This window comes from Amblyomma mixtum, chromosome 4, assembly GCF_055824585.1.
Source record: "Amblyomma mixtum isolate Tamu chromosome 4, ASM5582458v1, whole genome shotgun sequence".
Lineage (NCBI taxonomy): Eukaryota > Metazoa > Arthropoda > Arachnida > Ixodida > Ixodidae > Amblyomma > Amblyomma mixtum.
Genome location: NC_143015.1, coordinates 88,114,795 through 88,258,973, shown reverse-complemented (window position 1 = coordinate 88,258,973; position 144,179 = coordinate 88,114,795). Strand labels below are relative to the sequence as shown.

The 144,179-nt window shown below is 47.9% G+C and overlaps 2 protein-coding genes across 2 annotated transcripts; one reads left to right on the top strand and one right to left on the bottom strand.

Moving 5' to 3' along the window:
- The first annotated feature begins 8,528 nt into the window (after nucleotides 1–8,528).
- LOC149347333 (uncharacterized) lies at nucleotides 8,529–9,466 on the top strand. The gene is made up of 2 exons (XM_089541555.1): nucleotides 8,529–9,029; nucleotides 9,209–9,466. Exons 1-2 carry the CDS (start codon nucleotides 8,598–8,600, stop codon nucleotides 9,464–9,466), a joined length of 690 nt encoding a protein of 229 aa, XP_089397681.1. The 5' UTR covers nucleotides 8,529–8,597.
- Nucleotides 9,467–33,351: 23,885 nt separating this feature from the next.
- LOC149347332 (fatty acid synthase-like) lies at nucleotides 33,352–121,232 on the bottom strand. The gene is made up of 24 exons (XM_089541554.1): nucleotides 121,100–121,232; nucleotides 117,809–118,135; nucleotides 113,150–113,350; nucleotides 100,730–100,852; nucleotides 99,975–100,208; nucleotides 96,386–96,687; nucleotides 89,529–89,918; nucleotides 89,055–89,244; nucleotides 87,465–87,694; nucleotides 84,920–85,123; nucleotides 84,092–84,349; nucleotides 82,952–83,159; nucleotides 73,356–73,610; nucleotides 69,811–69,984; nucleotides 67,967–69,188; nucleotides 66,713–66,867; nucleotides 56,317–56,520; nucleotides 52,516–52,845; nucleotides 46,938–47,057; nucleotides 46,477–46,832; nucleotides 41,640–41,993; nucleotides 41,038–41,281; nucleotides 36,475–36,711; nucleotides 33,352–33,581 (listed from the first exon to the last, which is right to left on the bottom strand). The coding sequence occupies exons 1-24, from the start codon at nucleotides 121,230–121,232 to the stop codon at nucleotides 33,352–33,354; spliced, it is 6,681 nt and encodes a 2,226-aa protein (XP_089397680.1).
- Between the last annotated feature and the right edge of the window lie 22,947 nt (nucleotides 121,233–144,179).

Sequence of the window (144,179 nt, the reverse complement as noted above, 5' to 3'; positions counted from 1 at the left end):
CATTTTATATGTTTCGGTGCGGGCCCGTTCAGGGTAGACGGCGTTAGGGTGACTATGACGAGAAAAGCGATGAGCGCGTGTTATCGGGGCAGTTTCATGATCGGAAGTGTGATAAAATTTATGATACAGCGAAAGACGGGCGATTTTACGCCGACAGGCCAGTGTTTGGAGATTAAGCTGAGATTTTAGTGCAGTAACGCTAGTATAATGAGAGTAGTCTGAGCAAATGAATCTGGCGGCGCGGTTTTGGACTGCTTCGAGCGTGGTGATTAGGTTAGTATAGTGGGGATCATATGCAGCACATGCGTAATCAAGTTTAGGACGTATGAAAGTTATGTAAGCAAGAAGCTTAATGGGAGGGGGAGCTAATGATAGGTTACGGCGCAAATACCCTAGAACTTGATTAGCTGAATTGGTGATGTGGTGAATATGATGCGACCAGGTTAAATCTTTACTTAAATGGATACCAAGATACTTGTATGAGTCAATGGACGAAATAGGATTGAGAATTGTATAAGTATTTTCACGGTGGTTGCGCCGGCGATGGAAAGAAATAAGTGACGTTTTACTGCTATTTAGGCACATGAGCCAAGTACTACACCATTCTTCGACGCGTGCGAGATCTTCTTGAAGAATGGTGGCGTCGGAGGAATTATGTATTGGGCGGTAGATGACGCAATCATCCGCAAAGAGTCGGACATTAGATCTGATGTTAGAGGGTAAATCATTTATGTAGATAAGGAACAGAAGAGGGCCTAAAACGGTCCCCTGAGGGACGCCAGACAAGACAAGGGAGAGGGATGACGAGTGTGAGTTAGCATGAACGAATTGATAACGATCAGTAAGGAAGGCTCGAATCCAATCCAGAACTAGGGGATGAAGGTTTAGGCGTGACAGTTTAAGAATTAGGCGCGCGTGTGGGACTTTATCAAATGCTTTTTCGAAATCCAGAAATATTGAATCCGTGGGAATGTTACGATCTAGGCATGCGTGTATATCATGAAGAAAAAGAACAAGTTGCGTGTCACAGGAATGGTCTTTACGAAGCCGTGTTGGTTAGAATGAAAAAAATTACGAGATGATAAAAACTTGGCAGTATGAGAATATATGATATGTTCCATAATTTTTCGACAAACACAGGTTAATGAGATAGTATAGACATGACAGTATCGGAATTTTTTTAAATTCCAATATTCAGCCGCTCAGAAAGAGCTTTCCCACACCGAGCTACAAACAGATCACTTGAAATGGGCGCTGTACGCGACCCTATACAAAGTGCCTGCTTTTGCAGGTGAATGTAAATAAGCAGACGCCAGACAGGACAACAAGAGCTCTAAAAAACAGCCGCACTTACACAACAGCCCTTCTTAAAATCGACAGCACCGTACTCTTCAATTTCAGCCTCAACGCACGTCAGGAGACTTCCATTAAAATACGACATTTATGTGAACATGAAATGCTGTAATATTGCCACATTGGTAATCAGCGGCCTAGGGTCAACCGCGGCGTAGCCCAGACGTGCGCTTCCAGATCTTTCACGCACACACTTCCTCTTCTTCTTGAAAGGCGATTTCGTCTGCACGAGCGCCGGCGTCAATATTATGTCGTCACTTCATGTAATGCAAATAACACAAGCAGCATCTTAAGTCAAGGTCGGATCGGCCACGTTAAACATTCTTGTTATTCGCAGTTCGCGACACCCTTCTGTCATGTACCTGACTGTGATACGATCACGAGGAAGGGCCATTCTCTAAGTCTTGGCCGAGGAAAACATTTCCAAGACTCTTTATCGCTGCAGTTTTGCTTGATAGTGCTTGAGAATTGCTTGGTAATGCTTATGAATTTGAACAGTTCTGACAGCTTCTTAGCTAGTGACCTTAGAAAGATGTAATGTATTACAAACAAGGAGCTCATTTTTGAGAATTTCGAAAAACTGATTACCTTCGGTACTGTTCCTCAACATACTTTGGCAGTTTCAGGCGCGATTAAAAAATCGCGCGCCGGTGGTGAGCGCATGGCGACGCCGACCACTGACCCTCACTCTCTGGCACACGTAGCAAGCAATCTAACCTACCCCTCCCGCGCTGCGGCTTTCGCCGCAGCTCTCTGCATATGTGGTGGCGGTTAGCAACTTTATTATTGGCGTAGCCCTTATGGGCATAATTGTTTGTGTGCCATAAAGAGGAACCCACGAACTGGTATCGTCGCCTCTTCATGCGCTCTGTCACTTTCTTGAGGAAGACAGTCTTAAGCGTCGTAATAAACTGAAACGGCTAAGCAGCGAATATATCAACTTTTGATACCTCACGTAACCTGTACTGAACTTCGACATCAACGTTATCATTCGACAGTTAGCGGAGTCCATGAAGCGGCGGTTTACAACTGCTTATAGCGGGAATAATACGATCCCAAGTGTACAGTCTTTGTCAAAAGCAACCAGGCTGCATGGTTTGCTTCTAGCTCGTACAGTGGAGCCCTTGTAGCTTCCCTGAAGCTGAAATGGTCGTTAAAGGTAATCACTGGGGGGTTTTCTTACCTTCCAACACCTTTTGATTTCAGGGCTCCACTATACAAGCTAGAAGCAAACCATGCAGCCTGGTTACTTTTGACAAAGACGATACCTACTAGTCGGTGCAGATGCCTTTCGAGTATACAGACCAGCGCTGGCCAATATGAGCCTGTTGTTGTAGGCGTGTTTGTAGTGTTCGGGCTTCTTTGTGTGGCGGGCCCGGGAAAGCGCCGCAGAGAGTCAGGAGGTTGCGGTGGTCTCAGACGAAAAGCATTTTATACATAAGACACTGGCGCCACGGTACGGACAAAGTGAAAGCGAAACTGAAACACGGTACGGACAAAGTGAAAGCGAAACCGAAACTTAGACGATACAACAGTGTTCTCGGACAATGTCCCACTGACTGGCTGCCTGGCTATCCAAAATGCCCTCCAGCAGCGTCCGGTTGCCCACGATGTTGGCAGAGAGGCCACGTACGAAGCCGCTTCCTTGCGTGTTCGGATAACTCTTGACAGTCACGCTGCGCACACTTCGGCTACGGCCGACCGCAGCGTCCAGACACTCGGCGTCCAGCTGAGTGAAGTACAGCGAAGCGATCCTCAGCTCCCGAATAATCCGTTTCTCGAAACACTCGTCCACCGCAAACCACTGGTCATCGTGGCACAGCCATACATCTCTACGCCACGTTGAAAGAGTTTTCGTTGTCGGACATTTTCGTTGTCGGACATTTTCGTTGTCGGACATTTTCGTTGTCGGACATTTTCGTTGTCGGACATTTTCGTTGTCGGACATTTTCGTTGTCGGACATTTTCGTTGTCGGTCATTTTCGTTGTCGGTCATTTTCGTTGTCGGTCATTTTCGTTGTCGGTCATTTTCGTTGTCGGACATTTTCGTTGTCGGACATTTTCGTTGTCGGACATTTTCGTTGTCGGACATTTTCGTTGTCGGACATTTTCGTTGTCGGACATTTTCGTTGTCGGACATTTTCGTTGTCGGACATTTTCGTTGTCGGACATTTTCGTTGTCGGACATTTTCGTTGTCGGACATTTTCGTTGTCGGACATTTTCGTTGTCGGACATTTTCGTTGTCGGACATTTTCGTTGTCGGACATTTTCGTTGTCGGACATTTTCGTTGTCGGACATTTTCGTTGTCGGACATTTTCGTTGTCGGACATTTTCGTTGTCGGACATTTTCGTTGTCTTCGTCGGTGCCCCGAAAGGACGCGCGACCTCCCATGATGCCTCGGGTGTTGAATACGCTAGCTTGATTACGTGTGGAATCAGCGCAGCGCAGGGCACGTGCAGGCATGTTGCTGATGACGTTGACGACGAAACGTGTCAGATCGGGTATGGAAGGCCATCGTTCACGTGCAGTTCCGCTTGCAGGCTCACCTGTATAAAGACGAGCGTTTTATTGGCACCAGCCGAGGCGCAATGCTCACTGAGCCCAATCCTGGTTGGATCGAGATCTGCTCTTAACCATAATGGTTTTATCCAATCCCAATCGTTTAGGTATTTTGAGCCTGGTTTAAGCCACTTATTGCCAAGTGGCTTTATCATAAAGGAACCTAAGTCCTTATGTTCATGCCGGTTTTCCCAGTTCTGCAGGGCAGATTTTCTAGAGGTTTTCAGGGATTTTTCACCTCTATGTCTGAAATACCACGTGGGAGATCTAGGCGACTGAAAATATTCTCTCTCGTCCCGCAGACATTCTTCTACGATGGTGTCTTTGACGAGATGCCAACCTCTGCAGCCTAGCAAAGGCTTTCGATTGGACCTCCGGTCCTAACTGACCGAGTTGTAAGACGCCCAACCTCCTCTGGCTATAAGGTAGATGAAGGATGATCTTAGGATATGACTTTGGCAGGTGAACAAGCCTCTTAACCTCGATGCGGGTCTGGCGATAAACACCTGAACCTGTTGAACTTCTGGTATACTATGGAGAACTCAAACTATGTGAACTGGACTGTGGCAGTGGACAGCCGTCTTTAGCGGGCCCGTCCAGGACGTACGGCGTGAGGTAGCTGTCTAGAACGTCGCGTTAAACTTCGCTGCAGGCTTAACAAGCGGTCTGAGTCCACCTCTGCTGACGGATCCCCAAACATTCACAGGAGTACGACCACTGCAGGGCAGTGGGCAAGCGCGCGGGCCGATACCTCCGTGCACGGGTGAACGAAAAAGCTATCGTCAGACATGTGGCCAAGCGCTGCTCTACAACAGTTTCCTGACATGGAGACGTGGCTTTCTCTGCTAATTACGCACGCAAGCCGCAAACATTGTGCTGTCCATTGCAAAGCTCGATATCATTAAGCGAATATTGTGAAATCTTACCTGGGGTTGCATGGCCGCCACACACGGCGCTGCTTGTCCCATATTGATGTTATTTTAGACTCGTCACTAAAGATAACATCACGACAGTCCTCTACCGACTGTTTCATGAGCTCTCACAAAGTTCAGTCTAGAAAGCATTTGATTGTCAGGTAAGTATCGCTCTTGAGCTTCCACGCATTCGCTCAGTCCAGTGTCGTACAATCGTCGGCGGACTGTGGCTTCATTGATATCTAAAGGCAAACAAGCACTACACTGGTCTGCCACCGTCGCAAGGTTGTCAGCCCTGTCAATCATTCTCGATTGCTGCTTGCTCGGGCCCACGTGGCCAGAAATACAATCGTGGCAACACACAATGCGCTGACTATCAACTTTTATTGTCAGAAGGCCGGTCCGCGCCGTATATAGCGAAGAGGAAGGAAGGAGTGGTGCGCATGCGAATGAAGAAGCCGTGGCACTCGCCCGAAGATGGCAGGCGTTTTTCTAATCATCATCCGCAGGGGTGGAAGAACCGGAAGACTGAAGAATTGGAGCTGGTGCATAAACACTCGAAGAACACAAATTAAGAACGTGACGCTTATTAAAACATGTCTAAAAAAAGATCCCGATGAATGCCAACGAACAACACGACTAAAAATCTGACAATGAAAGAGGAAAATCATTGAAACATTAAAACCGACAACGTGGCGAAAGCCATGCACAATCAACATACCACCGAAGACCATGACTAGGAAAAGTATAAAAGCCTGGAGAACGATGGACGCACCTTTATATGACAGAGTTAAATGGTTAAAGTATAAAAAACGGGAAAAGCCTGTGGGAGCAAAACACAAGGAAAAACAATAAAAACGCACGCAGACGCTTAGGTGCGTGGCCACTAGCAGAACACGGTTATGGTAAAAAAAAAAAGGCAATGGAGTCCGAGAACCAGAAGGCTAAAGGCATAGATAGGATATGAAATGTATCGACAGAATATGAGCGCGAGAACTTGAAAGGCGAGCATGAAATTGCTCTAGAAGTCGCAGACAAGAACCAGACGACACGCAGATCTATTCAAGCAGATAGGAAGCAAAGCTCTTTTTCTGAGGGCAACTGACTGTGTGCTAACACACACGTCTTTTTGAGTGTTAATAGCAGCGGCTTGAATGATCACTCGGGTCAGTCGGTTTTTGTGCTTTGCTAGAAGTTCTGTTTCGTCGAAGGTCGGAGAACGGCGGCGGCAAGAGCTGCAATCGCGACAATGAATAGCGAGATTGCTCGATTTTTTGTCATTGGCATTCTTTTGTGCTCTATCAAACTTTTGTTAAGGCATCGGACTGTGTGGCCGATGTACTTTCTGCCGCAAGGTAAAGGGATGGAATATACGACGCTAGAGGAGGATGTGACTGGTCGATCCCGATGCCTTGTAGCGCATTCTGGAACCTTTTCACCAGAGCCATTGACCCGCCGGCAAAGACTGGAAAGGCGATGTGTGGCCCAGAAAATAACCAACACCGGCCTTTTCTCCAATTTTTAAGACTGTGGGAAACCTGGTGGATGTAGGGATTCACAGCCAACTTGTTGCTACGAGCCTTCACATCTCTTGCGGATTGGCTAACTCTTTGCCCGATTCTTAGCATTTTTTCCGCTACCGAAGACGGGAGTAAGGCGGGATATTTTGCTTGGTTGACCAAGCTCTTCTCTAGGCTCTGCTCGGAAAACTTGAACAACGCATTCTTGAAGGTGTCCTGGACAATATCTTTTTTTAACTAGTAAAACTCGAGTAAGCGCATTGTGTCTTCATTCTCGTCCTCTGCCTGCCAGTGCTGTTTCAATAGAAGGCATTCTTGGCTGAATCTTGCTTCAAATGAACCCATGCGACGCATGCGAACAATTAATGCCAATAGGTTATCCTATTAAAATACCAGCAGATGTAATTACACCAACCCCCAATACCTCAGATCGATCGAGGCATATCTCTACCAAGGTGGTGTTATCCTTTGCGGTTAAGAGCGCTCGTGCTGCCTATGAAAGCTCGGAAATTGCCACACGCAAGCAAGATCCAAACACCGCCGACGTTGATGAACAGAATGCATTTAAGAATGCGTTTGGAAGCTTACTCAATGCTATGTTACGTAATTTCAGAACCTAATAACGTCATTTCAAAAAAATCTAAATACTTCCGTCATTATTAAGTGTATTTCGGATAGATACAACGAGCGCGAGATTATGAAAAGTGCGACCACATTTCTACACGAAACATTTCGAAACAAACGCCCCTTTTCATGCATACTTGAAACTATACGAATACGACACTGTGACTGTATTTGATTTGGTTAAGACGATGCCGAAACTGTTACAATGTAATCGGACATAAATTACCAGACGAAACAGATTTTACTTATCGAGTATGATTGTTCGAAGTACATGGACATGGAATATTTTATTGCGCTTTGTGAGCTCATACGCAAAATCGTAAATGCTAAAATGACAGGAGACGGGTTCTGACCTTTCACCGAGTCGGACGTGTTTTTTGACGCTCCTTCGACTTCGGCCTGACCAAGCTACGCTGCCCAGCACCCGTGTTGGGACCGCATCGCCTGCACGTACGACCTGCAGGCAACGGACCTGGACCTGGGATAACCACCTCCCCTGGCCATGGAGCCCCACCAGGAGGCCCGAGGACTGCGCAAGGCTACGACTGTGCCGGGCGGAGCTCGTTCGCAGAGCGCACGCCGCGACCGCTCTCTCGAATCGTCCCCGCTTCTGGAGAGGTGGATCGAGTGCGTGCAACGCGCAACACAGCGCGCTGCCCTGAATCCGGAGACGGCGAAGGCAACGCTGCGCACCTTGGCCCTTCCGCCACGTGCTGCTGCGATTGCGGCGCGCGCGGGCCAACACGTGGGAGCCGCCATTGCCAGCCCGGTCCAGCAGCCACCACTCGGCAGCGGCCACATTCCGGCAGCGGTGGGTGCAGCCGTAGCAGAGCCAGAGGGCGACGACGCCATGGATCAAAGCACCGATTTCAAGCGGCGCCGTTCCACCCACTCCTAGGAGGGGGAGGGAACAAAGGCAGCGGGGGGAGAGGAATCTGCTGCTAAGCGCGAAGCGCTGAAGCTCACTGCCCCTTTCTCACCTCACCCTCCCCCCCCCCCCCCACGCGTCCAGAGGGAGCGACCACAGGACAGGAGGGGACAACGAAGAGTGAAGCATTCTCCTCCTCTTCAGCCAACCTCTCCTTTCCACCTTCTCTTCCTTCCGGGGGCGAGGGCGGCAGTGAGACAACTAACGAGCCCTCCTTCCCTCAAGGAGGAAGCCTCCAGGAGTTGCCGACCGCTCAGTCACCGACCAACAACGCGCCGGTGACGACAGCGGTCGAGTCCCGCTTTTTCTCGCAGGATCCCGACATGCTCCCTTCTTATAGTACCCCTACTGCAGCTGCGCCATCAGCGCCATCCGCGATCCCAACTGCTTTGAACACAGCCGCGCAGCTCGCCGCGACGCGCGGCACTGGAAACCACGACCACCCCCCCCCCCCCCCTCCCGCAGGTTACCAGCGCTGTGGAGGCCAGCTACGCGCTCTTACCGTGGCACGCGGCCTAATTCAGGGCCCAACGGCGGCGACGTGCTGCCTTAAAAAAGGCAGCTGAGGCAGTCCAGGCCTCCGACAACGTCGTGGGCACCATCCTGTTGCGGCCAGCTGACCGCGGCGTGGCCTTCTCCAAGGAGCAGGGATGGGAGCTCGCGGAGGAGTTTGCACCGCGACCGGGCGTCTTGGCGATGCGAGTCAACATGAGCCGCAACGTGGTGGCCGTGGATGTGGACAACGAGGCCACCCTGCGCGCACTGCCGGACATTGCCATCGTCCGTGGCATCGCGGTGCGCGCGAGGGAGCCTGCTGCCCGCAACATCTCTACGGGCCTCGTGTTTGGAGTGGACGCCCGGCGCACTCCAGAGCAGCTCCTTGATGGTCTCGAGACCTCTGTCCCCATCGTGTCGGCGTCGCTTTCTTGGAGCACTCTGGCCCTTAGATATGCGGCGCCGGCGCCACCGGCGGCAGTCTCTCTTTTCAGGAGGCGTCTGGCGGTTGGAGCCTGCCGACCACGGCCGCTGCAGTGCACCCGGTGCACGAGCTTGGGGCACGTCACGGAGGCCAGCAGAGCGCCTGCGCGCTGCCCTCGCTGCGGCGGACCTCAAGAGGCGGCGGACCATGTGCGCAGAAAACGCCACACTGCATCAACTGTGGCGGGCGACACTGGACCACAAACCCAGCTTGCCCGCACTGGCAGAGAGGACGCCATGTGGCCACTTTGATGGCCACTTCAGTGGTCCCTCTCTCCAGGCGTGCAGTTCGAACGGTGGTTCAGGCTGAAACCGCGCTTCCTGCGCAGCTGAGCCAACCACCGCGCCAACGCTGCTACGCGCAGGTGGCCGCCCAAGCCAAGCCGCGGCAGAAGCAGCAGCCGCGGCAGAAGCAGCAGCCACAGCAGAAGCCACGCGGCCAGACATCGGACCTGCCCAGCGCCGCACAACACGCCACCGCATCAGCTCTCCCCTCCAGTGGCCAGCCTCCTGATGCTCAAACTCTCCTTATGGAGACAATCCTGGCCGCCCTGCAGGCGGTCCTCGTGGATCTCCCGGAGGGATGATTCCAGACGGCGCTGCTTAGAAGCAGCACCACTTGCCTCACAGATTGGCCCACACCATGGCTAGTCGCCCGACGCCCCCCCGTATCCCATCCATTCTTCAGTGGAACGTACGCTCCCTTGCGGCGCGATATCCCGAGCTCCGTGTGCGCGTGTCGGAAGATTCGCCCGAAGTGATCGCGCTGCAGGAGACGTACGTTCGCACGCAAGACGGGCCGCCCGAAATGAGGCTGCCAGGCTATGTGGGCTACCACTCACCCACGACATGTGAGGAGGCGTTTGTGCCGCTGTGCCGTGCTGTGATCCCTCCCACAAACCCGGGAAATCTCGATGTGTTGTGTATGTTAGTGTTATTGCATATGGGATACCACAAGGGTCTATACTTGGTCCATTATTGTTTCTGTTGTATATCAATGGTAATATAAATATTCCACAAACCCCACAAATTATCCTGTATGCTGATGACACTAACGCCTCTTTTGCTGGAGCGAATTTTGTAGATATTGAGAGGCAGGCGAATGTCTGGCTGTGTAAGCTATCGGTGTGGCTTGGCGTAAATAAATTAGCTCTGAACACGAACAAAACAAAATATATTGTATTTCGATCAAAAAATAAATGTACGTCAGATATTATTCTGCGCTTCGGCAATGAACAAACCGAACTCGTTGCATCACATAAATTTCAAGGTGTAATCTTTCAGGAACACCTAAACTGGTGTGCACATGTCGCAAAAGTTCGAATAGATATCTCAAGAACGATTGGGCTCACATATAAACTAAAGGATTTGCTACCACTTTGGTTAAAAAAGCAATTGTATTAAGCTCTAATACACCTCCGTCTGCACTACTGTCTTCTTGTAGGTTCCCAAAATTTGTTTTTGTGGTCGCACCCCATACATGTACTACAAAAACATTTTATGAGCCAAATAGAAAATGTCCCGCGCCGAACTTACTCAGCCCGTTATTCCAAAAACGCCGAATCCTGACTATCGCAAACATCCTATGTAAAAAACTAGCAGTAGCTACATACACTCAAATGAAACAGAATGCATCATCGTTCGTAGCGAAATATGTTCATAAAGAACATATGTATAATCTCCGGCATACCATTTATAACAAAGACAGGATTCGTACAAACTACGGAACACAAAAGTTAACATATCAGATTCCTGACTTCTTGAATAAGCACTCCATGGTTATGAATATCATTACTGACAGTTCTTCAGCTCAATCCTTTAAAAAAGAACGCTGACACATTTTTTTTGAGCACGCAATTCTGACTATTCCCTTTCTTTTTCTGGGTTCCAAGTAGACACCAGATGGTTTTTGTTGTGAATGTTTTATTGTTCCTGCTTGTTTATTTTCTCTGCTATTACTACATGCCATTTATTTTAGCTGTTTGTTTACTCGCAATATAACCCAGCCCTGTATGCTATATGCTGTCTTAATGTGTTCCTTTTATGTTGGTGATTACTGATCGAAACTTTGCTCAACGATGTGACTGTAACTGCTGTTGAGTGATGCAATTGGGAAGGGGGGAAGGGGGCAGACACTGAGTCAGGCATTAATTTGCCTTTATGTCTGCCTCCTGGGCACCTATTACTGTTGCCTGAATAAAATGACTGACTTTGATGTGCAGCGCGATGTACAGCACGTCCTCTTTGGTTCGGCGGCGGCGACGAGTGACGCGCAGGAGTGTGTGGTGGTGACAGTGCGCGTCGGTGGCTTGTGTCTACGTGCGCCGAGTTGTTGCGTGGAACGCCGTGTGGTTTCGTGCAGTGTCATCATGCTGTGCCCCGCAACAGATCATCGTAGGTGATTTTAATGCCCACTACTGCGCGTGGGGAAGTGCGCGAAACAGTCCGGGCGGCGATGACCTGCACGACGCAGCTACGCAACTGGGCCTCACCCCCCTCAACACCGGCGAGCCCAGCTTCCGACGACGCGGCACACCTGGCTCCTGCATCGACGTCTCCTTCGCGTCCAGCGGCATCGAGGCAAACTGGCATCGAGCACCATCACTCTGGGGCTCGGATCACTACTCTATCCTCATCGAGCCCACTGCTGCGGAAGCGCGCGCTAAGCGCACCTACTCCAACGTGAACTGGAGCCGCTTCCGCAGCGAGGTTGATGCCGCAGCCGCATCCGGCGCGGACTTTTTCCCCAGCCTGGTCCGAAGTGCGCTCGCAGCAACACGGCGCGCTGAGGTTCGGGCAGGCCAACCCACGCCCGATAACAAGCTTCTCGACCTGCGCGCCAATGAGACCAAGCTGAACGACGGACCGACAGACCAGAAGACTGGACAGTATACAACCGGCTGGATGCGGCGAAAACCGTCCAGTCGCACTAACATCTGCGGCGGGAAAGCTCATGGAGCATATGGCGTTGCAGCGTCTGAACGAGCGGGCCGCGGAGGCGGAATTGTTTGACGAACGGCAGACGGGTTTCCGTGGGATGCGGGGCACGGCCGACTCCATCTCTGACGTTGTTGCCGCGCTCGAGCACGCCGTCGCGGCGAGGTACGTAGCTCTGCTGCTGCTGCTGCTGCTGCTCGATGTGCAGGCCGCGTTTGACAACGTCAGCCGCGCACCCATCCTTGCGACGCTTGAAGGGGCCGGAGTGAGCGGGCGCCTTTTGCGCTATGTTCGGGGCTTCCTGACCGGGCGCACTGGGCGTGTGCAAGTGGGGGACGCGCTTTCCGAGCCTCGCCCGGTGGACCACGGCGTGCCGCAGGGCTCTGTCTTGTCACCTTTTTTGTTCAATGTGGCCATGTCGGTGGTGCCGGGCTGCTTTTCCACGGGCGTCCGGCACCATGTGTACATGTCCATTTACGCAGATGACATTGCCCTGTGGTGCCTGGGGCCGCCGGGTGAGGCGCTCCGCGTGCCCGGGTGCCTGCAGGAGGCCCTGACCGCAGTGGCCGCTCGTTTACGCGGCCTCGATCTGTCGCTCTGTGCTGCCAAGTCCGTCGCCATGGCTTCCGTTTCGCGCTCGAGCGCTAGACAGTCGCCGCTTGAACTGGACGGGACCTCCCTGCCGTGGCAACGCTCGGTGCATTACCTGGGTGTGGACATCGACGAACACTACTCCTTCCGCCCCGCGGCGACCGCAGCCTGCGCGCAGATGAAGAGGACCACCACCGCCGTACACAAGCTCACCCCTCGAGACCAGGGCATCTCACAACAGGGCATCTCACCAGGGCATCTCACAACAAGCCGCGCTGCGGCTCTACAGTGCCGCAGCCCTGGGAGCCGCTCTCTACGCGCTCCCGCTCGTCACGGTGCGCAAACCGAACTGGAAACAGCTCGAGGCGCAACTACAGATGTGAAGGCCTGAAAAAAACACTGCAATTTTGAAGAAAAAAAAACGGTTTTTTTCAGACGAGAAAAGATGGAAAGAAACATCGAAAATTTCACAAGGCAATTTCAAGGTTTTATGATTGCTTACTTTTAGTTGAGGTTTTTGTTTTTGCTTTGAAAACCATTACAGCGTGCATCGTTGAACGATTGGAGAGCAGTCGTCATCGCCGGTATCAGGTCGTCATCGCCGGTGCCACATGGCATAAATAACATAGGCTGCTTTGCACGTAAGCGGTTTTAGCCAAATACGAGCCTAGCTTCTTGATTTCCAACGTAGCAGAGTACAAGACATCCGCAGAAATTTGGTCCAGGGCAGGGGCTTCAGCGTAGCACGTGACCCCATCTGCCTGGTGGCAAGACCTTTGCACCAACCAGCCGCTAACTCGTCTGGCTGCCGACTGCTGCAGATACCGCCATCATCCGCCAGCTGCGAACGAAACTGGTCCCTTTTCGGAAACGTCCATACAAGGATTTGCAACAGGCTTTCAGTGGAATGCGTTCGAAAGCTTGTATAACTGCCGGCATAGACGGGCTGCAAGATAATTGTGTCAGCGCTCCTTCAATCGCCTTGTCAGATGCGGAGTTGCGCTTCTTGACAAGCAGAGATATTCTTTCTTTTTGTTGTTTGTAATCAGTATTTAAGCCCATTTTTCACCAATTAAACGTCAGTTGGAAGTCAGCGCTTGTGTGTCCTCGTTCTTCGTCGTGTGTCCTGCTGTTTTGCGCTGGTATTTATATGTCCTTTTTTCTGTTCCTGTGGAAGCAAGTGCACCTGTGAGACTACGCAACAGTTCTGCGGATATTTTCCAGGTTCATCGTCCAGTGGAGTGCGCACGTGACCACGATTGGGGAGGCAAGGCACGGAGCAAGCAGAAGCTGGTCTTCCGCAGCGCGGTCTCGCTTCCTGTCGACAGTGTCGTTCCAGCGGCGCGGGCCACACGCCGAGACGTTCCCGGACCATGCTTGGGGAAACCTGTGCCTTCCCTGCTACTGCAGCGATGGTCCACTGGTGGCCAGCATAGAACTCCGTCGTTGTCATCGTAGTGCTGTTTTAGAGCGAACCACCGCAGCATTCCCTACTCTGCAGGCCAGAATAGGAGCCATACTTTGTTCTTTGCTTCAGTGCTTGTTCCTTGCCTTGCTTCAGGGGCATGGTGGCAGTTTCGAGCGCTTCCTTTTGAGCAGGGAAATAAACCTTTGTTTTAAGTCAATTGTGCTTCGTTACTCGTCGGGGAGACAATGGTTCACGAACCCCCCCCCCCCCCCCCCCCTCCCAAAGTAGTCGATTTTTTTTTTTCAGGCAACATGAATAAAACAAACTGACATCGGGAAGGGGGAGGGGAATTCAGACATTTGGCGGGATGTAAAATATCGCTTTTCAGTTTTGTGTCCTAGGCTTTAGGCAGTGGTGATTGCTGCGGAAAACAGGCGGTTAAAACTAATTCGCAGACTAATTAAATCTCCCGATAACGCGTGCAAACCAGATGCATTGATGGCTGCGTCTCGACCGAACTGCTAGGGGCCGCCGCGGTGGCTCAGTGGCTATGGTGCTCGGCTGCTGACCCAAAAGACGCGGGTTCGATCCCTGCCGCGGCGGCTAGAATTTCTTTGGAGGAGAAATTCTAGAGGCCCGTGTACTGTGCGATGTCAGTGCACGTTAAAGAACCCCAGGTGGTCGAAATTTCCGGAGCCCTTCACTACGGCGTCTCTCATAGCCTTAGCCGCTTTGGGACGTTAAACCCCACAAAACCAAACAAAACCAAACCGAACTTCTAGGGCACCTAACTCTCAAATGGCCTAAGAAAATTAACTTGTTTTTTAGCGTGCGCCGACTTCCCACAGCACAAGGGAGTTCTTGTATTCCACTTCATCCTAAATACGGGAGGCGCGCTGCCAGGATCGAATCAGCCGAAAACGTACATAGGATTAGGAGAAATAAATGGAGGAGATCACACTTACGGCAGGTTGGGCGGATGTTGAATGATTCCGCGCAAGCCAACCGCGACAAAAGCGGCGGCGAGCAGGAGGCGCTGCGTCGTCGCTCTCATTTCGCTGGATAGCGCGTGCTACTGTTGAAATCGGATGCTAAATGGTGCTCGGCAAACGCCGGACGTTCCTGCACTAACGCCCTCTACACGTGCGACACTTTTTCACGGTCACACACCCTCGCCTGTCGCTGCGGCGCCTGCAAAGAAGATCTCGAGGACACCGTAAAGAACACGGAAAGGAAGAGCCGGCTACAGCTGTGACGTAACTTGAAACATGCACGACTACACCTTGAAAGCTGCCAAGACCATGTGAGCGAGAAAAGGCGCTAAGAGGTGGTGCTTTGGCGTAAAGTGCGAGGGGTTTTGCGCTATTTCAAGCTGCGCGGCGGTCAGGACGTACTATTTTAAGAACAGAATTTTAGTCGCCGATAACCACCATTCACGCTCTAAAAAAAAATAAAACGAAGAGCGGTGCAAGAAACCCCATTGCAGCGCTAAGAAGTTAGAGGCTCTTGCGAATCAGCGCATCGCGTAAGGTTTTTCTATGCAAAAGCACACAATTCAAGCAGTGCAGACAGGAGAGGCGGGGGTTGCGGTTTCTTATTTCGAAATTAATCTCAACTTTTTTGTTGCCATTGGAAGGACTGTTTGTGATACGTTCAGAAATTTTTTTGCTGGAAAAATAATGAAGTGTAAAAATAAGGAATATGCATGAAAAAATGGTAATATGATGTGATTTCTGAACACAGTTATTAAACACAAATACGTGGAGTGAGTATTGCAAACAAAGAAATGTACTAAATATTGAAAGTTGAGAAAAAATTGCATCGACAAGAAGTGTCTTGGCGAAAAAAAAAATAAACATTGTGGAACTTGCAAAACGTACAAACTAGCCACTAAAAGCTTTAAATTAACAAACTTTCCGAGCTAAAAGATTTTCTTACACATGAAAAAGGCCGTTTTCGGAGTGTCCTTGATATAAATTTTTCACTCCGAGCAAAAGTTTTCATATGAATTTCTAATGAATAAAGATATAGATTGGTAAATGCACTTTTCAACATGAGTTTGAGCTTAGAACCTTTTTGAGAAAGGCGAAAAACGGCAAAATAGCAGAAAGACAAAGTATATTCGTCATACTAATTGTGGTGGTGTATTCACATGAAAATACGAAAGGTAATATTTTTTCTTGTGACTACATCATCACAATTAGTATGACGAATATACTTTGTGTTTCCGTTTTTTTTTGCCATTTTCACATGAAAATTCAAAAGGTAATTATGGGGCGCCGCGGTGGCTCAGTGGTTACGACGCTCGGCTGGTGGCCCGAAAGACGCGGATTCGATCTCCTCCGCGGAGGTTGAATTTCGATGGAGGCTAAATTCTAGAGGCCCGTGTACTGCGCGATGTCAGTGCACGTTAAAGAACCCCAGGTGGTCGACATTTCCGCAGCCCTTCACTACAGCGTCTCTGATAGCCTGAGTCGCTTTGGGACAATAACCCCCCCCCCCCTCCCCTAAAAACCAAAGGTAGTAGAGTGAAACATTGCTACAGCTAATAGCTAAAAAATCGTAGAATAGTTTGGTACAGCCGAAATTGGTAATAATAAAATTTCTCCATAAACCCGCGGTTGTTGAGAGCCTAAATGAATTCAGCGAAATAACGGCAACTGGGAGAGAACTTTTGCGTAGCTTTAGCACTGTTTCGAATCCGCTCGCAGTGATTGCGGAGGCCAAGAAAAGCCGAGTGGCAGAAGGCGCCTAGGTTGGCTTCCTTGCAAATCATCGATTCACGCCGCGGTTGCGTATCAAACTACAGCAAGGGTGGCTTCCTCGCATCATAGCGACGTCACGTAAGAGACCGGATGCCAGAACGGAAGCCATCGCCGTTCTCACCACCACCATCGCATCGACGTGAGCAGAGAATGACTGCTGGAAAGATACAACAGCCGATCGAGTCGCTGGCTCTGTGGCACTATTTACAGGCGCGATAGGCGCTCACGGATGCCCACCACCTGGATACCACCTGCTCTCGCCGCTATCCCTCCCATGGCGCTGTCGGCAATTGGATACAAAGCGAGAACCATGGCGTTAACGCTTGCCACACCTCCACTAGTCATCAGTGCAGTTAGGCCTGCCGTCTGCCATCCCAGCGAGCACAAGTTGGCGCTCGGCAGTTTGATACACCAGTTCTATGGCAAATTCCGGTAGTTATATAGAATGTGTTTGTTGAAATTATTGTTACGTGGCCCGAAGTCTATGTCGGCACAAGGACGACCGGAGCACAGGGTACAGATCACAGCTAGCCCCGAGCGGCAAGCGCGCACACACCGGGCACTTTCTCTACGTCGTCTTCACGGAGATTATCCGTTGCATGGCCCCCCGGTCGGAAAGGCACCGTCCCGGTGTTCATCAGGGTAGTGAGGGGGACTGCAAGACGTAGGGTTTGAGGCGAGAAACGAGCACATCGTTCTGATGCTGAGAGGACGTGGCACCGGGCAAGGCCGAAGCGATCTCGTAGGTGACTGCGGTGACTTGACGCAGGACACGGTACGGGCCGATGTAGCGGGACAGAAGTTTTTCAGAGAGCCCCACGCGGCGAGATGGCGACCAAGAAAAGACGAGGGAGCCAGAGGAGAAGGAGACCATACGGTGACGGCGGTTGTAGAATTCCTCAAGCGAGGAGCTGGGAGCGTGCGAGTAGGCGAGCGTGGTCAGCGCGAGTAATGGCGTCGTGGGCGTATGCAGACGGCGGAGCAGTAGAAGGGGGAAGCAGCGTGTACAGAGGCAGCAAGGGCACGCGGCCGTACAAAAGATATAAAGGGGAGTGCCCGGCAGTGTCATGGCGGGAGGAGTTGTAGGCGAAGGTCCCATAGGGGAGAGCGGTATCCCAGTCTCGATGGTCCGGAGAAACGTACATAGCCAGCACATAGGTGAGAGTGCGGTTGAAGCGTTCTGTGAGGCCGTTCGTCTGCGGGTGGTAGGCGGTGGTGAGCTTATGTTTTGTAGAGCACGACCGAAGAATGTCAGCGACAACTCTGGACAGAAAGCATCGGCCTCGGTCGATAAGAAGTTGACGGGGAGCTCGATGATGTAGGATGAGGTCGGTCAAAAGAAAGTCGGCAACATCAGTAGCCGTACTGGTGGCCAGTGCCCGTGTGATCGCGTAACGGGTAGCGTAGTCTGTGGCAACAGCTATCCATTTGATGCCCGAGGCGGATTCCGGAAATGGTCCCAAAAGGTCTAAGCCGACGCGATGGAAAGGTTCGGGTGGGACGTCAATGGACGGAAGCAGACCGGCTGACAGAGTGGTGGGGCGTTTCCGGCGCTGGCACTCGTCGCAGGCAGTAACATAGCGGCGTACACAGCGGTAGAGGCGCGGCCAAAAGAATCGACGGCGCACGCGATCGTAAGTACGGGAGACACCCAAGTGACCAGCAGTGGGAAGATCATGCAGCTCTTGGAGGATAGCAGTGCGAAGGTACTCGGGCACAACGAGGAGGAGATCTGGGCCATCTTGGGTAAGGCTCCTGCGGTATAAAACTCCATCACGGAGCACAAAGCGGCGCATCGGAGTGTTGTCGACGGAGGCGCTCCGGTTTCTTGAGACAAGTGCACAGGCGACGCCGGCCGTTCGAGTCCTGCAGCGGCCGCCATTCTCCGAGCACCGGCGACCACGCTCCCCTTCTTGGAAGAGCAGCGGGAGGCCCAAGAGGCGCGGAGCCACATCTGGACACCGCTCGCCGGTTGCCGTGGCCCCCTCGACATCCGGTCGGAGAGAGGGACACGGGCAGTGCCGTACGAACTCGCTTGCGGAAAAGGACATGCGTGCTGTGCTCCGTCTTTTCTGTGTTCTTATGTAACCTTCGCAGGCTAATAAACCTGCCCATTTATTTGTTTTATCTGGACGTTTGTTGTGTCGACTACATCAACTACATCTTCAGAAGTGGGATTGAGACTGCCTTGCAAGACTGGCGCCTTCACCGAGAGCTTCGACCACGTAAGCCACGATGATGCTCCGATCGAAGCCAACGACGGAAGGTCCTGCGAGCAAGGTAGCACCACGACCGGGCCTTTCAACGGACAGCGACGCGCCCAACGATGTGGGGGCAAGGGAGGCGGCACTCAGCGAAAGCGATACTCTACGAAACGACGAGGGGCAGTCTAATTCAGGGCGGGGATCCATGAACGCCGACACGGTAGACGGCCACGGACTGGACAACCCCAACGGAAGAGCCCCCGGGGCCTTCGACTTCCAGGCGCTGATGCAGGCTGCGGTGCAGACGGCGGTACGTGAGGCCTTGCAGGGAGCAGCCCAGCTTCTGCAGGCGGCCCAAACGCCACATCACCCACCGACGGGAACATCAAGCGTCGTGGATGGACGACTGGCCACGGCAGGTGTACAACTGGTGCCAAGTTATGACCCGTCATCTAACGACCAGCCAACAGTCGAAATGTGGCTGAACAAGGTAGACAACCTGGCTGCAGCGTACGGTTGGAGCGACCAGCAAACGACGTGCTTCGCACTCACAAAGCTGAAAGGTGTTGCCAAGACGTGGTACGACGGCCTGACGAATGTCCAACGCACTTGGGCAGAGTGGAAACGCGAGTTGAAGAAGGCATTTCCGTCAGCATCCAGTTTCCAGCACACCTTCCGGGACATGGAAGCACGCAAGAAACAGCGCCACGAAAGTATAGAGGCGTACTTCTACGACAAGCTGGCGAAAGCAAGACGCTGCAATGTAGGCGACCCGGCCTGTATTGAATACCTTATCACTGGACTCGACAATGAAGATCTTGTGCGGTCCCTCAGCGTCAGAGACTACGCCAGCCCCGACGAGTTGCTCAGGTGCATGAAGCGGCTCTACGAGCGTACAGAAGTCGTAAAGGAAACTAGAGCCAAGACGCTGTATCAACCACCAGCTATTCGGCACCCTCAACGCCTCCTAGGAGGACACAATTCGTCACAAGCGGCGCATCAGCTTCAACACTGCGCTGGAGACAACGGATCGACGAGGGCTCCCCGACGAAAATTCAACGACAAAGGCGAGCCACTTTGTTTTAATTGTTCTTCATATGGACATTTCTCGGCAGCATGTCCAAAACCTCAGCGTAGACCGCGCTGCACGAATTGTGGAAAATCAGGCCATGAGAGCAAAGACTGCTATTCGAGGAAAGGCTCGACAGCCAGCGACACAGCTAAAACAGCCGTCCTAGCCCAAGAAAGCAGCAGTACAAGTGGCAGCATGGTGCTAAATCAGAAGTACTTCATGGATGCCAACGTGAATGGGAAGGCGATCAAAGCGTACATCGACATGGGCAGCCAATGCTTAACGATACGAGAAAGCGAAGCGGAAAAGTTACACCTCTCTTATGAAGCACTCAGCCGTCCATTCACTATCAGAGGGTTCGGAAAGGGAAAAACAACACCCCTGGGAAGCTTCGAAGCGAGGCTGACGGTGGACCAGGCTACGGCCGACGTCAAGGTACACGTTGTCCGCGACGAAGTGCAGGCTGTCCCATTGCTTGTCGGTCAACCCTTTACTGAGCAGCCTCACATTACGGTGGTGCGCCGTAAGAACACCGTGCGCATTTTCGAGGAGCGTAACGGGTCGGAGGACGAAGACGGAACTCTCACCAGTCTTGCTATACCGGCCCTACCTCCGCGACGTGTGAACTTGTGGGCGAAGGAGGCCGTTGTCGTACCTCCTAATTACGTCGGGTTCATTGCGCTTGGGAGTGACAACGTTACGCACAGCGACATCTTCGTTCGCGGCAGGCTGCACGAGACGAGCGGCGAGTATGTGCCAAGCTGCGTATTAAGAGAAGATGAACTGGGCGAGATATGCCTGCCCGTGGCAAACGTATCCGAATCTCCTCTGATTGTCGCTCAAAACCAGAAGATCGCGAGAGGAACGTTGTGCATGGAAGAAGAAAATACCGAACCCTCCCTGATCGCAAACAGCAACGAAAGAAAACTGGTAAAGGCGATCTCGGCTGAAGATTTGACCGTTGGCACAACGATTTCTGCCACGCAGAAAGAGGCACTCGTCGCAGTGATTAACCAGTACCGCGACTGCTTTGCGACGTGCCTTTCAGAAATCGGGTGCACGGTCGCGGCGCAAATGAAGATTGAGGTGACCACCGACGCTCCTGTAACGTACCGCCCATACCGCCTAGCCTACTCCGAAAGGCAGGCTGTGAGAACAATGATTGACGAACTCAAGGAGGCTGGAGTAGTAACGGACTCTAACTCTGCTTACGCGAGCCCTATCCTACTTGTTTCAAAGAAGAATGGCGAGAAGCGGCTTTGCGTAGACTTTCGAGCCCTCAACAAAATAACAAAAAAGGACAGGTATCCGCTTCCGTTGATTGATGACCAACTTGACAGGCTACATGATAAACGACTGTTCACTAGCCTAGACCTTGCGTGCGGCTATTATCAGGTGCCAATCGATAACGAGAGCCGAGAGAAGACAGCGTTCGTCACTCCGGATGGACACTACGAATTCACCCGCATGCCATTCGGACTTGTCAACGCACCGAGCGTGTTCCAGCGCATGATAAACACTGTCCTCGGCTCCCTTAGGCACACGAGGGTCATGGCCTACATGGATGACCTGCTGATTCCATCGGCTTCGTTTGAGGAAGGATTAGACAGCTTGGGCGAGGTACTTGAGCTCCTTCGTTCGGCTGGTCTCACGCTGCGCTTGAAAAAGTGCTCTTTCTTCCAAGAGAAAATTAGCTACTTGGGTTATGAAATTGCCGCATCGACCATCAACCCCGACAGCCTCAAGTTGATAGGAATCGCAAATTTTCCTACACCAGCAAACGTCCACGACCTCCGACGCTTCCTGGGCCTCTGCAGCTATTTCCGACGTTTTGTGGCTGGATTTGCCATGATAGCCAAGCCACTTACGATCCTGCTTTGCAAGGGAGAAGAATGGCGCTGGGACGACGATCAAGAGACTGCATTCAGGCAGCTACAAAGACAGCTGATGAGCAAGCCAACGCTGGCACTTTACGCACACGGAGCGAGAACGGAAGTGCACACCGACGCTTGCAAGGTCGGCCTCGGAGGAGTGTTGTTGCAAGAGCAACCAGACGGCCTCATGCACCCCGTTATGTATGTTAGCCGTAGCACCACGCGAGACGAGGAACGCTACCATTCATACGAACTGGAAGCTTTAGCCGTTGTGTGGACAATTGAGAAGCTTAGACCATACCTGTACGGAACCGAGTTTCTTGTTGTTACGGACTGCAACTCATTGAGAACTGCTTTGTCAAAGCGAGATCTGGTGCCACGTGTCGGCAGGTGGTGTCTAAAGTTGCAAGAGTATACGTTTGATGTAGAGCATCGACCAGGAGCTAGAATGAGCCACGTCGACGCCCTCAGCAGGGCTCCTGCGTCGGAAGCTGAAGAAGTTGACGTTGCAAGTGGCATTAATGTCTTTGTAACAGAGCTGTCCAACGAAGACTGGCTAACGCTAGCACAGAAGACGGACTCAACATTACAGTCGATCATGGATTCCCTAAAGGGATCATCAGAGACAAAAGAAGCAGAGCGCATCAGAAAAGAATATGTCCTCGTTGAAGGCAGGCTTTTCAGGAGAACGTGTGGCAACAACGGCGACGAGCGTCTGCTATGGGTAGTGCCACGAGCGGCACGTTGGCAGGTCGTGAGACGATGCCACGACGATGTGGGTCACTTTGCAGTTGACAAAACCATGGCCTTGCTCGAAAGCAAATACTGGTTTCCAAGAATGCGCCGGTACGTGAAGCGACATATCTCGTGCTGCTTAGAGTGTTTGTATCGAAAGGTTCCGTCCGGAAAAAAACCTGGAAAGCTGCACAGCATCGAAAAAGTGGCCGTGCCATTCGACACCATTCATATGGATCACTTGGGCCCATTTATCCGCAGCAAGAGTGGCAATACACACGTGATTGTGGCAGTGGACGGCTTCACTAAGTTTGTGCTCATTCGGGCCGTGCGAAGCACCGCGTCGGGCTACGCCAAAAGCTTTCTCAGGGACATCGTCTCCATATTCGGGGCCCCACGACGGTTGGTTACCGATCAGGGAACTGCCTACACCAGCCGACAATTCGAGCAGTACTGTAGGACTCTCAGCATAATCCACGTGAAAAACGCAACTTGCACGCCTCGTGCCAACGGACAAGTCGAGAGGTACAACAGAATGATAACCCCTGCGATTGCCAGCTTATCCGAACGAAGCGACGGGAAGGACTGGGACGAAACGCTCACGCAGGTGCAATGGGGAATCAACAACACGGTAAACCGAGCTACGAAGACGACTCCATTCACTCTGCTTTTCAACTTTCGCCCCCGGAACGTGACAGGGGACTCAGTTGACGACGAAATCGCACTGGAGCTGGACGCCAGTATGCTGAAACTAAGAGAGAAGGCCATCGACAACATACGCCGGGACCAAGAAAAGCAGAGAAGTAACTACAACAAACGAAGGAAGACCGCGCCGAGCTACCAACCGGGCGACATGGTGTTGCTGGAGAGGGAACCAGCTGCAACGGGGGAGTCCCGTAAATTGTGCCAAAAGTACAGAGGCCCATATATCGTCGTGGAAACACTTCCCAACGACAGATACAAAGTGCAAGACTTCCCAGAGGTCCAGCGGACGCAGCGGTTCTACGAAGGCGTCGTGGCGGCGGACAGGATGAAGCGCTTTGAGCTGGGAACGGTGGCAAGCGAGGATCATTCGTCGGACAACGACGAGGGTGAGGAAACTGAGGCTTGAAAAAAGAAAGCAGATGAAGCGAAGATGCACACCAACCGAGGGCGGCTGGAAAGGAAAAGGATGGCCGACTGTTGTCGACGGAGGCGCTCCGGTTTCTTGAGACAAGTGCACAGGCGACGCCGGCCGTTCGAGTCCTGCAGCGGCCGCCATTCTCCGAGCACCGGCGACCACGCTCCCCTTCTTGGAAGAGCAGCGGGAGGCCCAAGAGGCGCGGAGCCACATCTGGACACCGCTCGCCGGTTGCCGTGGCCCCCTCGACATCCGGTCGGAGAGAGGGACACGGGCAGTGCCGTACGAACTCGCTTGCGGAAAAGGACATGCGTGCTGTGCTCCGTCTTTTCTGTGTTCTTATGTAACCTTCGCAGGCTAATAAACCTGCCCATTTATTTGTTTTATCTGGACGTTTGTTGTGTCGACTACATCTACTACAGGAGGGTCTAATGGGGCGGTGTTGAGGCGGTCGATAATTGAGCGCAGCTCGGGATCGTGGCGCTGTTCTTCGGCCATGTTAGCGAGGACAGAGAGAGAGCACAGAACATCCTCGCTGTCAGTGCTAAGATTGTCACACGGGCCAACGGGGTAACGGGAAAGGCAGTCGGCATCGGCGTGCAAGCGACCAGACTTGTAGAGTACAGAGTGATGGTACTGCTGCAGGCTCAGTGCCCAACGACCAAGCCGTCCCGTAGGGTCTTTCAAGGGTACAGATCACAGCTAGCCCCGAGCGGCGAGCGTGCACACACCGGGCACTTCCTCTACGTCGTCTTCTCGGCGATTATCCGTTGCAATATTCAGGAACGGTCGACTACAGCCAATAATTCCTAACATTCGTGTTCTTTGTACGGAGGTTGGGCGTTAAATCCCTTCACCTCTATGCTTTAAGCATAGAGGTGAAGGGAAAAGAGATGCTCGTTATGGCATACATGGCGGAAGCCAACAGCCACCCAAAACCAACGAGAATAGGGGATGCATTTTTGTTGCGTAAGAAATACTACGCCAGGTTTCAGCCTTTCTCGTAGGGGCGGCGCGAGGCACGGTTGGGCTTTACAGCGACCGCAGCTGGGCCCCCATTTCAAGCCGTCGGGTAAGGGCAGCGCGAGGCACCGCGCGCAACAGATGGAGCGTCGTTGCCATGGCAACAAGAACGGACGTCGCTGGGCTCTCACTTCAAGCCGTCGGGTTAGTGCGGCACGAGGCACGGCGCACTACAGCTGGAACCGCGCCGCTGCTGTCGCGACGCTCTCGCAAGCTGTGGAGTGTGGAGAGGAGGCTGGAGAACGGGGAGGGGGGGGGGGTATAAAATGCATTTTCTGGCTTGCCGGCTGTCGTAATGCCGCCTGATAAACAGAAAGATAGGCTACGTCGGCTTGACGAAGCCAGGAAACGACAACGGGCTTCGGAGACAGATGAACGCGAACGACGCCTTGCTAAGCGGCGCGCTGAAGACGCTGCTAGACGAGCGCACCGCGCCTCTATCGAAACCGAGTTGTCTACAACCAGTGATGATCCCGAATGGAACGCTATGGATGCTTACGCAACCTACCAGGTTTACCCAAAGGTAAATCCCTGCATTTTTTTTTAATTTGTAGTTTTTCATCACTGGGAGGTTTATAAAAGTAGAAGAAGAATAACGACATGCCGCAGGTGGGATACGAACATAGACCTCCGAATTTTGCGTCCGGTTCTCTACCATCCGAGCTGCGGCGTCGCGCGAGCGCACTACGCCGGAACCTAAATTTTAAGGCGTTTCAAAAATGCCGCCTTTCGGGAAAAATGCCAACTACTACTTGTATTGACGTCATGCTCGCGACACTCGTACGCTGTGGACCTTCTATGCCAGCGTGCACATTGTGGCTGTTGAGTTATGTTTCGGGAGTTTCAATTAGAGCTCAGAAGTATCCTTTCTTCGGTAAAATGGCCCTGCGTTTTTTGTTATTATTTGTGGTGTTGTGTTGTGTTGGGTTTTATGTGTTGGCGCATGATGGCAGCTAAGGCCATCATGCGCCAAGCACAAGGTATGGAAAATGTTTTCTGCGGGATTTAATAAAAATGTGGAACGTGACCAGTGGTGTAAAGGGCCTAAAAAATGTAACTACCTAGTAATAACGGAGAAGACGAGATCTAGCAATGGCTAATGGTAAAAGCTTTAAAAAGGTCAGGTTGCCTCGGCGGCCATCCTTGGCTTGCCAAGGATGTCGAGGATCCCAACCAATAAAATAAAAACCTCAGCCTTCTCCACATGAATGAGAAAGTGGCTGAGGTGTATCATGTAATAGAGTGAACCAGTGGTTCATTAATTATAGTTTTTCCAGTACGCCTGCTTCTTTTAAAAACCTAAATATAGAAGGAATGTTAACAATGGCATTATCGTCTAAGAGCAGTGCTGGATGAAAAGGAATGAATTCTCTATAAAATTGACTAAAGTACTTTTTTCTCAGTTTTTCAAGTTTAGCACAAGATATTAAAATATGGTTAACCGTAAGTTCGTCTCCGCATTCTTCGCAAACAGGTTTGTCTTTTTTTGTAAGGAGAAAGTTGTGTGTAAGGTGTGTATGGCCTATTCGGAGACGGCACAAGATGACTTCTTTAAAACGTTCCTGGTGGACACACGACTTAAATTCACCTAAAACTGGTTTTACCAAGTGCAGTTTATTTTTTACTTCACTGTACCAAGCCGACTGCCACTTTTTTCTTAGTTTCCTTTCTATTGATTTCATGCAGTCATTACAGGGTATACTTACTTTTTTAATTTCCTTTCCACGAGCCTTAGCAGCACATAAATCTGCTCTCTCGTTGCCTGTTATTCCAACATGACTAGGTACCCAGCAGAGTTTTATGTTTTGTCCTCGAGATGTGGCTGTTACTATGTCGTGCATGATGTCACCAAGCATAGGACTGATAGCGTTTCCAGAGTGGAGAGCTGTAATTACACTTAAGGAGTCTGTATAAATAATACTGTTTGGGAGGTTCTCGTTAACTATTTTTTCTATGGCCATACAGATTGCGTAACTTTCTGCAGTGAAGATGGATGTGCACTGGGGAAGTCTTATTGTTTTCTCCGAATTCCCTCGTACCACTGCGCTTCCTACGTAAACATCTGTTTTTGATCCATCTGTGTAGAAATCCGTAAAACTATTGTATTTTTCTTCTAGTGCAAGGAATTCTTGTATTATATGTTGTTGTGGAGTTTGTTTTTTATGGAAGTGTGTAAGAGTGAGGTCACAGATTGCAGGAAAATTGTACCATGGAGGCAGTGGATTTCGTCTTGGTGCAATTACAGGTAATGTGTGTAGAACGCCGAGGTTTTGGCACATCTCTTCAAAACGCAGGAGGAGTGGCCTTATAGCTAGTGGCTTGTTGTTATGCAGTGTTCTTGATGGGCATTTTGTGACTATGGGGTAACATAGGTTTTTGCTGAAGTGCTTGTGAATAAAGTGAAAGGGAAGAAACCCAACTGCTTTTTGATTTATATGCTTGCTTTTTTTCTTTGTGATTGTTAGGGATTTTCCTTACGTACCACTTGCCCATAGTTACAAGACCCGGGCACACAAGACCAGATCCGCAGTCTCTTCGAAGTTACAGCGAGTGCTTCTCGTCGTCGTCATGGTGCCATCAAACGCAGAGTGCCAAACATCGCATTGTAACCGAGGAACACACCCAACCTCTCCGCCAAAGTGACTACCATGTGTCACCTCGACAACGCCAAGCTATTCGGAACAAGGTGGAGTAAGTGCTTCGCGACAACGTCATCCAGCCATTTAAGAGCCCCTGGGGTCGTCAGTTGTTCTGGTTAGGAATAAAGGTGTCACTCTTGCGTTGAGCGGTGATTGCCGTCCTTCGAACAACGTAATGAAGAAGGATGTCTACCCCATTGCCCGCATCAACGACGCACTAAAACCGACTTGCAATGCCCCCTACTTCTCTTCAATGGAACTCAACAGCGGCTACTGAGAAATCTTGAGTTTATGGAGCAGGCCGAGAGAAGACCGCATTCGTCACACCAGATAGCCTTTTCGAGTTCAAGGTGTTTTCATTTCGGCTCTGTTCAGCGCCAACGACATTCCTACGGGTAATGATGATAGTACCGGCAGGTCTGCGGTGGCATATTTATCTAGTATACACAGATTACGTCGTAGCCTCCGCCTCAAACTTTTATGACGACCTGAAAAGGCTTAGAACAGTGCTGGGAGCAATCAAGTGCAGGCTCACCTTGAAAGCAAGGAAATGCCACATCGCCTATGAAGGCCGACTGTTTCTAGGCCACATCGTAACCAAGGATGGGTACACCCAGGCTTGCAGAAAACAGCTGCTGAGTGTCGTGCCGTGGGGGTCAATGATGAAAGGCGCCATGTATCGGTCCAGTTAGACTATTAAAGCCCATACCACCTCGGGGCAGGCACTTTTGACAGATTTGAGTGAATCTCCTCAGCCCCTTCCTAGAGTCAACAATACGCACCAAGTGGGTCATAGTGGCGACCGACTACTTGACCCGCTATGCCGAAGCAAAAGCCTTGCGAGTAGCACTGCGGCGAGAGCCGCAAAATTTTTCGCTGAGCAGATTGTTTTGTGCCACAGCACCACAGAGGTTCTCATCACGGATACGGAAACAGCATTTAAAGCCGAGCTTTCCCAAGCCATTCTGAACAACAGCCACACAATTCACCGGCGAGCTACTGCATACCATACATAGACTAATGGACTTACGGAGCGTCTGAACTAAGCGATTGCTGACATGCTTGCCTTGTATATGGCCGGCGAACACAAGACACGGTAAGCAATATTCCCTGACATCGTGTTCGTGCACGACACTGCCGTGCAGGAGATCACCCAGGTGACACCTTTCAGTCTCGTCCACGGTAGAGGGGCAAACACCACGCTCGACGTCATGCTCCCAAACATCACTGATGACGACAACTTCGACGTCGCCGCCTACGTTAAGAGCGGTGTCTTGCAGGAATAAGAATGAAGGCCACCAGCGGACCGACGCCAGACGCTACAACCTACGAAGACGCAACGCGGAATACAAGCCAAGAGACCGAGTTTTGGTTTGAGCGGTCATTTGCCGCCGCGGGCGGAGTGAAAAACTTTTGCGCAACTATTCCAACCCGTAAAAGGTTCTTCGTCGACTAGGTGAGTTGGACAACGAAGTCGTACCTGAGGAGATGACAGCATCCCAGCGACGCCACGCTCGACCAGACGGTGTCCATGTCTTACGTCTAAAGCACTATTATGCGCACGAAAGGACTTTACAATTTCAGTGTCCATTTTGTACAGTTCGTTTAATTTTTTCTGCTCCCGTTACTTGTTTTAAACTACTAGGTCGATGCTTTCATGAGGGGGGGGGGGGAGGGGAATAGTGCAGCGAATTTTTGTTTTGTTTTTCTGTTCACGCTCAAAGGCGCCGGAACGCTCCATTATTATTTCGACTTTGGCGCGAGATGCGACAAGGCTTATCTCGAAGGATCATAGCCATACGCAACTGCTTCTACATTTTCCCAGGTTGCTGTATTTGCTTTTGGTTCCTTATGTCGAAGGCTCCTTGTCAGCTTTAAATTGAGCGCGGCCAAGAACTGCAGGGACCCCGTTCGACGACCCGTCGCTGGTTGCTATACCGACGCTGAGTCATTTACTTTTTGTTTGCGCAGCTCTGCTCAATAAACAGCTGCTTTTATAAGCCCGTTTCACTATCTTTCTGACTGCTGTCACCCCTACTTGACTATATGCTTTTCTGAGCTGGCTGAGATGTCTTTCCTTACAAAAAGGCGCTGCTTGTCTTACTAACGCAGCAAATGCACAAGCAGTCTGCGCATTTTATGATGAAGTAAACTTGGTGCCGGCGACAATGCTACGCGCAGCGACGCTATTTTGTTGATGGTAGATGTACAAAGCGGGAAAGAACTCATCGACCTCACATAAGCCTGTTCTTAACCGTGGGCATTTCGCACCGCAATGCCAGTTCAGAAAATCTAAAAAACTTGGCTTTCCATCAGTGTTGATGGTCTTCTATATCTCAATACATTCTTCTGTCCTAAAAACAAAAATATGAATGTTCATCACCTTCCGATACGGTTCCAACGTTGCACTCGGAGTAAGGCAGTACGTACTATGTTTGACGCTATGGACGATGATGGCGCTAGTGAACACTCTCAAGGCTCGGTTACACTACACATAAATACCCCCAAAATCATAAGATTGATCACCCGTAGCCGTAGGTGAGCACAATAGAGAAAAAAATTGCCTTAGGTCAGTTAGTAGAGCCCGGACGCGAAATTCTAACGTTGTGGGTTGGGATCCGACTGGAAGAATGTGGTTGTTTTCTTCTGCTTTCTTATCAATTATCTTTAAACCATAAAATATTTGCATGATTATTTAGAACTGATCAACTCAAGAAATTGAAAAAAATCCCCTATGTTTCTTGGTTTTGATGACCGTTAGCTTCTGTCTTGTATGTGATAAAGGGCACCCTTTTTCCCATCCTTTGCCGGCTGAATAGTCTAACGGAGGCCTCAAATCTGGCAGTCATGATGCCAAAGGTAGCACAATAAGGTCCTCGAGCAGCTGCCGCCATGACCGTTCGATCACGTTCCTACGTGGCACTGGTGGTAATACAGAGCGTACTATGGACGAAGATGGCGCAGGTGAACACTCTCAAGGTTCGTTTATACTACAAATAATTTCCCAGGAAGGCAGAAGATTGCACAGCCATCGCCGTAGTTCAATTGGTAGAGCACCGAATGCGAAATCTGGAGGTCATGCGTCTGGATCCCATGGGCGGCGTGTGGTCGTTTTTTACTTCTGCTTTCTTATCAGTTATTTTTGAACCATAAAATAATTACACCTTTAATTTCCTAATAAATTAACACCCCAAATTAAAAAAAATGCTGTATGCTCCTTGGTTTCGGATTCTGCTGGCGTCCGTCATGTATTCTATATAGAGGACCCATATACCTTTGCTTAAGTCTGATCCGTTATGAGACTACAAAAATAGATCATTTCCTATAGCTTTATCTACGCATAGAAGCGAAGCTGCTGAGTCAGAGAGAGACATACGTGGTATTTTTCGAGAAGTTTTTATTAAGGAAAGCTACAAAAGAACGATTTATGTGTAAAGAAACGAAAATTCAAAGAAGTGTAAATTTGATGCAAATTCTTATTTTCATTTGAGTTAAAGGTCACACGAAAACAGCGCAAACTCCACAAAGGACGCAGAAAGGGGAGACGAGACACAGGCGCTGACTAACAACTGAAATTTTATTGCTCTGACACATCGGTAAATATACACAAAACATCAAAAACAACAACAAGGATAAGACATGAAACAGACAATCGCAGCAGGAAACGAGCAGGGAATCATGAATGCCGAGCTGTCGCAAGGAAACGAAATTCCTTATCCAGAAGGGCTATGCTCGGCATTCATGATTCCCTGCTCGTTTCCTGCTGCGATTGTCTGTTTCATGTCTTATCCTTGTGGTTGTTTTTGATGCTTTGTGTATATTTGCCGATGTGTCAGAGCAATAAAATTTCTGTTGTTAGTCAGCGCCTGTGTCTCTCTCCCCTTTCTGCGTCCTTTGTGAAGTTTGCACTGTTTTCGTGTGATGGAAAACCAACTAGCTCGTGATGTGTTCTTCACTTAAAGGAACACTTGATAGGGAATGATATACAACAAACGTTTTTGATCTACATTTTGCTCTTGCTGAAAAATCATCTCTTAAATGCGCCTTTAAGTGCACTGCAGCTAAGGGCTTCCCTCCTGCTCTCAATAGGAGGCTGCCGTACGCGTATGCAGGAACAGTGTAGGTAGTGCAGAGTTAGTCATCCTTTACTGTCACACTTCAGCCTGAGATCTGTTCCTTCAGTAACGAAGACGCCCTTGGATATAACTTCTTTATTTTCCCCAAAGCCCGCGTTACGCCACAACAGTTCACAGCATCTTATGGCGACTTGATCGGAACACAACGCTGTGCTCCCTGCCCGAGCAGAAAGTATTCCAGGGATGTCCTCATCGTAGTCACTTCGAAGATGCCGCCGCCAAGCTAGAAGAGCAAATTAAACAAAAGGTCAGGTTAGGTATTAAAGGGCAACTGCACCACTTTTTAAGGATTTATCGATATTGAAAAATTCGAATGCCTCTGGGCTGCAGATAAAGCATTCACAAAGTTTTTTGCGGCAGAATTTGAAATCTTGACGTAATAAAAGATTAAATTATAGTCTTCTTCTCACAGTAACGAATAATCCCGGTGTGACGCCACGGATGGTAAGGTTTCGAATTTCCGCCGCTCACAAACACTCTGGCGTGTAGTTTGGATGCTGCCTAACAACGCTCGGCAAGCTTTGCCTCCGGTGGCGTCGGTTCTATGTCCTCAAAGCAAAGCGTTTATGTGCTAAAATTATAGCGCTACCGCAGATATATTCATGCGCCCGCCATTTGGCGCTGTGCGCTGTGAAGATGTTCATTGTCGTCGCGTTTACATATGGTGATTACGTCACTATTTAAATAGGTAGCCCAAAAGGATACAGCATGCTTTACCTGCATGTTCAACACTCTTGATCCTTTTACGCTCGTCGATTTCTAAAACCTCAGCGTTGCTCTTTAAAAACCACTCCACGTTGTCGAGTTTCCCCTTTCGTTTCCTTATAGACAAGCTCACTCACAGTATGCATGACTTGAAGATATAAGTAACATAAACGCCGGAGAAAATAAGTTACGAAGTCAGATCAGGTAACAGCACTCGGACTCTGAGAGACTAAGTAGCAATTAGCAGCCCAGGTAGACTTAGCCATTGGCGAATATATAAGGAATATATCAGAACACGCTGAGAGAACTATTATGATTCCCGTGACATGCAGTGTGTGCAAACGAAAGAGGCAGATATACATAGAGCGTGCATCGATCATGTGCAACGTCCCACTCTCGACTAGTCTGGGCGTGCTGTATCAGTAATGGATCTTTTTTTTGTCATTCAGTGCTTCCCCGCAAAACAGCATGCAGGCGGCGGATGAGCATGTGGACTAGGTATTTGCTCTCTGGCCCACGTTAGCTCATCTGAAAGCAGCTTCACTGAGATTACCGCATATTCTGAGTTGATCAAGCCGAGTAATCAACGGTAAAAACGAATGATAAAGGACAGCATACGTGGTGTATGTCTTAATAGTGTATAAGTTGGAAGTAATTTTACGGCATCAGTGAATGTCATGCAACTTGGGAAATAACTTCTTTACTGAGGTAATAAACTGATATGTACTAATTAACTTATTATTTATCGCACTTACGAGCTTGGCTGCAATTAGATTAATGTAGCGAACGGTTGGGGTATTTAATAATCGATGCAGGTTGCCCTGATAGCCCGCAACGAACCTATAATTGGAACTAAGTACCTAGCTGCAAATTTTTCACTGTTAATAAACTGATTTATATTATTTGCCCTGGAAAGGAACTTCTCTCAGAAGTTTTTGACGTCCGCAAATACTGGTGCTATGATCCAAAAGAAATCATCACTTTGTTTTTAAAACCATATTCGTGAAAATTACTGAAATACTTCCTGCGAACACTCTGTATAGAGGACGAATGGAAGGACGAACAGACTGCAGTTTGCCCATCTGGGCTAGCACTAAGCGTCAGATTAATGGTACTCATTCGTGGGACCGTAATCATGCAGTTCTTTGTTCTTAGGGTCAGTGTTTATCGCGTCGTAATTGGACAAGGCCTTCCAAATTTCGAAGATTCATGCTGGTCGCCTCGGACGTGCTGTTCGCGTATGACTGGCGCTAGCCGCGAGGGTCACCTTGCATGTGCGTCTGAGCCGTCTTTCGCATCCGAGTCGCCGGTGTGACCTCCGCATTCGGTGATCTCTCGCAGTCGGGAAATAGTCAGCTCTCGGACCTCTTGCATGGACACAGTGAAGTCGTAGTCTCGTTCTAAGGCCTGCTTCACTTCGACGCTCATAATAGAGTCGATACCCAGCTCGCCGAGGCTTGTTTTTGGGTCGAGGCTTGAGGGATCTTTGATACCTGCGGAATATTAATAACAATAAGAGTCTAAACCTAGTGCACTTTTTAAAGTTAATGCAAAAACGAACGAGCAATATTCTTGTGCATTATTCTGCAAGAGTTGAAGAAAGAGTACGGACGGACGGAGGGATGGATGGACGGATGGATAGGAGCGCCCCCTTTGAAACGGGGTGGTGGCAATTGCCACTATGCTCAGTTTTTGTTTCTTTATTTTTGTTCAAATGTGTTGTCAATTCTCATTAAGATTCGCCATCTTATTTACCTACGGTTTCCTACACTTCTAACCTTATGTCACATCTCTGCTTTTCAGCCACCAATCCTCCAATCGCTTTTTGCTAACTTCCACTGCAGTAGTACGTGGTGCTACGTTGCGGCACCTGTTGTGAAATCATTGGCCGTCATTTGGATCTTATGTCGACCAGTACCCTAAACAGATCGGCCGTCTCTGATGACTGATCCCCTAATATCCGCCATCACAGACAGGCCGGAGTCAGAAGAGGAGAGATGAGTTTTTAACATGTTTTTACGCATACCTAAGCTAATTCTTATCCATGGCCGCCTGGTACAGCGGCAACAAAAGGCAAAAATTGTAGACGATCAATGCGATGACTGCTACAGAGTATGCGTTCGCATTGGTGTTCGCCCATTACGGATCAGCCCCTGCCACTAACAGGTTCAGACCGTGCGAACGGGTGGTGTGATCCAGTACACCAATCACTGTGTGACACGCCCTACCATCTCGCCCTAATTCCCCTTTCGTCACCTCTCAACTTTCTTCGCAAATAAATAAAATTACCAACCCTCTGTTGTTGTACTACATTTTTTATTCGTGCTTCGTTCTCTTTGTTAACAAATTCGCGCAACTTAAATATATGCACAAGTGAAGAAAGTTGCCGGTGCCGACAGATTATATTATTACAAGCAATAAAGGTAGCACGAAAGTGCAAAATCGCATCTGCTATACTCTGTACTTATTACGCAAGCGAAGATGGCGCAATGAGCTTCTAAGGTTAGGAGACGTGATAAAAACGACAAAGTGGGTTGGGTTTGGTTTAGTGGGGTTTAACGTCCCAAAGCGACTCAAGCTATGAGGGACGCCGTAGTGAAGGGCTTCGGAAATTTCGACCACCCGGGGTTTTTTAACGTGCACTGACATCGCACAGCACACGGGCCTCCAGAATTTCGCCTTCATCGAACTTCAGCCGCCGCGGCCGGGATCGAACCCGCTTCTTTCGGGGCAGCAGCCGAGCACCACAATCACTGAGCCACCGCGGCGGGGGCGACAAAGTGGGGCTGGAACAATTTCCGCTGCACGTTACAGCCCAGACGTGCGTTTTTAAACCTTTGTTCTGCCAGGATATTTAAGAAATCTTATCCGGTGGGAGGGCTAGCACCACAAGAGGTGATCCACGCCTCTGGATGTGACTGTGTTCGCAAGATTTGAGTAGAGTTTTAAAGGACTCGTTTCTACAGAGTTGCGGAAAGTTTCAAAGCAAGTGTGAAGCAATAATAACCGTGTTACAAACGAATCAATTGCCTGCACTGCGAATTGACAGTCTCTTATCAATATTAAAGCTAAATGTTCTGCTGCCGCAAAACTTTTCTTTAAACTAATCATGCGGCTGCTAAACAATAGCAAAATATAACGCAAATGAAAATGGCGTAAAAATAACAGCCGTATGCCGATGACTTACAGCATACTTCAATAGATAAGGCATCAGAATCATAAAACAAATATCCAATATTTCATAACAAATTATGGCAGACAAGGCGTAGTCTATCTGGCAACTAAACTACTTCAACTGCGAGAATAAAATGTTGATTTCAGCTAACTGTTTGAAGCTTTCTGTCCCAAAGAAGAGCCATTCTATATCTCCTCAAACATACTTCTAGAGCAGGAGAGAAACTACCACTCATAATAAGCAAACCAACATAGGATTATCAAACATTTCCTGAATGTGCTCCCAATTTTGTTAAACTTTGTTAGTTTTATTCCTTCCTGCACTAATCTTGCTAACTATGGGACAAGACAAAAGGCTTTTAAGGCTTTGTCAGAAACTTATTCAGTGTGTGTGTAACGTCGGGCAAGTTTTTGCTTACATTTTGTTAAGTGTATATTGTTTCGTAGTACTAGACCCACGTTGCAGTATGAAATCTAAACATGTACACTTTGTTCCTTTAGGTTGGCAGCTGTCCAGCCGGATAAGTGGTTTTATAAAGGGGTGAACGAATATTCAATATCCGGCTGCATCCACGTTCATATTTGAAGCCGCCATGGTAGCTCAGTAATTATGGTGGTCAGCTGCTGATCCGAAATACGCGGATTAGATCCCGGCCGCAGTGCTCTCATTTCGCCGGAGCTGGAATACCACAGGCGGCTTAAGGTGCGATGTCAGTGCACCTTAAAGAGCCCTGGGTGGTCAAAATTATTCCGAGCCCCCACTACGGCGTCACTCATAGCCTTAGTCGCTTTCGGACGTTAAACCCCATGAATGAAACGAAACGAAACAAAACGCGTTTATGTTTTGTACATGTGTTGCTGGATGCTGTAGCTAGTGGGTAGTGGTTCCAAGCCTAGTGCTTTAAGCAACTTGTAGCGATACATCTACATTTCTTCGTGCAAATAATCGCTATTTGAATTTATATTTGAAATTTGGTTGAAAGAGTATTTCTTATCGATTGGAATGTCATCCTCGTATTTCATTGTCGCGTTTTCACCTTCTCAGTCAATAAGAATATCTTTGAAATATGATGCACTGTGTCCCTGTATCAATGACAAGAAATAAAAAATTCAAACTTACCTCTTTGAGGCGTTCACATTTGTGGTCTTATCTTAACAAGCCATGACTAATGACATTTTTGGTAAAAATAAACATGAATCCCCATTACTCACCAAGGATGTGAGTGACAGATTGGATGAGGTCTCCCTTTCCCCCAGCGTCGGGCTTTGTGGAGTCACCAAGCTTGACGCAACTTGCCACCACTGGATGGCGCTGGCTGAGGAACGAGTCCATCAACGCCAGGCATGAGGAGATTCTCTGCGGAACCGCTCCAAGAGTCGCCACTTTGCCGCCCATGGTCTCGTGGGTCACGCCGACATCACCAATGATTCCCCACTGTATGGCCAGCCCTGCAGTCAGATGAAATATTCTAATTAGATGTGAGCACTCTACCGCGTACGGACGGGTGTCGATGTGTCTTACAGAAGCAGCTATGCCAAATGGACGACGCGTTGGTGGCGTTCTGCGAAGGATATAGAATTGTTGACTGCAAGAGTGAAAACGTCTCTAAACTCCTCTTCCGTATCACGACCGAGCCTTGAGATAGCTTTGGGAGGCTATTTCGGTCACCAAAATTAAACAAAGTAGGTACTCCCCAGTTCTTAAGTGCGAAGTTCCAAGGAATGTTCGAAATAATATAGTGTAGTTCAGCTTCTACGGCACCTTAGCTGGCCTGCCACAAGCTTGTGCAAGCTGTAGGACCTGGGCAGCTAGAGGCGAGTCTGAGAGCAGAACTACATAACCTGCCCCAGAGTGTTGCGAAGACCAGGACACAAGAGGAGGGCACAGACCATGCTGGCTTTTGAATGCTCTCGGCGATGTTGACATCTTCATAAACTGAAATTACTGCGATATTCATGGAAACCAAAATTAGAGAACAAAGTTTTGAGCTTTTCTAACGTATTAGTTCAGTCTTAGATTTAAGCTTTCGTGCCGTAAGTCATCCTCACAAAAGAGGCCACCGCGGTGGCTTAGTTGTTATGGCGCTGGGCTGTCGCTCCGAAAGACGCGGATTCAATCCCGGCCATGGCAGCCGAATTTCTATGGAGGCGAAATTCTAGAGGCCCGTGTACTGTGCGATGTGAGTAATCGCGAGAGAACCTGAGGTGGTCGAAATTTCCAATTTCCGCAGCCCCTCACTCACAGCCTGAGTCGGTTTGGCACAGTAAGCCCCTGTGGACCATAAACAAAACGGTCATCCTCATAACAGAATAAAAGAACGAGCTCTTTTCAAAGAAAACTTTCAAAAATAAATCAGTGTTCCAGCGTAGAAATCGAAGAACTCAACCTGACTTTACGGTTATCTTAGAGATGTACACGATCGTACACTTCTAATTTCAGCGTAGCTCCGCGCAGTGCCTTTCGCGGGCGCCTGCCTGGATAACTAGCGCGCAGGCGCGGCGAAAGCTATAGGCACGGCCTCACCACGTCGCCTGCTACAGCGTGCCAGCATCAGTGGATTGAGCTCAGGTTACGGAGAAATTCACTTTCGCACTGAGTGTGCACAGCACCCGGGGGCTAACCGTTTACGACGCAGCAGCTTAGACGCCGAGCATCTGCCCGAGGCAGAAAGCTGTACCCACGGTGGCAACGACATTCCCTGCACCTACATTTACTTGCTGTAGCGAAGCGACAGAACAGGAGAGTAACTTCGTTTGGTTGATGAAACCGTATTTAGATGATGGCGCTGATGATGCAGCGTTTGCAGCCCGCTTCAAATCACCGAATGGCTGGCCAAGAGAGTTGGAATAGGCTGGAGAAAAAAGAACGACATAAAAGCATTGGTGTCAAGGGCAAATTTACAACGAGTACCTGACGGCTTGCAGCGCAACAGTGAAGACTCATCACTAGAGCGGCAAACAAAGCTCACCAAGCCGATTTTTCAATCGACTGACGGCATCGCGCGGCTTCGACTGACAAGTTATTGCATAAACTTGTGAAGCCGTTTGCATGAACAATGCCAGAGACGGCATAAAAGCAGCAACCAATCCTGGCTTGAAGGCCACTCAGAGTCATTTCCACACGACTGCTGCAGTGCTTGAAAGCCTATGGCGTTAGTTTTAAAAATTCGCGAAACTCCCTAGCAGCTTAGCCCTCGCTGTGGTCAGCTAAAGTACCACAGTAAAAAGATTTCGCCTAGCCTACATCTGCACTCACAGTCCATATAAAATATTTAGCACTGACTTTGCAGCGCTGCGCTTGGAGGGTGTCAAAGAACTTGTGCGTGGCTGGTTTACTCTGGCTGCTGGCCAGAGAATGCTAAAATCTGTAAAATATTGCAAGGGCCCTCAGAGTAAACTTCTTTGAGTCACACTTGGACGAATTTTTTTTTCCGTAGTAGCCTTTAATTATGTTTCGATTCAACTGGAAACAACAAGGCAAAGGAGTTGCCACAGTGGGTATGGCCCACAGCCACGCGCAGACGCTGTTCTTCTAAGCTGCTTTCGGAAACGATAAACGGCTGGAAGCTAAAGGGAACTTCACCGCAAAGAGAGCTCAGCCAGGCGGGGCTTGGCAGTGTAGCAGACGAGGCTGCGAAGGCCACGCCTATGGCTTCCACTGCAAATGCGCGCTAGTTACCCAAGCGCTGGCGAGGGGCGCTGTGCGGAGCGCAGGCTGCAAGGAGCCCTATTTGCCAAATGCAGCCGGTACAGCAAGCGATGACGGCGCCACCCATGGACAGGTAGCAGCGACATCAAGGCCGGCTATAATGAATCATTCAAAACGGTGGCTTTGTAAAAGCGCTGTGGTGCAGTGACTTTTCGCCATCTGTCTTCTAGAGAAAGTGTATAATTCTTCTAAGGAAAACCGTACAGCGAGGAAATGGAATGTGTCGGCGACAAAGCCCCTCATACTATTGCTAGTGGGCGCAAACAGAATAGGCAAATGGGTAATTATTTGCCCGTTAAGCACACCTGAAAGTAAGGAATTGTTTGCTGTTTTAAAAAGGAAAAACCTTGGAACAAGGTCATGAGCAAACAAGTACTGAAGACCAGCTGCACCAGCCCCTAGAGGGAGAAACATTGTCTCGACGCCTAGTCTCCCACTGAAAGCGCCACACAAAAGTCGCTAAAATTCTCTGCATTCTCTGTCCTTTCTTCCTTGCACAGTGCAACCCATGCATGACATAGATAAGCTTCAAAACCAAGAAGATATTGCGAACTTGCTCGTGGAAACAGAGACAGCTCCCTACCCATCCAAGCCAGGGTTTGTCGCCTAACTGAGATGTGAGAATTCCAGTGAGACCCGCTATCACGGTACTGATGTAAGGGAACCCCCAAATACTAATTCTGCTAAGTTCCAGCTCATGCCGCCAAAAAAAACAGGGTTTGGTACCTCAGTGACCTATCCAGAACCCCCTTGATTTATCAAAGTGAAGAGACGCACCCGAACTATCCCAAAGCCGCACAATAGCAAGCAAAACCTCGAGCGCACTGTTTTATCAGAACACAAAAGGGCAACGTCATCGGAATAAGCCAAAACTTTTAATTTTGCACTGCGATAGTGCGAAGCCACGAATTGCTGTGTTCTTGATGATACTGAGACACAGGTGCTCATGGTATGATATAAAGCAAATAACAAAGGCGATAGCGGGCAGTCCTGTCGAAGAGATGATTTAAGAGGAATAGGTTCGGTACACTTCTCATTAGTAATCAGTCTTGATGTGGCCGCTTTCTAACTGGGACCGCTTTCTAGCTTAGGAAAACTCACGTTGAATACATAATAAATAACGCTGATCGCATGCTTAGGTACCTTCGCAAAAATTTCTGACGTTCATCTAGTTCAATAAAATTATTACTTTATAAAAAATTGCTACGGTCCAAGTTAGAATAAGCTGCATCTGTCTGGAGCCCTGGCATATATTCGCTCGTTTAAGTTTGGAAGCTGTGCAGAACCGCGCATGCCGTTTTATTCTTTCTAATTATCACCGAAAAAGCAGTGTAACTGCCATGAAATCATGTTTGTCCCTACCACGTCTTTCCCACCGCAGATCAATAGCTTCATTGTGTCTTTTTCATAAAATTTACCACAACAGCTTTCTCAAACATCAGTTACTGTCAAGACAATGTTAAATATCAGCACGCGTTGATCACCGTCATAAAGTTGGAATCCCATCTAGTCACGCCAAATATTTTCATGACTCATTCATACCCGAACTTGTGTCAGCTGGAATCACCTTGCCCACGATACCGCAGGTATTTCTGATAATATTGCATTTCGTAAAGTCCTTAATGTTTCTTTCTGAGTATGTGTTTGTTTATTACTGTATAAAAATTGTCTTTCACTGTCTACACACTGTTTTAATGTATCCCCACTGCATTTATAATCTCATTGCCTTCCTGCATTTTCACTTTGTTATGTATTCCTGGTTTATTTTTGTTTTCTCTCCTTCTAGTTGTTACTGTTTAGACTGAATTTTTTTATGTATACCAACTCCCCTCTGTAACGCCTTCGGGCCCTGAACGTACAATAAATAAATAACATTGTTCAATGCCTTTAAGCAAGACATCATCAATGTTTGCACTCTCCAGTACAGCAAGCCAAGATCGGGACGCACCTTATCAAAAGCTATTGACTGTTATTTACCGCCATAATTTATACCACCACAATAGCGTCAAAGTATTCTGAAAACGGTATTGGTTTTCTGAAAACGGTAACGGTATATGACTACTCACCGGGTAGCCCATCAGCGACGCGGCGCTCGCAAATGCGCTCCATGGCAGAGTTAGCGAAGCCGTAGTTTGCCTGACCAATGTTGCCGCGACCGCTGACCATGGACGAGAAAGCGACGAAGTGGTCCAGCTCAGGACAGAGTTCCCGCGACAGTTCGTCGAGGAATCGGGTGCCTCCAATCTTCGGCTTACAAGTGGTCTCGAACGTCTCAACTGTCTGATTCTCGATCAGTGCATCCCGAAGTACCTGCAAAGTACCTGTAATCGTCTCTGAGTTCTTTCTGAAGCGGCAGCAATACAATACATGAACCACCGTCCCTTTCATCACGGTTCAGGTCCTACCTTTGCATATTTCGCAGACTGATTTTTGAAAAGAAAAGAAAAGTACACATTAAAGTGTCTCCGAAGCACAGTAAAAGTGTTTTAGTAACTCGGAAGTGCAGCGTATTGAAGAAAATGTACGGTGCAGGACAGCATTCCCTTTCACCAGAGGTGAAAGAAGTGCTCCGATGCACTTTTGAAGGACTGTCCCCGTTGCGTATGCTGTGACCTTCAAACTTTTAGCAACGTCTGCTCCACTATGTGGCTACCTCGCCTTCACTCACCATGGCGAGGTTGAAGATTCCGCCAACGTTGCCCATGACAGCAGCTTCCTCCAAGACCTGATGAGCACCCTCCTTAGTGGAAGCGTCCGCGTGAGTAGTAACAACCGTAGCTCCTAAGCTCCGCCACCGATGTAGACACAGCCGCTGGTATCCCGTCAGCACTCCAGACCGTGAAGTGAGGAGCAGTTTGCGGCATCCGCGCGTCACCATCCACTCAGCCAGTTCCAGGCCGAAGCCACCCAGTCCTCCGACGATGACGTAGGACTTGTGCTCGTAGAAGCACGTACGCGCCAGAGCCTCTACAGTGAGCGGCGGCGCGACAGCCGTTGCCCGCTCCGTCTCTTCGGGCCGGATCTGCGTAGGTTCGACTCTGTCAACAGAAATAACCGCTCCGCGGCCGAAAATTGTTCAATCACAAAGAGGGAACGACCGGCTGTTGCCTTATGTTCACTAGTAATGGACAGGTGTCCAGCCTTTCCTAGAGTGGCAACGGAGCCAGCAGGTTTAAAGGGCCAAGAACAGCACATCTGGAGTGCATTATTGATTCAGTTCGTAAAAGACAAAAATATGCTAACGTCACCCTGACCAACGAAATCCGGCTACGTCTGTAGAATAAGAAGGTTCCCTGTTTGGTATGTCTGGGTGCTCTGGTGAGGACAGTGGACTACGGCAAAGCTATGCGGTCACTTGCAGCTGTGCTCAGCAAACAAACACTGCAGTCTTTTAGCATTATTTTTATTGCAGCAGACCTTAATGCGGCGCAAGCTTGTAAATGATGGTACAAGTTACATAGCTGCAAAGCGAAATGGCAGCGGTCACCCGCATGCTCAGGGTTGAATTCAAGCGCTAAGTTAACAAGGTAGTAACTACGATTTCTCGGAGAGAGCAGGTAGGCGTTCTTCCAACGAACGGCACTTCCTTATCTCGAGTATCCTAGAATGCGCTAGTGGGATATCCAGAAACTGGCTAAATTGTGACATCGATATTCTTAGCTGCACGAGTGGGCAGAGTAGCGCAAAGTGGTTTCTTTAGGTGGCAACGCAGAAGTCAACCCATGTTTTGCCGAATTCTGTGGAATATATTCCCCGCATTACGCGTGTTTAATAATTAGAATTTGTGCACTTTACCGACCATACGATGGTTTATTTATTTATTTATTTATTCATGTTCCGTCAAAGGCCTCGAGGATCGAAGCACTGAGCGAGTAGGGACTGCATATATCTTTACAAGATTTTTTAGGGTCGCCTCTTACACCAACCCTCCAAACGTAATTCTGGCTGTGATGATGCCATATTTTTTTTAGGAGCCATGCATTGGCTCAATTTTGAAGAACGAGAAATCTTAGAAGCCTTCAAAATCAAGCACTTAGGAACTGAATGCGTCAGCGACAGCTCTGTTAGGGTCACGGCAAAAGAGTATAGTTTCATGAATGGGACATAGGTTGCCACGCTTTCTTCGATCGCTTAATCTATTTCGTGTTTGTTGTTTTTGCTAACGTTTGTGGTTGCTCTCGCGCATGTGCGCCCTGCCCTGATGTTGGTGATTCATCAAGTAAAGAATTTTTAGTTGTGTTTCCAGCGTGGTCCTGTGTACTTGTCCTCCTTGTGAATGCGTCCTTTTTGCTGGTTTTCTACTAACCATTGGAATGACCCGGAGGGTGGCTACCGGGCAGGAAGAAGAGCCATTTTGCCAGTGATAATCAGCACTCGCTGATGAATGCTCTCAAGCGGACACCTTAGCTCTTCTAGCAAAGAAAAGACTTTATGCTAGCGCACTGTGATCACATGATGATGAACAGGCACCCCTATCATTTTTTGTACAGATAGTACCTGCGACCTATATGCCCGCTAGGGATTATTTGGCAAAAAAATTTTCAGTGAAATTTAAGATTTGCCTACTAAACATACAAAACGAGCTATATAGCTTTTAAACTACGAATTCCTGATGAAGTTTTCGAGAAAAAAACTGGATAAAAAAGCACCTATATTTCACCTTGGATGATCTTTCTTTTGCTAACGCTCACTTCTGTGTCCACTAATAGTTTTAAAGAAAAGTGCCCTCCTCGCTACAATGCTTATATGTCGCAAGGTTCCGTTGGCAGAGACACGTACGAGCTGAACCCTTCTCGCAGTGGCTGCAGGCTAAACGCTTTGCAAGTCAGCGTACTCGTAGGAAATATAGCCTCAATGTAGTTAAAAATAAGAAGAAAGTAAAAAGCATGAAAGTATCCTGCATCTCTCGGAGTATAAAATAAACGCCTCTTAGTCCGCCGCGGTGGCTCAGTGGTTATGGTGCTCGGCTGCTGACCCGAAAGACGCGGGTTCGATCCCGGCCGCGGCTGTTGAATTTCTTTGGAGGAGAAATTCTAGAGGCCCGTGTACTGTGCGATGTCAGTGCACGGTAAAGAACCCCAGGTGGTCGATATTTCCGGAGCCCTCCACTACGGCGTCTCTCATAGCCTTAGTCGCTTTGGAACGTTAAACCCCATAAACTAAACTAAACTAGCCTCTTAGTGGGAACTACGCATACTGATAATATATTGAGTAGTGCTCAGTGATGGCCGTCCAGAAGGTTTGTTTGTTTTTGTGGGGTTTAACGTCCCAAAGCGACTAAGGCTATGAGAGACGCCGTAGTGAAGGGCTCCGGAAATTTCGACCACCTGGGGTTCTTTAACGTGCACTGACATCGCACAGCACACGGGCCTCTAGAATTTCTCCTCCAAAGAAATTCTAGCCGCCGCGGCCGGGATCGAACCCGCGTCTTTTGGGCCAGCAGCCGAGCACCATAGCCACTGAGCCACCGCGGCGGCCCGTCCAGAAGGGGATTCATTATTGACGTCTCCTTAAGCACCTTGAAACTTGAGAATATGAAAAAGCACAATTCCCGTAGGCTTGCTGAATCATTTGGTACGTGACACAGAACGAGCTGTTGGAGAATGCGTCTCGTATGCCGGAGGGACGCCTTTTGGTACCCAGTGCCATCTGGTGCACACCAGTAGTACAACGAATACAAGTTTTCCATGCCGTGGTGCTCGGCTCGCAAGGGTTGAGCAGCCACGAAATTGGGTCTCGCACTTCACATGAAGCCTACCACACGCTGCTCATGGCACTTGTTAGGAAAAGCCGATCTTATTACATTAAACTGAAATAAGGATATTTATTATAATCCCTTCATAATAAGTTGGTAGGTTTTTTCCATCATTACAGTGAAAGGATTACATTACATTACAAGCCCTTCACTACGGCGTCCCTCATAGCCTGAGTCGCTTTGGGAAGTTAAACCCCAATAAACCAACAATGAAATGATTTTGTATGAACTCAACGTACGTCCAATATTTCTCGAATGTGTAACGTATGAGGACAATTTGTGGGGGAAACTTTTCATAGCAAATTGGTGGTCGATCTTATACACAGCGTGGTGTTATCCGAATGAAGGGGTTACAGCTCGATGGAAACGAAATCTTTTATGTCATAGAAATCTTTTATATTATTTTGTTACGTCGCTTAAGCGACATGCCGTGCAGCTTAAGCGGCGTAACGATATACTCGTATGTATCCACACGTTTATATATTATATTAAAAATGCATGCTGATTGTATAGTAAACGCCAGCAGTCGTAAGTCTTTGTTCATGAGAAGGCGAATTTCCTTTTATGTTACATACCTAAAAGCATAAGTTGTGCAATGAACCACAATAATTATTACACCAATAGTTGTCATTGCACCACAGTGGAATGAACAAAAGGAAAGGTTCTCATACACGCATCTTTCTAAGAAAAAATTCACCGCAAATGAAAAATTTGAATTTTGGTACGTATTGTCGCTCCTTGCACAGGTAGATATATAAAAAATAAGTGTACAAGGTTTCATTGAAACTTTTTGATGTAATCAATTTATAAATGACCGCGTAAAAAGGAATCTTCTAAAAAGTGAGTTTCAGGAAAAACGACAAAGAACACTGATGACAACTGCCAATTCTGTAAACTGATGTTCAGGATGGTTAAAATGAACCTTATGTGTAGGTCAGCTGCACTTCATTCTCGATTTTCTTTGATTTTTGCTGTTTTTTCTCGAGTGGCTGCTTGAATAGTTACCACGTGACTTTTTCGCAACCAGAAGACCGACAGGAATCTTTCCACATACGCTCTTAGTTACCTCCGAGGCAAGCGCTGAGTCCGTGTAGACATGGTGTAACCAAAATATGCTTCAAAATGTGTAGCGTCCCTCTGTTAACATTGTTGAAAGGACACACGATATCATATAAACCAAACTCCAGTGTTGGAAGGAGGGCATATCCCATCCAATGTGTTACAAATGGATTGCGTCGCTTTTGTGGGCGTTAAATTACTAAATACAAACAAAATGGAGATACATCGTGAGAAAACATTTTCAGCAGTCGAAAACTAGAAATGAAGATTAAAACGTATTTGGTGCTGCAAAGAAGTATGTAATTGTGTTCATTTAAAAATTTTGTTTTTGTTTTCGTGACATCCCTGGGAGGTGACAAAATTAGCTGTATCTCTAGCATGGTGTTAATTAGAAACAGACTTTGCGTTGCAGTTCATAGAGATATTAATGGATGCTTTTACGAAAAAAATTAAAAGTCATTTGACTCAAATATATCGAGCTTTTTACAGCAGCCTGATACCTTATTCACACTCATATAGTCGCTGAGCTGGAAGCCGCAAATGTACATAAAAGGCGACAACATGCAAAAAGCATTATAGTTACCGGTCTCCTGAAACAACTCCGTCGTCGAGGAGAAAGTTTAAATCAGGAACGAGGAATTCACGAATCTTTACATACCAAAAAGTATTGTAGTTAATCAGAGCCACCGACCTGAAGAACCACTTTACCGACGTGCTTTCCGGAAGCCATGAACCGAAAGGCCTCCTCGACCTGGTCTCGTGCGAAGACGATGCGGTCCAATGGCCGAACTGCGCCAGACGCAATGCCTTCGCGGATGAACTCAACCAGTCGACATTTCTCCGACTCCACGCACGGGTCATTGCCTATCAATTTGTCCAGCATAACGCCGTGGTAGGTGACATTCTCGAGGAAAACGGACATGCCCAATGGCGCGTTTTTGGCCAAGTCAAACTTGCCGATCTCCAGGAAGCGGCCGTGAGGTGCCAGGCATCGCACACTGGCCTGGAGCTTCTCTTCTGCCAACGAGTTGAGGACGAGGTTGACACCTGTCCAGAAATGGGTGAGAGGCGGAGTTACAATTATGCTTGAAAGCTTAAGCTCAATATCTGAATTTGGTGCAGCAACCATGCAGTGAACAGGGCTCTGCTTACCTTGACCTTGTGTCTCAGAGAGTATGTGTTCTTCGAAAGACAGGTCGCGTGAGTTTGCGAAGTGCCGGTCTTGCAGCTGAGGAAAGCGGCGCTTGAGGAAATCGCGCTTTTCCTGCGTACCTGCGTATGCAGCGAAGAAGAAATTTCTAGGATCAAATATTGAATTACTTGTCTGACAGGCGACATCACTACCGAAATGTGGGCGTTAAGTTCCCCGACTCTGCTGGAGTCAGCACCGGCCTCAAGGAAAAATGCAGGTTACTAGATCAAGAAGAATTGGCGCTTTACCCGTTGCCATAGATTGATATTAATACACGCCTTAAGCTGATTCCACGCACAAATGCTACATCTCAGATTCCTCTCTGCGTTTTCTGTTCTTGGCTCCGATGGTGCACTAACACACTGTGTCATACGTATGGAACCTATGTATGCGACTCTCTTGGGACGCACCCGAAAATTCAGCAGTCGTTCCGTTTTGAAGAAGCGTTTCCAGATCTGTTCTGAGAAATACACCTCTAGAAGTTTAGTCGTTACCACCTGTTACGTCACATGTTTAGATTGTACTGCTGTTAACTACGCAAAAATGGCTAATTTGCGGCAATTTCATGTGTGAATCCTTGTTTTTTTTTCGTTACCTTTCCGCCCTAGCTCTGTCGTCGTGGTGGCGGGTTATCACTACAAGGATGTTGTCGCCTGACTAGTTCCCGTTTATTTCGCAGTTGTAAATCAGTGCGCTGAGAGCTACCATTATGGGTTTCGCTTGGCCCCACATTCTGAGCAATTCATAATTTTGCTCACAGCGCAACAAGAACGAGACACGAAACGAAACAGTGACACTAACAAGCACTGACTATCAACTGTGAGCAAAATCATGAATACTTACCAACTGGCCCAAATTTCCACCTTTCTGAGCAATTATTGCGTAATCCTGAGCGTAACCTACTTTCACGTGTATCCTGTGCTTCAGCCGACACCCTAAAATTTTCTGACACCCCTCTAAGCGGCACGACCAAATGGCAGCACACGTCAGCCACAACCAGCACCCTCACTAACCACATACCAATTATCCACTCGGGACCTACGCGCCCACCGGGCACGGCAGCACTACAAGGGTATGGTCAAGAAATACGTTCGTGTTCGATGGATGGATGGATGGATGGATGGATGGATGGATGGATGGATGGATGGATGGATGGATGGATGGATGGATGGATGGATGGATGGATGGATGGACGGACGGACGCACGGACGGACGGACGGACGGACGGACGGACGGACGGACGGACGGACGGACGGACGGATGGAGGGATGGATGGATGGATGGATGGATGAAAACAACTTTATTACACACAACAAAAAATCTTCCAGGGTGGTTCCCTACTCGTCCAGGAGTCCACAGGCTTGTGCTTCACGTAAAGCCCGATCCACCAGCCATTTCTGGCCGGCGGGCTGAGCCGTCCGTAAAGCAGCCTCCGAGGAAGAATGAATGGCATTGGGGATGGGGGATACTGCTTTTGGGGAAGGACATTCCCAAAGGTAGTGGGAAAGTGTGGATTTTGGCACGCCACAGCTGTTACAATCAGGAGGAAAGGTGGGGTGAAAGCATGAGAAACGGTGGGGTGAAATAAAGCAGCCTGTCTGTAATTGTCGCCATGTGGCGCTCGATAAGGGCGACAAGGTACTGTGGGGTGGTGGCAGTGTCATGCGGCTGAATTTGTAAAATGTGGTGATTTGGTGATATGTAGAGAGGACCGGTGGGGCTTCTTGTGCAGGGTTGGGTGCCTGATCCTCCGGGGTCCGGGAGGAGAGTTCTTGGGCCAGCGCATAAACGCGCTCATTACCGGGGTCGAGGCATGCCCAGGGACCCACGACAGAGTAACCGTTCGGTCGAGAGAGTTGGCCGTGGTAAGAATACGGTGTGTTGACGGCGTCGCCACGCCCTTTAAGTAGTGGCGGTACGCGGCCTGGGAACCTGTGCAAATTTCGGTTATGTTTTTGTCAATGATGGAGTGGGCCAAAGCAAGTGCGATGGCGGCTCCTTCCGCCTCTGCAAGCGAATTAGTTCGGATAGAGGCGGCGGCCCCCACTGTGCCGTCTCGATAGGCTGCCACTGCCGTGAAATATCCTGCTTTAGAATTTTCTGCCGCGTCGACATAAAGGATATCGGAGCGGTTGCTGTATGTTTTGGTGTAATAGCTCGCTCGTGCCTGCCGCCTACCGTGATGGAGACTAGCACTCATATTGCGCGGTAGGGGCGTCTGATATATGTGATCCTGAGTGCGCAGAGAAATCATGTAAGGTGTAGGACTTGTTGGGGCAGGAATTGATGGATTGAGACGTAGCTGTCGCAGTAGGCATTGTCCTGTTTCAGTGCGACTCAGGCGGACTAATTGGTTGGTGCGTGGAGCCTCTATTAATTCGATCACTCTATTGTGGGTACCAGTGGCCAGGAGACATTTCGTGCTAACCGTCCGTGGAAGACGTAGGGCAGAGGTGACAGCCGTGCGTATTAGGATGTCTGCCTGTTGTCTGAGTGAGTATGTGGTATGGAAGGTGGTATGTAATGCGGCTAATGATTAGTGCATTTGTCATTTTGAGGGTCTTGCGTTTAGACAGCCCATGATTGCGTGCTGCCACCCGCCTGATAAGTGCAGCGACCTGTTTGGTCTTTCTCTGCAAGACCTGAAGGGTGACGGTTGCATCGAGTGTGTTGTTAATGAGAAGGCCGAGAATCTTCACCTGAGGCACAATGGGCACTGGATTCCCGTACATGTGCAGTTCAATCGGGGGGTCACTGGGGAGGGGTTTCAGCTGCAGGACTTCCGATTTATTTGGAGAGCAACGGAGGCCTGTGTTTGCGAAATGAGTGGTGGTGATGTCTATGGCAGATTGCAGGATATCCTGGCCTGTTCCTAGGGATCTTCCTGTTGTCCAGAGGGTTATATCATCTGCATATATGGCTGTGTGGAGCCCTGGGATAGCAGCAAGGGCCTTTGCCAGTGGCGCTAGGGCAATGTTAAAGAGTAAAGGTGATAGAACCACCCCTTGTTGGGTTCCCCGGTTAGGCAGGGGGAAAGGCTGGGAGGCAATATCCCCAAGGTGGAGGTCGTGTAAACAGGTCATGTATGCTCGTGTAAACAGAGCATACAACTTTTAGCGGCACCGCAGTCGTGTTTTACAGCGCCGTTGCAGTACGAGGCGACCAAGGATAGCGATGCGACGCTCAACTTCAAACATTTTTTTATCTCCTAAAACAAAATAACTCCAATAAAAATCACTGACAAAAATTACAATTACGTTTGGTATCAATCAAGGTGCACTCCATATTTTTATATAAATATTTTCATATATGTGAATTTCCGAATGCCACACGTTTAATTGACGAGGCATCTGTTGGTGCGCAAGAAATTCCCGCTGGACATCAAGGAAACTTGCAGCAAGGAAACAAACGCCAAGCACCCCGACTGTGTGTCAGCTCAGTCATCAACTGAAACAAGTTAGTCGGAACTCTTTAGACGTGATGAAGAGGAGCCATTGCCATAAAAGAAAATGAAGAGTGTTGCGTCTTTTGTAGGCCGCATGACTTCAGAGCAGCAAAGCCAAATACACACTACCTTGGCTCGAGCGATCTACTCGACGAATGCGTCACTTTCTGTGACTGAGAATGAACATTGGAGAGAAGCTTCTAGGATGCTTCGCCCATCATATTCTCTGGCTTCTCAACACCTTGTGAGTGGACCTCTACAGGACTCGTAGTACACGCGAGCAAAACATCACATTGAGGAAATTTTGATAAACGCTCCGTGTCTGACGCTTTTGACAGATGGACGAAGAAAATTCGTGGTGAGAAAGTAATGAATTTCTCTGCGGCTACGCCAAAGCCATTTTCCTACTCATTTGTTGAAACAGGCCAAAATCGTCAAACTGCACTGTATGCTGCTGCCAAGGTCTGCAAAGTGATTGAATCGCTCGGAAGCGATGAAGTAGTGGCGCTATTCACAGACAACGCCAGCAACATGCAAGCAGCCTGCGGTATTGTTACAAGTAAATATGAGCATATCACATGCATTAGATGTGCGGCTCATGGTCCAAACATGCTTTTTGAACGATATGATGAAGCTAAAGGCATTGCAGGATGTCGAGCATGCGGCAAGGCAAGTTATAAAGTGCCTGAAGCGTACCCACATAATTGCTGCGTCGTTGCAGGAGGAACAATAAAGCAAAACACGGTAAAGGGAGATCGGAAATTCGATCTAAAGCTTCCGAGCAAAACTAGGTGGGGAGGTCTGACGCTGTTACTTCAAAGCCACCTGAGAAACAAGGAAGGCTTCAACAGACCATAATATTAAGCGATCTGAAGGTAAACAAGTCCGCGCGAGAAGCTGCTTTGTACGAAGACGGTTTCTAGGAGCCCGTACAAAGCTGCCTGCTCCTAATTACGCCAATTGCGTGAGCCATAACCTCACGAGTGTCGGACAAATCTTTGCTGTCTGACGTTCAACAAGCGTTTCATTCCATTACAAACGAACTAGCAGCAGCAAACTTAGCGACCTCCGCGCTGACAAGCGCGGAACAGATTCCAGCAAAAGAAATTGCCAGGAGCCTCGAAAAGCTTTGTTTGCGACAAGTCCACACTGCTGCTAATTTGCTGGATGCAAGGTACAGAGGAAAGCATCCGGACGATGTGCAGATTGCGGGCAGCTTTGAGCGGACATCTCTGTAAGAAGGGCAGCATTCACTGGACATCGCTAAACTGATTTCGAACGTAGCAGAGTACAGGACGCCCGCAGGAATTGGGTCCAAGACAGGTGTCTGGGACTCCGTGAAGCACATTGCACCGTTTACATGGTGACAAAGCCTTTGCACCAACCAGCCGCTACTTCCCCTGGCTTGCCCACTACTGCAGATACCACCATCCGCCAGCTCCGAACGAAAGTGGCCAAATTTCGGAAACGCCCATACAAGGCTTCGCAACAGGCTTTCACGAGAACGCGGTCGAAAGCGTGTGTAGAGTCGAACCTAACTGTCTACCCTACTTAACTCCAAGCTGTTGGGCGTAGTGCCGCACCCAGTGACAGTGCCTCCTAGCTCGGTGTGGAGTAATTGACTTATAGGTCAGTTTTCATGTTTCCATTCTCGGTGTAATAGAACAAGAAATTCTTTTCGCAAATGTGACATTTATGTCTGCATATTTGCCTGAACTTTGGGTCATTATTACTGATCGTTGATTATCTCAAATAAATCTATTTTTGCCGTTTTTTGCAAAATTGCTAAATTTTCATTAAAAAAACTGAAAAAGAAGATTTTTGAAGGCATTCAAAATGTCCTGAAATTTTACATCTTTAGACGCGATATGAAACCTATAAGAAAACAAGAGACGAACAGCAGCACGCGCAAGGCAACTAGGAAATTCCCTTTGGGTCCGTCTTGTTAAAATTAATTAACAGCAGTGCTGTTAGACTTTCGGGGCGACTTGTCGTCACCCGCGATGGCACCGAATTGAACGGGTTTTGTTTACTTTAGTGAGCATTTTCAGGCCTTAAAAATATAAGGCTTCAATGCAATCCAGTATGCTCACCGACAGTGGTGAACACGGTGCAGCCCATAGAGAGGGCGACGCCTATGGCCGCCTGTCCGACTCCTCCGCTGCCAGAGTGGACCAGGATGGACTCTCCAGGTCTCATGTTTCCTCGAACAAGGAGCGCGTAGTAAGCGGTCGAATAGGCGATCGGAATGGTAGAGGCCTCCTCCAGGGTCCAGGACTCGGGGACATCCCACAGGAAGAGAGGGTCAGCCAGCGCCACTGTCGCAATCGCTTGCGATGCAACGATGCCCATCACCCGCCGACCTTTGCGATCTCGGCCCGAAAACTCCAGGCCGATGTGGCTGCCTAATGCAGCCGGTTCCACTGAGCGCACTGGACAGAAAGGGGCCAGTATAAGCATGATGTCCGTCGCGAGTGCTACTGGAAAAATGAACGACAGTGAGCGGTTGCACGAGAGCGTTTGCAGGGGACCGTTTCGTCTCTACGCTCTCCCAAGTCTCTTCAGGGACTGTACTATTACACTTTCTTCCATTACTGATGAGCCAGTGAACGACATAAGTTGGAAAACATGGGCAGTTGAAAAGAACGCGGACGAAACAAACGAAGAACTGATGGCTGTAGCTGTAGTTAATTTACACTAAGTGGGACGAGTATCATCCCCGTCCTGTTCCATTCCTCGTGCCAAGAAAGGGACACATTTTTCTGCGTCAGATATATACCAGACGCAGCGCACCTATCACCGGTAGGAAGTTAAAGGGCCCTTCACTACTACGTGAAACCATGATATCACTACCGTGAGTTCTCTTTAGTCTTCTCTAGAAGAAAAACCATTCAGCTCACAACGCCGTGTATTTGAATCCATTCGCCCCCACCCTCTATTATCCCCTTCCTCTGAATGAGGTTATCCTCTAAGTTGCTTCACTTTGAAACCTTATTAACTAGTGCCTTTTCGTTCGTCCCGTTACATATCCAGAACTAAAACTAAGAAAGAGCAACTATTGCACCTTGTAGGAGGCGTTTATTTTGTGTAAGACACCATTCGCCCCCTGAAACAGTGCAAGAAATATGTTAAATGCAATCATCGTTTAGTAGTTAAAGTTTAGCAAATCGTGTCTCTCCTTGTTGCTTAAGCATTCTGTAATATGCAAAATACTCACCAGCTGTCCGGGTATTCGAGAGCTGTAACACACTTTTCGGTTCTTTCTCTTTGCTTCTTCAAAAAATCCTCTTGGAAATTCGTGTTAATAGCATCAAAACCCGCTTGCCACTTTCGCATATTTTTATGGCTGGTGGACAGTAGTAGACACAGAAGTACATATCGGCTAAGTCGCCTAAGAAGCTCTGTAGTTCTTAAAAATAGGCTTTCTAAGTAAGAAGACCGCTTTTTTGCGGACAACTTGTCTGCTGTGTAATGTACGACAATGCAGGTTAGACGTTCCAAGTAAAGGCTGCTTGACTAACACTGACAAAAATTAGTTTTAATTATTTCTGTTGGTCGACTTATTTATTGAGAGACCTATAAGCACAAAGTACGTGGTATTCATACCAGATTTTAGAATTTCGAAAACGCAGTAACCTACGGCGCTTTTGTCCAGCAAATTCTGACTACATCGAGAGCAATTACAACCATTTGAAAACGCTTGCAGGCAAAGTAGCCCCTTCAGTGCGAGATAGACAAAATGTGTGGGCCGATTGCAGTGAAGGTAACTGCGTTTTCGAAATTATAGAAATGGATACTTCCTACGATGGGCTGCGCACTTCTCCGTAATGAAGGAGACTAACACTAATACAAGGGGCGTTCAATAAAGATTTCCCTTGACTCACTTCCATTTATTGCAGGACGCTGAAACTGGGCATGTGTAGTAACTTAACTCACTATAGGTCAGGTGGCAATGTGCAACTCTGAACTAATAACAGTCTTTCTTTTAGAGGTGCTGAAGTGGTGTGAAGTGTGATAACGGATGCATTGGAATACAGAACAGTCATCAAGTTCCTGTACTTGAAAGACCGCATTCCAAGGAGACGTTCAATGAGATAAAGGAGGTTTATGGGGAGGATTCTCCATCATTTGATGCAGTGAAGAACTGGTATCGTCAATTCATATGTGGTTCGACTCGGTGAAAACAGCTCCGATTGCAGGGCTACCCCACTCCGCTATCGATGAACACAGCATCCAGCAAGTGGAGGCCGCAATTTTGGAAAACCGCTGCGTAACCGTTCGAGACCAAGCTCAAAATATCAAGATTAGTGTGGGGTTCGTGGAAAAAGTCATTCAGGACTATCTTCATATGCGTAAGGTATCCGCTCACTGGGTTCGCCGGCTGCTCAAACCTTTCCAAAAGCAGGAACGAGTCGAATGCTCTCAGGCTCTTCTGACCACGTGCCGTGGAAGCCAGGAGGATTTTTTCAACAGACTGTTTGCACAGAATTAAAGCTGGGTCCATCACTCTGATCCGGAGACTAAAGTCCATTCGATGCAATGGAAGCAGCACTTCGACTCACCGCCTCCAAAGAAGGCACGCGCCCAGCCCTGGGCGGGCAAGGTCATGCTCAGTCTTTTGAGACCAGCATGGAGTAGTCTTGATGGACTTCCTAGAAAAGGGTGCCACGATTACTGGGGCATATTATGCTTCACTGCTGCGGAAATTTCGGAAGGCCATCAAAAGCAAGAGACGTCGCATGCTCACCAAAGGTGTCCACCTTCTGCAAGACAATGCCTCAGTTCACAACTCACATGCTGCCCAGATGGAAGCACTATGCTGCGGCTTTGAAATACTACCGCATCCCCCTTATTCACCCGACCTCGCGCCATCAGACTATCACCTCTTTCCAACAATGTAATAATATTTGAAGGACAAGCATTTTCCAGATGATGAGACTCTGATTTTTGAAGTCACAACATGTGCCTTTGGAGCAACCTGCCGACTTCTGCAAGCGAGGTGTTTACAGTAGCATAAAAAGATGGGAGAAGTGTGTGTCCCTGGGTGGCACCTATGCAGAGAAGGACTAATAAATCTGTAAAGTTTCATTGCCATCCGTCCAGAGGAAGTGGGTCAGGGTAGATCTTTAATGAACGCCCCTCGTAGTTATAGTCCGCAATATTACTCCACCAACTTATTAGTGACACGTATTCTGATGCGCTACGCTGCTGACAATGATCTGCCGGAAAACCGCTGAATTACAGGCACATTTTTAAAAATTGCAAATATCTTCGGTGGAACACCGATATCTTAAAGGGCAACTAAAGCACTCTTTTGAGAATTTCCCGATATTCAAGGATTCAAATCTATATAGGTTGTAGGTGAAGCATGCCAAGTTTTTTCGCACTAGCATTTAAAATAGTGACGCAATCGACGACTGAATTTTGCGCTTCTCCTCAGTGCACCGGAGGAGTGCAAAAAAACTCAGCGTGACGTCAAGGATGGCACGATTTCAAATTACCGCTGTCGTCAGCCACATCGTGCCCAGACAGGTTAGACGCTGCCAAACAACTCTTGGCAGGGTTCGCCTTCGATGGCGTTGGTTTTTTTTTTTCCTTCAAAGCAGGCGTGTGTGTGTTAGAAATATACCGATACCGTCGATGACGTCATCATGCGCCCCCCACTTGGCGTTGTGCGCTGCGGAGAAGCTTGAAGGGCGTCCGGATTTTACTCGGCGATTACTTCACTATTTCAAGCGGTAGCCCAAAAAGACTTCTCATGCTTTACTTGCGGGTTTCACACATTCGACCCTCTTAAGCTCGTTGATTTCTAAAACCTATGCAATTTCCCTTTAATGCTAACTCTGCAGAAAAAGCACGCATTGAAACATTCTTTTCGCAGAGCATGTACTTACCCTGACGGATTGGCAGCTGCATTCTTCCGGAAGCCACCATGACGTCACGGAAGTTGAGCGGCGCGAAGTAGACGTCACACAGGACACCAGAAGAGGAGAAGGGCGCGTAGCGAAGCGGAGACTCCCACCACGTCAGGCTCGACAGATCTCCACATGTCTGCACGTCTACGAAGGCGAACTCCGTGTCCAACTTGAGCCCCGTGGCTACGGTGCACAAATGAAAGAACACGACGGTCCGGAGTGTAGGTAGTCGCAGGTGCACAAATAACGGCGATTTTTACTGTGATGCAGCAATATAAAGTAGGCTAGTCACTAAATGTACGAGGTAAGAGGCAAGGAAGTGCACAATGTAGTGAAGGAACCGGACCAGAAAAGGAAAGCCCAAAGTGCGCAAGTCAGAGCTTTTCAGTGTTTCGAATTTTAAAAACTCGCACACGCATAAAAGATAGTGATTCTGACCACTTGTCACTTCAAAAAACTGTACTAGCAATTGAAGACTGGTGTGAGCGCTGGGGCATGGATATTAACCCACACAAAACCGTATTATTAAGAATCACAAGAAAAAAAGCGCCCATATTTCACAGTTATATACTTCACAACCACCCCATTTTAGAAGTAGAAAGCTATAACTACCTCTGAGTAACCCTCACTAACAAACTTACTTGGTCCACTCATATAGCTGACATCTGCTCATCAGCAGTAAAAAAGTTATGGTTTAGTAAAAGAAAACTCAGAAACTCTCCCGTCAGTACCAGAATCACTGCATACAAGGCTTGTGTTAGGTCCCGACTTAAATATGCGGCAGCAGTGTGGGCTGTAGTGCCGGAGCTCCTATTTCGCTGGCGGGCCTGTCTAAACCAGCGCTGCGCGCCCGCCGGCGCTCAAAGCAGGCCCAGACTTTCTCGGACAAGTCGCGACATGCAGCGTGACTCATCCCCGCGGCGCCGCGGCGCCGACACGGACCCTTCCTCCTCTCCTCCTCTCCGTCGGTGCGAACTCCTCCGACGCTCGCCGGCTCTCGACCATTGGTCTAATTTGAACGGTGGCCAGTGATTGGAGGATTTGAACGGCTGGCTGCCGTAACCGTTACCAGCGGCTATAAAAACGGAGCCGCGCTGAACCCGAGCAGCAGACGGGCAGCAGAAGAGCCATCACGCCGGAGCTACGCTCGCCGCCGGGGCCGCTCTTCTTCTTTGTGCTAGCCCGTGGTGCTCTTGGCCCTTGTATCATGTAAAAGCCCTTGTACATACTGTACATAAAGTTCATTTGACTCACCGTCGCCTCGACCGTTTCCTGGCTCGGACTCCCAGTCCCAACAGTGGATGGCAGCTGCGGGATCGACCGGCGTCAGCTACCTCGCCGCGGTGAGTGCCTGATGTTTTCCCCTCAATTCGCCAGACTGCTCTAGCACACGTGATTGTAGTTTAGAGTAGGGCTGTGTGTTGCACTGGAGAGAGCTTTGCTGTTTCGAGCCAAGTCGGAGCGCTTTGAAACGAAAGCTGGTGCAGAGGGCGTAAACGAGGCGTTGTTGGAGAGAATTACTTGCGCGTGTCGTACTAGTAGCGCTATAGTAGTGAACGGCAAGGGAATTCTAAGAAAAGGGCAAACTACAAGAGGTTATTGTGCGCGATGGAGAACTTCAAAGTGAAGGAACTCATCGAAATTTGTGAAGAGTTGGGCATTGATTTGGGCCCCGCAAAACGAAAGCATGCGATTCTTGAGATCATGCGGAAAGAGGAGGTAACGGCTGAGGAAGCCAATGAGGCCTGGGAAGAGATCACAGAACGCCGTGAGCACGAAGAGGCTGAAAAACAGAAACAGCTTGAGCACGAAGAGGCTGAAAAACAGAAGCAGCTTGAGCGCGAAGAGGCAGAAAAACGGAGGCAGCTTGAGATAAAACGGCATGCTCGCGCTAAGAAACTGATGGACCTGGAGCTTGAAGCACACGAGATCTTTTATGAGAGAGATAGAACATTGTTCGCTCTGCGTAAGACCAACGGTCATCAGCTGAGAGACAGGCCGCAGCCCTTCGTGATCGCCGAAGATATGGCGAAATATTTGACGGAGTTCGAGCGCGTCTGCGAGAGAAAGCGCGTTGAGCGGAATGTTTGGGCACAGAAGTTGGTATCCCTGCTTTCCAGCGAAGCGTATGACGTTGTCAAGCGCCTGTTGGACGACGGCTTGGCGGACTACGATGAGCTGAAAAGCTTCTTACTGGCGAGTTATAACGTGTCACCGCTGGACCTTCGCCAAAGGTACCTGCGAGAGAATAGCACCCCATCCTTTAACGATTTTCCGTACCAGTTTAAAGCCGACATTTTAGAGTGGCTCGAAAATGCTGAAGGGTCGGAAGCTCATGACACAGAGGTAGAATGCGTCGCTGTGGAGCAGCCCTGCCAGTGCGGCACAGAGGAAGGTAGTCCGTACGTGGCAGATGTAACTGCTGCTGTAACAGTGGTAGATGTTCCGCATTCGCCAACTGAGAAAACCTCTATGCCATCGGATAAGGTAGTCACAGCATCGGACGATGCACTAACAGAGGTCTCGCCCATTGAGATTGTGGCGGAGTTACCGGAAAGCGAATCTCCTAGCGTGTCGAAAGCAGGAGAAGTTGCCGAACAGGGCAGAGAGGACGTCCGTCTGGACATTAGTGAAAACACTTGCGCCGACGCAAGCGAAGTAGATGAGGACGGCACACCGTGTTGTTCAGCGCGTTCAGCAGAGATGCAGAAACCCGAAACTTACGATCAACGGAAGCAGGCGCATGGAGAGTTTGCGGACGCTGAGTTGTGCGTTAGTGTCTCTGGTGAGGAATGCAAAACGAGTCCCGTGCTTTCGCACTGCTCTGAGCTTTGGGACATTCCAGAAAGCAGCTGCAGTAGCGGGAACACCGCGACTGAGTGCACAGCCGACCCTCAACCGAAATTGGTTGAAACGCGTCAGGAGCATGACGAGAGCTGCGTGTCAGCAGTAATGTCGACAGAAAACACTGGTTCGTCTGCGCCTGAAGAAACTAAGGTGCTGGACGACAGTGGAGAACAGAACGTCCCAGACGACATAGGGGCGGTAGACGTCAGCCCGTCCGAGAAAGATGAGGACGAATGCGCACTCAGTGACGCTGACAATGAAGAACGCAGTTTGGAGGAGGCTAGTAAAGGCGCCAAAGACAGGCCTGATCTAGGTAGCACATATGAATCAGCTGACAATCAAAGCGACGTTGTCAGAGAGCAGAAACTTAGGCGACGGAAGCAGAATGTGCTTTCACAGGCGAAAGTGAAAGGAAAGCTCACGATAAAAAGCTGCAACCGGAAGGAAAGGCACCGCCAGTTCAGGAACGTGAGCTATCGCCACAAGGTGATAGCGAAACAAGAGAAACAGGGCTGCCGTCGAAAGGAGAGTAAAGGCAAGCTCAAGAGAGAGAGCTGCCACCGAAAGACGATGGAAGGCAGGCAAAAGAAAGAGTGGTGCCGCCGAAAGATGAAAGGCAGGCATCAGAAAGACAGGCGCCGCCGAAAAGAGAGAATGGGCAAACGCGCGAAAACGGGTTTCCACCATCGGAAGCGCCAGCGTCGCCGGCAAAATAACTTCAGTAAAGTCAGTCACGTTGTCAGCCCTGAAACTAGCGTCAGAACCAGAGCTAAAGAAATGTGCGAGGCATTACTATCGCGCAAAGCGAAGCGCATAAGTGTGTCGGGGCACATAGGTCTGGGCAGTAGAATAAACTGCAAAAAGAAATCGTGCAAACATTCGCACTGAAAAGTGCACCAAGGCACCAAACCGAGATTCAGGAGAGCGCTGCCCGGGAGGCGAAAAATTAAGGAGCGGGACAAGTGTGAATCTTGCCGCCAGCACAGAGAGAGCGAGACGCGCAAAGGCACGTGCTCTCATGCGGGCTCTCGCTTTCCGCTGCATTCACGGGAGAAACCGCGCTCCCATAGAAAGCGGCACGCGAGCGGAAGGAAAGCGCGTGTACGGCTCAAAGAGCGAAAGATTGTACGAGGCCGCAGTGACAGGGGCAAGAAAATGGCCAAGAAGAAACCGTCTAAGCGCTCAGCCAAGCACAGTTATCGCGATAGAAAGCCGCGATTCGAAATGACGCCACTTCGTAGGCGTAAAATCAAAAGGCCGTGTAGAGGCGAACTACACACCGAGCGGAAAGGCAAACGGGTGCGCGAGAAATTAAAGCCTCCTAGGTCTCACTTACCGCCTGAGACAAAGAACAAGAAAGGACGGTCCCATCGGAAGCGTTGCGCACTCGCTATGGGACGTCGCGACTGGCGCGCGAAGCGCAAAGAAAAGGACAAGTTGCCAGTCTATGAAAGCGAATCGCTCTCGTACTGTAGCTCCCGTAGAAACTGGAAAGAAAAGTACAGAGAGAAAGAAAAGCGCGTATACCGCGAAAGAGGCAGAGACATTAGCTACCGCGGTAGTAGAGAGAGAAAGAAAAGCGCGTCTACCGTGAAAGAGGCAGAGACGTTAGCTACCACGGTAGTAGAGAGAGAGAGAAAAGCGCAGCACAGCGAACGAGGCAGTCATTAGTTTCCGCTTTAGCGGGTGTCGTTTACCGTCCGTTAGAAGCGAGGAAAACGCGAGCGTAGACGCACTAAGCCGTGTGTTCTAAGCAAGACTGGCTTCGCCTCCTCGTGACCTACATTTTGTCTCTTCGCGAACCGCTGTTAAGTTCGCTCGTAGATCGGGGAAAAATTGATATCCTCATTTGTGGCCTCAGCTGACTGTTCTTCTGGCCGAGTGATCTCAAGAGAGCCCATTTATTTTGCATTCCTTTCATTCCGAGTGTTTCATGTGTTTGACACTTTGTTTGAGTTTATTATTTTAAGAGTTCTGGTATCCCACATGTGTCTATTGTTGAAGAGGGAGCGAAAAGGGGACAGAACTATTGCTAGCGGAGTTTTGTGACCTTTAAGTCTGGTGTATTGACGGGTGACAGAGGGCACTTGCTCGTGTTGGGTGTTGCCTGTTGTCGGTCGGTTCTTCGCAACATGCAGAACGATCAACGACCGATGCTGAGAAGCAAGCTCTTCCGACGGACCGAGCGAAGCTGATCCAGTCACCTGGGCGACTAAGCTGCGGAGCAATGATCCTGTCCTGACGAGCGGGACCCGTTCTCGGAAAGGAGCCTGGAGCTACCTGCGGCTGAACACCGGACGAGAACTTGGAGGAGCCTGGCGTACGAGCGCGCCCCGCATCCGAGCCACGCGGAAGTAGCTCGTCTTCGTGGCGCATTGTCTGGCGGCGGTGGTGCTGTAGTGCCGGAGCTCCTATTTCGCTGGCGGGCCTGTCTAAACCAGCGCTGCGCGCCCGCCGGCGCTCAAAGCAGGCCCAGACTTTCTCGGACAAGTCGCGACATGCAGCGTGACTCATCCCCGCGGCGCCGCGGCGCCGACACGGACCCTTCCTCCTGTCCTCCTCTCCGTCGGTGCGAACTCCTCCGACGCTCGCCGGCTCTCGACCATTGGTCTAATTTGAACGGTGGCCAGTGATTGGAGGATTTGAACGGCTGGCTGCCGTAACCGGTACCAGCGGCTATAAAAACGGAGCCGCGCTGAACCCGAGCAGCAGACGGGCAGCAGAAGAGCCATCACGCCGGAGCTACGCTCGCCGCCGGGGCCGCTCTTCTTCTTTGTGCTAGCCCGTGGTGCTCTTGGCCCTTGTATCATGTAAAAGCCCTTGTACATACTGTACATAAAGTTCATTTGACTCACCGTCGCCTCGACCGTTTCCTGGCTCGGACACCCAGTCCCAACAGGGCCCCGCATAACAAGAAAGACATTGCTCAACTGGAGCGTGTTCAGCGAAAAGCAGTTCGTTTTATTTATGGGAAATATAGAAGGACATACTCTCCAACTGCATTAATTCGAAAGAGTAATTTAGAGTTCTTGGCAATAAGAAGAAAAGTTACCCGTCTAGTACTGCTTCATAATTACATGTCTGGAAATCTGAAGGCAGATCTTCCTGATTGTGTGAAGCTGGCAAGCACTAGGAGAACACGACAAGTATATGAGCAGTCATTAGCCCCAATTTTCGCACGAACTAGTGGGTTTAAGAAGAGTTTTTTTTTTCGAATACTGTCGCAGAGTGGAATGGTCTTCCTTGGGGTCTGTGTAAATCTAGGTATTTTGAGAAGGAGCTAGAGAACTTATTGTATGGCTCCCAGTATCTTGTTTGATGACTCTGGATTTGTGTCCTGTTTATTGACCTGGTGTGTTGTAGCTGGTGCTCTTATATAATTTTTCTTTAGTTGTATGCCCCTCCTGCTTGGGCTAACTCTGGCTTGCAGTATACTGAAATAATAATAAATTATAATAATTCACATTACTCGGTTAGAGAGTGGTAGTGTTCAAATCAATGGGACGACGGGCCATTTCGTGGCTGTAAATACGGTGTCTGTAATCATTCCTTAGCTATCCATGGCAGAGAGCTCTCGAAGCGACTATGCGAGGCACTTCCTTGACTCCGCCAGTTTGGATTTCTTAACAGATGGCAATAACCGCAATAGAGCTAATCTAAATTGATTTTGTGGTTTATAGTTTTGGAAAAGAAGGCGCCGTGTTAACTTTGCTTCACTGCTCCCACAGAAAAAAAAAAGCGCTTCAGGTAACACCGCCCCAAATCAACAGCATGCAACATTTAGTCCTCAGCCGCTATCGGCAGCTGTGCGCACGGGGTGTAGAGGGGAGGGAGAGGAATGCCGGTTCCGCGCGTTGAGGGAGCAGGTGCACAATTACTCCGCCGCTGGCGCTGCGTCCAAGGTCTACTATTGAGGTTTCACACACATCCCTTTCAGCTTTGCTAGTGAAGTAGCCATTTCGCAATAAGGAAATTGCACCCTTATTTCGCTACACAAAATGAGACGTACAGTCACCCACAGACTTAACACGAATGACGGAATGCGTGGCCTGGACTGCCGTTAGTGCCATGAAGCGATAGTGATCGGGTGCGAGGTAATGCTTCCTGAATGTTTGCGGTGTCTGACGATAGGAGGTGCTAACCGCGGCAGCTTAGCGGGCAATTCATGGTTGCCGCGATAAAAAAAAACTGGAAAGAGCGTTTCCGGGGCCGTGGAGGCCGAATCGGCGAGCAAAAAGCGCGTAAACGCCACCGTGACGAGCGCGCTGTCCACGCGGCAATCAGGCACAAGCGGAAAAGCAGTAAAAGCGAGCTGCACACCAGCTGTCGTGAACCGCCGCAAACATACCGAGAGCATTGTCTCGCACCAATGACTATCGCTTCGTGGCGCTGACGGCAGTCCAGGCTTCGCCTTCCGTCATTAATGTTAAGTCTGTGGGCGTCTGTACGTCATCATCATCATCATCAGCATCATCATCAGCCTGACTACACCCACTGCAGGGCAAAGGCCTCTCCCATGTCTCTCCAATAACCCTGTCCTTTGTCACTTGCAACGACTGTATCCCCTCAAACATCTTAATCTCATCCGCCCACCTAAATTTCTGCCGTCCCCTGCTACGTCTGTACATGCACTAGCACAATGTATATGTACCCTTCTGATAGGTTACTTATGGCGGTTCTACGGAGAATGTAAGCGGCAGCTCACGCGACACGGTTTCTCCCTTTCCACATCGCTGCAACAGCCGTGAAACCGCTTTGGATTCTTTCCACTAGGCCGTAGCAGATGCGTTATCTTTCGTTCTACTTGGCTGCAGCTGGCGTGTATGACGTTCGTCCTTTGCACGAGGCTGCAGCTGCCACCGAACGAGTTTTGCTACATCACCAGGATACAACCGGTTTTTTTCTCTAGTGATCCGCCAAGTGCTAGCACACGAAAAGGATAGAGGGATTCCCCCTCTCCACTTGTCCTCCTAAACCCGTCGCCAGTAAACAAATCTTCGTCTTCCCTATTCGAACTCTACCGCGGCGGCCGCATTTCGATGGAGCCACAACGCAAAAGGCGCCAGTTTGCTTTGCAACAGATTGAATGCTTGTATTTTGTTGAATGCTCTGTGTGTGTTTTGTTGAAATATCAGTTTGCATTCTCCTCATGCATGGGTACAAATGCTTTGTTTTCTATTTTTTCGATGCGAGACCGGACAATTTCCTTATTTTTGTTCACTGTTTTGCGTTGAAAAATTATTCACATATTTCCTGTGAGGTTGCCCAAATATGCTGTTTTATATTGGACCGGATACAAGCCATGCAGGCTATCGGTCCAAATAGTCTGTACAAAGTTTCCTTGGATGAGCAAATAAAGAGTCTTTGTTTGATTGATTGATTGATTGATTGATTGATTGATTGATTGATTGATTGATTGATTGATTGATTGATTGATTGATTGATTGATTGATTGATTGATTGATTTCAGTGCACTGTAAAGAACCCCATGTGGTTGACATTATTCAGCAGCGCTCCACTCCGACACCTATATCCCTCTTCTTTCATTTCCTCCTTCCTCCGTGTCCTCTCGGCGTGGTTGAGGTGTCTGTCAAGAAGTGAGACGGTTACTCCGCCGTTTCATTTCCTCAAAAACCATCAATTCCATCGCCCACTTCCACTTCCCTGTGTGAAAATGGATTGGATTGGATTGCCCGTTCTCAACTTTTTCACCTGCCATGGCTAGCACGTGGAGACTTTATCAGCGGACAGGACGGCTTTTTCGCTAGCGAGGCATCCAATGCGGACGCGCTAGAAACGAATATAACTGATGTTTGTATCGCTTATAGGGAAACCATCAAATTTCGGGTTTTTATCAGCTGACGGTGTTTTGTTCTGTTTTGAATAATTTTCTTCTAGGATTAACTTTGTGCTCCTTTCGTGTACAACGTGCGTTTTACCTTTGGTTTCAATTTTATGCGTTTTTTTTCTCTGCTATACTCCCATACACAACGCTCATCGGGGCCTCTCAGGTATGAATAAATAATTCAATATTACCATTATAATCAGTAGCAGGAGTAGTAGGGTGCGCATCACTACTTTTTTTTAAAGAAGGGATTCCAGTATATAAATGGGGTTACATAACCATCGGTATTAACGTGTTCCTTTCGCTCCGCGAGATACTCAACCAGCTGGCCAAACATTGCTAGTGGACAGCGTTCTCCGTGAGGCCCAGCCCCGTTCACTATCCGACATGAGCCTATCCTTGATAACCTTTGGTTCTTTTCTTAAAATAAAGTTGTTCCACCTCCTCCTCCTCTTCTTCTTATCAATTGGTAACTGGCATTGACAGTCATCAGATGGCTAACAAGGTTGGGCTGTCCGCAGTAATTTCATCTATAGACTGTTTGCTCGTACGCTTAATGGATAGCGTAATACGGCTTTCAGTGAGGAATGTATCTCGGCCAGCTGATGGTTCGTTTCATTTTTGTTTACTAGTTGTCAATTTTTACTGTGAACGCCAAAAAAAAAAATAAATCCCATTCGAAATAAGCACTCTACTTTTTTTCTCAATTCATTCATTTCTTGCCTTGCTTCTAACTCAGCTTTCCACACACAGTATTTAACAAATCGTCATCGCAAGTAGGCAGGCACAATGCAACTTAAATTAGAAGCAATGTGAGCCGTAGGTATTTTTATGTCACCTATTTCTGGTTTTAATGCTACTTGCTAGATGTCATCCGTCAAAGCGAGAACAGCTTTCCGGGATGAACTTCTGCTGCGGCAGCGTAGTTGTTAAGGGCGCTCGCTGAAAAACAGCACTGGCGTTTCTGCAACCAAGAAAGCGCCTGTCGTGGATGTGAGAGTAACCACCGCGCTCAAGCTAATGAATTTGCTTGGCTCAAACATGCTGCTTCAGTAAATGCTTGTGCGCTCAGGCAAGTCAGACCATAACTACATCAGATAGGTTCCCAAAGCCAGATGCGCGAAATACGTAGTATCAGGTGCGAAACTGGTTTCTCAAGTGGAAGAAAAACTTCCTTTTAAAAGGCTCACACAGCTGCATATTAAGACGTGTTTATAGCGCGTTAAGAGGGGAATAGAGAAACGCTTTCAGGCTTGAGGTGAGTGTCATTGCACTCAGTAATATTTAGTTTGCCAGACGGGTATTCTGAACAGTACTGTACTTTATTCTAATCACCGAAAAGAGTAATGTTTCGCCACTGATGGCTCTTTTTTATCACATGTCTCGGCGGTTTCATACTGGCACACAAAACGTTTGCTTTATGGTTTATAGGGGTTTAACGTCCCAAAGCGACTCACGCTATGAGGGACGCCGCAGTGAAGGGCTCCGGAAATTTCGACCACCTGGCGTTCTTTAACGTGCTGTGAGATCGCAAAGCACACGGGACTCTAGAATTTAGCCTCTGCCGAAATTCGACCGCCGTGGCTGGGATCGAAACCGCGTCGTTAGGGTCAGCAGCCGAGCGCCATAACCAGTAAGCCACCGCGGCGGCTGGAACACAAGGGTAAAGAGGTGAATACTCACTCCACTGTGCTGATTTATATCTGTACGATCCCCACCGGCCGTCGCGGTATACGTTCATGACGAGGTCCCTCTGCACCACGTCGTCGTATTCCGGGTTGGCCGGGCTGAAGCCGGCTATTCTGTTTAATCCCTTCACACTTGCATCGATTACACACCTGCACAAAGACCAGAATCGAATAAAAGCCCAGCGAGGTTCGCGACGGACTCGCCGCCTTGATGAGATATATGTGAAGTCGCTGCGGATAAGCGCGTTTAATAGCTTGTGGCTTATAATGCTGGTGGCATATGCTGTGCATTGAGGCAAAGATAGCAAAAGTCAGAAAGATAGGTGCGAAGGGAGCAAGCATCATATGGTATCAGAAGAACGCAATGCTGCATCCAATCTTAAGGAAAAGGTGGCTACATATTTACTGTTTCTCTACCAGAAAAAAATGGTATTATTGTACAGACGCCTATCGCTACCTACACTCTATATATACCGAAAGTTATAGCAGTAGCAGCAGGTGACCAAAGTCGAGTGCGGAGAAAGCATGCTGCATTTGATTCGGCTATCTATGGCCTAAAGTACACTCTGCAGACGGGAGGTTGTCTTTCCTTCTCTCCTTCAGAGGCAACAGTAAATAAAGAGTTCGAAATGTTGCATTTTGACACAAAAATTCGGTGCGTGTGTGCTGTTGCCGATTGCATTTAGCTAAACCAGTTCTTTTTTGCAGCACAACTGCTGCAAAAAATTCACTGCTCGCTTTCATGATAGCTACTGCTATCATGAAAGCGAGCAGTGAATTTTTTGTTGTTGAAGTTGTGGAAAAGACTTTTGGTGAAATGCGTTGTCAGCCGATTTTGCTCGCAAAAACGATCGGAGCAGCGGAAATGTTTTCCAAGCACGCTAAGAAAACATAGAGGTCCTTCTTAATATTCAGTGAATCCTCAAAGGCGAGAAGCTCAAAGGAATTGAGTAAATAAGTGCTCTGAAAGAGAACGTCGGTGGCTATTAAAAGCAGAATTGTGTCCGGTCCCCTTGTTATTTCCGCTATATTTTTTTGTACTAGCTCTAACAGGTCCTTCACACTCCTGCCAGCATATTTGAAGACTTGTGTGACTACGTTAGATGTGTAGCTCTGTTTTCTGAGTCTAGTACAATGGCAGTTTTTATTCCTAAAGAAAAAGTCATTTACTCTTTACTATGCTGTAGTCAAAGCACCGCGGTAACTATGATCTGGCGACGACTGTGAACCATCCGTTCTGTGCTCATACCTTATGTGGCTCCCAATGGTTTCCTGTCGGAGGCAGTTGGTGAGACCTACAATGCCGCTGCTGGTGGGGTCCTCGGCGAAGAGCCAGATGTTCTCTCCAGACGGTTTTTTCTCGTACTCAATGCCTTTCTCTTTCAGTGTCTCGACCCACTCGAAACTCTCGTTGTTCACGCTGATCAACTCCTGACTGGTCACGTCCATCGCTGTGGAAATTTTGCGAAACAGAAGAAGTGCTGCAAGATTGTTCGACTTTGTGCACAACAGCTGCAACCCGCGGGCTTTGAATGCCGAACGCATCACATCAATTGAATGTGCTTGGAAAGGAACATTGCTGAGGTCAGAGAGGAACTCTTCTTCCTTGGCAAGAGCAATGCGATGGCAAAGCACAACGAACCCACGTTCTTTGCACAACAAGGCCACTTCGTGAGCCAGCGTTTCGGGTTTGTATGGAGCACACATGCTACCCCGAGCAACAATCACCAAGTCTGCTTCAGAAATATTTAATTCGGAGACAAAAGACGGATGGCAGGAAACGACGTTCGCGCCTTCCGGAACTTCCTCCAGAGGAATGCTGTCTGGAGAGGGATGAACCATGGTATATTTCACCTTCCTCTTTGCTTCATACGCAGACAAGTTTTCATTCACCTTAGGTGCCGCGAGCAAAGAGTTTTCATCGCCTAGCTCTAACACGTGGATCTTCTTCTGGACAGTGTTCTCAACAGCAATGTCGATGACATGCCTCAAAGGGTCCTCTTCGAGAAGAACCGTGTTGATCAAGTCCCTCTCCAGACGTTCTTTGCTGGCTAGAGTGACTGACTGCACTGTAGTTGCGAGCGAAGTTGAGGCACTGGCTTGGTCGAGGATAGCGATGAGTGTCCGCAAGAGGCCATGGTGCTTGCTGAGATCCTCCTTGTACTGGTTCAGCATGTTTTCGGGAAGCTCGTGCTGGCCGTCTGTCAGGCAGCATAGCAGGGCCTTGTCTCCACCGTATGACGTCACAATTCTTCGGGCGACGTCACAGCAAACGTCGAGGTACTCACGGACATGGCCTTCTCTTTCACGCCTCGCTAGTTCGTCATCGTCGTATGGCACGAAGCGGTATTCCTCGACAGTCGGGCTCACTTGGACAGGGCGCCGCTGAACAATGCTAACGCTCAGGTTGCGCATTGCGACGCCACCAGCGCGACAAGTGTTGAGGTTCGAGTTGCGGACGGCGTCCACACCTGGGTAGTTGTACGATAGTACAAGAGGTGCAGAAAAAATGGTATTACCTCTCTATATATACGGCTATTTTTGGCTACTAAAGCCGCAACACAAAAAGTGAATGAATTGAAAAAACCGGACTGCCGCACCGACTCTGTCATTCAAAACTATATGATGTGAAGGCGATGGTTGCTTACTTAATAGTGCTGCAATTATTTTCCTGAATAAGAAAATATTACTACAAATTTCCAAGAGACCCGTGGTTGACAGAAAGTTTACAACATAATGAGTGCAAAAAAAGGTTATCATACGCGTCATAGCGTAGCCTGCAAGAACCGATCACGTCAGTGCTGAGAACCAGGTCTCGGACACAAGGGAGTATATAAACATTACGAAACAGGCTACAGTAAGCAGGAATTAGCTGATACAATTGTAGCGAAAAACGTAAGTAAACTGCGGGTCAATACTGCCCACAAAAACATACCATGGCCAGCATTGCCTATAATGGACCCGCTACTCTGACATCAGCTACTTTTCTAAATGAGATGCTTTATTTTAAAGACCGAAGTTCGTGTGAGGCCTAAAGTTTTAGTAGACCATTACTCCTTTTCAGAGGTTTTAATTGAGGTTTTTAGAACTTACCTGCGTCTTCGACCTTTTCCACGACTTGAGCGTGGACTTTCGGGTCAATGCGGCATGACTGAATCCTTACAGGCAGTGCAGTTGCTTTCCACGGGTAGGCCAGCACCGTCAGATGGAGCATAGCATCCAGAAAGGTGACCCAGTTTTCCTCCCACTTCAGCTTGGCGTACGGCTCTGTTAAATGGACAGCGACTTAAAACCGCATTGCACAAGAAATCAAGACGAGGCACGCATAGAGAGATGCTATTGCTCAACCCGAAATCAATTATCACGATGGTTTGAGCAAAGCAGACAAAACGTGCGACAGTAAGTGTTCAGCGTTGTCATTTTCCCGCGTTGTCATTTGAAAGTTCGCTAGAAATTCATCATTAACTTAGTTATACTCCACTGACATTTTTAAGACCCTTCTCAGCGTCTGAAGAGATTTATACAGAGGAAAAACTTCTTAGAAACTACGAAATATACTTGACCGTTTAATTGCGGTCGATGCTTTGCTACACATTCTGCGGACATCTGTTGGGTAGCATGTATCTCCGCGTTCTATAATCGAATAGACCAAGTGTGGCAAGTTCAAAGTGCGCCAAAAAGGACACCACAAAAAAATGAAACGCACAGCCGAGGTGTTTTCTGCAATCCTGTTCTGTTCCGGGTAGTGTGAATTTAGTCCTACAAAACATTACCTAGACCTAAACATCTTAATAGAGCGTTTATTTCGCACCCTTGTCGGCTACACTCATGTCTATTTATGAGAAAAAGATATTTTTTCCTTTTTAAAACAACACATGTTCACATCGGCGCCAGTAGTGCCCGAAAAACTGCCCCGTTGTCCTTGTTGGCACGTATAGGAGGGCGTTCAACGTTGAACAGGGCGTGTCATAAGCGATCAGTCGCTCTACTTTGCAACTTTCTACTTGGGAGGTGACGACCGAATTCGTGAACAGCGCAGCATGCGGTAGTCTGAAGGCACCGCTACCACTTGCTGGTAATAATACCTTGGTCAAGGGTGGGAACATCTATGTGCCTTCTGCGGATTTAGATTTTTCCCACAGGCCAGATCCACATGGACCACAATGTGGACGCTGTCAGAGTCTAGCGAGCGTAGCATCGTGGTACTTCACCTCATGGCGTTCTCACTCTCCTGGTCATGCTCACACTCTTCTGAAATACGATCCCCAAGTGAAGTTTTAGTGAGCTACAGATACCGCCGTCTATGCGTTGCTCTCGTGGGAGAGAGCGATAAAATTTGAAGGACATCGAATTACCGTTAGCTGAGGCAATACGACCGCAAAAGAACCTCGTTTTGTCCTGCCATGCACGACCACACATAACATGCAAATGGAGGAAATGGTTTTCCTCTCGGAAATTTGCCACCCGTGAAGCGTGGCAGACAGCAGGTTACAGCTTGGTCTTCTCTGTGCAAAGTTCGGTAGATGAGTGGGTTCTTTCCATTGCAGCCACCTTGTAGTCTCTCGCTCCTCTCCTTTCTAAGATTTGTAAGAAGAAAAAGCGTTTACTTCTCTCCAGTTGCCCACCAGCCTACCATCCTGCTGAGAAGTTGCAGCTGGCTCTTGTGTGTCCTAGCCAGGTTCCAAAAGCGTTGTTTTCTTTTTCCTTTTTGTTTGTCTCACTACAATTCTTTGCTAGATTTGAAGAAAGTGGCTTTTTCAGAGCTAGCTCATGCTCCTGCAAGTGTACACCCTCTCACTTTTTTAACCTGAACGCACGAGTGTCGACTGCCCAGTGCAGCGGTGCCGAGGCGAAGCATAGCGGAAACAGGGAGAGCGAACGAGCATGCGCACTGATCATGCCGCTGTAGCTAGCGTCGTCTGCTTGGCTGTTCTGCTGCGTGCGAAGCAACCCCTGCGAAGCAGGTTTTGTGGCAGAGTTCTGCGATTTCGTTTCGTGTTCTATCTGCTGTGGGTTTGTGGCTCCGGACTGGTGGAAACGCGTAGCGTTCCAAGCATGACTCCAGGCCCTGGCTGCATTTGCCGGTAGCGCCTCGTGGGCGTTTCCTTTAGCGAAATTAACGCGGCTCTAGCGAGGATCCCCTTCAGTCAGTTTTTTGTATGTAACGATCGCAACTGGTTTCTTGGGCATGCTAGGCTGTCCCCAAGCGTATGCTCTTTTCAGAATCACCCGCGTTGTAGGCAGCGGTTAAAAACAATTGCCCTCAGCTTCTTGGGGCGCTGATGCTTAACAGCCGATGATGGGAAGGGGTTGCGTCACACTAATCAGAATAGCCTAGCAGACGACCCTTAGTACAGCAGCACGAATTGTGGGAGTGCCGTTGCCCTCGCTCGCTTTCTCCTCTCGTTCTTCTTCCGGCGCCGCAGCGCCGGGCAGTCGACGCTCGCGCGTTCAGATTAAAAAAGTGGGAGGGTGTACATTCTAATGCCTGTTTCTTCGATATAGGAACTACCACAGGAGAGTGAAATTTTGTTGCCATCGTTTTTTAACAAGTGACGTACTGCTTATTTTGCGTTTTTTGAATAAATTATCAGTTGCGAGTCAGTGCTTGAGGTTCCTGCTCTTTCTAGGTCATTCGTTTTGCGCTTTTTTTTCTGTCTACAGATTTGGCAAGTGTGGCTCTCACCACCCTCAAAAAGAGCAAGATAACTTGTGTCAAGACGCTGTTTGGCGAAGGTTGGCCTTACGTCATAAAAAGATAACATATTTTGAGATCATGCAGTTTTCTTGGCCTGCATGTTTCGACCCACGGGTAAGTACAGGCAGGACATCTATGCTCACATTTTCCTTTTGAGGCACCGCGATCTACTGAGGTTAAGAAATCGTGCGGCCGGGAACCATGCCTAATGCATAATATTAATTTTTGCATGGTATGCGGATATATATTAATACCTTCACCAGCGGTGCTATATGTAGTGCTTCGACTTCTCAGTTAAAAAGATGCCCAGGCTAGGCTTGGTTAAGCCAAGAATGCGTTGATATTGCGCGGTCTTTTTGCGCGAGGTATTGCTTGGCGGCACTCGATTTTCTCAGCAGCTTTTCCTCCTTGACGTATGGATAGATAGATGGATGGATGGATAGGAGCGCCCCCTTTAAATCGGGGCGGTGGCGACAGCCACCATGCTCAGCCGTCCTTTTCCTTTCTTTTCTTCTTTTCTTTCTTTTTCTTCTTTTTTCTGTTTTTCCGTTTTTCTTTTCTTCTCTTTTTTTCTTTTTTTAGTGGTTTGGTGACGGTACGTCACCACGTGACATGACGTCACCAAACCACGTGACGTGACGTCACGTAGTTTGGTGGCTGCCCGGCCGCGCCCAAGGGCTGAACTGAGTGATTGCAATATGCTACGCATAAAAGTGGGGCAAACAGTACATTCCTTGGTGTGTATTTTTGCGTGAGAACCATTCTAGGCAAATCTTACTTTACTTCTAATAATCACATATTCCTTATGTTTCAGGAAGGCCAAACTAGCAAACCAAAATGCGTGTAGCTCAGCCAGGACTCTTGTTTTTTTTTTTTTTAGAGGCCGGCACTGATACGTTCAGTTTTGTACACAGCTTCTTGGGGCATGAGAAGTGCTTACTCTCCAAGTCAGCCTTGAGAATGACTTGGAAGGCGCCGCTGTACTCGTAGCCTCGAAGCCTCAGTTCCTTGTAGATGCCTTCTTTGTCAAGGTCATAGTCCACCGCCTCCCCAGGGGCTCCAGGGGAGTCTTTGTCGAGCACAGTCTCTCCATCCTTGGCCAGGCGAATTCGGCCTGTTGCCACCACCTCGTTTCCCTCGCAAACTTCGAACTCACCGGATTGCGCCATTATGTTCACTTTGAAGATCACACGCCCTGCGCACACAGAAGCAGGTTTAGCTTTAGGTAAAGAACTGACATTCGTTTTGCCTGCCCACGGAGCTCCAGAAAGGAACGTACTGTCAGAAAAATTAATTGCTGGGCAGCAAGGTTTTGTCGCTTCACAGAAAGAAGCGATATCCTGTCAGCACAGCAGTTTTAAAGAACAACATGCTCAACCAATATTGCAATTTTCTGGTACACTAGAAAAGTTTCATTTGTTGTGATCCTCACTGTTTGTAACAATGGAAGTTCCTTGGGGCAGAAACCCGCACAGGAATTAAAAACTTTAGATTCAGTGCCACAGCCACTGACATGGCGACGTCATACCCTTGCGCGTTATCACAAGGCTAAAAAATTAAGAGCGCGCATTTCTTTTTCTATCGAGTGGCGACACCACGGGGTTAACCCGAGCATCCGCAGGGACATCCCCGCAGGGGGATGATGGCGAACAATGCGTCACCACGGACCCGAGCATCCGCGCTTAGCCGTGCGTGGCATCGCCGTGTCCGGGGAAAAGGGGATCCTGGTGGTTGAGCCGATGCCGAGCGTTTGGACCCTTACGGCCCCTCGGCGGAGGCAACACACCACTTTGGCCCCAGCTTCCTGTAGACGGCACCTCCGGCCTGACCCGACCGGGGGAAATCGGCAGTCGCCTTTTCCTGTTCTCCTCTCCATCTTTCACTTTCCTATCTCCTTTCTTACAACTCTCCTGTATCCTCCTCTTTTCTTCGTTTTTTCCTCTTTTTCCTGGCGGCGAGGGTTAACCGTGTGTGACCAACTACCCTGAGTTGAGTCATATTAGGTTATAGTTAAGGTGTACAGCTGGCGTAGGCAGGACTTGCCTTCAAGTTCCTGTCGCGTCCCCTTGTTGGGCTCCATGGTGGGTGGCTGGCACCATGACCGAAAAACATCAATTTTTTATGGCTCCCCCCCTTTCCAAACCTGATCGCTCTCTTAAAAGAGTGCGGAACGAAGCAGAGTACTTTTTTTCCAAAAAGAAACCAGCATTCGCCAAATTCCATGTCGTCCACAGTGAAGTGCAAGATAAACAGGCCAGAATTCTATCCCCCTTCATCGTATCAAAATGCTTAACAGAAGCTTTGGGCCCCGGCTACAAAGTATCAAAAATGGCCAGCGGCGATCTATTGCTGGAACTCCGAGATAATGTTCAAACTTCCAAACTCGCAAACATAGTGTGTATGGGGGAGACACCTGTCTCCATCAACGCACACCGATCCCTCAACACTGTCCGTGGCGTCATCTCCGAAAATGATTTTCTACATCTCACAGAAAAAGAAATGCTGGAAGGCCTTTCCGATCAAAACGTCATTGATGTGTACCGAATCAAAATCCGCAAGGACAACAAAGATGTAGATACCAAACACCTGGTCCTGACTTTCAACACATGCACATTGCCAGAAACCATCGACGTTGGATACCTCAAAGTAAATGTTAGACACTATATCCCTAACCCCCGAAGGTGCTTTAATTGTCAACGGTTTGGACACGGATCACAGAGTTGCCGAGGCCGCAAAACTTGCGCGAAATGCGCGTCAAAGGACCACCATTCTGAGGAATGTGACGCAGCTCTACGCTGCGCTAACTGTGAAGGCGACCATGCTGCGTACTCCAGGGCATGTCCGTCCTGGAAGAAGGAAAAGGAAATAATCACCATAAAAACAAAGGAGAATATATCATTTCGAGAAGCAAGAAAGCGATTCGCAGTCACGAACACTTTCTCTTTCACAGCGAAACCAAACTTCGCTGATGTGGTGCGCAGGGGCGTAGCACCACACAGCACTCCTGCACCTGCCGCGGCCACTTCCACCGCGCCTGTGGCAGTGCCACCCACGCCCCAGGCAGAGACAGCGAAAGCTGCTCTGCCAACTACAAGCCAGGGAGTGCCGGCCCACAAGTCAGCATCCCGCAGGACTTCCCCCCGTCGGGGGAGGCCTGAACCCCACACGCCCGCGGCTTCACCGCGGTCTTCCAGCACCTCTGACGAGGTGATGGATCTAACCCCCAGCCCGCCTGCTTTACAGCGGCGGAACAGCTCTCTTGAGCGGAAGAAGGACAGGGCCCTCATAACGGGCCCAGAAAATAAGTAAACACTTTATTGTCCCTACCCCAAACATAAACATGGCTTTTCTAGTTCAGTGGAACTGTAGAGGATTGTTGAGAAATTACGATGACATAAAAAACATTTTAGGGTCAATGTCACCCGTAGCCTTATGTCTCCAGGAAACCAATCTAGGTCCACAACATATGAACATCCTGAAGCATTATAAAACTTTTAGACGAGATCGTGAGCAGGCAAATAGACTCTCGGGAGGCGTCGCGATTGTCGTACAAAGCGGCGTCCCTGCTCAAGAGATCAGACTCACAACAAAACTGGAGGCAGTTGCGGTCAGCATTGTCAGCTACAAAACTATAACTATCTGTTCTGTATATCTTCCTCCACATATAACAGTAACAGTCCGTGACCTACAGGAACTCATCAATGAACTGCCAGAACCATATCTAGTAGTCGGGGATTTTAACGCTCACTCCCCTTTTTGGGGAAGTGAGCGCTATGACTCTAGGGGTCAAATAATCGAAGATTTTATCCTCACAAATAGTGTATGCCTTTTAAATACAGAAAAAGCCACATACTGCTCCCCTGCCTCAGGTAAAATGACCTGTCTAGATTTGTCTTTTAGTTCACCTTCTGTTTTTAACGATTTTAGCTGGGACGTTATTGACAACCCTTATGGCAGTGATCACCTCCCTGTACTAATCACTTTAACATCCACACCGGAAATAATCCCCACAAGGCCACGGCGCTGGAAGCTTCACCTCGCCGACTGGTCGCTTTTTAGAGCAAATGCAAATTTAGAAAATATACTTTTAGATAATCTCTCCATCGACCAGATAAACGAAAAGTTCACTAACTGTATCATAACTGCCGCACTCACAGCTATTCCTCAGTCGTCAGGAGTAGCGCGACAAAACCATAAAGTATGGTGGACAAAGGAATGTAAAGAAGCAAAAAAACAGCAAAATAGAGCGTGGGTAAATTCCGCAGATATCCGACACATGAAAATCTCTTGAATTTTAAAAAGGCAAAAGCTAAAGCTCGGTACGTCCGTCGCAGTGCCGAGAAAGCTTCATGGCAAAATTATGTTTCATCTATCAACAGTCAGATCCCATCTAAAAAAATGTGGGAGCAGGTTCGAAAATTAAATGGCACCTTTTCACCATTCACAATTCCTTTTTTAACAACACCCGGCACACAAACAAGCATAGAGGAACAGGCAGACATATTAGGGGAACATTTTGCTGCAGTCTCAAGTTCATCTCACTATACACAGTCTTTCTTAAAATACAAAAACACAGCCGAAAAAAAAAAGACTTCCAACTAGTGGAGGGGCAAACCAAAAATATAACAGTGTGATTACCCTCCAAGAAATAAATACAGTACTGTCTGCTGGAAAAAAAACCGCTCCAGGACCCGACCAAATCCACTACGAAATGCTGGCCCATCTCTCTCAACCTGCCGTAGAAGCACTTTTAAGGTTCTTTAACACAGTTTGGATATCGGGAAAAATACCTGAAGCCTGGAAAAAAGCTATTATTGTGCCGCTTCTTAAACCTAGTAAACCCCCAACCTCTCCTAGCAGTTATAGACCCATAGCCCTGACCAGTTGCCTCGCCAAATCCTTCGAAAGTGTTCTAAATATACGACTAACCTTTGTTCTTCAATCCTGTGAACTTCTTGATATCCACCAGTGTGGTTTTAAAAAGGGATGCCCAACTACAGATCACCTAGTCCGTCTCGAAAATACAGTCAGAGAAGCTTTTATACACAAACAACACTGTCTTGCAGTCTTTTTTGATTTAGAAAAAGCATATGATACAACCTGGAGGTTCGGGATCCTCCAGGACTTAGCTGAACTTGGCATCCGTGGCAGAATGCTGAACTCCATTAAAGACTTTTTATCTAACCGTTCATTTAATGTCCGTCTAGGCTCAACCCTTTCGAGGGATTTTATTCAGGAAAATGGAGTGCCTCAAGGATGTATTTTAAGCACAACTCTTTTTATTGTAAAAATGAATTCTCTTAACAAAATAATACCAAAGTCTGTTATGTATTCACTTTATGTGGACGACCTCCAGATAGCTTACACATCCTCCAACATATCAACATGTGAAAGACAAATACAGCTGACAATAAATAAACTGACAACATGGGCAGACAAAAACGGTTTCCGATTTTCACCACAGAAAACAGTGGCCATTCCGTTTTCACTCAAACGAGGCTTACAGGCAGACCCCACCCTACACCTGAACGAAATAGATTTACCCGTAAAAAATGAACATAAATTTCAAGGCATAACATTTGACAGAAAACTCACTTTCCTGCCTCATATTAACGCGTTAAAAAAGAAAACTTCCCGATCACTAAACATACTCAAAGTCCTTTCGCATAAACACTGGGGTTCTGACAGAGCAAGCCTTCTAAAAATTTATCGTTCCGTGGTACGATCCTCATTAGACTATGGTAGTATAATATATGGTTCAGCAAGACCCTCGTACTTGAAGCGACTTGACCCAGTGCACAATTTAGGTTTACGTCTTTCAACTGGTGCTTATAGGACGTCGCCTATAACCAGTCTTTATGTTGAATGTAATGAACCATCACTTACAGACAGACAAATCATGCTCACATGCTCATACATTCTAAAAATCCGTTCCCTACCGAAACATATCTGTTACGAAATAGTTACAAAGTGTCCATCCAGAACACTTTTTAATAACAAACCACAAACTACCAGGCCACTCCTCCTGCGTTTTGAAGAGATGTGCGAGAGTCTCGGGGTACTAAACACGTTGCCTAACATTGCGCTCAGAGGAGAGCCACTACCTCCGTGGTACAACTTTCCTCCAATATGCGACTTCACTCTTACACAGTTTCACAAAACGCAAACCCCACAACAACATATAGTACAAGAATTTCTCGCACTCGAGGTAAAATACAATGGTTTTACGGACTTTTATACGGACGGTTCAAAAACAGATGCCTACGTAGGAAGTGCAGTAGTACGAGGTCATGAGAAAGAAATAATCAGACTTCCACAGTGTGCATCAATTTTCACAGCCGAATGTTATGCTGTAGGCTTAGCCGTAAAAAAAGTATTAAATGAAAACCTCAGAAACAGTATAATTTACACAGACTCTCTTAGTTTACTTACAGCTCTCCATTCTAGAAATGCAATTACTCCGATCCTCGGTGACATCATACACAACATAGCAAAAGCCATAGCTCAAGGAAAAAACATAAAACTTTGTTGGGTGCCGAGTCACGTCGGAATTAAAGGCAACGAGAGAGCAGACCTCTGCGCTGCGCAGGCTCGTAGCAAGCAAATAACGAAAGTAGATATTCCCTTTAAAGATTGCATGTACTCGGTACTTTGTGAAATAAAGAAAAAATGGCAGTCTGCCTGGGACAATGAAGCCAACAACAAACTACACTTCATAAAACCAGTTTTAAGAGAATGGAAATCCTGCACCCACCAAGAACGCTTCAAAGAAGTCATTCTTTGTCGTCTTCGCATAGGACACACTCACCTGACACACAATTTCCTACTGACAAAAAAAGATCAACCTATTTGCGAGGAATGCGGAGTTGAAGTTACGATTAACCACATTTTATTCTCTTGTACGAAATTGGAAAAAATAAGGAAAAAGTACTTTACTCAATTTTATAACGAATACATCCCTTTTCACCCTAAACTGCTTTTAGGAGATAATGCAATTGTTGATATATCACATGTTTTTAGCTTTCTTAAAGAATCAGGATTTCTTAAGTGTCTCTAAATGTGTTTTACCCACTGGTCTGTTTTAATTCTAATGCACCTCGGCCACTTTCTCACTCCCGAGAAGACGGCTGAGGTCCCTATTCCATTGGTTGGGGACCTCGAGATCCTTGCACAGCCAAGGATGGCTGCTAAGGTGTCCAACCCTCTTTAAAGCTTTGACCATAAGTCACTTCTAAACTTTTGTCTTACGTTTATACTAGGTTGCATGAATTAACTTTTTAGGCCCTTTACACCACCGTTCATTTAGTCTTTTGTATAACATCCTATATAAAACAATTTTCTTTACCCCGAGCTTGGCGCATGATAGCCTTAGTTGCTTATGCGCCATTAAACACAACACAACAACACAACAACATCTTTTCTATCGAAGCCGAAGTTTTCTGCTTTACAGTTAAACTTTCTCAAGATGACAAAAAGCCACTCAAGGACACTTGATTCCCTATTTAGTGGCATCCGTTGTCAGAAAGTCTTAGATAAATATTCCGACTTTCACCCGGTCAGTTTCTTCAAAGATCAACCGTCCTCAGTGAAAGGGCTGACTTTTTTCTTCTTATGATGTAAGCAGCTTAGCAGAGCAGCCTGGGTCTCACAAGGGCCATGGACAGCAGTACCTGCCACTGCTGGGCAATGGCGCATCTCTTAAACGCTGCTCCACTGCTCGAGAAGTAGTACGAGAACTCCAGCGATACTTAAATGTAAAGCCCAGAATTAAGGCAACCGCCGCATACCCTTAAGTTGGAGCTTAAGTGTCGCCTGCGGTTTTTCTTGGGACGTTTACAGTCCCTTTGTTCAAAAACCGTGAGGGATACCCCGACGCGATCTTTACAGAAATGACTGAACAGCCATGCGGGCGTTTATGTACAGTCCCCGTCAAAAGTATACAGGCCAAGGGGTTGGTTTACGGGGCCTGCAGCGTGCCTAGCTATGCATCCTAAGCGACCATAATCTCTCGAACCATAAATGGCCTCGAGTCTTCAATTCTTCCAAGCTTTGGACTGCTAACTGTGCTAAGGAGATGCACTAAATAGCTTAGAAGCAAACCCCTTGGGCTGTATACTTTTGACGAGGACTGTACATTATACTAGATTCCGATTAATATACGACAAACTAGCATAAATAACGTAATCAGGTTTTTGCTTTTTTCGCTTAGGGCACACATGATATTCCTGTATCGAAGGCAGCTAACATTGCAGGTGGGACAACTTTTTAAAATTTTCGAAATTGGCATTACGGTATAAAATATTGAGCATCAAAAATGCGCTTGAGAAAGTTAGCTGAGTTTGTGTTCCCGCGTTGCAGAGTTATAAAAGAGCGTCTCTACTGCAGGTGTCGTTGCCGAAATCACGTTAACGTCTTCCACATTTCTAAAGACGCAACAAGCGTCGGTAATCACGGCATTAGAAATTCCAGCAACGCCACTGCAATTCTACAGATTAGCAAAGCAAATTTATCGCGCTTTGAAAAGCGTATTTTTAACGCTCGCCATTTGAAATCATAAGCCGATTCTGAAAATTCGAAAATTTCCCGTCTCCTTGTTTCACAATGAGAGTTTCCATCCCAAATTTAAAAAATATAGAAGGTGATTATTTAATATCACTTGGTTATTCGCTTGACAATTACAATCTGTAATGCACTTCATGCCTGAATTGCTGTAGACACCTCCTGCACAGGCCGCACCAAAATATCTCTAACGGTTCATAAAGTAAAAAATCTCGAAACCATAAAAACAATCACCGCATATACCGCACATGGCTGCCTTTTATTGAATAGGCACTGAGCTTTATTCCTGTAGGAAAACAGCGTCCGATAAAGCGAAAACTGACCTACAAATCTCTTGTTTGTTTTCCAGATTAGCGTAAAGGACACAAGATTTTAGAGTAGGTTGAGATAACCGCTCCCCCCCTAAGATCATCACCTTCTTTTGGAGACGTGATTTCCCAGCGGCTTAGGTGGTATGGATTATATAGCATACAAAAAAGTCGTCAGTGCAAAGTCAGCTTCAATTCAGAGGCGGCATTTCGAAGTAAGCCATTTTTGGGACATAAGAACAGTAAACCATGCATCGATTATACTGGGACACTAGATGAAAAAGAAAAATCAACAGAAGCGAATTAGTTCGCTTATAACGTTCAGACAAGGAATAATGAGAATCAAGACACAAAACTAATGAGTAAAGGAAAGTTGTTAGGTTGGTCAAATGTTTAGAGGAATCCCCCTAAGTGGAGTAGATTTGTTATAAAGGAATAATTACTCATTGACATCCACCCGAGCGCAGCCATACGGCTACAAAGGAAAGCTATACAGTTTTCTCAGAAACCTCACAGTTAAAGAAAAATTGATACTGGTCCGGGGTTCGAACCCGGCACCACTGCTTCAGCGGAGCAGTCGCTCTACCAACTTCGCTAACCGGGACGACAAGCTTATGGTAGGGCGAGAGCGAATTGATCATTAACTCGAAGTGGGAACAGTGTTGGTTAAATGGCAGCGCTTGGGTGGATGTCATTGAGTAATTACTCCCTTATTAAAGATCACAAAATGAACAAGGGAGGGGAAAACCTCAGGTCGCTTGAGCCAACGTTTCGACAAGGGGACTTGTCTTCGTCTGGGCGAAGACAAGTTGTGATCGCCAAGGACCATCTACCGCACCCTCTCTCTACCATGGACCCCTTATTAAAGATGTTAGGTGTGGTAAAAATGTCGCATTGCTTTCTCGCCGCAGAATGAAACAAAGGCACCGAGTTCTTTTAAACAGTGACAGCTGTTAGGGCCATGATTCCCTGTTGAGCGCTGTTATCGTCGGGATCTTCGTAACCCGAAGTGCAAAAAAGAAAAGGAGAGAGGGCAGATGCGGCGCACCACCGTGTCTGGTCGGAACACACACCACTAGGGATGTCACAATGAGATTCACAACGCGTCCAGCAATTATTCATCCCTTTCGCACGTTTCCTTCATTGTGCCTGTCACGCCGGGCGGTGGCCTTATACCGATGGTTGAACGGTTGTTCTTGAAAGCGCATGAGGGAACGAAACTTGTCAGCACCTTCTCACACTGCACCTCTACTCTACACAACCACCCAGAATTGAAAAACACCGGTTCGCATCAACGTTTGGTGCGTCACCCTGCTGATGTCGAAATCAGCTTAATCCCAAAGAAGATTATTCACTGAAATTTACAGGGACAGCTGCTACACGGCGTGTTCCTTGTTCCTTGTGGGACGGACAGTTGCTGTGGAAGGAGGAAGTTGTGGCGAGACCACAACAATGCGCAGCCAGTGGTAATTTTAGGAACCACCTGGAGAGGTCATCACCTCGAAGTATCATAAAATTTAAATCTAACATCAAACGCTTAACCTCGGACTACACACTCGTAACCATCCCATAAATTTTTGGTTTGTTCCTCGCCTTCAGCAGTCTGTATCAAAGAAGCGAATTAGTTTTGCGAAATAGCATTCATACAAGGCCATGTATACTCGCTCACCGGTTTTGGGTAGGATGGTAGCTCGGCAAAAGTTCACATCCTCAAAGATCACAGGCACCTGGTGGAACGATTTCGCAATGCGGTTGGCCAGACACTTCCAGGCAAGCACCATGTAGCCAGCGGCGGGATATAACACTCGTCCGTCAATCTGGTGACCGGCCAAGTATTTGTCTTCCCCGTTGCTCTCCATGTCCACAGTGAACACTGTCTGCGGTGAAGGCCAAATGCACGACGTAAGGAAATAGGCATGGGATGACACGAATAACTGAATTTTTTTATAGCGCATGAGGCAGTTGTTACTGTTTTGCAGGAACTTTGAAAGGGCGGCCGCAGAGCCAAGGCCCAAATTTCATTGTGGCTCACATGACCACGACAGGGATCGAATCCAACACCTCCACCAAAAATATTTCGTGGAACACAGGAACGCGCCTCCGTTCAGAAGTACCGCTCTACATCCCGGAGAGCGTGAATCCTTTTGCAGGCGCCATCTTGGGACGCCAGGTGCCAGTACCGTACTCGTATTCTCTTCGCAAGGACACAGCTGCCGGGCGCAAGAGCAGCATCAGCATCTTGCTATAGCACTCGTCAAGAATCAGGGTATTAAAAATAATTTAGTGATATGCATCTGGTTTTGTAGAAAGATAAAACGTCGAGTAATCTTACTTACACTGGCTGCACAATCTTCACACAGGGGTTAACATACAAACTAGACACAATTCTTGAGGTGTTGTAAGATAGTCGAATAAAGGAAGGGAGGTGACACCTGTATACCCGCTTCGCTAGCTGGTACCGGCTATCACGGCACAATAGTGGCAGTAACATCCGCGTAACTGGATGACAGACAGTTCTCGAAGGCGAAGGTACTTCACCAAGCCCTCATTGGTTCATCACCCACATGATACGCACCTAAGTTGGACTGGTCCTGAAACATAATTAAAAACTTCATGTCTACCCTCCCAATTTGGTCATGTGTGCCCGGCATTTCCACCTTTCAGGGAACTCGTCCGCTCATGCTATTTCACCAAATGTAATTGAGGGTCCTATTTTTCAGTATCCTTGGCTACTTTGTTCAATGCGTCCACCTGCAGCGCCTATGAATACTTTTTGTTTTGTTTATGAGGTAAATGTTCCTTCTCTCACTTGGACAGCCAAGGGGAAATCCCTCCACTCAGCGACAGTCCAGTTTTCCGAGTGGTCCCAGCTGACAAGGTGCGAGATGCTTGGTGTGCCCCGCGGAACCGGCCACTGAATCGGAGGGTAAAGCGGAGACAGGTCCATCTGTACTCCTAGAGTGTGTAGCTTCCCCAGCGAGCCAAGAAAGAATTCCACGTTCTCAACGTTGCGCTTCATAAGGCCCAGACGGCTGACACCGGCGCCGAGGTCACGCCTCAGGATAGCCTGCCGGAAGGAGAAGATAAGAAAGAGAGCTATAAATTCAAAGGAAGGGTAATAGATAACTGAGGCCAAATATCCTGCAGAAGGTTAAATGCGTTTGTGAAAGCAATCGATGTCGAAATCGCTTATCGTGTTCCGGAGACCCAAATTAGCCGATGTGGCAGAGGCTGACATTCCGTTTCGCAATGCTATCCTTCCCAGCCGTTGGTAGGTGTCGCAACTGGGAGAAAGATTTGGGCAAATTCGATTGCTCTATTATAAGGGACTACTGCCAGCATAAGTCCAGAAAATATACAGCGGCAACAGAGTCGCTAAATATTCACTGAAGCGTCTCTGAGGGCAATGGCACAGAGGTAAGAGTGGCACTTATGTCTTTAACCTTTAAGGGCCTCGGCACATCAAAGTTGGGACCAGAATGGACTGTGCAAGTTCTCCAGTACCTCGCATTATCTCTCCGGATCACGCTTCACGTCTCTTGGAGTGATTACATGTCATTTATTTCTACTTTTTAGAGGTCCTTAAGTTTAACGCAGCTAGCTGAACCGCGACCGCACTGTTCGTCATGTGGCTTACCTGCAGGAGGCAGTGCGGCGCGATCTCTACCACGATGGCATCCTGAGGCACATGCTGAAGAGCCTCATGGAACAGCACCGGCGAGAGGAAGTTGTTGGCGTGGTACTCTGCAGAGCTGAGCTGGGCGACGTGTTCCTTCCAGCGGCTCTGCGGAACCGACGAACTGATCCAACGCTCGCTGCGAGGCTTGGGCTCCGGAATAACCTAACGGAACGGTAAGAAAAGGAACAGACCTGTCCATGTCGTCGCTTTAAATGTGCGTTCTAAGAACGACATGAGTTCCCCGCAATAGAAGTTAAGCCGCCCGCGGACGACCATGCAAATGTGGTGCTAGACGCTTATATCGCAACAGGATTGAGCCCAGACGCGTAAGAGCACTAACAGGTGCTGCGCGGTCACCTGGGCTAGTTCTGCCCTTTTGGCTCATGGCATCTTACGCTGAGTTTACAATAGGATTTTAGAGCACATTTCTTAAACCTAAGGGATCGCTATGGGTGTCATGCAACAAACGGAGGCGCATACAGATTTATTTCTTCAGCCTGTGGAGCCGGTGTTGGTGGTCTTGAGTCCGTGATAGGCAGTCGGGTGCCCTTGGTCTTCGGAGACTTTGAGAGCCCGCTCCAGGAGTTGGGTCTCCGGGCTGGAGCTGAGCAGCACTGCCTCCAACTGTTCGGAGCTGTATTAAGTCCGGAGGAGGCGGGTCCTCCGCACAGAGCAAATTATTTGATCTAGGGTGGCGGTTACTTAGCAACTAGCATATTTTGATCAATATTGGCCTGAGTACACGAGAGAGAAAATGAGAGTTGAACAGAATGACTATGTTTGAAGGCAGCGCGAAGTGATTGCCAGGGTATTAGGGACTTGGGTGGGGGGGGGGGGGGTACAGATATCGCTCGTGTCGGTAGTTTTCGGGTTACATTTTGGAATGAGACCTACCGATCCGTCGCAGACCGCAGGTTAAAGTCGCCCACAGTCCGTCTGAAAAATTCTCGGGCAGAATTGTGGGCGAACTCATTGCCTAGTTTCGAGGAGTGGACCGTAGCCCATTCCAGAGTGCTGGGACGAAGGGGTTAGTGGTGGTGCGCCGAAGGGAGAAGGGAAGGGTAGTGGTAAAGACTCGGCCTTTCGCAAAGTTGAGCACGGCTGTTTTAGAATCGCTGCGGATGACGCCGGTAACAGTAGAAGTTATATCGAAAGCTATTCCTGGTCCCTCCCCCATTTTTGGTTATTTCGCATACGTTGTTGCCACGGATACGAATACACCGGTCTCAGTCACCGCGGATAGGGCAAAGACCGCGAGGTCGGGGTGTTCCGCGGTGTCCATGTGTATTGGTCTGTGGCAGTCTCTGTATTTGCTGTGTAATGCCTTAGCCGTATTCGGCGTCGGCCTTTGTGATGCATAGGCTGCATACTACGGGGTAGTGTGCATCTTTGGGCTAACGCACGGGTAAAGGTTTACAAATTTTGCACTAATAGCTGCTAAAATCCATAAGGAGTAGACGGCGTAAACAGACGATGGTAACAAGGGCAGCCAATCGAACCAATAGTGGTAAACACGCCTTCTATGAAAGGAGAAGGATGGCTGCAGTGACGTCACTCATAGCATCACTGGAGCGCCTCACGGCAACGCACCCCGCTGGGTGGTCCAAACCCTGTAACGTCACGTGCGAGGGTGTAGTTCGACCACCTCATAACTACTCCCACTGCTTTGGCGACCTCCAGAAACAAAGGCGTCGGCCTCGACTTTTAAGAATCAGCCATTTTTCAAGCCTTCGAATGCATCTCCCAGACCACAAGGTTGTCTTTATGATAATGAAAGACGGGCAGAAAAGTGCTCCTCGGAGAGAGAGCATGTATGAAAAATTAAGAAGTGGTCTATAACTATACTATCGACAACAAAAGTATACGAGATTCTGTTGTGCAGGAAAAAATTATTTAGAAGCAATCACGCAAGCCAGTTAGTTTTCTGAAAGGTCTGAAAGTGTCTTCGAATGATCATAACTCATAAGGTGGCAATATTGCCAGGCGGCTGGATCACGAGGCACCACAACCATATTTACTTCTCTGAGAAAACGCATACAGTACATTTTTGGTCGTTAGTACACAAATGCATTTTGCTCTAAAGGTCTTTACTTCCATTTATCAAATGAACATACTGAACAGCTGTCTCTCAGTATCGCCTCACACAGTGGTAACCGTCCTTTGAGATTTTTTATGTCCTCCTTCTATACCTTTTTGGAACCAGAGTGCATGGCTAATAAAGAAGCATGCTTTCCTGGAATAGGGCCAACGTTCAGGCTGAATCTGATCCTCTCTTCAAGTGAAGAGAACCACTGTATTTCGTCTTGGGGTATATAATTCATTTTCATTATCATCATCATCCAGGAAATTATCCCATAGCACTTCCTTCGTTTTCCTGTAAGTATAAAAGCGCTCCGAGTGCTTAGCTCCTTATGTTAGAGGCGTCAAGATGATTTAGAGTGTCCACTTCACGGGCGAAGATGTTCTCAGACTGGAGTTCAGCCACAATCTTGGGTCAGCTTACTTTCTGGAGGGCTCCAAGGAGCGCGGGTCCGATGCTGTGGACGTGTTTGCTGTGGAAGGCCACGCCCAGAGTGTCCACTTCACGGGCGAAGATGTTTTCAGACTGGAGTTCAGCCACCATCTTGGCAACGGCTTCGGCAGGTCCGGACACAGTGACTGTATCTTCGGCGTTGTTACAAACGGGGTACACGTCATGCGGACATCGCTTTGTCGCCTCTTCCCATGACAGCCCTGCAAAATGAATCGGAAATGTAGGCGCTGCATAGCTCTGTGCTCTGTACTCAATGCAAAATGGAGCAGGGGAAAATGGGGAAAATGGAGCAGGAACTTACTCACTTCCCGGCCTCAACCACGCAGTGACGTAAAGGAGGAAGGTTTGAATGGAAGTAGGCAGAGAGAAAGGGTTACCGTACTGGGGGCTTCACAGTGATTTCAACCACCTGGGGTCTTTAAAGTGGACTGACATCGCACAGCAAACGGGCTCCTTTTGCGTTCCTCCTCTATCGAAACGTGGTTGCGAGAATATAACTGCCAATAAAAGAGATCAAGAGTGGGTAAATGAGAGGTGGAGAGGTGAACCAGAGAAGGACCGATTGGCTAACCTCGACACGAAGAAACGTGATTGGAAAAATGTGATTCTGCTCAAGAAATAGTACATTAGCTTAAATATTCGTCTTTTCATATCAATGAAAACATTGCAATGTGTCTAGAGAGAAGTGCTAAAACCTGTCGACGTAAAATGTTTTAATATATTTGTGCTTTGCACTGAGCCGCCGCGGTGGCTCAGCGGCTATGGTGCTCGGCTGCTGACCCAAAAGACGCGGGTTCGATCCCGGCCGCGGCGGCTAGAATTTCTTTGGAAGAGAAATTCTAGAGGCCCGTGTACTGTGCGATGTCAGTGCACGTTAAAGAACCCCAGGTGGTCGAAATTTCCGGAGCCCTTCACTACGGCGTCTCTCATAGCCTTAGTCGCTTTGGGACGTTAAACCCCATAAAAACCAAACCAAAACCAAGCTTTGCACTGAAAAAAACCGTTGGCATGATGCCGGAATATTACACGCTGTTAGCGGTCGTGAGTTGGAGCGGGGCGGTGCTACTATCCGAGACGTTGGATTATTGTCAAGGAAGGGCAGTGACAAAGAAGGTGTGGAATGAATTCCTTAGAGCAGCAGTGTTCACATAATGGAGAGCCAGCAATCTCTATAAGATAGGAAGTCTAACTCCCAACGAGAGGACATAGAGGAGCCTTGCTTTGCAACTGGTGGTGCCGCTTAGTATCCCAAGTTAGAGGAAAAGATGAATGTAAAATTCTACACTCCGAGTACTAACGTATGAACTGCGTGGCTAGAATATGTCGGAAGTTGTGTTGTAGGCCTCGTGCAGCTAATGGTTTATGGGAGGTTTTTTAACGTCCCTGAATAGCTCAGGAAATTTCGACCACCCGAGGATTTTAACGTAAAGTTCGCGTATGTCGGAATTCAAGCGCCGCGGATGGAATCGAACCCGCGTCTTTCGGGTCAATAGCCGGACGCCATAAAAACTGAGCCACCACGGCGGCTCATGCCGTTAATGTAATTCCGATAGCACTTGCCGACAGCGGCCATGGCTCCCTTGGGCAAGTTTGCGCTCTCGGTGCACCTGCCTCGCCAGTACGAGCACATCAAGGCCTGCTCGGCGGTCAGGCCTCCGTCGGCGTACGCGGTACCAGCCTCGCCCATCGAGTGGCCAATGATGCCGTCTGGTTGGATGCCCAAAGCTTGAAGCATGTCCACAAGCGCCACCTGTCACACGAACAGCAAAAGAGGCGCGGTGTGAATGTAACGAACTACAAGGATCATTCAAGTGAACGGGCATGAGTGTGGCTCGAGATCTAAAGAGCGCGTCTATGCCATTATAGGTAAAGCATTGGAGCCACAGGTTCGCGCAAGTGGGCCAAACGGTAAGGTGGCAGAGCCCTGGCAGAAGTTCGCTCCTGGAAAGCTTATGCGTAGCGGGTTATCCATTCTGTTTTGCTTAGTAACTGCCATATGTGTGCGGAGTGGGTATGAATGGCGTGCACACGTACTTGAATGGCTGTGATGGACACAAAGGTAGAAACCATGGTCTTCTCCCGAGTCTCCTGGGCGGTCACCAGATCAACCAAGTCAACGCCGTACTCTTTTAGGATGTCATGGGACTTGACGATGGAGCGGGCAAACACGTCAAACTGCATCATCTGTCTTGCCATACCGCTCCACTGGCAACCCATGCCTGAGAAGACGAACCACAGGGGACGCTTCTCGGAAGGTGCCTGTTCGACCACCTTAAAAACTTCGTTGCCTGAGCTGTCATCCACTGGCACCATGGCGTAGCCGCGGCAGGGGAACTGCTTGACGCTGGGTTGCCCGACACGGTTCAGAAGCGCATATGCCGAGTCCGGATAGGGCCCTTCGGATTCCAGGCGGTTAAGGGTGTTCTGGATGAAAAAAAGTTTAGTTCAATGGTTGTGTGCCTTGTTTCACTGGACTCACCCTGCCTAAGTTCGCAGCCCGCGATACTGGAGATTACGAAACATGCCATCGATGTAATTAAAAATTTAACAGTTATTCTACGGCAACAAATGGCTAAGTCCGCACACCTTCAATTACGTTGTCGATTGGCTAAGCACAGGCAAGCCCACTGCATTGGTGCTTATTTGCTAGTAATATCAACCATTGTCCCTATAAAATCCTACTAGAATACGGCACAGACACCAGCGTAATCACACGAAACGTACAATATGCAGCAGCTACGCTGTGAAAATATCTTCAAGGTGCGCAGATGTATAAAAGCGGTGTTAAGTAACTTCTACGCCTGTGTATTATGGAAACAACGGACTGTATTGCAATGGTGCATGGATACTTGTTGCGTCATTTATTCTGGGAACGGCTACGAGTCCCATACTTTTCGTTCCTCTTTCGATTTCGCTTCGCGCCTAGTTGGAGGCCGTTTGAAGGTGATTACTTAGCAAATAAGTGCATTTCGGGAGGAAAGTAAGAGAAATGTCGGAGAGTATTCATGGACACGTGAGGAATGTGTACAGTAAGTACGAACCACCGAGAAGTACGATGCATTGTTCGACATGCATGAGGACATGGACAACACCCCGCGAGCGTGTACGCCACTTGTAGCCACCACTAAGGAAATTTGCCTGAAAACGCAAGGTATGGCCGTGGCCAATTGGCACCGATGATTTTCCAGTTTTTTATGGAACTCGATGGCACAGCGGCATCTGCACGTCAACGATCTTGAACAGAAATTCTATGTGCTCATGGCGCACTCTCATTGGATGCACAAAATGCTGACACTTGATAGAAAGCAAAATCTAGCGGAATATTAAGTGGTAGCTATGATGAATGCTGATGAGAGCTGCTTTTATGGGAACTTTTGTGCGAAGCCATGTCTCCTAAGCTGCCTAGCAACCGTCACCAGGCCTTCAAAAGAGCAAAAAAAAATTACATTCTACGACTTAAAAAAAATGGGATGATGATGTCTTATTAGCGCCTTTATTTCTCGTGTTGCTCCAAAATTAGGGGCCACATTAGATTAATGGCGGTATTTATATTGTCACAAACCTCGCCGATTAATTTTAATCGTAGTGATTGATTTTGTAGGGACTCTTGTAATTTTCACTATTGATTACGACTGCTTGTGTTAGCTTGAATATGTTGAGCTGCTGATTGTATGCTGCTTATCAATTATTAATACCAGGTGTTTCACCTCAGATGTTCTGCAATTTTTGAAAATATGCTTCTTGGGCTAGAATAGCGCTTTTTCCTTAAACCATCGTCAGTGGTGTAGGGCATGGCTAAGACGGGCTAACAAGTAAGCTGGTGAGTTTTGAGTAAACTTTTTAACTATCACTGCTAGTCCCCTTAATTATTGAGAGGTGTGCAAGCCCACCGTGAGCATTATACAGATGTGTTTCTAGAATTTAAGACACAGAGTTAGCCTCGGTGCTGTGGATCAACAAATTCGCTGCGTCGCACCAAAAACACATGCGCTTTCGAGAGGCTTGAGGGAAAAGTAATCCCTCCAGTGAACGTAACTCGTGGAGAGAGCCTCAACTTCTTTGGCCACAGCGCCGATGGTTACGGCGCTATCGAAATTCTCAAAACTGATACTTTTATCCCTTAAGGTGGGCTATGCGCCTGTCAGTAAAAAAGGAGACTAACAGTAATTGTTAAAAATTAACTAATAAATAATGGGTAATCAGCCTGCTAGTTAGCCCGTCTCACCTGTACACTGATGTGCTACACAGCTGACAATGCCAAGCCGAAAAAAGCGGTTTTCTAAATCAAAAAGCTCATTTTTAATATTAAAAAACATATCAGGTAAAACACAGGGTATGCAAATAACATTTGTATTCACATATTGAGAGCTGTAGCGTTACTTAATCTTAGACCCGCGCATAACTGCGCTGCTTGAAGAGGCGGGAGCCCTACGTCAACGATATACCGAGACTCTTTTCTAGCCTCAGTGGCGCGAAGAAACACGCTATAGATTTTTTTTGGATCAACGTTTTTGAGCCTATACTGGTTGATTCATGTTGTGAGAGAACATGGGCAGTGCATTAATTCCTTACAGTTGTACTGAGCACTGGAATATAGCTTTGAGCACGCTTGGAAGTTAGGCTCTTTACGAAGGAATGTACAATGCCGCATATGCAAGCTTTTAAATTTTGATTTCTTTATGCATTTTGTTATCGATACTGCCATTGTCACGCGAAGACAGAAGTGTCGGTTATAGAATAGCAGAAAATTCAGTACAACACAAGAAATAAATATGAACTTCGCAGACATTCAACATTTCAGTGCCTAGTAAACATAAAGTGCGGCAAACGCAGGGACGTAAGAAAGAAGACGGAGAAGAGCAACTTCCAACTTAATTTATTCAGAAAGACTAATCGGAATTTAAAGGCACATTAAAGGAGGAACAAAAATAATAGAAACTGACACAAAAGCATGCAATGCGATCGACGTAATACTTAGGGCATGGACGTTCTTACGCGCGGCATAGTTTCGCCTGCGACCTTGCCTTTGAGGGGAGTCGAGCGCTATTTTAAGGCGCATCTTCTGTGCATTTTTGCACCAGACAACCAAGGGGGATTTGCGTTGTTGCTTAACACCTTGTTTAAAGAAAATGCTAAGCAGGCAATGGAGGCATTTTTGAAGCCTCTTTTCTTTTTAATACGTCCCTTTCAAAGAAAAAAACTCGGACCAAAAAGTTGCGCAATAAGCTTGTGCTAAGGAGACTCGCGCAACTAATTGACAAAACCAAGGTCGATAGTTTAGAACTATTTTTTTTTTTTTGCCAAAACACACAGAATTCACTTGGCTTTGGGCGCCGATGTCAAGGAGCGGCGGATGTGGCAAAAGGCGGTAGCTTCCTTTTGCAGGTAAGGTTAAAGCTCCTAAATATAGAGAGCACCTTTTGATAAGGACTTCGGGAAATTATCACTGAGTTTTTGAAGAAACTAGCTGGAATGTGCTGCAAATTTTTTTCCATTGCCATCAAAGACCCTTTTTCCTTCACTGCTGGACCAAGGTCAACTGTAGTGCGTTGAGGAATGCATTCTTTCATTGGTGGCTGTCAAATTTCAGAACTCAGTCGGTGATTGTAAGCGGCTTCCTAAAATCACTTTCAATGTATCTGCAATACACGGATGTGACTTGGTGTTATGGCGTTTTCATTCAAACAAAAGGCATTTGCTTCGGGTCGAGCATCGCCGCCATCCTCAGCGTCATCTTTTTAACACATTGTGGAAGGGCCTTGACTGAATCTCTTGCGAACTGAAAAGTTCCACTAACCTTTCAGTATGATAAGTTACTTTGTAGTCATTTAAAATGCGGCCGATATGGGTTTTGAACAGAGGAGTGTCACGCACTTTGGCTATTTTTGACGCGTGTCTAAGACCGCTTGTTTTAACTCATGAGGTTCCCGATGGGTTCTCTCTTAGCCTGTATGTTCAAGTTCGCATGACCGCTGGGTGTACGAGACGTGAGTCAAGGAAGCGTTGCTACCCTTTGCGTCTTCCCGCACGAAGCTCGTGAAAAGGGTCATCGTGCAAATCTACCTTTCGAATGCTTTGGAAAAGTCTTGCCCCCACTTGATTAACAATTTCTCGAGGCAGATAAAATGGCTGAAGCCGAACGGCTATCCAGCCCATCTGCTTTGTGCTCTAGCCGAAGGCATCCTCAAAAAGGAGAAGAATGACAGTGACAAGGCGCCAAAAAAAAACAGAAAATAAAAGACCTTCAGCCATGTCATACATCCATGCTTTATCCCACCATTTCATGAAGATTGCTCGGAGAGTGAACATAAGAGTCGTTCTTTCAGTCCCCCATAAACTAAACAAGCTTTGTATGTTGACGAGCCCTTTGGGAAGAGAAAATGTAGGCTGCCAGACACGGCATATCAATAGGAATGTTGAATGTGCCGAGGCCACTGTCTGTAAAATACCGTTGCCATGTGGCCGTTTCTATGTGGGCAAGAGCGGACGATTGGTGAACGAAAGACGGCGAGAGCATGCCAACAATACGCGTCAAATGTTTGAAACTCTTGCAATTCATTGCCGCGACTACGACTTTCAGGGTGGCTGCCACTGTGCCCCTGACTTTCCGCATTCTGTAATTGTTGACAGCTGTCGAACGCAGATTACAAGGAAGATATCAGATTAAGCTATGGAGACTGACATGAGAGGGAGTGTCTGCATACCTACGCCACCAGTCGCACTTTTGAAAAGTACATTATGTATCTCAACATTAAAGGTGCACTGAAGAGGAATCTGAACTCGTCTTTTTGCCGCGGGAACTCGATATACACGTTCTGAGCTTTCTTAGAAACAGCGATTTATTGCCCTGTGTGGCCGATTTCCCTAATTAAATCGAATTAACGCCCGGCTACCGCCTTTTTTTTTTAATTCTCCCTCGTACGGTGGGCGGAGTCGACCTACGCGTGGAGCGCCTTTCACCCAGTCCCGTGGCGGCTTGCCGCTCTGCCATTGGCGGAGTAATACGAAGCAGTCCGTAGTAGCAAATAGTCCGCGCGTATTTTTATTTCTTCGGCTTATTTTGCGGCTATATTATCTGCGAATGAAACTATTTATTCATGGAAACCTAAAAAACAAAATAAAGCGAAAGCAAAGCCTCCACGGGACTGGGTGAAATGCGCTCCACGCGTTGGTCGACTCCGCCCACCGTACGAGGGACAATTAAAAAAAAAGGCGGGAGCCGGACGTTAATTCGATTTAATTGGGGAAATCGGCCACACAGGGCAATAAGTGACTGTTTCTAAGAATGCTAGGAACGTGTAGATCGAGTTCCAGCAGCAAAAAGACAAGTTCAGAATCCTCTTCAGTGCACCTTTAACAATGGGACATGAATTTGCTTTCGCATTGTAGGCTTTTGTGTTCATTTGTTTTGTTTTTTTTTTTACTCTTTCGTGTGCCTATATATATTCTGACCAATCTTTCTAATAAAATTCGGTTGGAAATACCATTTTCATGTCATCTTACGTCCGTGCATTTGCCATGCTTTACGTTTACTACGGATCACCAACTAGTATTGAGGCTAAAATGCACAGCATAGCATGAGAATAACTGATTTCCCTCAAACAAGTGAAAAACAAAAACCATAAATCACCTGAGATGAAGGCTCACAAGTAAAATGGAATATATAAAAGCATCGGCGCATCAGGAGCCAACCATATTCAAGGTATTCAAAAGATATTTAAAGATATTCAATTAAAACCCGTCAAGTATATTTCCTGAAAGTGTTTTAAAAAGTTTCTACCTGTATATCATAATATTGAACAATCTCGTTTGCTAATTTATTCCATTTTTTTAATGTTTCGAACCAGATAAGAATATTTTAGAAGAACCTGTTCTAAAAGGAAGTGGTGCGATATTTTTGAAATGTTTTGTCCAACTGCCAGCTTGATTCTATGATTGATATATCTGTCCAGGTTTGCCCAATATTCCCCCCCTAAAAGGAAAAGGAACATCAGCCTGCTATACTGCATTTTCTGCTTTACAGTGGTTAGTCCGGTCCTGCATATATGTTAAGGCACTGATTGGGGTCTAGAGTACAAGTTAAAGACCGCAAACCTTAGACCTTTGTTTTGTGCCCGCACGCATTTTGCAATGTTTTGTCTAGTGTATGGATCCCAAATGGGACTGTCGTGAGTACTGCAAGTAGAGTCATTTGGTAAGCGATAAATTTTAGCCACGCATTGGCGCTATTAGGTTTCCGTAGCAATAACCAGAGTTTCCGCATGGCCTTATTGCAAATGTTGTCAACACACATTCTCCAGTTGAAGTCTTCTTCAAGATGAATTCCTAGGTACGATTTCCTAGGTATATGCACGAATGATGCGAATGTTTTTGTTGCGAAAGCAACACTACGCGAGTCGCCGAGTCATTTTGCGGAGCTCTGGAAAGGACATACTGCGCATGCGCGTGGAGCAGTGACGTCACATGGCGCACAGATGGCACGCCGCCGCTGCCGCTCGCGGGTAACTCATAGGTGCCGCCGCTGCGCTCGCCAGTTGCGCACGCGCAGTAGCGGCGCATATAGCTAGCGCGCCGGGGCCGCCGCCGCTGCCGCGCGCTCTCCATCGCCTCTTCTCTCTCTCATCGTTGCTTTAGCAATCCTCCAGGTTCAATAACAGCTAAATCACTGTTTCATCTAGAGGACTGCGTGAGAGTTGAGTGTTCGAGCGGCTGGTAGACATAACATTCTTTTCAGTTCACAGTTTGCTATAAAATATCCGCCACTGGCTGTGCCTAACTATGCTTGGCCTCAATGTCAATTTGCTTTTCTGCTCAGTCGTACCTATAAAATAGCTTTATTACGATACATTCACGCAGATTCACAAAACGTACAATAGGCTAGAAAATCTCACCATCAGGGAGTCCTTTGTCCTACCGGCCATAAGGACAAGTCTTGGCAGCTGCAGTTTCTTGCGCGGGAGATCGTGGACACTTGGTCTAGGGTTGGCCTCAAGAATTGCATGAACGTTGGTACCACCGAAGCCGATTGAGTGGACCCCGACCAAGCCGCCATTGAAGGCCGTAATCTTGTCTACTACCTTGATGCTGCCATCATGTAGCGAGGGTATGTCCGGATTCGGTTCATTAAAATGCAAGTTTGGCGCAATGGCTCCCGTCTCCATGGCTAGGATCACCTTGGCCAGTGCAGCAATGCCTGTTAGAGAATGAGAACAACAGGTCGAAGTGAAGCTCATGTCCTATACACATCGTCGTTGATAAATCATGGAAAAGTCACTTCATGGTGCCCAGTCGTTCCCGCGATAAAACCACATTAGAATACAACGATAGCCATAATGTTCACACGACACCAAAAGATCACCCTGTAAACAAGCGCACCTCGGCCCTGCATCGTTGAGGCAACCTGCTTCAAGCATCACATGCCACTACAAATATACCCCTTATAATGCAATACGGTCGAATAGCCTGAAGAGCTACTAGGCTTGTAGACTATATTTCATTGAAAAACGTGAAGTTTTTGGCTGCAAAATACAGGGTGCATGAAAGGTTCTCAGGCCACAGGGTTTTATATTCAGCGTCACAATCAAGTACCTTAAAGCTCCCATTGATAAAAAAGGGAAGAGTTGGAGCCAACCCTCTGCTCATAGACACACCTAGAAGCCAACAGCTCGAGCCCATGCGCATTGGCGCTATCTCGAGGCCAGGCTCTTATTTCAATGCGCTAGCATTATTGGCCGCAGTGAGCAATTTCAGCCGTCTGTGTGCGGGGCGTCTGTGTCACGTCAAAGAAAAAAATCTCAGAAAAAAAAATATTATGGGTTGGATTCAAACCCAGGAATTTGTCGTGGGAAGCGAGTATGGAAACTGATAGATACGAGGGTTCTTTTTTTCTTTCATCGCATTTATTATGCATGGTTATTAACAAAAAAGATATATATACATATATGTATGTGTGTATACACACAGAAAAAAACTATTTACGGAGCACCTAGGTAGGCACTACGTGGCACAAACATCATAGAAAACACAACAGAACTAAAAGGCCGGCAAGGATATACTGAGCATCAGGAGAGGAAACCAATCCGCTAAAAAGTATAATTCTTTGTAAATGTCCTTTACCTGCAGCACCATTCGGCTAAAACGACTCTCGGCGAAACAACAGGTTCAACGTTGCGATCTTGCATGCGCGTTTTCCGAAGGCTGTGAAGTCCCATCAGAAGAATCATATCATTGGGTTTCGAGCCCTAGCCCACTATCATCCCTCCTTCCCTACTCCGGCATGCGCCCTATGCCCAGAACCCTTCACTTCTTCCCTCCACATCCTTTCCCTCTGCCCGGCGGACCCTCCCCCGCGGGACCTAGAGAACCTCAAAACCTGGGAGGACTGGGAGACCCTGCTGCGCTCGGAGGACCCGGCCCTGCAGACCATCGCCACCGGCCGGGCTGCCAGTGTTATGGACCTCAGGAACATAAACACTTGAGTGGAGTGGGGTCGTGCGGGGACCCTGGGGCGTGCCCCGAATTCCTGTTGTAATAAAGTTTTCTCTCTCTCTCTCTTTCCGGTTGGGAAAGAACAAGTTAGCTAAGGAGGATTTTTTTACTTTATTTCCTGTCTTTCAAAAAGAACATTTCAATAGCTAAGACGAGTGCCCTGTTACGTGATGGATAGAGGCGAACATAGTCCATGCGGCAATGCAGCACCAGTGGCGGCTAATCTTTCATGACGTCATCCTAGATGGAGTAAGCTAAGGGAAGGTGGATGACGTATGCAAACTCTGCCTCCGTTGACGTCATGGAAATCTACGATGCACTCGCATAGAAAGCCTCAGCGCGTCGCCCTGTCGCATGGACCATTAAAAATGGGCAGTGCCGAAAAAAAATTAAAAAAAGAAGGAAAAGGTTTGGTTTGGTTTATGCGGCTTTAACGTCCCAAAGCGACTCAGGCTATGAGAGGCGCCGCAGTGAAGGGCCCCGGAAATTTGGACCAAGTCGGGTTCTTTAACGTGCGCTGTCAACGCACAGTACACGAGCCTCTAGAATTTCGCCTCCATCGAAATGCGAACGCCGCGGCGTGATCGAACCCGTGTCTTCCAGGTCAGCAGTCGAGCAGCATAGCCACTTGGCCACGACGGCGGCAAGAAAAAGCAAATAATAAGAAGGAAAGAAGGACAAAGTGTTTGTAATGGTTACAAAACTATTTGTGGTGGTCTGAAAGTAGCTAAGCCGTCTTTAATGCGGTCAACTGCTTGCTAGAGCATTCAGAGATTTTTCTTGCAGAGCATGGTCTGTCATTTTTTTTTTTATTTTAAACGGAGCTATGAACCTACCAACATTCCCTGAAAAATATTACTCCTCCTGACTACTACAGAAATGCTTAGGCTGAGGGGTGTTGTAAATGAGCCACTAAGGGCCTCAAAAAAGCCTCCTAGGCCAGGGATATTGCGACGCACCTTGTGCATCAGCAACAAGAATCTCGCCGAAGATGACTGCATATGGTGTCCCATCCCTCAAGCCACAGACCAACATTTGATATCGTCGATGCAGAATCTCGAGGGATCTCATTTACTGTAGTCATACATGCCAGCTGTGTCAGAAAATTAGAAGAAATGACACCGGAGTCGGCACTGTAGTGTGCTGTGTCTAAAGACTAGAATACTGACTTGCTGTTGAAGCAGATTGCCTTCATGGTGGCCTAAGCAACAAGACTGGGCACTCTCGAAGGTGCTCCATCTGCGGACTTGCGTTCCTGGCAGGCCTGGCAGTGCTTGTACCATTAACCAATGTACAGTCGGGGACAAAAGTCTCCGGACCACGTGTTCCTCAAACGAAGCTTATAGCTCTACTATTAGACAGCGGCTGGAGACCCCACTTGTGCAGATGAAAGAACAAAAATTTTTCTTTTACCTCCACAAGTGTGGTCTTCAGCCGCCGACTAATAGCAGAGCTATCGGCTTCGTTAAAGGAACACGTGGTTCGGAGACTTTTGTCCCTGACTGTACTACATGTGGTTGAAATGTACTATCACCGCTAGTCTTTCGCACGGGTAAGAAAACACTGACAAAAAAAATTTTTCAATTCATCTGGCAGAGCAGTGCATCCTGAGTGGCTCTATTCAGGCGCCATATATCTGTGCTCGCTTTGAGAGGCGTGGCATGAAAAAGTGCCCTCCAGCAGACTGCTATCTCACTGCATGCTCGACTTATCACTGTGTTTGCAGAGCTTCAGTTCTTCGGTGGCTATTGGCCTTTCGCCTACGGGTGTTCAGTTCAACAATAAAGCTCGCGTTGACTCTGTGGAGAGCCCGTACTGTCTTTGTTTGCAATATCCTCTGACGGCGATTATATTTGGTCGATGACGAGGAGGCGGCACGTCTCCTTCGTTGAACTAAGTTGTCACCACTGATCTACATCTGTGAATAATGCTGCGTTGAAAGTGGGCACTGTTGTCAAACGACACTTTGTCGAATTAAGGGAGCCAACTCACCCGCGGCTGCCTCTGCGTGCCCGGCGTTGCTCTTGACAGACCCAATATTGAGCGGTGCCTTCCGGCTCGGTGGACACAAGACAGTGCTGATGGCTCCCAGCTCTTGAGGGTCGCCGACCTTGGTACCCGTTCCGTGGGCTTCGACATACTCCACTTCGTGGGGATCCACATTGGCCTCGGCGTATACCTGGCGCAGGAGCTGCTCTTGCACCTCTTTTTTGGGGTAGGATATTCCTACAGGTGAGCGGTAAGACAAGTCTCATAGATAGCACTGGGGATTTAATGCCACATCGCTTCGAGAAGCGACCTCATGCGCCTCAACCGCACACTAACAAGAGCAGGAACAAGAAGGTACAAGACAAGAAGGTACAAGAAGAGCAATATGCTCGGCAAAAAGTCCAGTTGAGGCATAGTAAGTTTCAGTCCATTTCATTCTGATCTCTTGTTGCTGTGGTGTAACCTCGGAGCTGTTAATATAACAAAGTAAGAAAACGACTTGGGACTGCACTGCTGATGACGTAAGCCTGCTGCCAGCTAAGTAATAGCGTGTTTAGCCCTCATATTGCAGTTTTGTCAAAGTAATATACTAACGGCAAACACTCTGAAAACAGAACGCTCTCCTACTTTTCATTCCCGCAGGTGTTTTGCCACGAACTCCTAGAAACTTGTGCCACTGGTCATTTTCGCGATAACCTTGACAGTCTCATGGACACAACCAAAGATCGCTTTATTCATAAAGAAAGAAACGGGCCTACCTTCTAGCTTGAAGCCATCAGTGTTCGGCTTGATGTGTACCACCTTAGCGTAGATCCGTCGTGCTTCTGACGCCAGCTGAAGGAAGAATGCACCCACGGTTTCACTGCGCACATAGCCTGTGCCTGCATAGAGAAACAGTCAAAAGTAGCACGGTATATTCAGTGCATGCGGGCGAAGCCTCGAATGCGGAAGCCAACGCATTGCATCTGGGAGTTAAATTCTGGGGAGATATGCTGTCCGTCGCTGTTACGATAATGCGTTTCTGGTTCATTCACGCGCAAATGCAATTTACGTCATCCATGTTCATTTAATTCGGGTTTAATTGGCGCTGAGTTGCGGCATCGAAATAAACTTGCGCCGGCATCGCCTTACCAGCGCATTTGTTTGCAGGCGGCTGTGAACATAGTATCACACGCGTAGTCCACACTTCGTAAAGGACCCTGAAAAATTCTTTTGTAGATCATGAGAAACGATATCCGAGCGATGCCGTCCCTAAAAAGGTATTTCTAAAAGCGACGTAAGAACCAATGGAATAAAGTGGATTATTCCGGTTTTAACCTTTCCTAAAACCGTTTTCTCCCCTCTGTTTCCGGCGAACTACACAGCCTTTGGAGAAGCTTTCTTTGCCCCAGCTTTTAACTCCTTTGGTCCATCCCTCTAAATGAATTTCATGCGCCTTTCCCAGGAGAAACTGTTACCGCATCTATCCCTTCCTCAAAACATCCTCCTCCAATTTCTCTCAACTTGCGTCAGTGGAGGAAAAGCTCGCCTGCCAATCCATCAAAATTGAGACTCGCCACACTTGCCCTGGTGAGGACGTTGTTATCATCATCATCATCATCATCATCAGCCTAACTACACCCACTGCAGGGCAAAGGCCTCTCCCATGTCTCTCTAATTAACCCTGTCCTTTGTCATTTGCCGCCACTGTATCCCCGCAAACTTCTTAATCTCATCCGCCCACCTAACTTTCTGCCATCCCCTGCTACGTTTGCTTTCTCTTGGAATCCACTCTGTTACCCTTAAGGACCAGCGGTTATCTTGCTTTCGCATTACATGCCCTGCCCAAGCCCATTTCTTCCTCTTGATTTCAACTAAAATGTCATTAAACCGCATTTGTTCCCTCACCCACTCCGCCCTCTTCCGATCTCTTAACGTTACGCCTATCATTTTCATTTCCATAGCTCGCTGCGTTAAGTGCTAGGACGCTGTTAAGTGCTCGGGAACTGACGTCACATGTGATGTTCTATGATGGTGCAAGTAAATAAAAAAATCCGTGAGGAACTTCGTCTATCATCGCTGCGCGTTAAGGAGGACGTCACTTGGTTTAGATATTCCAGGAAATACAGTCTGCCTCTCGAAATGATAATTACCCACACAGAGCACGGTTCGTCACATCTTCAGGACGCCCCATGAGGCAGCCTTGAAATATCATATATGGTAACAGGCAAATACATATGACCCTCCTTGAAAAGCATGTTAACTATCAGCTTCAGGAGCGAGGGATAAAATTAGGAATATAAGTCTCCTTGATATTGCCTATCTCGTCGTTCCCTTGACCTCTTGCCGCAGACGGACGAACTGCTCGCGGTACGTAACAGGAGCCGCTGGATTTATTTCCTTTAACAACTTGACTGACGAGTAATTTGCATACCATGGTTATTCGTCCTATGGCTGCTGAACCGCTTGCTTTCCAATGCGATAAGAGCATTCGTTACAACTTGAAAATAACCTTTCCTTGGCAAGGTGTAATGCGTTTTCGATTCCACGGTACTCATATCGTAATCGTCCTGTCCAAGCAAAAAGAAGACAACGACCTTTTTTGTACCCACATCTGACGCAATTGTGAGTTACATGAGGCCCCTTTTGTCGCTTTTAGCCGCTTCGGTGTCTCAGTGGTTATGGCACTCGGCTGCTTACCCGTAAGACACTGGTTCTATGCAGGCCGCGACAGTGGCATTTCGATAAAGGCGAAATCCTTGAGGCCCGCGCACTCCGCTGTACCCAGCAATTATGCACAAAAGCATTTTTATTGGGGGGGGGGGGGATAACACATAATACAAACGAAAAAAATGGTAACAAAGTGCAGCACATAAAATGCAACCATGATGCAACATTAATACAGCCAACAACAGCATTCACGGAGATGAAGAGAATAAATTACTTGACGTAATTAATACCACCTCTTCAGAGGGCCGGTTCCAATCTCTTATAGACCTAGGGAAAAAAGCATATTTGTACATCTCTGATTTACAGTTAATTTCCTTAACTTTTAATCGATGGTCACGGCGTAGCGAAATATAGTTTGGTGAATGGATGTACAGGTCACGGTTTATGCCAGTATTGGAATAGTAAATACTGTGAAAAAAGTTTAACCTCAAACAATATTTGAATTTCTTTGGAGGAGAAATTCAAGAGGCCCATGTACTGCGCGATGTCACTGCACATTAAAGAACCCCAGCAGGTCGAAATTTCCGGAGCCCTTCACTACGGCGTCTCCCATAGCCTCCCATAGCCAAGGTTTGCACTCTTCATCCTTTTCAACCTTTTTTTTTTTTTTACCTTTGACACTGCTTTGGTATTAACGCTTCATTCTTCACCTTTTTTTCCACGTTTCTTGTTGGTCATCTCGTATCACTCATGAGTGTGTATCGTTTTTGGTGTTTAAGAGTTGCTTGGCCATGATCGTTTTAGTGTTGTTTGCTATACTTTTGTTGGGTTTTTTAGCCATGATAGTATGTTACGTGGTTGCTATCGCGCTTCATGTGTTAGATATCTTACAGTGATCTTTTCTACTGCCTGTGCGTGATTACACGGATGTTAGGGCGTGTTGGCCTACATAAAGGCGGGTTTGGTGCGAAATAAAATTCAGTTGTAAGTTGGCGCTGGTCCTGTCGTGTTTGTCTCTTTTGTCCACGTCTTTTGCGCCATTTTCCTGTTGAATCATGAACCAACTAGCCCAAACTAGAGTTCTTCTTGCCCATAGCCTGAGTCGCTTTGGAAACGTTAAACCCCATAAACCAACCAATCCTTTTTTCACCTTTGCGGCATATGCACTAGGCTTTACCTTCTGTTTATTTGTTCCTTCTAGCGCCACAACCTGCTAATATGCGATTGTCCTGGCGATGAAAGACCAATAATGAAATACCAATATGTATACAAAGGAAAAAGGGGATTTTCTGATGAAGCAGTGCGCAGTGCGCAGCCAAACTAGGCACACAACGGTGCGTGAAATCCATCTCTGCATATAAGCTATGCATTCATGAGGAAACAGAGAGAAGAATTTTCGCCATCAGGCACCTAATGGACTATAATAGGTAAATTAACCTCTTAGTGAATCCCGTAAGATGGCATAGATATACTGAAAATTAAATTCCCTTCCCCAGTGCAGAGAATCCAACCGGACACCTTTCTGGTTAACATCCGTGCTTTTCCCCTCTCTCTGTATCTATCTTTAGGTAACAGTTGTGTTCCTACGCAACTTAATTTGTAGAATTCTAGCACACGTGCATTCCGATATATTCGCATGCAAATTTTCGGCTCAATTCGCGTCGCTGCCCAAGCAAGGCGATGAGGCTTAGCGCGATGCTCCTATCATCGTGACGTGATGTTTCGCCAGGTAACAGCATAGAGCCATCGGTGAAGCTCAAAGCTATTTTCCTTTCACTTTCGGTTATAGAAATAGAAGAAATGCCCGACAAAACAGCTTCGTCACACTGGGGAGAAGTTTTCGGTCGACTGTCACCACCTTGCATGCGCAATAACCCGAAATCAGAGCAAACTTTCCGGGCCAAAATTTCGGAACCCGCGTTCTCTAGAAGTATACCCAATGAATATTCTAGAAATACGACTGCCTCTGTGTTTCCAGCATAAATATATTTAGCTAGCCGCAGAGGCAAAACACGTAACAAACATATTTTTGTTAGTTATATGCCTGACCGTGGCAATTATCATCGCAATTCGTGTCCCCTTGAACGCACAACTCATATACAGAGGTGTTTTCACTCCCAATCAGTGCCTATTTTTGAGCAATACCTAAAGCTGAACTATGAACGCTCTGTATATAGCAATAAATTGTTCACGCCAGCAACTAAGAAAACAAAAAGATACGTTTTGGATCAAGCCGCCGCGGTGGCTCAGAGGTTATCGCACTCGTCTATTTACCCGAAAGATGAGGGTTCGATCCCGGCCGCGGAGGTCGCATTTCGATGGAGGCGAAATTCTAGATGCCCGTGTGCTGTGCGATGTTAGTGCACGCTTAAGAAACCTCAGGTGGTCGAAATTGGCGGAGCCCTTCAGTACGGAGTCCCTCTAGCCCGAGTCGCTTTGGTACGTTAAACCCCCCAAAACCGCGTTGGGAGGCCTCAAGTTTAAACGTACTTGGTCTATTATTCAATACTTTCAAGCGAAAGCTTTACTACTTGCACTTTCAACCTTTGGCGTGGCGCGGCGGTGCCACCACCACCGGCGCCTAACGCCTGCGCTCTCCGCTAGGAGCGCTACAGGTGCTTTGTGACGTCACGCCGAAGAGAAGGGCGACCGACTCGCGCCGTCGCAAGCCGCGGCGGTGCCACCACGGCGTGGCCTCCGCGATCGAAGAGCGCTTTTAAGGCGGAAGCCTTTAATGCCTCATCGTTGTAAGCAGCTCGGAGCTGTCGACAGAAATGTCACGCTTTTCAATTGGTCGAAACGGTCGTGACGTCACAGTGCGCGAATTTCAAACGGGGCCAATTGTACTTTGCCTACTAACCATGCAACCAATTAAAGGGATCGTTTAGTGATGCTCCAAGCAAGTTTGACTGAGTTTAATTAATTCCCTACTTAACCAATTAGTGAAACCTTCCTAGTCAGACCAGATAAATAAATAAAACCCAGTAAGAAATTTGCCGAGCTTGGGAATCGAACCCCGGTCTCCGGAGTGCGAGTCGAGCACGCTACCACTCCGCCATGCCAGCTTTTTTTTTTCTTTATTGCCTGGCTTTGGCTCGTGACATTGCACAACAAAAATACACATAACGCACTCCGCCATGCCAGCTTGATGGTTTGGAATGAAAAAAGGTGCGTCTAGTAAATAAGGTGTCTTCGTTCACTCCCATCTTCCTCCCTTCCCGTTACGGCGAGGTTTAGGTGTCCACCGAGATATGAGAGATAGATACATTTCATTTCCTCAAAAACCAATTCATCGACTAGCAAGGCATATTTGTCCGCGTTTCAGATTGACCCAAGTTGTCGTGACGTCACCGCGCGCGAAATTTGACGGCTGTCCACCGAAATATGTGAGACAGTTACTGCGCAACTTCCTTTCCTCAAATACAATTTTCGACTAGTGTCTACTGAGATATGTGAAACAGTTAATGAGTAATTTCCTTTCCTCAAATACAATTTTCATTTTGTTCATTACGGCCCCTCTTTCTTCTTTCACTCACACTTCCTCCCTTCCTGTACGGTGCGGCTCAGGTGTCCACAGAGATGACAGAGAATTACAGACCATTTCCTTTCCTCAAAAAGCGTTGCGTTCGAAGGGCAACGCACCGCGCCGAACAGGTGGTGGCGTTCTTTGGACTCCGTGGCAGCGCTACAACACGCTGTCGCGTTCCACTCCTAAAGGCGAAGCTTAAGCGTCATTAATTGGCAGTTAATTAATGTACCAAAAAAATGTGCAGTGAAAAATCGCGTAGCAGAATGCAGCACTGAGGCTTTCGCCTTTAAACTTGGATTTACCAGGACGCTTACCTTGAGTGCCAAGCATGCCGTTGTAGCCAGTGCAGGAACAGCAGTTCTACAGTTTGCATTAACATCACCAGCAACCAAGTATATCCTCACAGCGCAGCGATTATAGTTTCACTACTAGTTGTAGTACATAGAATAGCCAAGTGATCACCACAGCAGCACCAAGGTATACAACAAGTTTCACACAAGCACCACAACAGCACGACTATCATGTGAGCGAGGGCGTAGCCATGGGTATTACTTTCGCGATTTCCCGGCTTAACCAAGTTGAGCCACAGCCATTTTTTTCCCGACCGCTAGCTACGTGCCCAGCTGTGAGTGACGTCAACCAGGGGGCGTGGCTTTGCGGCACTCAGCTGCCGCATGGAGCCGGTTGTGCGCGTCTGGAGAGTGGAGATTCTGAGCGCTGTAGTTCTGCGCGCAATTACACTTTCGTAAATCTAACGACGGATATCTGGTTGACTGATGACCCTCTACTGTGGCTCAATGGTTATGACACTCGGCTGCTGACCCGAAAGACGTGGGTTCGATCCCGGCTGCGCTGGGTGAATTTCTATGGAGGAGAAGATCTAGAGGCCCGTGTACTGTGCGATGTCAGTGCACGTTAAAAACCCAGGTGGTCGAAATTTGCGGAGCCCTTCACTACGGCGTCTCTCATAGCCTGAATTGCTTTGGCACGTTAAACCCCATAAACCAAACCAAACCAATCTCCTAATTACGAACAGACACCTAACTGCAGTAAGTAGAAAGTTAAGTAACAAATTTTGGAACCCGTTTTACAGCGCCCGCTACGGCCCCTGATCACTTCGCGCAAGAACAATTTCACCTCCGAAAGGCTATTTTCTAAAATCATTTACAGTCTTCCTTTCAAGACCCTGTATACTGCGAACAAAGCAGTTTCATGGTCTTTCTATACAGGCTCACCTGTTCGAGATGCACGCGCGAAGTCGCGCTTTCTCATGATGCTGCGTTGTCTGATGTGCTTCGATTAGGGTTGCCGTCCAGAGAAAGCAACTGCTTTGCTAACGATGCGCTTAGATTTTGCCTTTTCACGAGTTGGTTGGTTAGTAGTGGGTGGTATTCAGGAGCATGTAGCGTTACCCTTTACAGATGCCGGCCGGCAATTGCTTCACCTATGGTGCGTGCTCGTAAATGAGCGCCGAACACTGCTTCAGAAGGCCAGCGTCCTCGAGGAAATCTAATATGATTCTTTTTACCGCACACCTCTTAGTTTTTAGACCGTCAAGCGACTTACTCCATAGACAAGCCCCATTTCAGGCTCGGAATAAATGTTCCGCCCTCTCACGAAAACATGGACAGCTACGCAAAATGCTGCAAGTCACCCTCATCGGCACAGCTTGAGCATATAGGTGACGTTGCATAACGAATTTGGGGTAGTCATGCCGTACTGTAGGCACACTCAGCGCGCAGGCGGTGTAGGAGACTGGCTTTTGCTCCTGGGGTCCCGGTTTCACAAGAGAGACGTAGAGCTAGTCGAAACGCAATACAGTGTTGTGCCATAAGTGGCTCTGCAAAAGTATCATCCTTTGGGACTCTATCTGATGGCACGTGTGACCGCGCTTCATGAGAAGAATGTGCTGCCATATTGCCTGTGATGCCGCCCGCCGCGGTGGCTCAGTGGTTACGGTGCTCGGCTGCTGGCCCGAAAGGCGCGGGCTCGATTCCGGACGCGGAGGTCGTATTTCAATGGAAGTAAAATTCTAGAGGCACGTGTACTGTGCGATGTCTGTGCATGTTAAAGAACTCCAGCTGGTCCAAATTTCCGGAGCCCTTCACTGCGGCGGACTCTCATAGCCTGAGTCGCTTTGGGACGTTAAACCTCTAGGAATAGCAGGGGAGAGTTATTGGTAGAGTTCGCAGATATAAACAATTTACGGATCATGAATACCTTCTTCCGCAAACGAGCCAACAGGATGTGGACGTGGAAGAGCCCCAATGGTGAGGCTGTGGAGGTAGAGGATGTGGAGGTCCTCCACATCGTAGAGGATGTGGAGGTCCTCGGAAAGGTCCGCTGTAGCGACCACAGAATGGTAAGGTCTCGCATTAGCTTAGAATTGAAAAGGGAGCGCAGAAAATTGTGTGAAGCGGAAGTCTATTGACGAGTCAGCATTAAAAGGGAAAGTAGAGGAATTCAGGATTTTGTTGCAGAACAGATTTTTCCACTTTAACTGAAGATGACGACCGTAATGTTGAAACAATCAACAAAGGTCTCACAGATATCATAACGGAGTGCGCCGTAGAAGTAGGCGGTAGGATGGTTCGACAGGAAACCGGGAAGCTCTCTCAGGGGACTAAGGATCTAATTAAGAAATGGCAAAGCATGAGGACGTCTAACTCCATAGACAGAATAGAGCTAGTAGAGCTATCGAAGTTAATAAATAAGCGCAAGGTAGCCGACATCAGGAAGTTTAACAGGGAGAAAATCGAGCATGCTCTAAAAAGCTGAGGTAGCCTAAAAGCAGCGAAGAGAAAACTAGTCTTAGGTAAAAAGAGAGATGCATGCGATAAGAGACAAAGAGGGCAATGTCATTAGCAATATGGATAAGATAGTTAAAGTAGCCGAAGAATTTTACACCAATCTCTGCAGTAGCGATAGCAACCAGAATGTTGAGAGAGGCAGTGGAACACAGCAATGGGACATCCCGCCAGTAACAAAGGAGGATGTAAAGAAGGCCTTGGGCGCATTGCAGAGAAGGAAGGCAGCTGGTGAGGATCAGATAACGGCAGATTTGTTGAAGGATGCAGGAGAGATTGTGCTCGAAAAACTAGCCACCCTGTATACGCAATGCCTTGTGACCTCGAGCGTACCTAGAAGTTGGAAAAACGCTAATATTATCTTAATTCATAAGAAAGGAGACGCCAACGACTTGAAGAATTACAGACCGATCAGCTTACTGTCTGTTGCGTACAAGGTATTTACTAAGGTAATTGCTAATAGGGTCAGGACAACCTTAGACTTCAATCAACCAAATGACCAAGCAGGCTTTCGTAAAGGATACTCGACAATGGACCATATTCACGCAATCAGTCAGGTGATAGAGAAATGCGCAGAATATAACCAGCCCCTGTATGTAGCCTTCACTGATTACGAGAAAGCATTCGACTCAGTAGAAACCTCAGCAGTCATGCAGGCATTGGGGAATCAGGGTGTAGAAGAGTGTTATGTGAAAATATTGGAAGATGTTTATAACGATTGCACAGCTACCATAGTTCTCCATAAAGTCAACAATAAAATTCCAATAACGAAAGCTGTCAGGCAGGGAGACACTATCTCGCCAAGATCCGACACAAAATTGTGTGGGTACCGGGGAACACGGGGGTGGCAGGGAACCGAGAGGCCGACAGGATAGCTCGAGGATACATTACTTTCCGAGCTTCCGACGAGACCGCGGAACTCGCGCCAGCACCCAGGGAATACTCGGCCATACTACAAAACTATAGAGGCAGAAGAATGCGATATCCCCCACCGCACAAATCTCTCAGCAGAGAGGAAGCTGTCACTTGGAGACAATTACAAACAGGCTCTTTCCCAAACCTACATATATTAAACAAAATGCACCCTACGATATACACGAACAAATGTCCCTGGTGCGACGAAAAACCTACACTATACCACATCACATGTGCCTGCCAAAACATAGACGTGGTCCCCAAAATACAAAACCCGAGTGCGGAGCAGTGGGAGACTCTCCTGTCCAGCGACCGCTGCGAAGACCAACAAGGTCTGGTACAGCGAGCTCAACGGGCGGCAGTGGCCAGCGGAGCCCTGGACTGAGGGCAACCGACCACTGATTAGAGGCGGACGACTTCGACAGAGAAGGCTCCTGGGGGTAGAACCAAGACGTCTCTGAAGATGCCCCCAAACCGCAGGAAAAACCATTAGTGTAAATAAAGTTTTCCCTTCCTTCCTTCCTTCCTTCGCCTATGCTATTCATTGCCTGTTTGCAGGAGGTATTCCGGGGCCTGAAATGGGAACAGTTGGGGATAAGAGTTAATAGAGAATACCTAAGTAATTTGTGATTCGCTGATGACATTGCCTTGGTAAGTCACTCAGGACACGAACTGCAAAGCATGATCAATCAGTTAGACAGGCAGATCAGAACGGTGGGGCTAAAAATTAACATGCAGAAAACAAAAGTAATGTTCAACAGCCTAGCAAGGGAACAGCAGTTCGCAGTTGGTAGCCAGGTGCTGGAAGTAGTAGGAGAATATGTCTATTTAGGGCAGGTAGTGACAGCTTATCCAGATCATGTGCGGGAAAAAACTAGAAGAATAAGAATGGAGTGGAGCGCATATGGCAGGTTCTCTCAGATCATGAATGGCAGTTTACCAATATCCCTCAAGAGAACAGTATACAACAGGTGTATCTTACCGGTACTCACCTATGGGGCAGAAACGTGGAGGCTAACAAAGAGGGTTCAGCTTAAGTTAAGGGACAACGCAGCGAGCTATGGAAAGAAAAATGATAGGTGTAACGTTAAGAGATCGGAAGCGGGTGGAGTGGGTGAGAGAACAAACGCGCGTTAATGATATCCTAGTTGAAATCAAGAGGAAGAAGTGGGCTTGGGCAGGGCATGTAATGCGAAGGCAAGATAACCGCTGGTCCTTAATGTAACGGAGTGGATTCCAAGAGAAGGTGGATTCCACGGGGCGGCAGAAAATTAGGTGGGTGGATGAGATTAAGAAATTTGCGGGAATATGGAGGTCGCGGCTGGCGCAGGACAGGGTTAATTGGAGAGACATGGGAGAGGCCTTTGCCCTGCAGTGGGCGTAGTCAGGTTGATGATGATGATTATGATTATCTGAGATTCTAAAATGAGATGGGAGCCACTCAAACCGCACCATGAATACTTTTTGTTGCGGTGTAATTATCCGGATTTACGATTGATGGCTAAATTTCCCAAAGCAGCACTGTATTGGAGACGCTCTAGAGCATTCTTTGAATCGTTCAGAAGGTCTACACTTTGAAGCTCACATAAAGACCGCCACTTAAGAGCATTAATAATGGCTTCAAAGTTCCCTGTTTTAAACGAAACCATCTGCTAAAAGCGTTATCTGGCTAGGAATAAAAAATCTAGGCGAGTTTTACCATGGTTATACCCATAGGTGGAGTTATAGCATTGTGGCAATAACACAGGCCAAACTTGGCAATGGCCATTGTGTCTGGCACGCTTAATTATGGTTGGACATCACATTTGGTCCGAAAATGACTAAATAAACCTTCTATGAACAACCTAATTAACCCTCGGCCCTCAGTCCATAGTGGCTGCGGAGGAGCTGACCGGGGCGGTGGTCACACCTGTGACGAAGCGGTGGGTGCTAAGAATCATTGGCTCCGGACAGGCCGCCATTGGAAATTGAACCTAGCAGCGTTTAACGCAAGAACCTTATTCAGTAAGCTGGTTTAGCAGTGGTGCTGGAGGAATTAGGGGGTATTAATTGGGATGTCATAGGGCTTAGTAAGGTTAGGAGGACAGATGAGGCGCAAACTTCAAGGATGGCCCGGCCCAATTTTGGTAGTGGCCATCATATTGTTTACCGCCGATTGTGGTCCAACCTTTATCTTGATCCAAATCTGCCAAGGTCATATTTCGGGGGTGCCCTGGTCATATGCTGGAAATGACCAGGGCCAAATTTGTAGGTGGCCATCTTGTAGGGCACGCTCAGCTATGGTTTGAAATCGCTTTCGGTCCAAATCGGCCAAGGTAAAATTTCGGGGCTTTCAGGGCCCAAGTTTTAAAGTGGCCCAGGTCAACTTTCGAGGCTACCATCGTGTCTGGCACGCTCCGCTATGGTTAGACATTGATTTTGGCCCAAACTCGCCCAAGGTCAATGTGTCAATCTGTCAAAGTGAACCTCTTGCTTCTTAAGGTTAAACCAAGGTCAAATCAGGCATGGAATTGTGAGTGACTTTTGTTTAGCGGAGATACTGCTCCTAAATGGGGCCCAGGATGATTCTCATTTTTCCTCACTCAGCGATCGGTGCATACTTGCGGGTGATTTTGATAGAGCATGTATTAACGTACAAACACCAAGAATCTTGATCGCGAAGCGTGCGTGAACTCTTTGCAGTGTTCACTTAAATAACTAGGTGAAACTTTATACCTTAGCATAACTGCAGAGGATAACGCTACTGAGGATAACGGTTTTAACTGCAATTGAAACCAAAACCAATCATAACCGAAGAGATAACACTCTAATAATTAGGTTTAAGAGAGTTTAAACATTCCCAACGACCATTGCCATTGACATCTCTCTCCTCTCCTCCACAGTGGGACAAGAAGAAGGGGAGGGCATGGTTCGCTAGTGTAGAGAGGCAAATCCCCCTAAACATGACCTGGTAGGTGAAGTCCTCACAGAGACACCCACGCTGACGCCGCCGAACAGTTTTCGCTTTCATGCCCCCTAATGGTATCGTTAGAAAAAGATTACTCGTCATGAAATATCACGTTGCGCTTTTTTATTCCTGAAACTCGTCGTCCATATGACCCCCCCTCTCTATTTCTTTTCTGCAGTTACTTCGCCCTTAAAACGTGTGTATATCGGGCGGTGATCACAAACTGTGACACGCTCCATTGACGAGCGCTCAAAGATCGTCCTGATAAAAGCAGGTAAAGAAAAACACCAGTACATCTCCAGCAGCGTAACGCCCCAATTCAAGAACTCACCGGCGGCGTCAAAGGCGGCGCACTTCCCGTTCTCCGATAGGAAGCCCATCTGATCGAAGAGGAAGGTCGCTACTGGGTCCAGGGTAATGTTGCTTGCTCCGATGATAGCGGCCTCGCATTGTCCCAAGCGGAGAGCCATTACAGCTTCATTGAAGGCCGTCATCGTTGACGAGCACGCCGTGTCCACTGTGAAGCTTGGGCCTGCATCAGGGGAAAAGAGAGAATAATTATTGACGCGTTATCATTCGAGGGGTCTGTACAACCGGAAATGGCTACCTCGGTCTTTCGGTAGAAATGCAGTTAATCCACGCAGTATCGCCTAAGAGTTCTTTATTTATTCATTTCTTGCTCAGGCACTGGACTTTAACGTTTTTTTTTTTATGTTCCATTCTCTTGGCGGCCTTCAGTCTTTGGTTCTAGAGGTTGTGAGGTGAAATATTTCATAACCGTTTACAAGTACGTCACAAGCGGTAAGAGCGATAAAACGGTACAAAACGATGAGCGAGAAAACCTGCCATGCCGGGAGGGTGTGGCTACGAACGAACTTTTTGTACAGCATCTGATATAACGAGCCTTAGCACGTCATCTCGGATATAACCAACTTTCGTTTATTAACCTCGGATAACGAACTCTAGTTTGTTAAGCTCGAAAATAAGAAACTTTAGTGTTATAGCGGATTTACCGAACGTGGAGGCCAGTGAAAAGAGTTCAGCTTAAGTTCAGGACAACGATGCGAGCTATGCAAGAAAAAATGATGGGTGTAAAGTTAGCAGGCAGGACGAGGGTTGTGTGAATGAGGGAACAAACGCGGATTAATGACATTCTATTCAGAAGCAAGAGGAATAAACTGGCATTGACAGGACATGCAATGCGAAAGTAAAATCACCGATGATCCTTAAAGGCAACGAAGTAGATTCTAAGTAGGCAAACGTAGCAGGAGGCGGCCGAAAGCTAGGTGGGCGGATGAGAGTAAGGAGTTTGCGGGGATACGTTGGCTGCATCTGGCACAAGGCAGAAACATGGGAAAGGCATTTGCTATGCAGTTGTTGTAATCAGGCCGAAGATGATACCGCACGTAAATATCCCACCTCAGGTACAACGAACTTTCGTGGGATAATCTGAATTATGACGAACTTCGGTCTGGTTTTTTGGATATAACGGACTCAAGTATACAACCTCGGATATAACAAACTTTCGTCTAATATCTTTCAGATACGCGCATAAGTTTACAATAACAGATATAACGAACTTTAGTGTACGGACATCGAATGCAACGAAATTATTGGGTTGAATTCGGATAAAGCGAATGTTTGGCTGCTAACGCATTATTTATTTATTTACAAAACACTGCGGACTAAGTCCAAGCAGGGTGGGCGTTAAGGAAAGCGAAAGTGCAAAGCAGCAGCAGTGTAAAAAAAAATCACAGAAGCACAAAGAGCGCAAACCGCAATAATATGTCTGCTAATATTTTTACTTATTTATTTCTTGTTCAGGCGCCTTACTTTACAACGGTTTTTCTCATGTTCCATTCATGTTCATGTTCCAATCTCAAAAGAAAACATTCGACAGAAGTCTGTCTGGTTGGGAAATTTAATGTTAGGAGAAGGTAAGTGACGCCAACCAAGTAAAATACAGGAAAAACACGACGTTTCGGGAACGGCTCGGCCCCTTCTTCACGGTGTGACTACGGGCGAGCGCAGCTTGGCTTTTTAAGCCCCTGTGTGGAGGACCTGCGGGTCAATGGCCGCAGCCCATGGACGTAGGATGAGGGGAGAGTCCCCAGGGAACGATTAACATTCTCTCGTGTTTGCTGTATGTGCCACGACTCGAGTAGAAGCCTCCTGCGTGCCTCCTGCGTGGAAATGACTCGGTTCTTCTCCTTCCTTTTTTCTTCACTTGAGGAACATATGGAGTCGGCTCTCTTCAGTAATGATGTCACGACAGATGCTTTGTGCATCTGTCCATCCCATCCCGCACAAAGCATCTGTCGTGACATCATTACTGAAGAGAGCCGACTCCATATGTTCCTCAAGTGAAGAAAAAAGGAAGGAGAAGAACCGAGTCATTTCTGACCTCCAAAAGAACGGCTACCCAAGCTCATTCATCCGGCGCATTATCAGGAAACAAGAAAGGCAAAACAAAATCCGGTCTATTATTTCCTCAGACACATGCCAGAAGCGAAAACGTGTTTGCATCCCCTACGTGAGAGGCGTGAGCGAGACGCTCGGTCGCATTCTCGGAAAAGAAGGGGTGCTGACAACGCACAAACAGACCAGCACTATCGGTCGCCTTCTCCCCCGCCCAAAAAACCGGCAGCCCAGAGAAAAGGCCCAGGGCGTCGTGTACAAAATTCCGTGTTCCGTCTGCCCGGCGTCGTACATAGGGGAAACGAAGAACTTCGCGGAAAGGATGAACCAACACAAAGCGGACGTCCGTCACATGAATCGTCAACGCAGCGCCGTGGCCGAACACTGTGAAGGGTGTGACCACCCAATTGACTTCGACAGCACCATTGTATTGGAAACGGAAGCTAACCCACGCAGGAGGCTTCTACTCGAGTCGTGGCACATACAGCAAACACGAGAGAATGTTAATCGTTCCCTGGGGACTCTCCCCTCATCCTACGTCCATGGGCTGCGGCCATTGACCCGCAGGTCCTCCACACAGGGGCTTAAAAAGCCAAGCTGCGCTCGCCCGTAGTCACACCGTGAAGAAGGGGCCGAGCCGGTCCCGAAACGTCGTGTTTTTCCTGTATTTTACTTGGTTGGCGTCACTTACCTTCTCCTAACATGTTCCAATCTCATTAGCTACAGCGTTCGCTACTAGAGCTTGCGAGGTAAATTACTTCACGAGCGTTTACATTTGCCTCAGAACTGGTAGTCAGCAATGAATGGATATAGAACAATGAATTGGAAAAGCTAGTCAGTAAGAACGCGACGCCAGGTTGCCGTTTTATGTAAGTGAATGTGAAACGACCTTCCAGAGAGTGGGGCCCAAGTGTTGTTTCCGCAAGCAGTTTATTTACCTCCATATTGGAGGGTTGCATTTCAGCCCCAATCTGTGCCTCTGAGTGCCCTGTTTAGAGGACTCTGAAACACCTCGGCTGAGCTGATTGGTTGCGTGCGTCTTTCTTGCGTTAATGGCATTCAGCATTAAGAAATAGCGGTAGCGTTAGCCTTGCGCTCAGCTAATTGAAGAGCTCGAAAAATGAGTTAGCTGGAGGTCCGTACCACGGCGTGGCAAGCATTGCTGTTAATATGCATGTAAGTGCCCCAATTACAGCCTTATCCTGACAAGGGAAGCTAAAGCTTGCTGCTAGCTTCACCATGCAGTGATAGTTCCCCTGGATGCGTCTGGGGTCAGACATGACAGAACCAAACCGTCCGAGACGGTTTGGTTCTGCCGTACTGCCATAGCCGATCTCATCTTCCTCAGTGATTTACTTCATTTTGCGTATCGGCAGCTAAAAAACTCGCTAAAACAATTTACGGCTGTCCTACCAGGCTGCTTGAAACTACTGCTGCCAGTAAGTCCTGAAAGAAAATAAAGTGCTGGTAGGGTATATATGTATATTTGCCAATAAGCTGTGGCGGCGTTAATGGCACAGTCATGATGACCTGTAAGGGGTGCCATACTAATAGGTGTCTCAGCAAACTACGTAGCCCAGTGCCTACAGTAGTCCCACACAACTTCTACCTATGTCATGCGGGCACATGCAAAGGCTATTGAGTCGAGGACATTCGAGATTCTCAACTTCTATTCAACTTGAAGGAGTCGTGCCTCTACTAAACGGTAAACTCGATCACCGTCGAGACATAGCACCACCTCGCACTACTGTGGCACAATCATCGCCACCAATTAGTGAACTCACTAGTTTAATGTGGAAAGGTTAAAAACAAAAAGTTTATTTTGACAGTCATATCCACTCTTAAAATAATCTCTCGGTTTTAGATGACCTGTAGAGCATTCATACACTTTTGAGAAAAGTAGGATTGGTTGCTTTTGTGCCACTGGCAATGATGATTTGGAGCTTTCTGCAGTGTGTTGAAGCCCGGGCTTTCTTTTTTTTCTGCCAGATAAGTTGGATATTTTAAAACTCCACATTTTTCATAGATGATAATCCTGTGATTTTATTCCAAAGTGCGTTGCTGCGAGCGCTCTGCGCACGAGAGTGCTCGCCACCACCGCTTGAAGGTCCTCAAGATCTGGATCGAGTTCACCGCTGCTTAGTTGAATTGAGAGATTATTTATTCGACGGTCATCGGAGCTCTCCGCGCAGCAGCGATAAGGTATCCTTTGATTCAATAGGCATTCAGTTAAAGTGCCTTCGAAACGACCGCGTAACAGGGGTACAGTCTGAGGCGTTACGGCATTAAGAAGTTTGAGGCTTCCGCATTGACTATTCTATGCATACCGGCAGTCCGCGTCATCCCAAATCTGTATCTGTTTTTTTTTCCTTTGTTATCTTTTTCCTTTGTACTTTCTTGGGAGTTTGCAAGAGCTCTCCCAGCGGGGCACTCGGGCTCATTCAGCACCTTAGACTGCATTTCTAAGGGAGCTATGCGTCGCCTCATGATAATCTGTTAATCTATTAACAGGTGGCGCCAGAATCGCATTCTGAGCTAGCAACTACAGTTAAGCGCTAATCACCGTGCGTACCTTGGAAGTCAAGACAGTACGAGACGCGGTTGGAAAGCATGGCCTGGCAGTTTCCCAGCATGGCATAGCCGTCCGCTTTCGTTGCATCCACTCTGAAAGCGCTGACCGTATCGGAAGTGGCGGACGCCATGAAAACGCCCACACTTCGGCCGCTGAACGTGGCCGGGTCGTAGCCGGCGTCCACGATGGCCTCGTATGAGGTCTCTAACAGAAGCCTGATCTGTGGGTCCATCAAGTGCGCCTGCCTGGGGGGCGTTTTGAAGAATAGGGCGTCGAATCGAGACAGGTTTCGGATCTTGCCATGCCGCTTGGGAATTCCACCGAGTCCTGCAAAAAGGAAGCGAGATAATCTGAAGCGCTGGCATGTACGGCTGCCTCATTTCTAGTGGTGCTTCCTGTATGCAACAAAACTGTACGCTTCCAACAGACCGGAATAGTAGTAGTTCGGTAACATCTACTCACACCCTTCTTGCCTTGATAGAGTGCTGTATGATGGTGGAGTACGCCCGTTCGCTGCTGGGCATTATACTGACGCAACCGCCTCAATTAACTCGAAGAAGTCTTTACCACACACCACGCTGCGACTCTAATTACGACATGCGATGTACGTGCCGTATGTCATTGCGAAAACTGCAGTGAAGAACTCCTGCCCATTGCCAACGTTCCCCACCGTGAAGCTAGATACTGAGGGTCACGTGGGCAGACAAGTGTGCTTTCTGGAGAACATGGCAGCATTGGTCAAGTGGTCCAGACGCGCTGCAAAGTTTAGTCTAATGGGTCCTGGGCACAGGGGAGCGCAGTTTTCTCTGGCGGTTATCCATGGCGGTTCACCAGCTGCCGACAGTTGTCTGTTTTATGGCTGTATGGTGACTGACGCATTGTACCCATTTTCAAAAAACAAATAAGCCGGACGAAAGGTAACGTGGATATTACGGTGTTTGTTACCGGTTTGCGTCTTTTGCATGACCGCTGATATTGGCTTTTGCTCAACCGTTGGTATTTCTAAAAAAAAACGTCTAAAGCTGCACTAAGGACCAATTTAAGTTCGCCTGCATTGCTTGATTACATTGTCTAAAATACGCTATTATTACTAAAAACAACTTCTACAATAAATAAAACATAGAAGGCTGGTCCATTCATTCCACTACTCGGTTTCAACTATAGCAAAAAAGGCTAGAACAAATAAACGAGCACGTACAACGCCCACAATCGCATATTTCGATCTTTATTTGATAAAGGTACACAAGGGAATTTTATAGGGTTCGAATCTCGCAAATCAATCTAACCAATGGCGTGTCTTTGCGCTAAACAATGAACTTATACAAGACGAAACGAATAAAATAAACACAGTCGAGAGAAACTGCGTGGCCGCCCCACCTCACTACAAAGAAAAGCGCATAATGCATCGTGGGGAATTAATGTCGTTCCTCTGCAGAATGAGTGAAATGCGTGCCTCTTGGTCTAAACATGAGCAAATAACGAAAACGTGCACCATCAAACAACCTACTCTTCCACTCCTACAAGTAACAACGCCACCAGGAAACATTGCCCATGGCAAAAACAAAGCACAATGCTGTCCATCCCCCCAAGGGAACTAGAGCCGAGAAAGCTGCAAAAAATGATTATACACAAAGTACGAGTTTGTCGATCAACAGAAACCACTTAAAAATCGAACAAGTCTAAGAATACACTCAGGTAAAAGAAGTGTTCCATAAACCTGAAGAAATCAAAAAGTAAAAAAAAAAATTACAAGCCACGAGACCCCAAGTCGGAATTAAAAGCGAGAAAGTGTTGCAAAAAAAAAAAACGATGCGCTGAAATGAGAAAAAAAAAAACAATGTAATCAAATGAGAAACAAATGCCACAATAACTTGTCACGACGGAGCACTAAACGACGCCTTTCAAAACGTTTAATATTCAGAAGACATGAAAATAGAAAGCTTGCTTAAATGTTCATCATCGGCACCAATGTGAAGGTTTCGATAACTATGCCCCCCATTTCTCTTTTGTCCTTTGTAAGGAGTTCGTCTGCTCTAAAAAGCGAGGGAGATCTATTACAGTACTCTTCCAGAGAGCCGTCGCAATTTTCAAGCAGTTTACACGATTCACTTTATAAAGTAGCAAAAGCAAAAAATACTACACAGGTTTTGCCCTCAATACCAGCTTTCATAGGAAAACTCCGCTATTGTCAATGAAAGTGCTAATGTTTGAGGCAACGCCACACTTCCATTCACTTGCCCTTGGTGTTCGTGGAGTTTCTTAACACCTGGTGTGGCAACATCAAATCGAATGCCAGAAAAAAATGTGCCCAATTTTAAATCCAGTTTTCTGCGCAATAAGTGCGCCTTTTCTACCCATCGAATATCTTCAGGGGCACACAATGACACAGCATTGATTTTTATTGGCCAGCAAAAATGCGGAGTGTGACATTAGGGCATTTTAAGACTGTGTTTTGGTGAGTTTAATGGCGCATCATGCCATCATGATGCTATAAAGGCTATCATGCGACAAGCTCACATTTTCACATGCTCACAAGACGTCTACAAATGAGTCCTCTAAGTGATTCATCCTAAAAGGTGCACTGAAGAGGAATCTGAACTCGTCTTTTTGCGGCGGGAACTCGATCTACACGTTCTGAGCATTCTTAAAAACTTCGACTTATTGCCCTGTGTGGCCGATTTCTCTAATTAAATCGAACTAACGTGCGGCTCCCGCCTTTATTTTTTGAATTCTCCCCGTATGGTGGGCGGAGTCGACCAACGCATGGAGCGCCTTTCAGCCAGCTCCATGGAGGTTTGCTTTCGCTTTATTTTGTTTTTTAGGTTTCCGTGAATAAATAGTTTCATTCGCAGATAATATAGCCGCAAAATAAGCCCGCAGAAATAAAAATACGCGCGGACTATTTGATTCTACAGACTACTACGTATTACTCCGCCGATGGCCGAGCGGAAAGCCGCCACGGGACTGGGTGAAAGGCGCTCCACGCGTTGGTCGACTCCGCCCACCGTACAAGGCAGAATTCAAAAAAAAAAGGCGGGAGCCGGACGTTAATCCGATTTAATTAGAGAAATCGGCCACACAGGGCAATAAATCGAAGTTTATAAGAATGCTCGGAACGTGTAGATAGAGTTCCCGCGGCAAAAAGACAAGTTCAGATTCCTCTTCACTGCACCTCTAAGCATTGCCATTTCATGTCTCTTTGATGTTTTAGCAAGTGCAGCGATGTAAGCATAATGAGCTGATCGGCAGAAGCTTGGCTTCGCGTGACTTATAGTGAACTTCTGTACGCACCTGGTGGCCAGCGCGTGTCGTCCTCGGTGACCATATCGATGCCCGCGTACAGCTTCTGCTTAAATTCGACGAGGTGGTCAGCTTGCGGAAAGTAGGCGGAGAAGCCCGAAATGACGATGTCCTCTTGTGCCATCGCCTGATGTGCTATCGCCTGAAGAGAACCGCAAATATGGACGCGCAGACGTTAGTTTTCACTCGTAGCTGAACAAGTGACCCGCATGTGGAGACGTAGAGACAGCAGCATTTAACCGAGAAATCCACGATCACATTGAAACGATTAATTCACTGCATGAATGAAGTTGGGACGGTTCGTTACCTCACAAGCCCAAAAAGATAGCCTGGTCACAATGACTATAACACAAAGGTGCAGTCTTTGTCAAAAAAATTCAGGGGGACACTTTGCTGACCTAAAGTGCGGTGAGGCGAAAGCCTCAAGCGCATTGTTGCTGCTTGTGTCACTGATGCGTTGTTAAGATTCTAGGCTTCTCCTCTAAGAGTGAAACGCGACAGCGTCTTGCAACGCTGCCAGGGAGTACATATAACGCCATCGCCCGATCGGTTCTACGCTTTGCTTGTCGGTAAATTGGTTTTTGAGGAATGGAAACGTATCTGTCTCTCATATCTCGGTGGACACCTAAACCTCGCCGCAACGGGAAGGGAGGAAGATGGGAGTGAACGAAGACACCGTATTCACTAGACGCGCCTGTGTTCTTTCCAAACCATAGAGCTGGCATGGCGATAAAAAAAGATGGCATGGCGGTGTGGTTAGCATGCTAGTCTCGCACTCCGGAGAACGGGGTTCGATTCCCGAACTCGACAAATTTCCTACTCGGTTTTATTTATTGATCTGTCTTGACCAGAAAGGTTAATTAGGCTAATTGGGTAATTACGCAATTAACTGAACTCGCCCCGCTTACTTGGAGAATCACTATACGATCCCTTTAATTGGCTGCATGGTTCCGAGCCAAAGTACAATTGGCCCCGTTTGGAATTCGCGCTCTGTGACGTCACGACTGTGTCGACCAATTGAAAATCGTGACATTTCTGTCGACAACTCCTGCTAACAACGATGAGGCATTAGAGGCTTCCGCCTTAATAATACATGTTTATATTTGTTGTGTAATCGTCGCGGCTAGAGCGATAGCGGCGGCGCGACGATCGCGAGAGCTGGCTATAAGATAAGCCGCGCTGCTCGGCCACCGGGGATTCCACTACAAGCCGTGATGGAATAAACCACGTTCGGTTTTCCACCCATCTGGCCTTCGTCTGCTGTCCCCGACAAAACACGACAATATTCAAAGTAATTTGCCCTTAATCTGCCTGTAGAAACTTTAGAAACGTGGAAGTCCTAATCACCTCAGTAATGAGGGCGAAAATGGCATTAAGCTCCGACAGATTTGGATAATTTCCTGTACAAAACAAGTACGACTCCATGGTCCACAAGCCGCAGCGCCGGGCGGCATATTTTTCACAAATACCGCACAATCGGCCCAATGCCAACTACTGCTACCACTACGGCACCCATTTCTCTCTTTCTTCTCTCACTCCCACCTTCCTCCCTTCTCTTACGGAGCTGTTCAGGTGTCCGCCGATATATGTGAGGCAGATACTGCGCCATTTCCTTTCCTCAAAAAGCAATTCTATCATTTCATTGATTTATGCCAATGGATTTGCTGACTATTACCTTTGCACAGGTATTATAGGCGATGGACAGTAACCTAATCGGTCCGTAATTTTCCAAGTTCATGACCCCTCTTTTCTTGTCGATTAAGATGATGTCGCTTTCTGCTGTGCTTTTCGTATGCTGAAGGTCTGTCGGACGTAGGTTGCTTGGGTTGGGTTGCGGCCGAGGTTGCTGTTCCCGAGCAGCATCTCACGATTAAATGGGCCGCCGCCTGACACGGGCGAGAAAGTGAGCAGCCTGCCATAAAACTGGCTTCAGATTAACAGACAGGCAGACGAACAGACAAACAGACAAACACACAATTGCTAAATGCGGGTAAAGGCCGCTATAAGTGCTAAGGCACTAAAAGCAAAAGTAAATCAAAACTTTTAACTATTACTCTTAGTCTCCTTCTTTAGAAAAAATTGGCAGAGGTTTAGCTTGGTTAAGCCTAGTGGATTGCGAAAGCAAGGACGCTGAGCTTGTAGATGCACCCAGATCAAGAGATGTTGAACGCATTCGCCTGGCTGCATTATATGCACGCCGTTCAGCTAAACGTTGTTCCCGCTCTTCATCCGTTTCTTCCGCACGCCGCCGCTTCTTAGCTGCAGCACATCGTTGCAACTTCACCTTATACACATCATCCGACATATCGTGGAGGATTCGCTGGGGGACGATCGCGACGAGCCGAGTTGGGGGGGGGGGGGGCAATTTTCCACAGCTGGTATGACGTCACACATAGGTCACGCTAAAGGTCAATGGTGGATTCTCCGGGACGAGGGCCAAGAGCGGAAACCTCGAGCAGTATTGCTTTCGCAATAAAAGGCGCGTCGCCAGCCGCAGGTATTATGCATATCAGTTTCTAGAAATTTTAAAACGCCTTTGCTCTGTGCGCTGTAGCCCAACACATTTTATCTCTGTCAACCAGTCACATACGGTAGAGGCGTTGCTTTGCCCGCCAGCTTTACGAAACTGCATTTATTTTGGCGCAATATAGGCAAAATTTGTTCGGCCACAGTGTAACTGGAAAGTGCATATTCTAAGTTCTAAAAACTGATTTGGATTTTGCGGTAGGCTACACTTCTCCCAAATAAATAAGACGACTAAGAGTGATAGTCAAAAAAGTTAACTATTCATTATTAGTTGACAAGTCTATTGGTTACTGCGCCTGAGCTTTATCCTTATGCGATTCAGCGCAGACAATGCTATGGCGAAAAAAGTGCTATTCTAGCTCAAAAAGCCAATGTTTTATCATTCCAGAAGAATTAAGGGGAAACACCCGGTATAACACGAATCGAAAGGCTCATAGGGCAACATTTTTGTTGACGGCCGTGTTTAATGCAATGTACGACGCGTTCTAGAAAGTGAGCAGAATCAATGGCACTGTACTAAGCTATTGAAATCTACGTTTGAAGATCCAATCCCTTGCGGCAGCCGTATTTGGATGGTGACAGAATTCTGGAACGTCCGTATGCCCTGCAGTGTTATGCTACTGTGCTTTGATTTTTATGAATCCCTTTTCTGCGGCTCCTCTTTCTCGGTGGCCCGTTCTGTTTTCTTCTTCACACTCTCCCTAACTAAGCGGTTGTAATGTCCGTACTGAGTGAAAGAGGTAATATATCTTTCCTTTTCTCATCAAAGATCTGCGTCATTGTCTTGCGCTTTTCTTATTTCAGACAATCTACCGAGCGAGCGACGCCAAGTGGGAAACCAACACTACTCCGAGCAGCTACGGAGAGCTCACCATGTTTTGGAAGTTAGGACGCCGTAAATATCCGCTTCCCCACAAGACCCTGACAAGACATCAGGCAGCTACATGGAGACGGCTACAAACAAACTCATACCCAAGTCGCTACATATACAGTAAGATTTGGCCTACGCAATACACTCCAGAATACGTGTGATGCGGAGAGATAGCCACCCTCTACCACTCCATATGGGGCTGTCGGGCGAGCCCGATAGAGCCCAAAATTATAAACCCGTCAGTCGAGCAGTGGGAGGAGCTTCTGTCCAGCTCGGACCCGCAAGATCAGCTTGCGCTGGTTGAGCGGGCCGAGGAGGCAGCAAGAACCAATCGGAACCAGTACCTAGAAACACCACCTGCAGCTCAAGACGCCAAACCCTAAACCCCGTCCCATTTTGCGGAATAAAGTTTTATACTACTACAACACCTTTCTAAATTTTCTCTCTAACTGTATTTAATATACGAGAACAGTGTCCTGACCTATTTCTGCAGTGCCACTCCCTTGTGTTTATCCCGATTTATCCTCACAAAGAGCAGCGCTGTGCGTTTGTACGTGCGTCTGTTTTTCCCGCTATGGCGATCACGCTCTCCGGAATGATATTGTCACGGCTAGACAGTCGGGACGGCCAGGACACGTTATACTGTGAAGCGCCAGGCAGCAGCGGACTCCCGAGGGCACCACACAGAAGAGACGACGAAGAAAAAGCACTGCCCGCCACCATGGCTAAGGCTAGCCAGAATACCAGTTAAGGCAGTTCGGCCGGGAGACGGCGCCACGAGAGTGCCCAGGAATGTGGCATTGCTCCCCCCCCTCTGGAAAGCGCCGCCCTCGGCGCGGCAGGTCGTGTGGACCAACGGCGGCTCCCCCGGGCACGGGATTTTGGCACACGAACACCTGCTGTTCATGGGGTGCCCGTGCAGAGGGGCAGTAGTCCTGGTGAATGTAGCAGTTATCGTCGACGGGTGCGTAATCCACTGTCTCGGCCGTCTTAATCTTTATGCGAGGAGAGAGACAGCTCTCAGTCGTCTGGACATTTGTTACTTCCAGTTCGAGCAGCACGCGGTCGTTGAGCGTTCCCGAAACCGAGGCGTGGGTATTCTGTCCGACGGAGTATTCAAGCGGCAGCGTGTTGTGGTTAGACAGCAGGGCGAGTGTGGGATTCCATGAGGCGGTTCTGGCCGACCACCATCTCGACGGGCGCGCACGCTGAACACCGTAGTCTTCGGCGCCCGCAGGTAGAGACGAGTGAGTTGCTTGCTAGCGGGCGTGGTAAGGCTTCATTCGTGTGACATGCACAATTTCGGACGTTGGTCGTCGAGAGGAACGAACGGTTCCTTGAGGGAGAACTTCATAGTTTACCTCGCCGAGTTGGCGTATTACTTTATAGGGGCCAAAGTACCGCCGAAGGAGCTTTTCAGAGCGCCCTCGTTGGCGGATTGGGCTCCACGCCCAAACGTTTTCTCCGGGCTGGTAAGTGACATCCCTGTGGCGATGGTTGTAACGGTGAGCGTCTTTTGCTTGTTGATGCCGAATATGCTGCAGAGCAAGTTGGCGGGCGGCCTCAGCTTCGTGAACAAAGCGGTCGGCTCCCACGACAGCGGAGTTTACACTGCCAGGAAGAAGCATTGCGTCGAGCATAGTCGTGGTTTCGCGACCATGGACTAAGCGAAACGGTGTGAAGTGAGTCGTCTCTTGCAGCGCAGTGTTATATGCGAAAGTTACGTAAGGGAGTACTGCATCCCAGTTGCGGTGGTCGTCGTCGACATACATAGAAATCATGTCGGCGATCGTCTTATTTAGGCGCTCAGTGAGTCCATTAGTTTGCGGATGATAAGCTGTTGTTCGTCGGTGGCTGGTGCCGCTGAGTCGCATAACTTCCTCTGTCAGCGCCGAGGTAAAGGCCGTCCCTCTGTCAGTTATAACGAATGTGGGTGCGCCATGACGAAGCACGATGTTGTGCATGAAGAAGGCGGCAATTTCCGTCGCTGTTCCACGGGGAAGAGCTTTCGTCTCGCAGTAGCGACTGAGGTAGTCGGTAGCGACCACAATGTACCGGTTACCCAGCGAAGACTCCGGAAAGGGGCCGAGTAAATCCATGCCGACTTGGTAGAAAGGAACGTGGGGTAGATCAATAGGCTGCAGGAGTCCGGCCGGCTTAGTCTACGACGTCTTGCGACGTTGACAATCGCGACAAGTTCGGACGTAGCGTTTCACAACCACCGCGAGCTTGGGCCAGTAATACTTTTGCCGTATGCGTGCCAAAGTTCGGGAGAAACCAAGGTGGCCAGAGGAAGGGTCATCGTGGCACGCCTGCAAGACTTCATCGCGAAAAGCATTAGGTATAACGAGCAGATAGACAGCCTCCGTCGGCCCATACTTCTTTTTGTACAGGATGCCGTCCTGTAAACAGAATGATGACAGTCCGCGTGAAAAGATGCGGGGCGGAGTCCGAGCGCTTCCTTCGAGATAGTCAATCAGGGACCGTAATTCAGTGTCGTCACGTTGGCGTTGAGCCAAGTCGGACGCGGAGATGACCCCAAAGAAAAGGGAATCGTCGTCGAGGTCCGCGCTGTTGGTTGGAAGTGGGGCACGGGACAAACAATCTGCATCACTGTGCTTTTGCCCTGATTTATACACAATGGTGACATCAAATTCTTGCAGTCGGAGGCTCCAGCGTGCGAGTTGCCCTGAAGGATCCTTGAGGTTTGGCAACCAACACAGCGAGTGGTGGTCGCTCACTACTCGGAAAGGGCGGCCATACAGATAGGGGCTAAATTTCGTTACTGCCCACACAATGGCTAGGCATTCTTTTTCGGTGGTGGAATAGTTCACCTCAGATCGTGATAACGTGCGGCTTGCGTAAGCGATTACGCGTTCGACACCATCCTGCCACTGTAAAAGGACCGCACCAAGGCCAACGTTACTCGCGTTTGTGTGCAGTTCTGTGCCAGCTGCCTCGTCGAAGTGCCCAAGTATGGGTGTACTTTGAAGACGCGTACGGAGCTCTTCGAAGGCAAGTTGTTGCTCCCGACCCCAGAAGAACGGTTCGTTATGTTTGGTGAGGCGGGTAAGGGGCTCAGCGATTCGGGAGAAGTTCTTCACAAAACGACGATAATAGGCGCAGAGACCCAGAAAACGGCGCACACTTTGCTTGTCAGCAGGAATGGAAAAAGCACCGACGGCGGCAGTCTTGTCGGGGTCTGGGCTAACGCCCTTGGCGCTCACAATGTGGCCCAAAAACTTCAGCTCCTCGAAAGCGAAGTGACATTTTTCTGGCTTAAGAGAGAGACCGGCTTAACGGATAGCTTCGAAAACAGCGCGTAAGCGGCTGAGGTGTTCTTCGAAAGTGTCGGAGAAGATGACAACATCATCCAGGTACACGAGGCAGGACTGCCATTTGAGGTCTGAAAGCACAGTGTCCATCATTCGTTGGAAAGTTGCGGAGCTGAGCATAAACCGAAAGGGAGCACCCTGAATTCGTATAAACTGTCCGGGGTAATAAATGCGGTCTTCTCACGGTCACGTTCGTCCACCTCGATTTGCCAGTAGCCGCTGCGTAAATCGAGTGATGAAAAGTATTTGGCGTGCCGCAGGCGGTCGATGGAGTCATCAGTGCGCGGCAAAGGATAAACGTCTTTCTTAGTTACTTTGTTCAGGCGTCGATAATCAACACAAAACCGTAGGGTCCCATCTTTCTTTGCAACTAGGACCACAAACGACGCCCACGGGCTCTTCGATGGCTGGATCATGTCGTCCTGGAGCATTTCTTGAACTTGCTTTCGAATTGCCTCTCGTTCCTTTGAAGATACACGGTACGGCGACTGGCGTAATGGCCTCTGGCTTTCGTCGACTATAATTCGGTGTTTTGTTATCGGCGTTTGTCGAACTCTGGAGGTTGACGCAAAACAGTCCCGGAAAAAGTCAAGGACAGTCTGCAGGTTGCGTTTTTCACTAGGCTGGAGATTAGGGTTCACGTCGAGTTTAACAGGAGCATTCATTGACTCTGCCGATTTTGTAGTCCCCGTCAGCGAGTACTCTCCGGCGCATTCCCCGAGTTCTTCAAAATAAGCAATCGTTGTGTTGGCCGGTAAATGTTGGGGTTCACAACAGAAATTTGTGATCAAAAGCTCGGCTCGCTTTTTGTTCAATTCTATAAGCCCGCGAGCTACACACACTTGCCGACCCAGTAGCAGCGACATGTTGGCTTCAGCGATACCATGGGGGCCGGCGCTGTCATCGCACTCCACAGTTACTAACATGCTGGTTCTCGACGGAATCACCACGTCATCATCGCAGACCCGCAACTTAGTCCTGCGTTGCTGGGGTTCGTCGGCAACAGTGCGATGTGCAGCAAACGAGACGATGAGCTCATTAAAGTCGACGACAGCCACGTATTCCCGGAGGAAATCCAAACCGAGTATCAGGTCTTTAGAGCACACAGGAAGCACAGCAAAGCAGCCGGGGAAAGTGACGCCGCGGATCTGAATTCGCAAGGTGCAAAAGCCGGTCGGCGTCACAACATGGCCGCCGGCTGTGCGGATCTGCGGCCCAGTCCAAGGTGTCAAATCCTTCCTGAGGGTCGTGGCTAACCGGCTGCTTACCACAGAGAAATCGGCGCCTGTATCCACTAGTGCGGTTATTTCTAAATTATCGGCGGTAACTGGTATTTCCGTTGAAGCCAATCACTGGCTCTTCGTCGGTGGGCTCGTCGGGTCAGGTGGTCGTTGGTCTCGTCGTCGCTGCAAATCGTCGAGTGGAGGCTCTTGTCTCGTTCCAGCCGCGGCGGCCCTACCCCCGGAGGACGCCGTCTTCAGTTTTCCCGCCGTGGGGACGTGCCTCTGAATTGGCCAGAGATTGATGGACGGCTGGGAGAAGAGAATCTCCGTGGCGATGGGGATCGAGACTGACGTTGCGGCACAGTCGGAGCCTGCAAGGTTGGAACTCAGGTACTGTTCAATCTCCTGATGTCGCTCGCCGTAGCGTGGGCGAGGAGCGTCCGAAGCAAAACCCCTTAAACCCATGCGACGGTAGGGGCAGTGGCCCAGGATATGACCGGGCTCACCGCAGTGGTAGCAGAGTGGCCGTTCCTCGGCGTACGCCACACATCCGCTTTACGCATGGCGGGCCGGAATTCCTGCGGCACGGTGGTGGGCACAGCTGGACGTGGGTACTGCACAGCCGGCACAGGTGAAAAAGGTTGTGCCACTGCCGCAGGCCGTCGAAGTGCTTCGCTGTAGGTCATGATGTAGGGCTGCGGCTCCGGAACCACTGGTGCTGGCTGCACCACTCGCCGGATTTCATCCCACACCACGTCCGACAGTGCAGCGACGCTGGGTTGTGGGGTTTCGAAGCGGAGTTTTGCTAGTTCTTCGCGAACAATGCTCCTGGCGAGCTCTCGTAGATCCTCTGCGGGCAGCGTTGTGGGCGTGCAGATTTGAGCGGTTGCCATACTGGCCTGCCGGCCGTACTGCGCGCCGCGTTCCTGCAAGGAGCGCTCCATGCTCATTGCCTCCCTTGTGAAATCGGCCACTGTCCTTGGAGGGTCGCGGACAAGTCCAGCAAAGAGCTGTTCCTTGACACCCCGCATTAGGTGCCGCACTTTCTTGGCCTCGGCCATAGCAGGGTCGGCTCGATTGCAGAGACGCATCATGTCCTCAACGAACATGGTGACGCTCTCATTTGGCTGCTGCGACCTGGAGTGCAGAGCGACTTCAGCCTTCTCTTTTCTTTCACTGTTTCCGAATGTCGTTAGCAATTCACGCCGAACAACCTCCCAGGTGGCAAAAGACGTCTCGTGGTTCTCGAACCAGATCTTTGCCGAGTCCTCTAGCGCGAAGTACACATTCCTCAACTTCCGCTCACCGTCCCACTGATTGAAGGCTGCCACACGGTCGAAACTGGCCAACCAATCTTCAACGTCTTCAAACCGGTCTCCATGAAACGTCGGCGGTGACCGGGGCGCGTGGAGCACGAACGGAGCGTCAGCTCCAAAACGTTGAGTGGTCTGGCTACCAGTGGTTGATGTCATCTTCCTTGGTTTTGTCAGGCCGCTGAACTCTGGCTGTAGGCCTAGCAGGCGGCGGCTCGCTTTGTGGACGGGGGTTGTGTCTACGCTTTGGGAACTGGCTTCAAAGGCGTCTTCGGAGTCAGTGTACATGGGACGTTACCCCACACTTCCACCAAATATGTCACGGCTAGACAGTCGGGACGGCCAGGACACGTTATACTGTGAAGCGCCAGGCAGTAGCGGACTCCCGAGGGCACCACACAGAAGAGACGACGAAGAAAAAGCACTGCCCGCCACCATGGCTAAGGCTAGCCAGAATGTAGTTAAGGCAGTTCGGCCGGGAGACGGCGCCACAAGAGTGCCCAGGAATGTGGCAGTATCTTGCAGTGTACAGAGAAGAAAACGTTTCATGTACACCAATGCAAGAAGTGCCGCGAACGCCACTTTTTTACATGCAGCATTTTTTGTGTAATATGAAGCCGTCGCATGACGTCCGAGATACAGCTACCTCCCAATATCAAGCCTTTCACTCGCACTTTTTTCCCCTGAAACAAGAATACAATCAAATTTCTTTAGAAACATCTGCGCGTTCTCGCTTTCTGTGCTCCACCTACCTTAAGATAAAAGTAACAAGCAAATGAGTCAAATAAATAAAATGTAACAAAAATTCTGACCATTTTCATCGGATGAACCCAGTTCAGAATGTCAAAGCTTTGCAGTAGCGACCGGCACTGATCGAAGCTCTAAGATGCAGAGTGCCAAGCTTAAGTACTGGAACCCTCTGTGCTGCAAGGAAGCCATATCACGAAGCAGCCAATAAGCGTGCACGTGGAGAAATGCGCGTCATATGAACTTTTCGACAGGATGCGCATGTAGAGTGAAAGCTTAACCCTTTATCGTAGCGCCAGTTACCTCCATCCGGTTGATGCGAAGCAGGATAGTTGGTCGGGGCAGTTTTTCAGAGGCAGGTGCGGCATTCATGCTACTGACCCTCAACCGCTATTAAATCTATATATGACTTTAACGTCCACAAAAACTTTGTAATCGAAAAATCGGTCATAAAAGTAAAACGAAAACAAGACTAAAAAAGCACTACGAAAAGGCGAGTCGAACAAAGGGAACAAAATCTCGTCCTGTGCTGAAGTTCCAGCTGACTATGCATGGACGGGAAGTTACAATTTTTGTTTTTCAGACTATTTAAAAACAAGCGCACCACAAGCACTAAAGCCGTTTTTGCACCTCGGCAGGGGCACCAGGACAATAATGTCATGGGACATTTGTATCTGTTGATCTCTGATCGAAATAATAAGTGAGCTTATTTCGCACACCTTGCCGTTAGAGTGCATATCTGTACTGAAAGCTTCCAGGCAGCCATATTCATTGAACGAAAATTTTTTTGCACATCCTTGTGACAGAATATTATTCTGGAAATTCACACCTGATTTCGCGTGATTATAAGCTCGCAAGGAGGCGACGACTGGTACAAAACGCGTTTTGTTGCTTAGCAACTCATGCGAAGCATTTTCTTTGTCGTAGAGAAACAGGTGATTATATCTGTTTTTTTTTCTTAATTTCGGGCACCGTAATCGTGAAATCGTCATCTTCGAAAGTGGCATAAAACCTGGAAGGAGTTTCGCGTCGATAACCTCCGGTTTGCACGTGGATGGAAGCGGAAATTCGTAGCTATAGCACCGACCGGCTTCAAAAATCGGGCCAATTAGAGTAACGTAGGAATCAGGCAGCATCTAATCTTCAAACGTAAATATGTAGGCGTGCATTAGCCGCTTATTTTGCAGAGGAACAGCGTGCCGCTGGCGCTGTCATTTGGAATCGGATAACTAGCGGATGAGAGGCAATGGAGAGGAGGAACTAAAGCAAGAGCATGAGAAACACACGGTTAGAACACAACTTTAAACTTTAAGCGCACAATCAGGTAAATACGTTGATGAAAGACAAGTGACGAACTAGCGTTAACTTGCCACGATTTATTATCAACCGCACAGCGGAATATGTAGCAAGTTGTGGCCTGAAATCACACGTGCGCAGTCAGCAAAATAATCAGTGCCAGGCCAAGTATTGTAATTGCATCCAATACAGCGCAATAGACGGCTTGTGCCCGCATATATCCGTGTTAAGGTGACACAGTATTCCTGTGTCACCAGTCTTTCTATACCGTCTTCGTCTGGTTGTGCGCCTAAACTTTCATCTCGTGTTGTTCATACCCGCCCCAATTGACAGGTTAGAACACACCGCTCGCAAGGCTGCGGCGGCGCAGCTTGACCGGCGACTAAGTGGTCAGCTGTATATCCTGTTTGCCCCCATTGGACACTGTCTTGAGGGCCTTGAGTGGTTTTGTAATTTTGAAGCGTGGTCATGGAATTGCTGCCTGTGAGAGCAATCGGTGGAACTGATCACGGCTTTCCAGTCTTAAACATGTGTGCTTAACGAGTGGGCGCGATATAGACAAAATTTGTCGTCCCACCGAGCCGAGACTAATTGCGTTCTCGAAAATCTAAAAACTGATATGGATATTACTCACCGTACCTACACGCCTCACCATTAATAAGGTGAACAGCAGTGATAGGTAAAAAATTCAAAGGCGGTGGTGGTGTTAACAACCTTTATGTTAGACGTTCAGCAGGTCTGGGGACAAGGTGACAAGGGCGCGTTGCAGTTTCAGATCCAGGGAGGCAAGCCAGATGGGCCATGGTGGGGAGGGGGGGAAATTCAAAGGAGAATCAAGATAGTCCAAAATACAAAATTTAATCACAGCTCGGTCTGCTTCGGCGGGACGAAAGGTAGGGTCCTCTCGTAGGCGCACCTGGCGTCTACTTCGGCACCGTGAATAGCTGGGGCCTCTCGACAACTCAGGCGTTCCGCCATGCATTCCGCAGACTCGATTTTCGCACATGGAAGCCAAGCGAGCGTCTGGCGCAAACACGGTTTTGTGCGCACTCTCTTCCTTTCACTATCCACTTTACAGAAATAAACACACTAACATGCCATCTTTTCACATTGCCGCTAAACGAAGTGAAAGGTGCGCAGCAGACACAGCTTATGCGCCAGTGCAGCGCCTCGAAGTAGGCGACAACTGCGACGCATACTATGATGCAAGCTGGCGCTTTCAGACTAAGGGGGAGAATGCGTCGCCCCATGCCATGGACTCCGGAACCGCCGAAGCGCTGAGCCGGTGGAGTCGTTCAAGTGCCAAAACTAGCTGAAATCTAATCCGACCGCCACCTATGAGATGCCCCAACAAGGCCTCTCTCGTGACGCAAAATTTATACACTACTGTCAGCGAACACGGCTATCCTATCTCTCTTACTCGATTTTGTAACTGTCAACTGCTCGTGTCTGTACAGCTGCCAACTCCGAATTTAAAGGCGCGAAAGGAGAATCGATGCCACAGATTGATTGTAAAACATTTTATTCGCCGGGAAGAGCTTGGCAAGAGGTCGCAGAAGCGCGGTAGGTGTATGTCGCTGCGAAACATGCGATACAACGCGTGCCTCAAGCCCGCGCAGATGGCGACTGGCGCGAGCGCAGAAACCCCAAAAAACAACGCCACCCGAGCATCAATACGTGAAATCAAGACAAGCTTAAGATAACCACGCACTCTGAATGCTATATCAGCGATTCAAAGAAAGACCAACTTTTCGTTCAGCATCTCTTTGAAACCGCGAAGGACCGCTGAGCCACCAATGCCTGCTCAAGACCCCACTGGACTCTAAATAGCTAACATTTTTAAAATAAGTTTCACGTGAGCAGGGTGTCGGGGTCAGAAGCACCGAGAGCCACTGAGTGATTGGCGGGGCTTGATGTTGGTGCGAAAAAAGAAAAGTCAAGAAAATCAAGCGATAAGTAGGAAAACAGTCCCTTCCAGAACTGCCAAAAAAAGTTTGTGACAAACAAACGGTGGAGGGAGACTCTTATATTCCTTTAGCGCGACCGACGTCCAAAAAGGCACAACGTAGTCGCCGCTTGCTAGCAATTCCGGGCTCATTAATGTCTTGCTAATTTACCCTTGCAGCAAAGGAATGTAAGCAGGCTGTGCGCTTAAGCTGTGCTGTAACCCTTTGCGCCGAGGAAAGCACACGCTGCACTATGCAAATATTCTGCAGGTAAAGCAGAACGTTGAGCTGAGCAAGTTTATTTATTTATTTATTTATTTCACATACTTTCAGGGCCCGAAGGCATTACAGAAAGGAGTGGTACAACAACAAAAAAAATACAGTGCATAGTTGTACAAAACAAGTTATATGATGGCAGAAAACACAGTTTTCTTGAAGTTCTCAACATCGGTAATGGCAGCGATGGAGGGAGGAAGGTCGTTCCAGTCAACGCTGGTTTTAGGAATAAAAGAATCATGACACAATTTGGTTCTCGAAAATGGAACACCGACTTTAAATATATGATCGGAACGGGATGAAATGTATGAAGGGCTCGAAAAAAGATGATCCTTTAACAGGGGGTTATGGTGATACAGTCTGTGGAAAAGACATAGTCGAAAACACTTCCGGCGCGAAGAAAGGTCTGGTAAGGCAAGTGTGTTTTTTCATAGAAGTAATGCTGGCGTAACGGGAATAGTTTGTTAAGATGAAACGTGCTGCACGATTTTGAATGGATTCTAGTGTGTTTATCAGTGTGATTATATTAGGATCCCAAACTGCAGATGCATATTCTAACTTTGGTCGTACTAATGTTTTATAAAGGGTTAGTTTTATCGGCAGAAGCGCGGTAGAGAAATTTCGGCGCAAGTATCCAAGAGTCCTGTTGGCGTTATTTGCGACATGTTCGACGTGTCTATGCCATGATAAGTTACGTGAGATATAACTATTTTCTTAGGACGAACATTCTTCTTAATTGTGAAGTGAAGCAGTGAGTGGTCACTCAGTCCTTCTAGGTACGTTGGCGGAGAGACCAAATCTGGAGCTGTAGTAAAACAGAGGTCTAAAATATTAGACGATGTGCTGGTGGTACGTGTGGGTTTGTTAATTAGCTGGGTTAGATTAAAATCGGCGCAGGTGTCTAAAAAATTAGTGCACTCGGAGGATGGCTGCTTAAGGGAGGGAATACAGTTTCGCCACACTATGTTTGGGAAGTTAAAATCACCCAGTAGGAATAAGTTTGATTTCGGGTGTCGAACAATTAATTTATTCAGGGCATCATGAAGGTCGGCGCAAAAAGTAGTAGGCGAGGATGGGGATCTATAACAAGCGCAAAAGATAAGGTCACCCGTTGGAAAGCTAGCATGGATGCAAACGATTTCTAGTGGTGAATCGATAGAGATACCAAAGGAATTGATAGCAGAGCTCACGGCAATCAGTACACCTCCGCCTGTTCGGAAATCGCGGTCGTATCTGTAAAACTTGTATGTTTTTTCGCAGTCTAGTATTTCGCTATTCTTTATTTTTGCTGAGAGCCAAGTTTCGGTGAGCACAACAATAACAGCCGAGCATGCATCGATATGAGACGATAGTGATGTACGTTTGTTGATGACACTTCGGACATTAGTGAAAAGAAGCGATATGTAGTCTGTTTGCGTTCGATCGTGAGATAGCTATGGTGAGCTTGAATGTGCGGTGGGTGAACCTGGTGGTGTGATGTCTCTTTTGGGGGTAATTGCACTCCTGGCTGGTCCGATTTCGCATACTTCGTCAGTAGCTGCACAATAAGCGTAGCATTTTTTACCTATGATCAATTTGTTGTGGCGCAAAGAATAGAATTGGCCGCTAGCCTTGCCGAAATCACTAAGGGCTTTCCGCGATTTACGGGTTGCTTTACAAAAATCTTCGCCGATAGAAACGCCTTCTTCTTTAAACTTTGATTTTTGTGAAAGTATATATTCTCGAGTTTTATAGGACGCAAACTTAGCAATAACAGGTCGTGTTTTGCCATTTCCAAAGCTGCCTAACCTATGAGCCCTGTGAATCGCGACTTCCGAGGAATTCAGATTGAGGCACTTCGAAAGAAAGTGTTGGATCTGGGCTTCCGATTGTGCCCACGTTTCTGACGAATTGTCAGAGATGCCATAGAATATTAAGTTGTCGCGTCTTGACTGGTCCTCCAGCTCGTCCAGTCTGGACGCGAGCGCAACGCTCTCATTTGAAACAGCCTCTTGGACTGCTGCAGTAACATCGCTACTAGAAGGCATGTTTTCGAGGCACTCAACCGTGGCTTCCACAGCAGTCATCCTATTAGAAAGGTCTGAAACAGTGTCGGGCAGCGCTTCCTGGTTAACCTTGAGTTCAGCTATGGCATTCATCATTTCTTCATGTCGTGTATCAAACTTCGACGACAAAGCAGCTATCGTGGCCATAACTTCACTATGCTGACGGTCCACATCCTTGTTAGGACCAGGATTTAGTTCTACATCGCCGGAAAGTAACAGTAACATTGCAGTGGATACACAATCATTCAAGGTGGCAGCAAGCACTTGTGGGCAAGGGAAGAGCAGCAAACATACATTGCTTGTACGTTTGCAAAATAGCGATTCAGATTGACTAACCTGCACAAGAAAGCAGAATGGAGAACTTAGCGACCGCATGGTAGCCGCTCTCCCATGCCCACTGGAAGCGCCTCGTAGATGCCAGCTGCTTAAATAGGGGCGGTGCAGTGCTTCCGCTGACGGATGCGTCGATGTTCCACGAGACTCTGACGTGAAGGTGATGACGTCTACTGTGCTCAGATAAGGCCCGTTGTCAGCTGTTGGTAGTCGCAGATCCAGGCCAAATTCCCAAGCAGATATCGATGCATAACACGTGTCAGTCGGTGAGGACGGGAAGCCATAGACAGCAAGCTGCACAAGAAAGCAGAATGGAGAACTTAGCGACCGCATGGTAGCCGCTCTCCCATGCCCACTGGCTGGTATGGATTCATAATAAAACCGCAAATGACGACGGACCAGAGAAAGGAGAACGCAGGACTAGAGCTGACCCGAAACTCAAGGTTTTATTCTTTAAACTGTGGAATATATTTATTTATTTATACAAATACCTCACAGGTTCCAAACTTGCATCATTGTGTGAGGGGAGGGGTTACAATATTTAGCAGACAAAAGATGGTACAAAGTGGAAAGAATAAAAGTAAACAATATTAAATACATTGGACTGCGAACAATTATTACACCGTACTTGAATAAAACCGTATTATATTGACACAGAAAAAAAAACAGCAAACGAATAGCGGCACTGCGTCGATTTGACTATGCATACGAACACAATTTATGTACAATATCACGGATGCATAAAGGTGGTCAATTCGTTTTTGAACATTAATGGGTCACGTATGGTAGCAATGCAATCCGGAAGACCATTCCAACCCCTGGTAGCACGTGACAAAGCAGAGGAATTAAACGCGAGTGTTTGGCCGAATAGACGTTGGAAGCTAAGATTATTATGTAGGCGACGTGAAGTGCGCATTGGGCGTGTAAGTGGCAGTGTGGACACAAAGAATAAGAACACACAAATAAGAACACACAGAATAAGAACACACAAAAACGCATGAATAAAAAAAAACTAAAAGCACAGCAGAAAACCGTCACCCAAAGACGCCCACTACCCCCGCCCTCAAACACTATCGAGAAATGAATGCTAGGCTCCTTATCATAGAGAAAAAAAAACAGTTGGTTTGTCATACTTCTTATGCAACGGGCTCTTTTCTCTGGCCTACCCTACCGTTCCACAACTCTGCGGTGTTCGCGCCGCTCATTCCCATTTGTGCATGAGAAGCAGTGAAGGCATCACGGTTTGCTACAATTTGATCAACGCCTCCGGAATTCGTGGCTGCCTTTTGTTTCCTCCAGTCCTCCGCAGGACACAGCAGAAGGCTATGCCGCATACTGGCCTCCGTGTCGTGGCGACGAGTACGTCACTTCAAAAACTGCCTCAAGGTTTAGTGTGATCTCGCCCACAGCAAGCAAAACATGCCTACCGTAGCTGGTGTGCCACGTCGGATCAACTTACCGAGTTCATTTGGAACAATGGTTGTCCGCGACTACCGACCAAGAAGAAGAGGAGCGGCTTCCACGAAGGCAAGGTTCGCGCTTATGTTGACCACGAGATCCCCGAGGGCATTAGCAGCGTACTCAAGCTAGGCCCCAAACATGCTTTCGAGCCAAGTCAAAACAAGGCGGAAAAGCTAACCTTGACAAGGGCAATAGCAAGAAAGGTTGAAGAAAGCGATAGCTCCCGTTGCATTACAGAGTGCGTGGACATTTTAGAGCGCACGAGGACAATTGCGGCAAAACGTAGTTTGGTTTATTGGTCTATTGGGGTTTAACGTCCCGAAGCAACTCAGGCTATGAGGGACGCCGTAATGAACGGCTTCGGAAATTTCGACCACCTGGGGTTCATTAACGTGCACTGACGTCGCACAGTACACGGGCCTCTGGAATTTCGCCTTCATCGAAATTCAGCCGCCGCGGCTGGGATCGAACCCGTGTCTTTCGGGTCAGCAGCCGAGCGCCGTAACCACTGCGCCACCGCGGCGGGGCGCAGCAAAACGTAGTCCCGTCGTCACTATTACAAAGTGAATGTGTTCAAAGAATCGGAGAGTGTTGCTGTCCGACAAGGAAGGCTCTTTCACAATATTTTCTGAAGGCCAATGATGTGAAAAAGCCTAGCTGGCAGTGGTTATGAATAATTTTGAGCTGCCTCCGCTGAAAGAGACCGCGGTCAAGGACCAAGCTGTTTCCCTTCTCAAGGACCTCTGCCTCGAACGGCTGTCCACGCAGGTTGGCCAGTGCAAAAGGATGCATCTGGATGTATTCCTCACTGAAAAGGCTCATAAGTTGGACGTGCCGTTCGGGCCGATTGTATCTGAAAGGAGCATGTTGCAACACCACCTGTCAAAGTTTCTACAACAGCACCTTTCCACCTTGAATTCCTGCGACCCTTTCAGGATTCCCAACTCCGATTTCCTCATGACCTTCCTAAAGGAAGGCAACCTAACCAACTGTGTAGGCTGCAGCATTGACGTCACAGGCCTTACTACAGCCCCTCGCATGTCTGTTTGTCACAATTAGTGCAATGGTTCTTAACGGAGGACAATGACGAGCTGGTGTTCGTAACAAAATTAAAACTTTCAGAGGGAAGTTTTCTTCAACTCCTACGGTTTTACCTGCATTCCACGTTTGTAGGGTGTGAAGGCAAGCTTTACGCACAGGAACACGAGTTTTTATCGGATGAAGTGTGTCCCTGTCTTGAGCGACATTTTTTTTATGCATTAACAAAGATTTCCAAACCAAATTGTGTGGTCTAAACCATAAAACCGTCAGATACGTTGATAACTTTCTAGTTTTTGTAGAACGTGGACATTTTGCGGCTGAAATGATTGACAGACTAAAAGCGTTCAGGGAGTGCGGCTGAGGGTTACAGTTCACCTTTGAGGCGCCAGTGGACGAAAAACTGCAACTTTTAGACCTGCGGCTGCGTTTCCAGCAAAACCATATGTGCTGGAGCTACAACCGTAGAGCGACAGAGCCGCTTCTCAGTTCGCAGTCGGGCCATTCGAAATAGGTAAAAAGCAGCGTTATCAGTTATTACCTCCGAGCTGCTTTGACAAAATCGTGCTATAATGCCATTGGAGATAGCTTTCAGGCCCAGCTGCCTAGGGTCAAGGATGCTGGGTGTTGGGACGAAGTGATAAACGGGGTATGCTCTTGGTAATTAAACTTTTTAAAGAGCCAGGCCGCTCAGCAGGGGGCGGATGTTCAACCTTAAAAGAAGAAAGAAAAAATTACTCTTCTGCCATATGAAAGAAGCCAACAGCCACAGAAACCAAGGGGCACAGGAGATTTTTTTATTTTATTTATTTATTTTGTGGTGTTGATCAATTTATAATATTACTGAATATGTTATCGCTTAAAGCCAATTGATTAGAAAAGCAGAAGAAAGAACAACCACATGCCGCCGGTGGGATCCGAACCCACGACCGCCGAATTACGCGCCCGGTGCTCTACCGCTGAGCTACGGCGACGGCTGTCATATCTTCTGCGTTTGGGGGTATTTATGTTTACAAATAACCTGAACTTAGGAGTGTTCACCAGCGCCACCCACGTTCTTAAGCGGCGGACGTAGCACCTCCTGGGTTACCGCTGATGTGACGTAGAACGTCATCGAACGGTGAGGGTGGAAACTGTGTGAGAACCCTCTTATGCTTCCTAAGGCATCAAGGCTGCCAGAACCGAGGCCCTCGTTAAGCAATTAAGCAGACAAGAAAAGGTGAATGAGGGGCTCGTTCCCTTCATTCCCCTTTCCTTGTCTGCTTTTCTGCCATATGTTCATCGCATCGCCGGTCACCTGAAAAAAACATTACAAAAAGGTGCAATGTCGGCGTGTTCCTTTCAGCGTCGGTCAAGCTCAAATAGATATGCAGGGCCATTCAGCGAAAAAAGGCCAAGAAAAGGAAAGGCTGTGGCATCGCGTACAGAGATAAGTTTGTGGATTGCGGCACAGATGTTCTGATAGTGTCCCCCTTTCCGGCCGAGCCTGTTATATTGGCCAGACTGGGTGATGCCTGAACAAGTGCCTGCAGGAACACAGCAGTAAATTACTGAATGGAAAATGACCAGTCTCATCTTGTGAAGCATTGTCTAGGATGTCAACTAATGAAAAAGAAGTGCAATGCATTGTTTCATGACACACGTGAATTATACACCGTTAAAGATCAGACAACCCGCGAAGTGGTAGAAGCGCACCATATCGCAAAAGAAAAACAGAAATGCTCAAGCAAATCCACTCTTTCTTTTTGTGTCATTAGCAAGTTGCATTTCTCGATAGTGCTTAAGACAGGGGGCGTGCGCAGTTTTGCGTGATATTTCTCTGATGTGTTTTTAGGCGTTCTTTTTTTGCGCATGTGCTCCTATGCAATCAAAGTTCAAATAATAAAATTTTTAGTTAATAGTCAGCGCTTATCCTGTGTTCTCCTTTCTCTGGTCCGTCGTCTTTTTTTATTATGACTGCGGGTAAAATATCCCACGCATCTATCAATGCCAAAAGAATTGTAGTTTTCCCGGGTCCGAAATTAAAAGTCAGCTCATGACGACTAGAACTTGCTGTGAAGATCAGACCAAGTGCAGTTGATTTTCCATGGGTTTCATCCATGTCGGGCGCGTCGTTCTTTCTGCTCTCTGTATACCGGCGTGTCTCCCGCTCAGCCAGCAGTATTTCCTTCTAGCACCGCCTGGCAGTGCTTAAAAATGGTTGTACTATCAGCAACGAATGAAACGCGAACAAGAAAACTGAGTTGGCAACGCAAAAACACCAACATATTAGCTCCTGTATTGGAAATACAAGCGCGATTGAACAACACTTCCAAAGAAGAGTCTTCTTGTTTTCTGAATTAAAAGAGCAGGAGCTAGTATTCAGCTTCCCCTGGCTAAGAGCTGCTTCTTTTGCAGTCCGTGGTTCAGTTGTCTTGTTCGCGTTTCATTTCTTGCTGATAGTACACCCAAGCAAAGATGTCGAGGACTACGCAGTGAAAGAATTAGCTCAGCAGCAATATGGACAAGCTAGAGAAGGCTAGAGTACTAGTGGCATAAAAGGAGAACGAGAAATTTGTCCGAAGCCTCGCCCAAGTCACAATAATGAAGCTAGAAAATAAACGAAGAAAATAGCCTAGAAAGCTAACGATCTATATTGGGATGTAAAGGCCAAAAAAATTGCTAAAATTATAGTATGCTCGATGATTCATTATTTTATTCTTGCCTGCAGAACTGAAGCTTCGGTTTGGCAAGACCATGTGAGACCAGCTATCCAAATTTCCACTTGCTCTAGAAAAATATCTTGCCGTTTATAGGCAATATTCTATAGCGTTACCCTTCTCATGCCTTACAAATGCGAGATCATTACTTGGCTCGTTTAGCGAAAACTTCGGCGTAGCCAAAAAGCCGTGGCATAAACACGGCTCTTCAATGACGTCATCAGTCCTCCTGGAGCAATAAGCCCTCAGAAGGATAGATCGGGTAGATCGGGAAAGGCATATGGACTTTCGCGGTGAATAGAAACAGGCTTGGAAGCGCCCCTACTTCTCCCTGCGGGGCTATACATAACCCTTTCAGCTGGATAAAAAAGCAGACTTCCTTCATGGTAGATGGGGAGGCGGAAACGCGGCTGGAGAGAAAGTAAGTCATCACCCCTCCTGCAGCAACAGGCCATCAAGAGGCAGGACAATAACTCTCAGCTGGGGTCATTCATGGGGTTATCCACGTGCTGCGATGTCTGCGTCCCTCTCACCTTCACCTCGTTTTTATCCTCTTTTATTTCCCAACTCCCTTACCCCTGCAGCCTGGCGCAGTTGCGGTGATGCCAGCTAGCTAGGTGAACAGTTATGTGCGCCAGTCGAGTTTTTATTTCTTTGGCAAATCACATTCTCAAGATGGGGGCGGCAGGCCCCTCCCTCGTATGCACCAGGCGAGGAGTCCATCCCGACAGACTTGAAGTGGTGCATGTAAACAGCGGCGTTTCGGCTCTGCGAGATACGCTATAAAATACCAAGCCCACTGCCGTATTCATGTAAACGTGGCTTATGGCGCCCATCATCAGAAGTTGAGTCACTCGCGACTACAACATCAGGCGGGACAATAAAACGTTGCCGTAGGCTGCAGTTCACTGTCGACAAAGCACAAGACTGTCGCAACGCAGTGAAACGTGCGAAGCGAGCTGCTGCAGCGAAACAGCGTTCACCTCTCTAGCCCCCGACAACTCAGCGACACAGTCAGCGGAAAGTATGAATGCTCTGCATTTGCACATCATAAGAATGGCTGAGTGCGCCCATTTTTTTAGGCTGTGATATTTCTGGCCTTTTCGACACGAATAATCACAGTCTTTTATGCTACATGTCTTTTATTAAATCTGCTAATAGCCACGTAGCGGAACTTTCCAAGCTAAAAAAGAATGAATCCATTCGTCACCCTGACATCATGAAACATGGAATGTGCTGGAACCGGAACGGGGCTAGTCCAAGGAATCCATATCATATACCCTCCTTTCTTTATTGAATCGGTTGGTACAAGAATGTTTTACTCTTTTTTTGAATAGAATTCAGTAATTAATTTTTTTTATAATTCTTGCCTACGTGATGTGCGTAGTAACATGCTTTAATATCCGTGTCTGCGTAATTTGAGAAAACATTTCTTTGTTTACACATTTCACTGTGTTAATTTTCATTGATTGCCTTGTGCTCGAATATTTTCGTCTGCAGTACTTGTGCTTTTCTAACGTCATGAAAAATTATCCATCACCTGTATCTCTTTTAATTCTGTTATGTAATACCACTGTTAGAGACATTTGAGGTGCATACTAAATAAACACCAACAGGTAAGAGCCAGGACCCCAGTAAAGCCGTTGCACAGCTGTAAGTCCTGTCTCCTGTATTAAAGAAGGAAATATGCAATTGAACTGAATTAAAATGAATGGTTTGGTTTGGTTTATGGGGTTTAACGTCCCAAAGCGACTAAGGCTATGAGAGACGCCGTAGTGAAGGGCTCCGGAAATTTCGACCACCTGGGGTTCTTTAACGTGCACTGACATCGCACAGTACACGGGCCTCTAGAATTTCTCCTCCAAAGAAATTATAGCCGCCGCGGCCGGGATCGAACCCGCGTCTTTCGGGTCAGCAGCCGAGCACCATAACCGCTGAGCCACCGCGGCGGCGAATTAAAAT

Coding starts and splice junctions, on each gene's coding strand:
- LOC149347333 (XM_089541555.1), top strand. CDS start 8,598: ATGCGAGTCAACATGAGCCGCAACGTGGTGGCCGTGGATGTGGACAAC. Junction 9,030..9,208: donor CTCAAGAGGCGGCGGACCAT/GTGCGCAGAAAA, acceptor CTTCCTGCGCAG/CTGAGCCAACCACCGCGCCA.
- LOC149347332 (XM_089541554.1), bottom strand. CDS start 121,232: ATGGCACAAGAGGACATCGTCATTTCGGGCTTCTCCGCCTACTTTCCG. Junction 100,853..113,149: donor CGCCGCCTTTGACGCCGCCG/GTGAGTTCTTGA, acceptor TTCTCTATGCAG/GCACAGGCTATGTGCGCAGT. Junction 83,160..84,091: donor ATTTCCCCTTGGCTGTCCAA/GTGAGAGAAGGA, acceptor CCTTCACCGCAG/ACAGTGTTCACTGTGGACAT.